The sequence below is a fragment of the Aulonocara sp. 'chitande type north' Nkhata Bay genome, linkage group LG3, assembly GCF_057382095.1.
Source record: "Aulonocara sp. 'chitande type north' Nkhata Bay isolate Kocher_YH1m ecotype deep benthic linkage group LG3, A_spYH_male_GT1.1, whole genome shotgun sequence".
NCBI classification, from domain to species: Eukaryota; Metazoa; Chordata; class Actinopteri; order Cichliformes; family Cichlidae; genus Aulonocara; species Aulonocara sp. 'chitande type north' Nkhata Bay.
Genome location: NC_141346.1, coordinates 13,940,937 through 14,085,115, shown reverse-complemented (window position 1 = coordinate 14,085,115; position 144,179 = coordinate 13,940,937). Strand labels below are relative to the sequence as shown.

General features: G+C 42.6%; 3 protein-coding genes and 1 long non-coding RNA gene across 5 annotated transcripts; 3 read left to right on the top strand and 1 right to left on the bottom strand.

The window, feature by feature from the left end:
* The first annotated feature begins 31,040 nt into the window (after positions 1-31,040).
* Positions 31,041-82,022, top strand: LOC147334070 (uncharacterized). 2 transcript variants are annotated; one of them, XM_086286592.1, is made up of 7 exons: positions 31,041-31,316; positions 71,588-71,690; positions 73,118-73,957; positions 80,446-80,614; positions 80,965-81,209; positions 81,338-81,446; positions 81,565-82,022. In XM_086286592.1, exons 2-3 carry the CDS (start codon positions 71,673-71,675, stop codon positions 73,634-73,636), a joined length of 537 nt encoding a protein of 178 aa, XP_086142718.1. In that variant the 5' UTR covers positions 31,041-31,316; positions 71,588-71,672; the 3' UTR covers positions 73,637-73,957; positions 80,446-80,614; positions 80,965-81,209; positions 81,338-81,446; positions 81,565-82,022. The 2 variants fall into 2 exon arrangements, with proteins under 2 accessions (XP_086142718.1, XP_086142716.1); XM_086286590.1 differs by having other exon boundaries at positions 80,965-81,446.
* LOC147334071 (uncharacterized) lies at positions 61,426-63,316 on the bottom strand (the record flags this gene model as incomplete). The annotated part of the gene is made up of 3 exons (XM_086285866.1): positions 61,426-61,648; positions 62,793-62,970; positions 63,134-63,316. Coding segments are annotated over 3 exons (519 nt in total), but the record flags the coding sequence as incomplete, so codon positions are not given.
* Positions 82,023-94,395: 12,373 nt separating the features above from the next.
* Positions 94,396-95,358, top strand: LOC147334069 (uncharacterized). Its single transcript, XR_015128488.1, has 2 exons — positions 94,396-94,426; positions 94,501-95,358. It is a non-coding gene; the product is annotated as an uncharacterized LOC147334069 (long non-coding RNA).
* Positions 95,359-98,277: 2,919 nt separating this feature from the next.
* LOC147334068 (uncharacterized) lies at positions 98,278-121,094 on the top strand. The gene is made up of 3 exons (XM_086286600.1): positions 98,278-98,515; positions 114,613-114,715; positions 115,977-121,094. Exons 2-3 carry the CDS (start codon positions 114,698-114,700, stop codon positions 116,961-116,963), a joined length of 1,005 nt encoding a protein of 334 aa, XP_086142726.1. The 5' UTR covers positions 98,278-98,515; positions 114,613-114,697; the 3' UTR covers positions 116,964-121,094.
* Positions 121,095-144,179: the final 23,085 nt, after the last annotated feature.

Sequence of the window (144,179 nt, the reverse complement as noted above, 5' to 3'; positions counted from 1 at the left end):
AGGGTCAGGACTGCGACGGCTCCACACTCTCTCTCTCTCTCTCTGGAGCTGTCAGAGTGGCTTTTTGAATGTGGTCACCTGTTCCATGGTCCAATCAGCTGCTCACTACTCTTCATTAGGGGAGGGACCTGTAAAGAGTCTTAAACACAGTAAAGACACAGAACAAACAGCCCACACAGTGTTCTTATGGCCACAGCCGTAACACCCCCCTTCCCAAAATCAAAGACATCTCCTTTGTAGATGTTTTGGACAGTCATGTTTAAGGGAAAACACGGGATAGGGCATCCGCTAACACATTCTCTGTGCCCTTGTTATGACGGATTTCCAAATTGAAGTCCTGCACCAGGAGGGACCACCTCATCAGCCTTTGGTTCGAGTTCCGCATCCGCATTAGGAATACCAAGGGATTGTGGTCGGTATAAACAATCACAGGCGAGGGACTGCCACCGACATACACCTCGAAATGCTGCAATGCAAACAGCAGAGAGAGGGCCTCTTTCTCAATCGTGCTGTACCCTCGCTGATGGACATTGAATTTCTTTGAGAAATAGCCGATTGGGTGATCCACACCATGATGGTCTTCCTGCAGCAATACGGCACCTGCCCCGTTTGCACTGGCGTCCACTTCCAACTTAAAAGGGCGTGCAAAATCAGGGGCGGCCAGCACTGGCGCACTGCACAGGAGAGTCTTAACAGCCCGGAACGCACTCTGACACGCAGAGGTCCACACAAAAGGTCTCAACACACTAGTGAGGCTAGTGAGAGGTGCGACCACGTCCGCGAAGTTTTGACAGAAACTCCGGTAGTAGCCCACCATGCCGAGGAAACGGCGAAGCTCACGCCTAGTCTGAGGGGCAGGAAAATCCAGTATGGCCTGGATTTTGGCCGAGATAGGGCGCACTTGCCCCTGACCCACCTGCTTTCCTAAGTACGTTACCATGGCTTTACCAAAATCACACTTGGCGAGGTTGAGGGTGAGGGATGCCCTTTCCAAGCGATGGAACACATCAGTGAGTGTCTCCATATGCTCTGACCAGGTGTCTGAATAGACGACAATGTCATCCAAATACACTTCACACTTACAGACGCCGCCCAGCACGATATTCATGAGCCGTTGAAATGTGGCGGGAGCGTTGCGCAACCCGAAAGGCATGACAGTGTACTGGAGAAAATGGTCAGGAGTAACAAAAGCAGAGATTTCGGCCGCACGTGATGTTAGGGGAACTTGCCAATAGCCCTTTAACAAGTCCAGCTTGGTAACGAAGGTCGCAGAACCGACCCTATCAACACAATCCTCCATTCTGGGCAGAGGATAGGAGTCAGGCTTGGTCACACTGTTCACCTTCCGAAAATCTGTACAAAACCGTGGGGTCTTATCCGCTTTAGGCACTAGGAGACATGGGGAACTCCACGCACTAGAGCTAGGGACAGCAAGACAATTCTCCAACAGATAAGAGACTTCTGTCTGGAAAAGAGCACGCTTAGTGGGATTCACCCGGTAGGCATGCTGTTTGATTGGAGGATGGTCCCCCACATCGATATCATGCTCCAACACGGTGGTACAGGATGGAGTGTCCGAGAAAAGATTAGGATGATTTTCAATCAACCGACACACGTCATTTCGGACATCATCGTCTACCCCAGTTAAATGTGACCTTAAATCACGTAGGATTTCAGAATTCCTAAGTCGTGCGCAGCCCACAGCACAACCGAAAACCAAATCGTCACCTACTGGGTCATACCGAGTTTCGGAAACCGGCACCCCCACAGTCGCAACTGTTGACACACCACCAGCAAAGTAGGGCTTCATCATATTAATATGACACACACGGCACTTTTTCCTTCGCTCTGGGGTGTCGATGACATAATCCGTGTCACTCAATTTCGCCTGCACTGTATACGGACCACTGAACTTGGCCTGGAGGGAAGATCCAGGGACCGGTAAAAGTGTTAAAACTTTATCACCAACCTCAAATTTTCGCTGCACAGCCTTCACATCAAACTTCCTCTTCATCCTACCTTGTGTTGCACTGAGAGCATCCCGTGCAATTGCGCACGCTTTATGCAAACGCTCTCTGAAAGAGCTCACATAGTCTAACACATTTTCCTTAGGGGCAACAGTGTCGGACAGGAAGTTCTCCTTAAGCAATCGCAAGGGTCCACGCACTGTGTGACCGAACACCAGCTCAGCAGGGCTAAATCCTAACGACTCCTGCACACTTTCTCTCACTGCTAAAAGAAGCAGCGGCAACCCCTCATCCCACTCCTTTTGAGACTCAAGGCAAAATTTCCGCATCATCGATTTCAATGTCTGATGAAACCGCTCGAGCGCACCTTGCGACTCCGGATGATAGGCACTAGATTTCCGATGTTTAATGCCAAGTGACTGCAAAACCTGAGCAAAAATCCTAGACATGAAATTAGAGCCTTGGTCAGTTTGAACAGCTTTTGGTAAACCAAAAATAGAGAAAAAGTTCACCAATGCCTTAACAACTGGTTTAACCTTAAGGGTGCGCAACGGAATTGCCTCGGGAAAACGGGTAGCAACACACATCAGAGTCAAGAGGTACTGGTGACCCGATTTTGTTTTAGGGAGCGGACCAACGCAGTCGATGAGGATGTGTTCAAAAGGTTCCCCTAAAACTGGAATAGGGTGTAATGGAGCGGGTGGAATGACTTGGTTAGGCTTACCACTAATCTGACAGGTGTGACAAGAACGACAATACTGAGCAACGTCATTCTTCAATCCTGGCCAAAAGAAATGACGCAGAATGCGGTGATAGGTTTTCCTAATACCTAAATGTCCAGAAAAACTGTCATGGGCAAGACCAAGAACTTTGGGTCGGTACTGTTGAGGCACCAGAACCTGTTTAAACACATTCCAACCCAAATCACCAGCTGTAGGCGGATACCAAGTACGCATCAACACGTCATCCTCGACACTATAAACACGAGGGTACTGGTCGCTAGAGTTGGCCGCGGAAAAACAACTCACAAGAGTTGGGTCACTCTGCTGTGCCGAAACCAACTCCTTTTTGTTGATTTCCAAAGACAGTTGAGGTGTCACTGATGGGCTAATAGGCAGCATCGCCTCAGAGTCGCCCGTCAGTGGAACACGGGTTTCAGATTCAGACTCCGGCCCACCACCAGCACAGAGAAAGGAATCAGATAAATCCACGTCACCGTACTTGCGCCTATGCGCACGAGTTACCGCGCAAGCAGGAAAAACAGAGGAGGAATGCTCCTCAGCGACAGGGTTAGGTAATGAAATATCAGGCCCCGGTATCTCAACCACTCTCGGGGTAGAAAACACTTTTCCGTTAGCCAAATCATTCCCCAGAATCATCGCAACTCCGGGCACTGGCAACTGGTCGCGCACGCCAACCGGTACCGAACCCGAAACGAGCGGCGATTGAAGAAACACATTGTGCAGTGGCACACGCAGTACATCCATTTTTACACCCCAGACAAGAGCATCCGAACCACAAAAAGAGTCATCAGAAAAAGGTAGAATCCCCTTCAAAATAAGAGTTTGCGCGGCCCCAGTGTCACGCAGAATCATGATCGGCACCCGATCCTCCTCTTTTTCATTCAACGAAACAAACCCCTCCGACACAAAAGGGCGGTAGCTCTCATCAAAGCCTTCACTTCCCACTCCATTGCTAGGTGAAGTGGAAGCTGACATAGAACGAACGAAACCCACACTTTTCGGCTTCCTCACCGTGTTGGCCTGCTCCCTGCGCTGCAGTGATGGGCAAGCAGCAACGAGGTGCCCGATTTCATGACAATAAAAACATTTGCGATCTGACATAGGAATAGCAGCAGAACGTGTCTGGCGCTTAGGGGAAACCCTATAACTTCTGACAGGACGAGGTGAGGAAGTGTACTCACGGCGCTCTGTCGAAAGTGCAGCACGATGAGTTAACACAAACTCGTCGGCAAGGACCGCGGCTTTAGACAGTGACCCAACCTTCTGCTCATTAAGATACACGACAATGTTTTCAGGGAGACATGTCTTGAACTCTTCCAGCAGGATCAACTCCTTTAGCTGAGTTAAGTCCTCTGCGTGACTGGCAGCCACCCACTTGTCAAATAAGACAGTTTTCTCACGTGCAAATTCCACAAACGTTTGACTATCAAGCTTGCGACAGGCACGAAACTTCTGTCGATACGCCTCTGGGACAAGTTCATAAGCCCGCAAAATAGTGGATTTGACAACCTCATAATCCAAGCTGTCCGCAATAGAAAGACTCGCACAGACCTCCTGCGCTCTTCCTATTAATTTGCATTGCAGCAACAGACTCCAGACGTCCTTTGGCCATTTTAAAGTGGTTGCGATGCGCTCAAAAGCAGTGAAATATGAGTCAACCTCTCCTTCCCTAAAAGGAGGTACCAAAACAATCTGTTTGCTAGCGTTAAACTGGTCTATGGTGGGAGTGTCGGGGAGTGTACTTACAGGAACGGGAGCAGCGTCACTCGCTCGAGAACGATCAAGCTCCATAGCTCGAATGCGGAGATGCATGAGCTCGACTTCCTTAGCCTTAGCCGCCAACTCCACCTCCTTCAAGCGAAGGGCAAGCCTGAGATCCTCCGTCACCAAACCCGCCCCAACCTGGCCAGCCGGGTCAAATACAGGAGACTGAATGGCGACAGGAGCTTCCGCCCCCGACGGCATCCGCCCCTTGGAAGGCTTCGGGACGGCCCCAGCAGCTTCCGCCCCCACTGCCGTCTCCAAACTCCCAGACCCACTCGGCGAGGTTTTCTGCCCCCCAAACACTCCCCTGTCCACCAGTCTCTCCACCAAACAGTGTTTAAGTTCCGCCTTCTTAGCATTCAACGGAACATCCACCCTGAATAAGTTAGCCACTACCAACAAATCTGCTTTTGTGCACCGCTCCAACTTTTCAATGGAGGGACGTTGCGCAAAATCATCCATGTCAAACGACATCACGAGCAAAGCGAAAAAGGAAAACACAACTCCGCAGACACCCAACCGCATTCGCGCACTCCAGAGCCGCAAAACTCGCGCACAACGTTTCCCCCCCACCACAAACGCAAAAAGGAAACGAACCAATCACATGAACGAAAAGGGACGAGCCCCCATTTATGTTACGCCCCTAGTCTAGGCGGGTAGGGACGCACATAAGGTTGGAGGAGAGAGAGACAAATCCCCGCCCTGGTTCCCAAGCCAAACATCCAAACCAGTTGTGAGTAAAAAAAGTGATTTTATTTAAGGACAAGAAGCATAGCTCCAGGGTGAGCCCAGGCCAAAATAATAAACAAAACCAACTAAGTCCCACCAGAAAAGACTAACTAAACCCTAAGAAAGAAAAAAGAACAAACAAATGCCAGAGCTATCCCTCGCTCCCTGACCAAGAAAACAGGAGAAAACGATTCCAAAAGAAAAGGCAGCTCACCCCTTCCGCTTCAGCCCACGAGTGCTTTTACAATTCACACTCCCACAAATACACAAGATAAACACAGGCTGGGAAAACCAGGGTCAGGACTGCGACGGCTCCACACTCTCTCTCTCTCTCTCTGGAGCTGTCAGAGTGGCTTTTTGAATGTGGTCACCTGTTCCATGGTCCAATCAGCTGCTCACTACTCTTCATTAGGGGAGGGACCTGTAAAGAGTCTTAAACACAGTAAAGACACAGAACAAACAGCCCACACAGTGTTCTTATGGCCACAGCCGTAACAGCGTTGAAGGACATGTCCTGGTCAAAAATGACTCCAAGGTTCCTCACAGCGTTACTGGAGGCCAAGGTAATGCCATCCAGAGTAAGAATCTGGTTAGATACCATATTTCTAAGATTTTCAGGGCCGAGTACAATAACCTCAGTTTTATCTGAATTAAGAAGCAGAAAGTTAGCGGCCATCCAGGTATTTATGTCTTTAAGACATTCCTGCAGTTTAACTAATTGGTGTGTGTCATCTGGCTTCATGGACAGATAGAGCTGGGTGTCATCAGCATAGCAGTGGAAATGTGTGCTATGTCTTCTAATGATACTGCCTAAGGGAAGCATGTATAATGTAAACAGAATTGGTCCTAGCACTGAACCCTGTGGAACTCCATAATTAACCTCAGTGTGTGAAGAGGACTCTCCATTTACATGCACAAATTGGAGTCTATTAGATAGATATGATACAAACCACTGCAGCGCAGTACCTGTAATACCTACAGCATGTTCTAATCGCTCTAATAGGATATTATGGTCAACAGTATCGAACGCTGCGCTAAGGCCTAGCAGGACAAGCACAGAGATGAGTCCACTGTCAGAGGCCATAAGAAGATCATTTGTAACCTTCACTAAAGCTGTTTCTGTGCTGTGCTGAGCTCTGAAACCTGACTGAAACTCTTCAAATAAACCATTCCTCTGCAGATGATCTGTTAGCTGTTTGACAACTACTCTTTCAAGGATTTTTGATATGAAAGGAAGGTTGGAGATTGGCCTATAATTAGCTAAGACTGCTGGGTCTAGAGATGGCTTTTTGAGTAAAGGTTTAACTACAGCCAGCTTGAAGGCCTGTGGTACATAGCCGATTATTAGAGATAGGTTGATCATATTTAAGATCGAAGACTTCTTTGAGCAGTTTTGTAGGAATGGGGTCTAAAAGACACGTTGATGGTTTGGAGGAAGTAATTATTGAAGTTAACTCAGAAAGATCAATTGGAGAAAAAGAGTCTAACTTAACATCAATGGTACTAAGAGTAGCTGTAGATAATATTACATCTGTGGGATGATTATTGGTAATTTTTTCTCTAATGATAAAAATTTTATCTCTCAGGGGATGAGAGACAGGAGGGCAACACAGCTGGGAGAAATCAGAGCTGATGGGACAGGGGAAATGTAAACTGAACACACTCACATCAGACAGAGACCTTCACAATAAAACAGGGAACTCAGACACGAGGAACCAAACAAGACACAGATCTAAACAGACAGCTTCACAAATAGATGGGGTGACACCATAGACAGACAGAGACACAGACTCAAAGGCAGACCGAATATAACACATAGAACTCAAACAATAATAATAATCATCATCATAATAAACTAGAAAATGATAACTAAAAGCACTGGGTCACCAACCCAGGACCATGACATTAAGTTGAAAACTTTCTTTAAAAAAAATCAGGATTATCCACATTTGGAGCATAGATGTTAAGCAAGGTTATCGGTAGTGAATTAATTTGACCGGTGACTATAAGCTATGTGCCATATGGGTCAGCAATCACAAAGTCTGAACAAAATGAAACATTCTTTTTAAGGAGAATTGCAACTCCTCTGGCCTTACTGGTAAAAGGAGCTTGATACATTTGAGATATCCAACTCGCTCTTAATCTTTGTTGCCTATTAATATTTATATGAGTTTCCTGAAGGAATATTATATCTGCACTGATTGATTTAAGGTGTGAGAGAACTTCACCTCTTAATTATATATCCGAGACCTTTTACATTCCAATAAACTATTTTTAGATTGTTTCCCTCAGAACACACCTCATTGTTTGACCCAAACATCATGTATCAACTCCATGAGATATCAACTTCCATCCCCATCCGCGTACACACACACACACACACACACACACACACACACACACACAAAAACCAAACACACTTAAGCAGCCTAAAACAAACCCATAAAAACCCCCACTCCCCATCCTCTCCCCACCCCCGCATAAAGCACTTCTGAGATGAAGTACTGGCGTCCCTCTCTGCCAGAGGCCACTGGGCACACGGCCTTCAACACATTCCTCCACAGAGTGTCTAATGAAATAAAAAGAATTACTACGCTTGACTCCGTGCTCAAACAAACTATTAAATAGTAAAAAAAATGCAATATACTAGTCTCTCAGAACATTAAAGAGTATTTTACAGAAGAAGCATAAATCATACAGCTCTATTCCAAACTATTCAGCTCGGAGTTTATAAACACGGACACCTCACCCGGTGTAGAAAAGACCTTCAGGTGTTCATTATATTTCATATGAAGTTTAGCAGGATACCGAAGACTGTGTTCCATGTTTTTTTCCCGTAATACCTTCAACACCTCACGACGTTGCTGCCTCACCCCTGATGTATAATCCGGAAAAAGAGCACCTTATGGCCCTGGTATTCCAACGCTCGCTCTCTAGAATGAGTTCTTTATCCCGATAAAAGTGGATTCGTGCGATGATTGGTCTTGGTGCTGCGCCTGCCGCCGGTAGAGGTCTCAGCGAGCGGTGTGCTCGGTCGACAATAACCGGAGATTTGAGATGATCCTCACCGAGGAGTTTAGGGATCAAATCTTGAATAAATTCATGCGGTCTAGGTCCCTCTGCTTTCTCAGGGATGCCAATGATCATAATGTTGTTTCAGCTCGAACGACCCTCCAAGTCATCCACTTTTAATTTCAGTGCTTTATTCTTGCTTTCCAAGTTGGAGACCACTTTCTCCAAGCGGGACAGACGATTTTCCTGATCTAGAGCCTGCTCTTCCATAGATTTAACTTTCTCCAGCAGTTCTATTTGGGATTCCTGTACTGCATGAAGATTATGTTCCAAATTGTCAAACCTTTTGTTTATATGACGGAGAATTTTGTTGGAGATCTTCTCCCATAATAGCGGCATCTCTTCAGTATTGTTGTCATCTCTGCCCTCAGGAGAGCCAATGCTAACAGTAGGGTTAGCCACAGCGCTAGCAGTGTTGGCTGAAGTCATAATTCGTGATGAAGAGTTAATCTGTTTAACAGGTTTTCTGGGCATCTTTTGTTGTATACAGTACAAGCTTCAATAGTTGACTTTTTTGCGAAGAGAAAGATGAATTAGGAGACCGTTAAAATAAGTTTCTAAGTTTTGCACGGAGGAGCATCTGGGAACGAGTCTATTCCATGTGCTACTCCAGAAGGTACCCTCAAATTTGTAAACCATGCCTTAAACTGCATGGTTAGATATTCATCTGTTCCTCCCCTACACATCTGTGGTGCTGGGGGAGTAATTAGCTGTAGCTGTTTAACTGCAGGTACATTCCATGTGAGATTCTGGTTTCCTTATCTTCTGAGGGATGTCCACCCCGGCCATTTAGGGGCTCACCTATACTTGCATATGGTGAACCATTAAAGTTAAGCCGTGTACGGGTGTGGGGAGATGACATTTGGATAACTAGGAAATGTGGTTAAACAATTGTAAGGAAATATTGTGTGGCAGGAAGTCATGTACACACACACACATTGAGGAGCATTCAGCTCGAAGAGCCAGGTTCCGATCAGCCTCCCTTGCTAGCAAATAAAACCCGGCTATGTTATTGTCTTGTTTTCTTCATGGGTGATAAGTCTCTGAACTAGTGGGTCTGCTGAAGCACAGACCCAACAGAAACATTTTCACCAGGAACAAAAACAGCATGTTAATACGTGGAGATTTTGAAGGCTGCTTCAAAATGATCAGATTCTATTTTAAATATTTGTTCAGTTCTCTTCCAAACCCCAGCAGCTGTCTATTGTAACATTTGAGTGTCCACTAAAATAAAAAACAAAGTTTTCTAACATCTCACCTGCTTGATTTTATTAAGGCATACATGTACACTATTTTTAGTAGTAGAGATTTCGCTACTGAGGTTAAACACGATATATAAGTCACTTACATACCTTCTAAGTGTTAATGTTTGGTTTATTTCAGTGTTTTATTTGTTCCTGAGTAAATCAGTTTGGCTAAGATCAGGGCTGGACTGGGACAAAAAATCAACCCGGGCATTTTGACTAGAGATCAGTCCACCAGGTATTATAGGAAAAGCCATAAAGCCTTTGAATGAAAACAAATGCTGTTGTGACAGTGATGTACACTGTCTTGTTGATGTATGTATAATTTCTATACATTTTATGTCAGATGAAAACTTTGGTTGTAAGATTCAGATAATTATTTATTAAGTAAGAAAGAAAATAATTTCTTTGTGACCCCCTTTAACTGTTAATATCCTACCTGGCCCCCTGGCAAAACTTTGCTAGACCAGCCCCTGCACAGTTATCAGCTGTCAGCTACAAAGGATTCTGGAGTTACTTGTCTCTCAGAAGCAGTTCATAACTTCTCTTCCATTCATTCATGTGACCTAAAAGATAAACCTGTTTCACCATCACCTGTTTTGCTCTGATGATTCATCTCATGGTTTCATCTTCATGTTTCCCTCTCACCAAATATCCAATAGTGATGTGCGATACCACTGTTTTCCTTTCCAATCCGATACTAAGTAATATTCAGGGTGGTATCGACAATACTGATCCGATACCGATACTTTGTACAAAAACGTATTTTATTTATTGTATCTTAAATTATAGCGTCATAATGTTTACAGGACATCAGATTACTTATTCTTATCACTTAATAATGCAGAGTTCATCATATAGAAATACAAAAACTGTCACGGCGGGGTGCGCCGATGTGAGTGGAAACAGGACCCAAAAGCAGATGACGACGAGGAGTAGTAAGGTTTTAACAGAAAGGTGAGGCTTTATTTAAATGACGGCAGAAGTAAACCAGGAAACCAAAGTAAACTGACAAGACACTAAGAAACAAAATACTAAAACGGTACTGAGACCAAAACCTAAACTATGACTGTGGTGGAAAATGACAAGCAAAGACCATGACTAAGACTAATAATACATAACAGACGAAAACCGAAACTAAGACTGAGGTCAAATAAACAGAACCAGGCTAGAACTAGGGCAGAATAAACAGACGACCCGACAATGGCATGAAGAAAACAAAAGGCTTAAATACAGACATGAGGTGATCAGGGGAAGTGGAAACATATGGGGAAACAGCTGACAGCCATAAACCTAATGACAGGACCAGGAGAGAAAAGCTAAATACAATAAACAGAGAACACATGACATTGTCAGAATAAAACAGGAAATACTAACTAAACATGACAACACAACTTAACAGACCTAATACGTGATGAATAAATACCAAACCCCAAAACATAGAAAACCCAGGAATAATAACCAATAACTGCCTAAACTAAAGGCAAAATAGGAAATAACACAAAAACTAATAACATATCAAAAAATACAAAGAAAACTCAGAGTGCTGGGTCGGAGACCCAGCCTGTGACAGAGCCCCCCCCCCTTAAGGGCGGATTCCAGACGCCCGAAAACACCCAGAAAACAAACACAAAACCACAACAACCCACCCAGGGCGGGCGGAGGGGGACCAGGAAGGAGGGCTGGAAACAAAACCACAAAAAACAAAGAAGCGAAAACACCCAGAGCAAACACAACAAAGGCACAAAAAGTCCGAGACCCATCTTCAGGAGGGCGACCATGAACCCGGCAGAACAGGAGCGAATGGCGAAGCAGTTCAGGTGGCCGCCCCGGAGGTCGACAGCAAAATAAAAGAAAGTTCAAAAGTTCAGGAGGCCGACCAGGAGGCCAACGGTCCAGCAGTCCAAAATCCATGAGCTCAGGGGGCCGACCCGGAGGTCGAGAGCACAGCAGGTCATAGGTCATCAGTTCAGGCGGCCGACCCTGATGGCAACGAAGTCCAGCTGACGGCCCGGAAAGCGGCCGGCGATTCCGAGGGGCAAAACGTGGCTTGGGCGGCAGCAACACAGCCGCAGAACCAGGCGAGGCCAACATAGAAACAGAGGCGAAGCAGGAGCTGATACCGAGGCCGGACCAGGTGAAGCAGAAGCCAAAGCCGGACCAGGTGAAGCAGAAGCTGAAGCCGGACCAGGCGAAGCAGGAACAGAGGCCGAAGCTGGACCAGGCGGAGGCAAAGCAGAGGCTGGACCAGGCGTAGTCAAAGCAGAGGCTGGACCAGACGAGGCAGCAGCAGAGGCTGGACCAGACGAGGCAGCAACAGAGGCTGGACCAGACGAGGCAGCAGCAGAGGCTGGACCAGGCGAAGCAGAAGCTGAGGCTGAAGCTGGTCCAGGCGAAGCAGAAGCCGGACCAGGCGAAGATAAAGACACGGGAGCTGGACCAGGCGAAGATGAAGACACGGGAGCCGGACCAGGCGAAGATGAAGACACGGGAGCTGCAGCAGACGAAGCACAGGCTGGAGCTGCAGCAGACGAAGCACAGGCTGGAGCTGCAGCAGACGAAGCCCAGGCTGAAGCAGGACCAGGCGAAGCAGAAGCCGAGGCTGAGGCTGGTCCAGGCGAAGCAGAAGCTGAGGCTGAAGCTGGACCAGGCGAAGCACAGACCGGAGCTGGTCCTGGCGTAGCAGAGGCAGAACCAGGTGACAGTGAGGCAGCCACAGGTGGTGGCTGGACGGGCTCCTCAGGCCCCCCAGCCGACATGGCAGGAGGCTGCGTAAGTTGCAGCAACACACAGTCTATATTGGGTGAAATGAGTTTATATGTGTTCTCAGACTGAGGTGTGGCAGAACCAGGCGAGGCGTCGTCCTCAGGCTGAGGCGTAGAAGCAGCAAGCAGTAGTGCAGCAGGTGGTGGTCCTGCAGCCACAGGTGGTGAAGCAGAAGGAGGCTGAACGGGCTCCTCGGGCCCTCCAGCTGACGTGGCGTGAGGCTGAACGGGCTCCTCGGGCCCTCCAGCTGACGTGGCGTGAGGCTGAACGGGCTCCTCGGGCCCTCCAGCTGACGTGACGTGAGGCTGGCTGGGTTCTCCCGAACCTCCAGCAGACGAGACATGAAGCTGGCTGGGTTCTCCTGAACCTCCAGCGGACGAGACATAAAGCTGGCTGGGTTCTCCTGAACCTCCAGCGGACGAGACATAAAGCCGGCTGGGTTCTCCTGAACCTCCAGCAGACGAGACATAAAGCCGGCTGGGTTCTCCAGAACCTCCAGCAGACGAGACATAAAGCCAACTGGGTTCTCCTGAACCTCCAGCAGACGAGACGTAAAGCCGGCTGGGTTCTCCTGAACCTCCAGCAGACGAGACGTAAAGCTGGCTGGGTTCTCCTGAACCTCCAGCAGACGAAGCATGAAGCTGGCTGGGTTCTTCTGAACCTCCAGCAGACGAAGCATGAGGCTGGACGGGCTCCCCGGGCCCTCCGGCTGACACTGAAATTGGCTGCACCAGCTGTACCTCCGTCTCCGGCTCCAAACCGGCCTGGATAGCAGTCCCACAGCAGCTTAGCTGAGCCTGAGGGCTAGCATTTCCAGGGCAAACAGTCTCTTTATAGCCGGGCTCATTAACCAGAAAAGTAGTGTCAAATTCAACAACCTCCTGAGAGAAAACATGAGGAGCCAAAATGTAATCACTCACTTGCGTTTGTGATACGGAGCGTCGGTGGCGCGCGCGCCGTTTCTTCTTTGAAGTGGCAGACGGCGGAGCGATGGGTGGAAGTCCCTGATAACTCCGAGGTCCCCCGAGAGCCAGTCGAGTTCCCCGGAAAGAGGCCTCGTGCTCCGGAATGAGCCATGGCTTCCACCGGAGCTCCTCCTCCAACAGAGCGCAGAATATTGACTGGCGCTCGTCGTGGTCTAAGTCTATGGTGTCCAGTGCTACCTCGCGCTGAACTGTGACAGGAGTATGGCGAGACTGTGATGAGGGCGTGGAAACTGGTGAGCTGAGAGGTGGTGACGCTGTGGCGAATCTCAGCGAACCGACACGAACACTCTCAGGTTCCGGAGGCAGCGATGGAGATGACTGATTGTGGGGTTGTTGTGACTGGTGGGTGCTGGAAGCCATTTCCTGACTCGACAGTTTCTGGGCCTGCAGCATCTCCTTTATCCTGGTAAAGGCAGCAACTATGGCAGGTGAGTCCGGGAGCTGGAGAAGGCGGGGATCCCTCTCCATAATAGCTTCAGCAACGTTAACCATCACCAGCTTGCTCTTCAAATCGGGCGCTGTAAAGATGCGGTCGAGGATTGCTTGGATACGAGCCGTCTCCTCCAGACACTCGACGAGAGCTGCATCCGCTGGGTCCATACTGGTCGGGTCGTTCTGTCACGGCGGGGTGCGCCGATGTGAGTGGAAACAGGACCCAAAAGCAGATGACGACGAGGAGTAGTAAGGTTTTAACAGAAAGGTGAGGCTTTATTTAAATGACGGCAGAAGTAAACCAGGAAACCAAAGTAAACTGACAAGACACTAAGAAACAAAATACTAAAACGGTACTGAGACCAAAACCTAAACTATGACTGTGGTGGAAAATTACAAGCAAAGACCACGACTAAGACTAATAATACATAACAGACGAAAACCGAAACTAAGACTGAGGTCAAATAAACAGAACCAGGCTAGAACTAGGGCAGAATAAACAGACGACCCGACAATGGCATGAAGAAAACAAAAGGCTTAAATACAGACATGAGGTGATCAGGGGAAGTGGAAACATATGGGGTAACAGCTGACAGCCATAAACCTAATGACAGGACCAGGAGAGAAAAGCTAAATACAATAAACAGAGAACACATGACATTGTCAGAATAAAACAGGAAATACTAACTAAACATGACAACACAACTTAACAGACCTAATACGTGATGAATAAATACCAAACCCCAAAACATAGAAAACCCAGGAATAATAACCAATAACTGCCTAAACTAAAGGCAAAATAGGAAATAACACAAAAACTAATAACATATCAAAAAATACAAAGAAAACTCAGAGTGCTGGGTCGGAGACCCAGCCTGTGACAAAAACTGAAGTTGCGCGCTATTTGAACACGTTGCCAGCCTGCAGCACTAAAGGACTCCATGAGAGACGTCTGTCTCGCCCTAGCAGCACCTGTCCTCTTCTCTTCAGTTCACCTCAACATACGCTCGTCATATTCTGTCATATGTTTTACTCTGAGGTGTTTGACAAGGTTAGTGATGTTGCCACAACCATACATGCCAACCCTCCTGATTTTTCAGGGAGAATCCCGAATTTCAGTGCCCCTCCCGAAAATCTCTCGGAGCCACCATTCTCCCGAATTTTTCCCGATTTTCCACCTGGACAACAAAATTGAAAATCCATATCGCAGAATTCATAGCGCGGCCCAGCCAATTCCAGTTTGGAGGCAGCGACTTAGTTTTAATATTACTCTTATTTCTCTTTCTGGGTCGCAAAAAAACTTTTAACATATTTGCAGGTAAGAATGCAGCTGTGTAAACTTCAAATATCTGAGCCGACCGACACATCGTTTTCAAACCCCCGCGGCATTACTCGGGTTAAACATGATATATAAGTCACTTTGATAACTTAAAAATGTTATTGTTTGGCTTTTTCAGTGTTTTATTTGTTTGTGGGTAAATCGGTTTGGCTGATATTAAAGTTATTAGATTAGATTAAGTTAAATGTAACTTTATTAATCCCTCAGGAGGTTCCTCCGGGGTTTTCACACAGCTGAATAAACGTCAAAAAGAAAACTGATTAAACAGAAGTGCGAGATGGTCAAGAATTTAAGTCAGCACATGGTTATATTTTGGATAGCAAGGAGCAGACGGCAGTTTCACTCCACCGAGGGAGCTCGTGAGGTACTACCCGGCTTTCTTTAAAACGCAAAGGCCGGGTCCTCATGTCATGATCCTGGGCTATGTTGGCCCAGTATTCTTAGTTTCTTGTATTTTTGTATTTTGTTCCTTATTTAGGCCATGTTTCCTGAGTTGCCTTGTTGTGTTGTTCCCTAAGTGTTTTCCCTTCGTGACTCTTACCCCCATGTGCCCCTCTGTGTATTTATCAATCAATCAATCAATCAATCAATCAATCAATCAATCTTTATTTATAAAGCACTTTTCATACAGAAAAAAATGTAGCACAAAGTGCTTTACATAGTTAAAAGCAGCCCACCCCACCCTCCAACTCACTCCCCACACTCTCAATACACATATATCCCCCCCCCCCCCACACACACACACACACATACACACACGCGCACACTTAAAGAGTAAAAATTGGGCTGGGCTCGCATGAGCAAAGTGAGGAAACACTATAACAGGGAGCCGTCTGCACCGGGAGCCGGTCACAGACCGCAGCCTCCAGGCTGGGCACACAGCAGGAGGGAGGCCAAGGAGCCCCCCAGCCAGGGGGCCCTCGTCTCTCTTTGTGTTTATTCCATGTTTCCCCTGTCCGTTATGTCTATGTTCTCCCTGTGCTCTCTCTCTCCTCCTGTCTGAACCCCTGTGTACTTCCTGTTTTACTTTCTGACTCTCGCGCCTGTATACGTCATGTTATGTTCACCCCGCCCTGTCTCGTTATGGTTATCTGTGTCAGCTGTGTCCCCGTGTGTTCCCACTTCCCTCGTTAACCCTCTGTGTATTTATGTGCATGTCTCCCCCAGTCCAGTGTTGCGTCGTCAATGTGTCTTCCCCGAACCTGTGTGGCTTTCTGTTCCCTCGGTCTTCAGTTTATATTCCCGGTTTTTGTTCTGTTACTTTGCACTTCTGCAATAAAGCAGCATTTTTGAGTTCAGTTCCAGTCTCCGTGAGTTTTTGCGTTTGGGTCCTCTTCTGCCTCCACACAGCCAGTTCATGACAGTACGACGCAACCAGTAATGGACCCAGCAACTCACAACCCCTCCGCTGAGCTCCGGGAGGATTTGATTTTTACAGTGGAGTATCACTGTCAGGAGTGGGTGGTGCTGCCAGGAGGCGAATACCGGGAGATCGTAGCCGTCCGTCTGCAGCGGATGGTGTCCGGACTCCCGTGGCTATTCGGCGTGCTACGCCCCCACATCCAGGACTTTCTCATCTCCACTGTAGGCATCCGCCTGGAGCAGCTGCTCCAGTATGAAGAGCCGGAGGATGTTCAGCCCGGTCCGCTGACGGATTCGCGGCCTGGCTTGCCTCCTTCCCCTTCCCGGAGAAAACGGCTTTCACGCCGACGGCGTTCCCGAGCAGCGGAGCAGTTTTCATCCCTGGGTGAGAGTGACCGTGCGTCACATACTCAGCCCAAGTTTTCTGGACCCGGACTTCATGACTTATGCACCCGGACTTCATGACTTATGCACTACTGTGAGTGGCTCTGTTTTTGTGTTACCTGACTCGGATAATTCCGTCACCTTTTGTTTGGACTCCATAGACACTGTACAGCGAGGCACCTCAGTGTCAGATCATTCACCGGTTGCTCTCGCTAGTAGCCTTTGTGTTTTTGAGCCCTCTGATTCTGGTAATGCTCACAGTATTTTCTTTGATTTAACTGAACCTAGGACTGTTGCTTCACACCAGACTCATCTACGTACTGCTACTAGCATCGTAGCCCCGCAGAACTGTTTATTTCAGCCCTTAGACTCTAAGGTTTTCCAGTCTGAGCTCAGCCACACACCGTTAGCATCATCAGCTCTAGATGTGATGGTGCATGCTGAGAAACACATACCCACTGAAACTGTGTATTCAAGGCCTGCTAAGGTTAAGAGTCGCAGGATTTCATCCGCTATACATAGACTGGCAAAAGATTTTAGTTTGAGCACTGCAGAGCTGTTTGCACAGGTTAACTTTTCTGTTCCCCGGTCAGGTCGGTTTAACTCTGTGCGCCATGCTTTTCGGCCAGGTTTCATGGACTCTATGTGCACTACGTCTCGGGCTACGTCCTGTACGACTGTGAGTAGTGTGGTTCCACATCCAGATTATCCGGACGCTGCTTGTGTGAGTTTTCCTGTACCTGTGGCTGCTCCTGGACTCACTCTTTCTAAAACTGCTAATCATGACATGGACAACTTAAGTACAGCAGCGTTGCTGGCACCAGCGCACCATGAGTCGCGGTTTGCTGACACTGTGTTTGGCCCCACCAACTTGGTTCACCCAGTGACTGTTTCTGTTCCTGTGCTTCGCTCTCCGCCTCCAGTTCCTGTAACCAGGGCAGCGCGGGCCCAGCTTTCCCTTGCTCCCGTACCAGTTCTTCGGGGGAGGGTGGCTGAGGTCCAGCTGGTCCCTGCTTCTGTCCCCAGCCTGGCAGAGGCGCCGTTCGTCCCGGCACCCATACCTGCCCCTCGGGTGGGGTTGATAAGATAAGATAAGATAAGATAAGATAAGATAAGATAAGATAAGATAAGATAAGATAAGATAAGATAAGATAACCTTTATTAGTCCCACACGTGGGAAATTTGTTTTGTCACAGCAGGAAGTGGACAGTGCAAAAGTTATGACGCAAAAATTAGAATACAATAAGAATAAATACAGTACACAGCTGTACAGAATAGAATAAAATAATATACTATATACAGTAGAATAAAATAGAATAAAAATATACAATAAGATAAAAATAGAATACGAATGCTATATACAACTGAGTAAAAATACAACGATGCCAGAAAGGATTATTGCACTTAGTGTTATTGCACATGTGTGGATGTGTGTGTTTGTTCAGTTAAAGTCTTTGTTGTGGAGTCTGACAGCAGTGGGGAGGAAAGACCTGCGAAATCTCTCCGTCCCACACCGTGGGTGCCGCAGTCTCCCACTGAAGGAGCTGCTCAGTGCTGTCACAGTCTGCTGCATGGGGTGGGAGACGTTGTCCAACAGGGATGACAGCTTAGCCGCCATTCTCCTGTCACTCACCACCTCCACTGGGTCCAGAGGGCATCCTAGAACAGAGCTGGCCCTTCGGATCACCCTGTTCAGTCTCTTCCTGTCCCCAGCAGAGATGCTGCCGCCCCAGCAGACCACACCATAAAAGATAGCAGAAGCCACCACAGAGTCATAGAAGGTCTTCAGGAGTGGGCCCTCCACCCCAAACGACCTGAGTCTCTGCAGCAGGTACAACCTGCTCTGCCCTTTCCTGTAGAGGGCGTCTGAGTTATGAGTCCAGTCCAGTCTGTTGTTCAGATGAACACCAAGGTACCTGTAGCTGTCCACAGCCTCAATGTCCATACCCTGGATGTTCAGTGGTTGCAGTGGAGAATGCTTGTGCCTGCGGAAGTCTACCACCAGCTCCTTGGTTTTACTGGCGTTGATCTGGAGGTAGTTCAGCTGGCACCAGTCCACAAAGTCTTGAGTCAGTCCTCTGTACTCCTTGTCGTCCCCATCAGTGATGAGGCCGACTATTGCAGAGTCATCAGAGAACTTCTGCAGGAAGCACTGGGTGGAATTGTGGGAGAAGTCTGCAGTGTAGATGGTGAAGAGGAACGGAGCCAGAACCGTTCCCTGTGGGGCCCCCGTACTGCAGACGACCCTGTCCGACACACAGCCCTGAGTCCTCACATACTGTGGTCGGTCGGTGAGGTAGTCCAAAATCCAGGTAGTGAGGTGATGGTCCACTCCAGAGTTCTCCAGCTTGTCCTTCAGAACCGAGGGAAGAATAGTGTTGAAGGCACTGGAGAAATCAAAGAACATGATTCTCACAGTGCTTCCAGCGGTCTCCAGGTGAGCGAGGGAACGATGTAGGAGGTGAATGACGGCATCATCCGCTCCAATGCCGGGCTGGTAGGCAAACTGAAGTGGGTCCAGTGATGAGCTTGTTAGGCGCCGAAGCTGAGCCAGGACCAACCGCTCCAGGGTCTTCATCAGGTGGGATGTCAGAGCCACCGGCCTGTAGCTGTTGAGGTCCTTGGGGCGTGAAGTCTTTGGCACTGGTACAACACAGGAGGTTTTCCAGAGCTGTGGGACTCTTCCCAACCTCAGGCTCAGGTTGAAGAGGTGCTCCATCACCCCACACAGTTGGTCCGCGCAGGACCTGACGACCCTCGAGCTGATGCCATCTGGGCCCGCTGCCTTCTTGCCATTAATCCTCCTCAGTTCCCTCCTAACCTGGGTGGTTGAGAGAGACAGGCTGGAGCCTTGTGTTGAGTGTGTATTGGATGCTGTTGTTGGGGGTGGGGAGGAGTGAGCAGGGTGAATAGAGGAGGTGTGAAGTGTCTGAGGTGTCAGAGGTGGAACAGCAGCAGTGGGGGTGGGTGAGTCTGCAGCCGATGTTGTAGACTGTCTCATGGTTGAATCAAATCTGTTGAAGAAATGATTCAGTTCATTTGCCCACCTCACATCCCTCCCAGGCAGAGAGTTCTGCTGTTTGTGGCCTGAGATGGTTCTGAGGCCTCTCCAGACTTCACCAACGTTGTTTTGCTGAAGCTGGTTCTCCATCTTTTGCCTGTAGCTGTCCTTCCCATTCCTTATCAGTCCCCTCAACTGTCTCTGCACCCTTTTCAACTCCTCTTTGTCTTTGGATTTGAAGGCCCTCCTCTTCTGCTTGAGGACAACTTTAATTTCTGGGGTAATCCAAGGTTTGTTGTTGGAGAAACACCGTACAGTCCTGGTAGGTACGGTGTTATCCACACAGAAATTAATATAGTCAGTAATGCATGTAGTAAGGCTGTCGATGTCCTCTCCATGGTCGTCACAGATCACCTCCCACACAGTCGACTCAAAACAGTCCTTAAGAGCCTCCTCGCTCTCCTCTGACCATCTCTGCACTGTGCGGGTGGCTGGTGGCACTAAGGGCTCATACACAGGGACAAGGTGCACCAGGTTGTGGTCAGATTTGCCCAGTGGAGGGAGAGGTGATGAACTGTATGCCTCTTCAGCATTGGCATACAGTAAGTCCAGTGTTTTATTGTCTCTGGTTGAGCAGGTCACATACTGGGTGAAGGTGGGCAGTGTGGAGTCCAAAGAGGCATGATTGAAGTCCCCTGATATTATGAGAAGGGCTCTCGGAGATTGTGTTTGCAGTCTGCTGACCACTGAGTGAAGAGTGTCACAGGCTGCATCCGCGTTGGCCGAGGGGGGGGACATACGCTGTTATTGCGATAACATGCGAGAATTCCCGGGGCAGATAGTACGGATGCATGCTAACGGCTAACAGCTCAATGTCTCTGCTGCAGAGTTGTTCTTTCACAGTGATGTGCCCAGGGTTACACCATCTGTCGTTCACAAAAACTGCCAGTCCCCCTCCTTTCCTCTTACCGCTCTCTCTCGTCCTGTCCGCTCGCAGCATCTGAAATCCCGGTAGTGTCACGCTTGTGTCCGGAGTTAGCTGTGTTAGCCACGACTCCGTTAGCATCATGATGCTACATTGCCGGTACTCCCTCTGTGACCAGGTTAGCGACGTGAGCTCATCCATCTTATTGGGCAAAGATCTTACGTTTCCAATGATTACAGAAGGAAGAGATGGTCGATAACGTCTCCTTCTCGGGCGACGGCGCTCCTTCCCAGCACGACACCCCCGTCTTTTCCTCCTCAGCTCGCTGGGAATGTCGGGTCTGTCCGCCGGCAGTACCGCTGCGGGACGCAGCGCTAACAGCTGATCCTTACTGTAAACAAAGGATCCCTGCTCTGGGTCCCCAGACACGCGTGAAAAAAGTAGAAATAAACTAAGAAAAACGACCAGAACTAGCACAAAACGGTAGAACATGGTTGCAGAGTCTAATTACTGATACGTTAGTTATAAAAAATTACGAGAAGAAAAGATAAGAAAGAAAGAAACTCAGAATGAGCAGAGCTGCTGTAACAGGCTGCCGCACACGGGGGGCGCCGGAAGTAAGGATGGACGCCCAGCCTATGCCTGCGCCAGTTCCGGTTCCCCGGGTGAGGTCTACTGTGACCCTGCCGACTCCTACACCCATCTCAGTTCCTCGGGTGGGAGCTGCAGAGGCCCAGTTAGCTCCTGCACCTACACCGGCCCCCAGGGTAAAGGCAGCCAGAGCCCAGCTTGTCCCTACACCCGTATCTGTTTCTCGGGTGGGGATGACTGGTGTTCGGCCGGGCCCAGCACCCGTTCCTGTTCCTCGGAGGAGAGCAGCCAAGAGTCAGTCACCTGTTCAGTCACCGGTTCAACTACCTGCTGTCCCACCATCACTACAACCACAACTACAACTTGCACTTCAATCGATAGCACAGTCATTAGCCCAGTTATCGGCCCGGTTTCCTATTTTGTCTTCAGGTCAGTCTCTAGCACAGTTATCAGCTCAGTTATTAACTCCGTCATCAGCTCAGTTCATTGCTCAGCAACCCGTTCAGACACTGCCCACCTCAGCTGGAAGCTTTTGTGAACTTTCTCCGCCAGCTGGGGACTGCATGGTGCTGACACACTTTGGACAGACTGTTTGCCCTGCACAGCCCCAGCCGTTGCATCCTAAGCCGACTGCGTGCCCTGTGCCGCTACAGTTAGCATCCGCTGGGCCAGAGGTCCCCGCACCTGCTGGCTCTGCATCCGTTTCTGCTGGGGGTTCAGGAGAACCTCTCCAGCTGCTCCTCGTTTCCGCTGGGGGTTCAGGAGAACCTCTCCAGCCATTCCTCGTTTCCGCTGGGGGCTCTGGTCAGCCCGGCTAGCACCTCCTCGTCTCCGCTGGAGGGCCTCACAGAGCTTGAATCTAGGACTCTCCACCATTTGACCCTAGAACTGAAGAAGCTTCTCAGATGACGGGTGAAACATCTTCAAGCAACGTAAAGCTGGGCTTACTCTGTGCGATTTTTGGCCCATTTTCAGTTGTGCGACCGTTTTGGTGATCGGCCCAATTTTGGCCTTCATCGTGCCTCATGCATCCTGTAGTATACGTGGGGTAACAAGAAGCGATTAACACCTCACGACCAGCTCCCGATCATCAATCACTTGGTTGGGAGGTTTGAGATCCTCACGACCGTCGTGAGGGTGTCACTGCAGCTGCTCACATTGCGCACGCGCAAACACATAAACGTCGGTGAAAAAGACGGAGCAGCACGTGCAGTGCAGCGTGTGATCTGGACACAAGCGATGGAGGCACTTGTAGAACTTTGGAAAGCTTGAGAGACGGTAAGTGACGGAAGTGACGAGTAAGGTAAGCGACCCATGTTGTAGGTCACCTACAACATGGGTCGCTTGTTGTAGACGCAGAACGCCGCAGAATTGGCGGAATAAAAAAAAAAAAAAGCAAATGGTAGCATAGAGTTTAACAAAGGTTTTTCAAGCTTCAGTATTACCAAATATACTAATCAATTGTCATATAACTAACAACATCTGTTCTATCATCTCTAACACCCTGGAGGACAACGGGGAGAGTTTAGACGCTCTCCAAGATTACATCGACCGCTGTTTTCAAGATTTAGTAATGAAGAAGGCCCAGAGTACATCCTCCCCGACCAAAATTGAGACGCCATCATCGAAGAGATGTCGCCCGGCAGACTCCCCCGGTACAACATCGCCTGCCGGCAAAGACATCGCAGACATCCTGGAGTCAATCGACAAGCGATTGTCCAGTTTCGATGCGAGGCTGGCCCTGGTGGAGATTTTACACCGGGAATTTAAATCTCTAAAAGAATCCCTGGAATTCAGCCAGCAGCAGGTGGAAACGCTTGCCGCTGAAAATACCACGCTACGGGAGTCGGTCAAATCTCTCACCGATAACGTGACCCAGCTAAACATTGAAAATAAAAAAATAAAAGAGTCCGTTATCGATCTACAAGCCCGTAGCATGAGAGATAATCTTGTGTTTTCTGGTATTCCAGAATCTGCCGGAGAGGACGCGGAGGCAACGGTGAAAAGCTTCATCAAAATCCACCTGAAGCTACCGGAGGACACCGTAAAGAACATCGACTTCGATAGAGTACATCGCCTGGGAGGCGTGCGGTCGTGGACCGGGAGACCACGGCCTATTGTGGCCAAATTCGGTCAATTCAAACAGAAGGAACAGGTGAAGAGTCGCGGCAGAGAGCTGAAAGGAACGGACTTCAGCGTGAACGACCAGTTCCCCAAAGAGATCCTGGAACGACGCAAGGTCCTGTTCCCAGTTCGACGTAGCTTCATCCAGAAAGGCTCCACAGCACGCACAGACTTGCAGGACACATAAGCAAGCCACGCTTGTTCATATTAGTGAATATTCACACATAGTCAGACTTATGGAGCCTCTCACCACACTTTTTTTCCTCTCTCTCTTTCTATTTACAAACAAGTGATGTTTCCACATTCTCTCCACCTGTCTAAACGAAACACCCAGCGTACATCATTAGACATACACACACAATTATGGGCACGCTGAGGTTTGTCACATGGAATGTAAATGGAGCTGGCACCAGAGGAAAGAGGTTAAAGATATTTAACCAGCTTAAAAAACTACAGGCAGATGTTGTTTTATTACAAGAAACTCACAGACCTGTCACAGGTTTAAACGAACTTAAAACACCTGAGTTTCCTAACGTGTTTGCAGCCTGTTATAATTCTAGACAACGGGGAGTAGCAATTTTAATACATAAAAATGTTAATTTTACAGTATTCGATACAGTTATAGATCCAGAGGGTAGATTTCTAATTATTAAACTATCAATATTGAACAAAAAACTATGTATTGTAAGTATATATGGTCCAAATGTTGATGAACCCTCATTCTTCCACGGATTTTTTAGTACACTCTCTGAACACCTCGATTGCACACTCATTCTTGGCGGTGACCTCAACCTTGGACTAAATGAAGAAATCGATAGGCTCAACACAACAGGAACTCAGCGCAATTGGCAATCCACAAATATAATCAAACAGTATATGAGCGACTTTGGCCTTCGTGATGCATGGCGCTCCCTTCAACCCAACAGTAAGGAATATACTTTTTTCTCGCATGTTCATCACTCTTACTCTCGTCTGGATTATTTTCTGGTCAGCAGCTCACTGCTGTGTGACATTTCAGACACTGAGATTCATCCTATAGCTGTCAGCGATCATGCTCCTGTATCTTTAAAACTAATGCACAAGAATAATACTACGCCAAGTAAAAACTGGAGATTTAATACATCACTGCTTAAAGATGAAGACTTTATTAAATATTTTAAAAAGGAATGGACTTCATATTTAGACTTTAATGACACTCCCGGAATATCTGCTTCTGTTCTATGGGAAGCAGGGAAAGCTGTGATGAGAGGTAAAATAATTTCTTTCTCATCACACAAAAAGAAAGAAGAAAACAAAAATATTCAGGAATTAGAAAAAAACATCAAATCACTAGAAGAAGCCTACGCGTGCGACCAAGATCAGGAAACATTGAACAAAATATGCAAGACAAAACTAGAATTAAATGAAACTATTAATAAAAAAACACAATTCCTTATACAAAGACTTCGCTTGCAGAATTTTGAACACAGTAACAAATCAGGTCGATTTCTAGCTAACCAGTTAAAAATAAATAAAGAAAACACAACTACACTGAACAAAAATATAAACGCAACACTTTTGTTTTTGCTCCCATTCCCCATGGGATGGACGTAGAGACCTAAAATTCATTCCAGATACACAATATAACCATCCCTCCCAAACAGTGGTCACAAATCAGTCCAAATGTGTGGTAGTGGGCACATCTGCTATATTGAGATAATCCATCCCACCTCACAGGTGTGCCACATCAGGATGCTGATCTGACATCATGAGTAGTGCACAGGTGTACCTCAGACTGCCCACAACAAAAGGCCACCCTGGAATGTGCAGTTTTGTCTCACAGCAAAATGCCACAGATGCCACAAGCAATGAGGGAGCGTGCAATTGGCATGCTGACAGCAGGAATGTCAACATCGAAACCATAATATTATCTCTAGATGCAGAAAAAGCATTTGACAGAGTTAACTGGAAATTTTTATTCGCAACTTTACACAAATTTGGTTTTGGAAACTCTTTTATAAACTGGATAAGAATATTATACAATTCCCCAACAGCTCGTATCAGAACAAATGACCAGACATCCTCCAGCTTCTGTCTCCTGAGGGGCACCAGGCAGGGATGCCCACTCTCCCCTTCACTTTTTGCAATTTTTATCGAACCTCTAGCAGCAGCATTTAGACAGGCTACAACAATTAAGGGCATAAAATGTAAGAACATAGAACATAAAATCTGTCTCTATGCGGATGATGTGTTGCTTTTTCTGCAAAACACACAAACCAACCTCTCTGAGGTAATTACGCTAATAAACTGGTTTTCAAGAGTTTCAGATTATTCAATTAACTGGCCAAAATCTACAGTTCTCCCCATTAACTGCTCCTTCCATAATTCTTCCTCTGCCCCACTGCAATCCAGAAATATTAAATATTGAGGTATTAATGTTTCTCCTAAGCTTTCAGACTTAACTAAATTAAACCACATCCCACTTCTAAAGAAAGTAGAAGGCGATCTGACTAGATGGAAATCTTTACCCATATCACTCATGGGAAGGGTCGCCACTATAAAAATGATGATCTTGCCAAAAATAAATTACTTATTTTTGATGATCCCTAACAAACCATCACAAGATTGGTTCAGATCTCTGGATTCATATTTTTCCAAATTCCTTTGGAAAGATAAACCCCCACGTATCAGCTTAAAAACGCTACAAAGAACCAAGGGTAGAGGAGGATTAGATCTGCCTAATTTTCACCAATACTTCTTAGCCAACAGGCTTCAGTTCATCTCAGAATGGTCAAAACATACCTTCTTAGATGAGCCCTGGCTAGATGTTGAACAGGCACTATGCAAGGATCTAGAGATTTCAGACCTACCATTTATTAGCTCAAACATCAAAAGACATGAATGCTTTAAAAGTATCAACATCAGCTTCTCTCTGACAGCATGGTGGGAGTTTCTAAAAATAACGGAGTCTTCACTAATCCCATGCAAACGTACACCTATCTGGAATAACCCTGACATATTACAAAACAATAATATGATTAATTTCCCAGAATGGAGTTGTAAAGGAATTAAATACTTAGAACATATATTAGAGGGAACAGAATTTATCCCATTTGACAGACTAGTTGCACAATATGGGATCAACAAGAAAAGATTTTTAGAATATCAACAAATTAAATCCATAATAAAAAAGAAATTTAACCTCAGTCAAGTTGAATTACAAACACCACCAAGTGCGGCACAATTCCTTACTCTTAAATCCCCCAAATTATTATCTAAAATATACAGAACACTTTCTAAATTAGATGAATCAATATCCCTTCCTATTGCAAAGTGGGACGCAGATTTATCAGTCAGTTTAGACCAAAACTTCTGGTCTCAGGTATGCTTAAAAACCTTTAAATTGATTAAAAATCCCAGTCTGCAATTAATACAATACAAAATACTACATAGAGTGCACTATACAGGTCATCGGATGTTCAAGATGGGCTTTACATCTTCCAACAACTGCTCACACTGTCAAGGCAATACACCAGACAATTACATTCACACTCTTTGGTTCTGTCCACCAGTGCAGAAGTTTTGGCGCGAGGTATGTGAAGACTTATCAAAGTGTCTGAAATGTAACATTCCAACTTCCCCCTTAGTGTGTTTGTTGGGCAGCTTAGATAATGTCACTTCAGAAAAGAATATAGCCCATATGGTTTTCACTGCCCTATGCATAGCCAAGAAAACTGTCCTCATGAACTGGAAAAATAAAATTCTAACCAATATAGAAATTATCTATTAGATTACATTAGTCTTGATACAGCCTCTGCCACCACATCAGATCAATTGCTCTGGGCTCCTTTGATCAGCTCCATCACCTAGTGGGGGTGGGGGGTCATAGTTTGGTCCCACCTTATATATGTGTGTGTGTGTGTGTATATATATATATATATATATACACACACACACACACACACACACACACACACACACACACATATATATATATATATAAACACCCAGCACGCCCCTGCGGGCGGTTTATCCTTCAAGCTCGGGTCCTCTACCAGAGGCCTGGGAGCTTGAGGGTCCTGCGCAGTATCTTAGCTGTTCCCAGGACTGCGCTCTTCTGGACAGAGATCTCCGATGTTATTCCCGGGATCTGCTGGAGCCACTCGCCTAGCTTGGGAGTCACCGCACCTAGTGCTCCGATTACCACGGGGACCACCATTACCTTCACCCTCCACATCCTCTCGAGCTCTTCTCTGAGCCCTTGGTATTTCTCCAGCTTCTCGTGTTCCTTCTTCCTGATATTGCTGTCATTCGGAACCGCAACATCGATCACTACGGCCGTCTTCTTCTGTTTGTCTACCACCACTATGTCCGGTTGGTTAGCCACCACCATTTTGTCCGTCTGTATCTGGAAGTCCCACAGGATCTTAGCTCGGTCATTCTCCACCACCCTTGGGGGCATCTCCCATTTTGACCTCGGGACTTCCAGGTTATACTCGGCACAGATGTTCCTGTACACTATGCCGGCCACTTGGTTATGGCGTTCCATGTATGCCTTGCCTGCTAGCATCTTGCACCCTGCTGTAATGTGCTGGATTGTCTCTGGGGCATCTTTACACAGCCTGCACCTGGGGTCTTGCCTGGTGTGATAGACCCCAGCCTCTATGGATCTTGTACTCAGAGCTTGTTCTTGTGCTGCCATGATTAGTGCCTCTGTGCTGTCTTTCAGTCCAGCTTTGTCCAGCCACTGGTAGGATTTCTGGATATCAGCCACCTCCTCTATCTGCCGGTATATATATATATATATATATATATATATATATAAATATATATATATATATATATAAATATATATATATATATATATTGTGTTGGTGGATATATGACTGACTTTAATTATTAAACATTCGCACATAAATAAGTGACGTCATATTCGGTACTTTTGACAGTTCACTCTTCATCCGCTCCATCTTATTAGGGAAATGCCATATAGATAAATGTAAATTTCAAAACTCAACCCCATCATTTAATTTGTTTTTGATTGAAATTGAATATTACTTAAACTCTCTTAAATTAACTTCCAATAAAAAAGGTTTATCATTGATTGAAATTCATTCAGTAATGTTTAACGAATGACCTGTCACAACTGTCTGTCACATTCCCCCCCCCCCCCTTTTTTTCTCCTTTATTTATTTATCCTTCTTATTTCATTGTACTGTATATTGTTACTCTTATTTGCCTTGTATGTCTACTGTACAAACTGAACTGGAATGACTGACTGTTCGCTTTATGATTTCAATAAAGTTTGGAAAAAAAAAAACCTCTTCGGCCGCTCCCTTCTGCCGTATTTTGCGACACAATTCTCCACACCCACCGCCACGCTATGAATTGTGAGATATATGGGACCACGAAGCGTGCACCGGACCACGCTTGATATTTGGGGAAATCGACCGTGTGCAGTCTCTTAATTGGGACACAACCATTGGCTGTATCCCAATTCAGGGTCTGCAGCCTTGAAGGCCGCATTTTAAGGCCGATTACGTCACCGTGACGCAACGAAGGCTGTCCCAATTCGAAGGCTGCTCGAAATGGGGCCCTCAAATGCGTCCTTCCTTTCCCTGAATTTTAAGGACGTGGCGGTGTAGACTTCAAGACCCAACATATCCCAGAATGCATAGCGCGGCGGTGGGTGTGGATAATTTTTTGCCGAAAAAAACGGTGGATGAGGGGCGCCCGAAGAGTGAACCTTTAAGTACTGAATATTATGTCACTTATTTATGTGCAAATGTTTATTAACAAAGAACATTAAAACATTACTGTTGGCCACATGTCGGCAAAGTTATCTGACATTAGTGACATTTGTACTTGGTTTTAAAGCCTTTACTTTAAAATATACGCCGTTCAATAGCTGAGCTTAATCCTACAGAGAATGATCAAAGCTCATGTAGAGCTGGGCGATATGAGATTTTTTCATATCACGATATGTTTTTTTTCATTTCAGGCGATAACGATATCTATCACGATATAAGCCAAATAACTATATTTCTAAGATTTAAATGTGCCGTTGCTCACAAGTAAAATGTGAAATAATCAGCAGCTTGTTTTTATTTAAATATTTATTTCCCATAATAAGTTCAACAGGGTAGATGTACTTAAGGAACATGAGACTTTTTCAGATAAATAAAGGCAAATATTGCAAACTACACAAAAGGCAGCCGCTAAAGCGTTTACGTTTCAAAATAGAACAAACGAAACAGACTACTAAACTGTCAATTCCACTTAGAAACAAAATATTAATTCTAAAAATAAATCTTAGTTTGTTTTACAGAAGAACAGACAAAACTGACTAACTTTTGTCAATATCAAATAAACTGAGAACTAAAAGGAAATTCTCAATCTCTCCTTGTTGTATAGCTGAGCTTTTCAAACAGTTTTAACAGTTACTTTAGTCTGACAAAAGCCAAATGACGAATTAGCGCTTCCAGTCAGAGACTGAGGCTACGTCCACACGTACACGGGTATTTTTGAAAACGGAGATTTTCCATTTTCGTTTTAAAAAATAATCCCGTCCACACATAAAGGCAGAAATGAAGGAAAACGATGCTATGAACATGCCAAAGCAGCAGGTGGCGCTAGATTCCTAACCGTGCAGAAATGTTGGCCAATCAGAAGTCTAGAAGCCTCGGTGGGAAAAAGTAAACAAAGCTGGGGCAGAGAAGAAGAACCGAGTCGTATGTGTGGAGGGACAGTAACTGTCTGTATTTAAACACTGCAGAGAGTAGAATTAACAGTAACAGTATTGTAGAAATTCATTTCACTGAAACAATAACGTGGCGCACAGTGTGACGCATGCACCAGTTTATTGTATTTCCAGACTTGCTTTCGGCACAATTTACAGTGCACGCTACTCTGTTTTTTGTCAGACTTGAAATAGCCGAAATACCTTCACACTACGGAACTTCTATGGCTCTTCCGTTCGACAATCTCTCCGGCATTGGAACCATCATCTGTTTTCTCTTCGGTAACCTTCAGTCAAGCTCGGTTGATTTTTCTAGTCGGCACACTCATTTCCTCCATTACCCGGGCGGTACGGTCGCTGGCTGCTTCCCAAACAAATGCACGTGCGGCTTGGCACTTGTGCTGTACGTAACAAGTCACGCGACGTGACGCTGCGGCTGTGATTGGTTCGGCTCTGCGCTACTTAATTTGGATTGGCTGACCTTTTTTTTTTTTTTTTAAGAGGACAAGAGCGGCGAGGTCTATCGCGATAGCTTAATTTCTCTATCGAGTAAAAGTTATATCGCGATACATATCGTTATCATTCTATCGCCCAGCTCTAAGCTCATGTAGAAAAAAACAAACAAATGAACAAAATATTTTCTCCTTCATTTCTGTCAAACAAAGCTGTATGACACGTTTCCAGCTGTTAGTATCATGGTTGCTAGGCAACCTGGGCAGCGCAACCTAGACCGTCCCATTTCACAAGGCTCGGACTTCCGGCCTTAGCGGTCTTTAAGTACGCGGCCCTTGAGGATCGTTGGGGCTGCGTACTTTAAGGCTGCAGACCCTGAATTGGGATACAGCCATTGGTCTGACCCAACAGTAGGAGGCGGTAATGCTCCTTTACGTTGGTTGCCAACCGCCGTTAAACACACAGAAGAAGAAGAAAGGAGGCGGAGGAGTCGAGCAGAGAGAGCTGCTTTTTCATGAAACGGGAGTAAAGTAGTGAACTTACAGGAACATATACCACTAGCAACGTTTGGATCGATATCTGCATCGATCTGCACACCCTTGTCTCCTGGATCGTAGCTGAGATCAGCGTGAATCACGTGGGTCTCTGCTCCCTGTGTTTGGAAAAACTTCCAGCTTCATCACGAAGTTTCTCTCGGTTTGTGGGCTCATCTAAAGGTAAGCACCGAGCTAACTTTAATGTGGGTGCAGTTTATGTTGAGTTTAGCTCTGTTGAGGATAATAGATTGCTTGGTATACACTGGAGTTAGACTGTAGAGTTTGTGATTGCTTGCAACATTATAATGGCTTTTAGGGGGTAAGAATACATACAGAAAAACAGTCTTTGAATATGAACAAAAGGATTGGGTGCAGGGCAGGAGAACAACCAGCCCCCACCCCCAGGACAGAAAGCCACAGGTACAAGCGTGGGGGAGGGCAATCAGCCTTTAGAATAGGACTTAACAAAACACAAACTAAAAAATCGGCCCGTGTTCCTACATAACATTAAACATGTTAACAGCACAAAAGCCATATTAAACGCAGGCTACTTTAGACCCGGTGTTCCAGATCTACTGGCGTTTAGATCAACTGGCGTTGGTTGAACAGATGTGTGGCAGTCTTGCGTTTCAGTAGCTCCTACCGACAAACCAGCAAAAAAAACGCCAAATGTGTCATCTGTGACACTTGTGAGGTTATCTCAAACACACTCCGTCAGTCTTGATGCTGTTGAACAACAAAATGTTTAAAATGTGGCGAGTTTACCTGGTGATATCCTCATGCGCGACGCGATCGCGAAAACAGCAAACAATTAACACCACGCCGATGTTGTTCACAGGACAGCAAGAGTAAACGATCGGGAGACTCTTGTCGTCGTTATCGTTCCCCTCGCACGGTTTATTTCTCCGGTTTCAGCGTTTTTGCTTCACAACTAAAGCGAGCAGTTTACTTTGTGTGCATTAACATGGACTCGAGTCAACCAGCGCCACCTCTGGCCAAGTGCCACAGCCTACAGCCAGATCAACCTGTGACACACATCTGCAGCACGTTTGAATTCGTTTCATGCACATTTGTACCTTTCAATTGTGTCTGTTTGTGCGTCATGCAAATAAACCTTTGAAAATGACACTAATATTTCACTAGTTTTGTAACATCACATGCTGTTAGCGCAGTCTGTCTGCGTCTTTTCTCTGCGAACAAACATTTTAGAGCTGGTTGTTATATACAGTCTGTATAAGTGTGGTTAATCTAATAAACATTTGTAAGGAGATGACAGTTACTGTGAATGTACAGCAGGTGATTAGTAATAAACAGTCAGACAATGACTCTGACAATCTCATTCAATCTTGCAGATTGCACCTTCTGCGTAAAGTGGTACCACACAGTGTGTGTGGACTTCCCTTGTGCAGAAGGCAACTACAAATGTTGTGGGTGCTAAATAAACAGAGAAAATTGATCCCTGTTGTCTTTGCTTACTGATTGTTTTTAGTGTTGACAATCCACATTGCTGGGATTGCATCTTTCAACATGTTTGTGGGTAGATTTGGATGTACCAGGGTTAACCCTTGTATTATGTTGAAGAACAAAAAAGTGACATTGATTTTGTTGCGGGTCATTTTGACCTGTACTGTGTCAATCCACTCAGAATTGTCAAAAAACTGCACTGAAACAATAGCAACTTTATTTCCCATGAGATAAACATGTAGAACAAAGACATACAACAGTTAGACTTTCCATAACTATTTTAGGAACAATTTGGTTTTTCGTTCTTACAAACACATTTCTTTTGAACTTGCCCAACGTTCTCAGTTTTTCAATGTTCAACATTTTCAGTTTTGTCGACATGATGGACAGAATGTAACTGTGTGCTTTCTGTAGATGTACTTCTTGCATTTCTCACAAAAAGTGCTTGTTTTAAAACAGGAACTTTCCTAACTAAGATTTAAAACAAAAGATTTCTACTTCTCCTCCAGTCTCACAAACAGATGACAAACCAAGCGACACACCTGAGTCACTGACTTTCTTATATCCACTCACCCTCACTGTAGGGCAGGGATAGCTCAGTGGGTAGAGTGGCGGCCCCATGATCGGAAGGTCGGGGGTTCGATTCCCCTGAACAGCTACCCTGAGGTACCCCTGAGCAAGGTACCGTCCCTACACACTGCTCCCCGGGCGCCCAATGGCTGCCCACTGTTTCACTGAGTGAATGGGTTAAATGCAGAGAGGGATTTTCCCCACGGGGACCAATAAAGTACACTTCTTTCTTCTTCTTCTTCTTTCTTCTTCTGGCTGTTTAGTACTAATCACTGTGTAACTGCTGTGAATTCACAGTAACTGCCATCTCCTTACAAATGTTCATTAGATTAACCACACTTATACAGACTGTATATAACTACCAACTCTCCAGCCATGTTGAAGGATTGCCTATATTGGCTGGAAATATTCATTTCCAGAGAAATATAGGCAATCAAATGTGTTGTGCAAGAAACGAATTCAAACGTGGTGCAGATGTGTGTCACAAGTTGTTCTGGCTGTAGGCTGTGGCACTTGGCCAGAGGTGGCGCTGGTTGACTCGAGTCCATATTAGTGCACAAAGTAAACTGCTCGCTTTAGTTGTGAAGCAAAAACGCTGAAACCGGAGAAATAAAACGTGCGAGGGGGACGATTACGACGACAAGAGTCTCCCGCTCGTTTACTCCTGCTGTCCTGTGGACAACATCGGCGTGGTGTTAATTGTTTGCTGTTTTCGTGATTGTGTCGCGCATGAGGATATTAGCAGGTAAAGTCGCCACATTTTTAAACATTGTGTTGTTCAACAGCATCAAGACTGACAGAGTGTGTTTGAGATAACCTCACAAGTGTCACAGATGACACATTTGGCGTGTTTTTTTTTTTTTTTTTTTTTTTTTTTTGCTGATTTGTCGGTAGCAGCTCCTGAAACGCAAGTCTGCCACACATCTGTTCGACCAACGCCAGTCGATCTAAACGGCAGTAGATCTGTAACACTGGTGTTCCAGATTAACTGGCGCTTAGATTAACTGGATTTTACAGCACATTGTGTTGTGCATTCTGATTGCTGTAGACCATTGTCAATCAATCTAGTGCCATGTCTCCTCTACAGCAGGGGTCCGCAACATCAGGGCTCCTTTGGTACCGGGTCGCGAGAGTTGAGGCTCGGGCGTGAAGTGTATGGTTTTCAGGGTTTTTAATCGTTAAGTCTGGTTCCCTGGGTCTTTTCCCGTGTTGTAGTTGTGTATAGAGCAGGGCGATATGGCCAAAATATTTATCACGATATGTATTTGAAAATTTGCGATAACGATATAACTGACGATATAATTGATGCAAGACAAAATACAACTCCACAACATTACTAGCGCAAAAAGACAACCTTCCATTTATTTTCACTTAAACAAGAAGCTGGTTTTTATGTACATTAAAGCTTTATAAAAATGTAACAGTGCAAATGCAAATTCCTTGCTGAAAGTTTAACCAAAAGGCATTTCCAGTAGAAATGGGCTGACATATCCTGAGCATAACCATGTATAATATCCACTGAAGTTAAAAAGAGGTGCTTTGCAACATTAAACTGCAGTGTGCAGTACGGATTTTTCGGACCATAAGGTGCACGGGATTATAAGGCACATTAAGCGAAACGAAGCAGTCAGATAAATCAAACTTTATTAAACTCATTCTTCTTGCTTCCTCCACTTCTGTACCATTGATTCATTAATGTTGAATTCTCTGGCAGCTGCTCTATTCCCATGTTGTTGCAGTATATTAATGACTAACCTCGTATTGTGGATGGATTATCTCAGTTGTTCTCCTGACTGAAGTTTGGTCCTTTTACAGCATCATGCCATGCGATTGCATTTGTTTCTAACCATCAGGAACCTTCACGTTAACTTTTATAAGTGGAAAAGTGTTAGTGTTCGTGCTCCAGCTTCACTGTTTATGTTATGCTAACATAGCTGTGTCGCTAGCGATTACGTAGCACATCATTTATATACCAGCTAGCCCAACTTCAGTAACCCTGCAAACGTCACTGCTGTTTAGTTTCCTGTCTTCATTTATGTTGGAAGTGATAGCAGAGCTGTACGTTTGAATTTTTTCAGAAATCTCTCAGTCAGAACATGCAATATCATGCTTAGGTAACTAGCGAAACTAGCGAGCTAACTTCTGCTAGCTTCCTGCTAACTTCTGACTCCGTTAAATGTAATAAATTTTTTTTCATGGATGCCTGGAAGTTAAACTTTATAGTTACACCTGGTAAAGCAGCAATGCTGACCGTTTTATTAAAGATGAAAGAATTGAGACAGTTTTTAACTCAGTGATGCTGCAGTGTTCGTTTGACCTGAAACATACGGAGTTTAGGACCCAGATTACTCCCAGATTTAAGAGCATCTTAGTCCGACAAATACGACAATAACGACGGCCGCTTGCATGTTCTGCAAAAAAATGTGCTTTGTCGTGTATCTGACGGACAAACACAAAACCAGTTCCACATTACTGAAGTTGCACCATTTTTACAAACCAATTCTGGTTCATCTGTTTCGCTCAACAATGCGTACAGTGCGTATGAAAACAAAGGCACTGCGCATGCGCGTTTTACTCCCATTCTATCGCGATATTTCATTTTCCTATCGTTGCCTAACATTATACCGGTATTACCGTGAACGGTATAATATGGCCCAGCCCTAGTTGTGTATCTTATTTTGAAAGAACTATTTACGCATTACCATAGTGACTAGAGAGCGTCAAGAAGCAGAGAGGAGGATGTTACTCTCGATGCTGTTGGTGCATTTCAGGAGAACAATGCTAATAAAGTTGCACAATTACACAGCTGAATTTGCGTTCATTATATTTACAAAATACCACAGTTTTTGTCTTTGTCTGTATCATTTTATTTTGTTGTATTTATCCGCAACACCTTAAAGGCCCATCCGTGAAAATATTTTCTGATATTAAACTGGTCCGTGGTGCAAAAAAGGTTGGACACCGCTGCTGTACAGTACAGAATGCGTTGTCTGTGAAGGTTCTCAGTCATCCAGGTCATCGTAGTCAAAGGAGCTTGCAAAGAAATGCGTCTGGACTTCTTTAAGTTACTTGAAGACGTTTCACCTCTCATCCGAGAAGCTTCTTCAGTTCTAAGGTCAAATGGTGGAGAGTCCCAGATATAAACCTAGTGGGAGTATCCCCCACAGAGGGACAAAAGGACCCCCTGATGATCCTCTAATCACCTGAGCCAAGGTGTGAAACTGGGTGTGGGTCCCAATCAGCCAGAGTTTCGGGTGAGTTCATTGTGAAACCTGGCCCCACCTTATCATGCAAATTCCTGAGATCAGATGGCCCAGGATGTGAGTGGCCGCCAAGGCGTCTGGGAAGGGATTTCAAAACTGGATTATAAATGGCAGAAAGTTGGTGTCGTAAACCACCGCCTCTGTTCAAAGATGGTCGCTCACAGTGGACATAAATGGCTTCTTTCACTCCTCTTTCAAACCATCTGTCCTCTCTGTCCAAAATGTGAACATTGGCATCCTCGAAAGAGTGTCCTTTATCCTTAAGATGCAGATGGACAGCTGAGTCTTGTCCTGTGGAGGTGGCTCTTCTGTGTTGTGCCATGCGCTTGTGAAGTGGCTGTTTGGTCTCTCCAATGTAGAGGTCTGGGCATTCCTCGCTGCACTGTACAGCATACACCACGTTGTTAAGTTTGTGTTTTGGCGTTTTGTCTTTCGGGTGAACCAGTTTTTGTCTGAGCGTGTTGCTGGGTCTGAAATGCACCGGGATGTCATGCTTGGAGAAAACCCTCCTGAGTTTTTCTGATACACTGGCTACATAGGGGATGACAATCTTGTTGCGTCCGTCTTTCTTTCTGTCTGCTGCTGCACGCAATGTTGATGGTGAACAGATCAAAACACTGACAGAATCCATGGATGGCAGGCTTTTGAGTGTCCTTGCAAAGAAAGGTGTTTATATTGGTCGCTGATTTGTTTTTGTTTTGTTTTTGAATGTCAGAAATGTATATTTGTGAATGTGGAGATGTTATATTGGTTTCACTGGTTAAATTAAATAATTGAAATGTGTATATATTTGTTTTTTGTTAAGTTGCCTAATAATTATGCACAGTAATAGTCACCTGCACACACAGATATCCCCCTAAAATAGCTAAAACTAAAAACAAACTAAAAACTACTTCCAAAAACATTCAGCTTTGATATTAATGAGTTTTTTGGGTTCATTGAGAACATGGTTGTTGTTCAATAATAAAATTATTCCTCAAAAATACAACTTGCCTAATAATTCTGCACTCCCTGTTTATGTAAAAAAGCACTTAGACTAAAACTGACATAGCTACGTTAATCCTACTGTAAAACAATAAGACAAGGTACGACCTCTTCCCATGCTCCCAGGATGTGGGGGTGGACGCTAGAACACCTTAGAATGTCTCATCCTAGGGGGTCTGAAACATTCTTTCAATATGTCACCAACTATATGCTTCTAAACACAAATGATTACATGCAGTATTCTACCATATGCAAACTTGTATCATTAAAATATTTCATTTCATTTAATTCATTTCATTTATTTGTTCATTTTCAGGCACAACAAATACCTATATTGAACATAAAATGCACAAAACAAAAAACAAAAATTGCCTCAAAAAGGAGTGGGACGAAGAAAACTTATTAAATCCCACCCCTATTCTCACTCATCAACAAAAAAACAAAAAAAACAATAAACTTCCCGCAGCTACGCCTATCATTGCATACAGACCCATCAACAGCCCCGGGCACATACAAGCATCTAAACGGCAGCTCGCAAACAACAATTAGAGCCTTCATAACTGAATATATAAATTATAAATTGCATTACCACAGGTAACAGGCGGTAATAACTACAAGTAACAAACACACATACATATATGTACATACATACGCACTTTTTTTTTAAATTTTTTGGAATCCATACCAGCAATGGTAAGAGAAGACATTACAGAGCACACTAAAAACCATCATTGAGTATACTGTGAGCAGACCCACTGTTTGTAGAGAAATTTAAATCTATGAATATTTTGCATTGTTTCAATTGTAAACTCAGACTGTTCCAGATTTTCACACCACATATTTCCCCACACTTCCACACAATATGTAAGATATGGAAGAACCAGGGTACAGTACAGAGTACGAAGTGCATCTTTATCAAGGAATTGTTTCACTTTGTTCAAAACTGCGAGGCTTCTGGAAATTTTGGTTTTTATGTGTCTGACGTGGGGTTTCCATGAAATTTTATTGTCAATTACGACTCCCAAAAATTTGTTTTCACTCACATTATCAATTGGTACACCTTCAATGACAATTGGTAATTCTATATTATATTTTAAATTACCAAAAAACATTGCTTTAGTTTTATTTATATTTAATGATATTTTATTTATGTCCATCCATTTTTTTAAAATTAATTTTAGCTCTCTGTTTACGGTCATTACAAGATCAGTATAATCATCGCTACTGAAAAATATGTTGGTGTCATCTGCGAACAGTATGAGCTTATAAGTACTTGAGAAACATCAAAAATATCATTTATGTATACATTGAAAAGTTTTGGTCCCAACACTGACCCTTGGGGAACACCACATGTAATACCAAGTTTCTCTGAATGGTAATGCCCTATGCTAACATATTGTTCCCGACCCGTTAGGTAACTTTTTAACCAGTTACCAGCTTTCCCTCGAATACCATATCTTTCCAATTTATCCAATAAAATTGAGTGATTGATTGTGTCGAAGGCCTTTTTGAGATCAACAAATTTACCAACTGCATATTTATTTTTATCCAGTGCATTAGTAATTTCTTCTACTGCCTCAATTATCGCCATTGAAGTGGTTCTTTGCGTTCTGAAACCATACTGACCAACATTTATTATTTGATGTTTTTCAAGGAATTTTTCTAATCTTGAATTAAAAAGTTTTTCTAGAATTTTTGAGAATTGAGGCAGTAGAGAAATACGCCTATAATTGGTAAAACTGTGTTTGTCATTACTTTTATATAGTGGTATTACTTTCGCAATTTTCATTTTTTTGGAAAACAACTGGACTGAAATGATAAATTACAGATATATGTTAAGGGACTAGCAATATTCAGAATAACCTGTTTAACTACAGACATATTTATGTCATGATAATCCATTGAAGACTTACTTTTACATTTTAATGTGATATTTATTACTTCTTGCTCATTTGTAGCTGAGAGGAACAGTGAAAAGGGATTTGATTTTACTGATATTTTCATTTTTATGACACGGGATGTTCGCTGCTAGTTCAGGGCCAACATTTATGAAGAATTTATTGAACCCATCGACACTATTACTCATGTTGTGATTTTCACCATTTGCATCAGTAAAATATTCAGGATATGATGTTCCAGAAGATCCTTGTTTAATTAAGTTGTTTAACACATCCCAAGTTCCTTTAATATTGTTTTTATTTTCATATAATCTTCTTCTATAATAAAATTGTTTGCTCGTTCTTATAATATCAGTCAATTTATTTCTATATGCTCTATATCTTTGTTCCACTTCTTTTGTTTTTACTTTGATAAACTGTTTATACAGATTGTTTTTCTTTTTGCAAGCATTAATAATTCCTTTTGTGAGCCAAGGACTTTTTATCTTTTTTTTTCTTTTCTTTGTCATGTGTTCGTTTATAGGACAATGTTTATTGTACCACATAGTAAAAATATCTAGAAAATTATCATAAGCCTTGTCCACATCTGACTCTTCATACACCGCTTCATACACAGCTGTTGTTAATTTTTTTTCTTTATCTATTTGTCATTTCACGTTGTAGTATTACACAAAATTTTCAGATCTAATAGAAATAAAATAAGTGTTTCATAATTCATTCAATTTATTGTCTTTATTTATAACTGCCATTATTATTTCATTCTATTATAGAATCTTACAAGAAAGAGGCAAAATTGTATTCCATTGTGCTTTATTAGCTACATTGGTTAAAAAATGAATCAACAATGCCAAAAAAACCTATCAAAACAACATACTGGAAAATAGTTATTCATCACTTGATTGATTCAATACAAAACTTGGGCACATATATGCGGGATGTTTCGTGGCTGTGTTGATATTGCGCTGTCTCTTAACCAGTGTTGGGTAAGTTACTTTAAAATAGTAACTTAGTTACATTACTAGTTAGTTCTCTCAAAAGTAACTCAGTTACTTCAAGTTATGTGTTACTTTCAAAGTAACTAGTTACTAGGGAAAGTAACTTTGGTTTTACTCAAAATTCTCTTGTTAATGTGTTGCTTCCATAACTTTGCCAGTCTTCTAGCTTGCTTACTTGCCACAAGTGCACTGTGCCACCTACCAATAGACAGGAAAAGATAATGTGCATATTTCCACGAGAGAAATCCCACACCTGGACCGTCATTGACTGCTGCCATGATTCCAGCCTACGTCACAGCGTCATGTGCGCCTTTTACATCCAACACAAAAACTGCAGTCGTGATGCTTTCGATTGTACTCAGAACTTGGAAATTCTGCCTTCTGAATAGGAAGATGTAGGTAACACCAGACTGCACATGAGCTGCATACAGAGCTGGACTGGGACAGAAAATTGGCCCGGGCATTTTGACTAGAGACTGGCCCACCATTGTAGGGAAAATCATAAAGTCTTTGAATGAAAATAAACACTGTTGTGACAGTGATGTACACTGTTTTGATGGTATATATGCATTAATCTATCAATCGTTTGTTGTAAGATTCAGATAATTATTTTTTTAAAGCTAGACATTTTAAATGAGAATAAGAAAGAAAAGTATTTCTGTACTTCTTTGTGCCCCCCTCTCCCTGTTAATGCCCTACATGGACCCCTGGCAACACTTTGCTAGACCCGCCCCTGCACAGTTACCACCTGTCAGCTACCTAAAAAAGGATACTGGTGTTATTTGTCTCTCAGAAACAGTTCATAATTTCCCTTCAACTCATTCATGTCACCTAAAAGATAAACCTGTTTCTCCATCACCTGCTCAGCTCTGATGATCCAGTAAGGACATCTCCTGGTATCATCTTCATGTTTCCCTCTCACCAGATAACCAAACCATATCATGACCAGCAGCTTTTTTGCAGCTGTGGCTCCAGCCAACATCAGCTGATACTAAAAATTAATATTAAATAAATTCTAACAACAACTGATCAAGCTTAAACGTGCTGCTGTTGTTTAGCGCTGTCAGGGACCAAGCAGTAAAGCATAAAGGACACAGGTGGTTTTAATTCAAAAAATGGGTTTTATTGACCCAAAAATATGAAAATATATTTAACAAAGCCAAAACTTAAACAGGCAGACCAATAAAAGAGGTCAACTCAATAGACTAAACTCAAGATAATAATTAACAGAACCTCAAACAAACATATGACAAACTGACCTGCTGAAATGACACACAGGGGGACTTAAATACTGGTTTAGCTAAACCAAATGACACACACGGGGGAAAACAAAATGGCTGCCATATAACCAACTAATACAAAACATTTAAACAAACGTGAAACACCCCCCAGGCAATGAAGCATGTGGTGCAATCCAATTAGGCTGTCAGTAGTACTTCAGGTCTCCCAGCCCTTTGCCACACCTTTTGCCAGACAGGAGGAGACACCAACCCCCAGGTAACTCAAACAAAGAAAGATGTATTAATATAACATAAAACAGAACTTTGACCTTGCAAGGTTAATATGTGTGCACGCCATATAAACATTGGAAGGTGTGATGGAAAAATGAATACATTTAATAAAGAAACGATATTGAACAATAAATAGAATATTTTAAAGTAGTGACTGTTAATTAAACTAAAGTGAACAGCGGATGGTGAGGTGTGGAGCTTACCATGTGTGACATGCCATCACAAGCGCGATATCCTCTGGTTTCCTCTTTCGGCGCAAAGTGGGCAATAAACAAACAAGAGAGCCGATCAGCTGATCACTGATCAGTTTTCATGATTGAAGTAGAAACGGGAGAGGGAGGGGGGAGAATGAGAGGAGAGGCAGCTGTGCAGCAAAGACACAGAATAACTCCAGCTTTGTGCCTTTGTCTTTGTAGCTGAATTACAGGACAAACTGTTCCTTTTCACCTCAATAAGAAACGCGTAATATTTTCTCTGAATACCAGATGGGACGGTTGGCAACTCTAATAACTTATGAACAAAATAAAGTGCAACATCATTAACTTCATAGCACCCACCCAGCTGTATGGAAACTCCGTCATGCTAGCTAGCACGCAGTACGGAAAAAGTCAGCACAACGAAAATAAACTCCACCTAAACTTGGTTTATATCTGACCCAGAGAGACTGCAGGCCATAACTTCTTACCTGAAGTTCAGTTCACACTCGGACCGGCGGCTGCTTCGGGTCTCTCCTCTTGCCTCCCTTTTCCTTCATCCACCTGCTGGCCTACACCACTTGCTAATGTTACTGAATCTGTGGAAGCTCCGCGATAGCCACCACACAAAGTAACGAGTAACGACCCTATCTAAATCCCAGTAGCGACTAACGCGTTCCTGATTTTGGCATAATAACTAGTTACCGTGCTCGTTACCACAATAATAATGTAGTTACTGTAACGCGTTACTTAATAACGCGTTATTCCCAACACTGCTCTTAACTGATCAAATCTTGCTGTGGTAGCAGCTTTAAACTCTGTATGACCCAGGTTGATAGAGGGTGTCCAGCCTGGGTCGCATTCCTGCATTTTGTAGGCTGGTTTTCCTACAAAACACAACAAACATTAGCCCATAAAGCAGCAGAATGCAACAAATTCAATTCAAATCAATATAAGACTTATTTGTAACCTACATCAACAATTATGTTATTATAAATTACGTAATAACTACAACAGAAGACTTACCTTTGTGGAAATGCTTGGAGCAGACTAACATGTGAGCTGGAGTGTTCTGAAACGTTATATTTGGTCTGCAATCAAGGCCATCCGTCAGCTCTTTGTTACTTCGGAAACATGGCTTAAACAATTTCTCTTCCACGACGTAATCCGATAACAACCGATCTCTTTACTTGTCGGCTTCTCGTGTCTGTCATGCGACCGGCTATTGCAGTTAATAATACAACAGCTTCTTACCATTTTTGGTGTTTATTTTTATCGCTGTGTGACTGTTTTCATGTGAAAGCCTCCTTGCGCTAGTACCGCTTGCCACTCATTCCCAGAATCCTTTGCGGTTTTACCCCTGAATGACGTCACATTTTCAATCTCTATTTTGCGGCAAAATTATCCACACCCACCGCCACGCTATGATTTGCGGGAAGCATGGGACCACAAAGCGTGCGCCGGACCACGATATTGATATTTGGGGAAAATCGACGGTTCATTTTGAGTACGCATTTGGTATACACCTCAGATTGGGACAGCCGTCGTCGTGTCACTGTGAATTAATAGGGCTGAAAATGCGTGCTTCAAGCGTGCAGTCTCTTAATAATTGGAACACAGCCCCAGACAATAAAGTTAGTTCCCGGCTACGAGCCCGACACGGAACCAAACGTATTAGCCCGAGATCTCCTTACCACAGTTAGGAGCCGCAGACCTGGCCGAGGTAACAAGAGAGTGCAAACATGTTGAGGGATTGGCTGTGTTAGTTCATTGAGAGATTTTTTTGGAAAGAAAACAGTTTTCACTTACAGTTGAAAACTAATGTGTACGCTTATCCCTGCAGTTTTATTTTGTTAAATACAAACAAAATTGTAGCAAAAGTGCTGCCGCATGTCTGGCCAGAAAGAGTTGTTTATTTGGTAGTTCAATGAAATTACTGTACTGCACTGCTGAGTGACTGTCATCTGCTCGCCAAATACATTTCATTACAATGTTGACCCTGTGCTAGGGGTGGGTGATATATACGATAGAAACGATATAAATTTGGCCAACGATAGAGATTTTGACTATATCGCGATAGCGCATGTTGATGATGGCATCAAGCTGAGCTTGTTTTGGTCGAAAGCATCGCAGCAGCTACAACCATTATCGTCTGCAAATTATGCCGGGCAACAGTCGTAGCACTTTTGAAATATGGGGAAAGCCAAAAACTGCGCTTCCTCCACTTCCATAACATTGATTCATTAATGTTGAATTCTCTCACAGCTGTTCTATTCCCATGTTGTTGCAGTATATTAATAACTAACCTCATATTGCGGATGAATAATCTCAGTTGTTCTCCTGACTGCAGTTTGGCCCGTGTACAGCATCCTGCTATGTGATATCATTTGTCCCTAACCACCAGAATCCGTCACGTTAACTTTTATCGAGTGAAAAAAAAGTTGGCGTTCATCCTCCAGCTTCACTGTGCTAATGTTATGCTAACATAGCTGTGTCGCTAGCAATCACGTAGCACATTATATACCAGGTAGTCCAACTTCAGTAACCCTACATACGCCACTGCTGTTTAGTTTTCTGTCTTCATTTATGTTGGAAGTGATAGCAGAGCTGTACGTTTTAATTAGTTACAAAAATCTCTCAGTCAGAACATGGTATGTCATGTTTAGGTGGAAACTAGCGAGCTAACTTCCTGTTAACTTCTAACTCCGTTAAATTTAATAAATTTTGTTTTCATGGATTCAGAGATGTTACACTCGATAAAGCAGCAACGCTGATGATTTAATTAAAGATGAAATAATTTAGACTGTTTTTAACTCTTAGTGTTCGTTTGACTTTGGGACCTAAATTGGACGGAGTTTTGGACCCAGATTACTCTGCGAAGCTCCTCACTACGGCAGCCATAATGCTCTGACAATCCATCAAGCGGTGGGGCTTACCAAAGTTGTACTAAAACATTTTTAACAGATTTCTGCAGCCAAAATCGGTTCGAGGTCAGTAAGCACAACAAGAATTCATACATAAGGCACACTCTCGATTTTTGAGAAAATTAAAGGATTTTAAGTGTGCCTTAAAGTGTGGAAAATACGTTATAAAGAAGAAAAGAATATATCGTGATATATATCGTTACCGCACATGCTTCAAATTATATCACGATTTGAATTTTAGGCCATATCGCCCAGCCCTACCCTGTGAGTCAGTGGCTTCTTCCCTTTCAAGTTCCTGTGCTAACTTGCATATGACAAATGAAACTTAAAGGCTTCAGATAGTTAAGAGTGAGAAAAAAATTGTGCTCATGTTTGCAATTTTCTTGTTACACAATATTTGGAAATAAATAAAACAAACAAAACACTACATTTTAGGAATGGGTTGTACATTTTGTGGGTGTTTTCGTGTTTGTTTGTTTGTTGTACTACTTGGACACTAAAGTGGCCCTCCAATTAAGCTAGAAGTGGACCATGGCTCATTTGAGTTTGAGACCCCTGCACTAAGTGAACCGAGCAAGATGATTAAATTTAGAAAAACATGCTTAAAATCATCTGGTCTTCATGAGCTTCATTGCATGTGTGTGTATGTGTTAGTAGGATTAATACGTTTTGTGCTCATGTATGTAATTTTAATTACCCCCCCCCCCTTTTTTTTACCCAAACAAAACTGTTTTCTACACTTTCTTGATTCAGAAACATCTAAAAAAGAAAATCTCTATCTTAGTCAGGCACAACTAAATTCATGCAAGTTGACCCAGCCAACCACACTGTGTGTTGTTAACAGGTACCCCCTCATGATGTGTGCCACTTCCTATCTGATTTTTGCTCCCCCTAAAAGGCAGGAATACAATAGCCACACACTTCCAAAAACAGAATTTTGTGCTTAGATAATGAATTGTAGAATAAATTCTGCATTTGTAAAGTCATTTTTGAATTCCACATTAACAAAGTGATTTTTGAAATGTTTTTTTAAAAAACCTCATTAGGATGGTAATGAGGTGCTTGGAAATGTTGTAGGTGGCTGAGTTTATATTGCTACCAATGAGTCTGAGCGGGACTCCTTTGTGGAACTATGGAAGTCCATATATACAGGGCGTAGCATTCCCTGGGTAAAGGCGGTGATGTGCAGGGCAGTCAGTGGCTTCTTCCCTTTCAAGTTCTTGAATACACCTGATGACTTTCTTTTTGTAGTTGGTACTGAGGTTTCACCTTGAAGCTTCAGGTATTGTTGTCACTGAGGACTGTAGTTTATCTGCTCTGCTTCTTTTTGTCAGGGATAAAATACATATATATACAGGGCTCTAGAGTGTGACCAAATTTCTTTGTGGTGCAACTAAAAAAAATATTTGGTTACACCGGTGCGACCAACTGTTCGGGTAAAAACAATAAAAATAAATAAAAAATCTCTGCAACTCTCCGTGTGGTCAACAACAGACACACATTATTCCCCTATTGTGGCATAAACCAATCAGAGATAGTCAGGGGCAGAACCTCTCTGATTGGCCGTGGTCCAGTTGAAAGTGCAGGTGAGTAGTTTGAATAAAGTGATATCGATTCATTAAATCCTGAATTGACTTTTAAATATAACTGTGTTTTACCAGAAACACCAGATTCTCAGGTTAAAGCTCACAGAACTATTTCAACAACCACCACACAGCAAATGAACTACAACCACCACACCGCAAATGAGGTACACGGATTGCACACAGATTCTGAGCTGCAGGTTTTGTCTCTCTCCAACCAAAATTCACCAAGCCAGCAGCAAAAGAAGCAGCAAACTGCGCTTGACATATGATCAATGTTGTCATGAGTTTTGCCTCTTTTTTTCCACCACGGTAAAAATCACACTTCATGCACAGCTCGCTCTCTCTCTCTGTACTTCAAGAACAGTTTCCCGTCTCAAATCTCTGTTTTCTGCATTATTCATTCGCTTATCACCCACCAGTCTACCGTTGTTTACAGCGCTGTCAGCCAGTCTTTTTCTTTACTTTTTTTCACTTAAATGACCTCGGACAAGAAAGCCTAATTTTTCTGCTGTTAAATACTGAACAAATTTAAACTTTTTAAAATTATTCATAAGATTGCAGAATGTTTTTAAGGTTATCTGCTATAAAAAGTCAGGCCAGTCTCCTTCATGTTTTTCTGTGTTTTGTTCTCAGTTACTTTCACACAAAGGCATCTGCTGTGATGTTCACAATTCTGATGAAGTCTCACATGTGTCAGTACTGATAAATGATCAGAATTATAATATTTCTGACTGTCTGAGGCTAAGTTGAATCGAATCAGGACTTTGAGAACCGGAATCGAATGGATTGTAGAAATCAGTGATGATACCCAGCCCTAGTGAGTAGCCTAGGCCTGACAGAAGTGGATGTAGCTCTGGTTAATAAGAAAAGATTAAAAGAATTATTGATAACCTTTTGTTAAGTTAAGGCCTGATCCGTCTGAAATTCATAGCCAGTGCTCTGACACGGTGCCATCAATCTTTGAATGCTGAAAAAGCACAGTGTATACAGAAAACACATTACAGGGAGTGCAGAATTATTAGGCAAATGAGTATTTTGTCCACATCATCCTCTTCATGCATGTTGTCTTACTCCAAGCTGTATAGGCTCGAAAGCCTACTACCAATTAAGCATATTAGGTGATGTGCATCTCTGTAGTGAGAAGGGGTGTGGTCTAATGACATTAACACCCTATATCAGGTGTGCATAATTATTAGGCAACGTCCTTTCCTTTGGCAAAATGGGTCAAAAGAAGGACTTGACAGGCTCAGAAAAGTCAAAAATAGTGAGATATCTTGCAGAGGGATGCAGCAGTCTCAAAATTGCAAAGCTTCTGAAGCGTGATCATCGAACAATCAAGCGTTTCATTCAAAATAGTCAACAGGGTCACAAGAAGCGTGTGGAAAAACCAAGGCGCAAAATAACTGCCCATGAACTGAGAAAAGTCAAGCGTGCAGCTGCCAAGATGCCACTTGCCACCAGTTTGGCCATATTTCAGAGCTGCAACATCACTGGAGTGCCCAAAAGCACAAGGTGTGCAATACTCAGAGACATGACCAAGGTAAGAAAGGCTGAAAGACGACCACCACTGAACAAGACACACAAGCTGAAACATCAAGACTGGGCCAAGAAATATCTCAAGACTGATTTTTCTAAGGTTTTATGGACTGATGAAATGAGAGTGAGTCTTGATGGGCCAGATGGATGGGCCCGTGGCTGGATTGGTAAAGGGCAGAGAGCTCCAGTCCGACTCAGACTACAGCAAGGTGGAGGTGGAGTACTGGTTTGGCCTAGTATCATCAAAGATGAGCTTGTGGGGCCTTTTCGGGTTGAGGATGGAGTCAAGCTCAACTCCCAGTCCTACTGCCAGTTTCTGGAAGACACCTTCTTCAAGCAGTGGTACAGGAAGAAGTCTGCATCCTTCAAGAAAAACATGATTTTCATGCAGGACAATGCTCCATCACACGCGTCCAAGTACTCCACAGCGTGGCTGGCAAGAAAGGGTATAAAAGAAGAAAAACTAATGACATGGCCTCCTTGTTCACCTGATCTGAACCCCATTGAGAACCTGTGGTCCATCATCAAATATGAGATTTACAAGGAGGGAAAACAGTACACCTCTCTGAACAGTGTCTGGGAGGCTGTGGTTGCTGCTGCACGCAATGTTGATGGTGAACAGATCAAAACACTGACAGAATCCATGGATGGCAGGCTTTTGAGTGTCATTGCAAAGAAAGGTGGCTATATTGGTCGCTGATTTGTTTTTGTTTTGTTTTTGAATGTCAGGAATGTATATTTGTGAATGTGGAGATGTTATATTGGTGTCACTGGTAAAAATAAATAATTAAAATGGGTATATATTTGTTTTTTGTTAAGTTGCCTAATAACTAACGAACAACACCACAGCACTGGCCAAGAAATCACAGCAGCGTCTCTTCTTTCTCCGCAAACTAAGAAGAGCAGGAGCACCAGCCCCCATCATGTACACTTTCTACAGAGGCACCATCGAGAGCATCCTGTCGAGCTGCATCACTGTGTGGTTTGGAGCCTGCAATGCGTCCTGTCATAGAACCCTCCAACGCATAGTGAGGGCTGCAGAGAGGATCATTGGTGTCTCTCTCCCCTCCCTCCAGGACATTTACAGCACCCGTCTCACTAAAAAAGCCCTTTGCATAGCGGCTGATCCCACGCACCCAATGCAAAGCTTCTTCAAGCTGCTGCCGTCAGGGAGGAGACTGCGGAGTCTCCAGGCCAGGACCAGCAGACTGAAGGACAGCTTCATCCATCAGGCTGTCAGGAAGCTTAACTCCCTCCCGATTCTGCCCCCCTCTCCCCTCTTCTCCACCACGGTCTCACTGAACTCTGTCACACACACTCACTCTCTGACGCACTCACTGGCCTGCTCCAGTCACTTTGTGGAGCATTGGACTGCCATTACCTCATAAGACTCTGTTGTTACACTATCTCTTACCATATACTACTAAATCTCCATTTGCACTATTTGCCTATTTTGCACCACTATGCCTCCTTACTTGAATATTGTATATTGTATATTGTATATTGCATAGCTTTTTTTGTTATACGTAAAATTGTATTGTATTTATTTAAACTTTACTTTTTAATTATTTTATTTGCATTTTTCTAATCACTAGGGTTTGAGAGAAACGCAATTTCTATTCTCTGTATGTCCTGTACATGTGGCAGAATTGACAATTAAAGTTGACTTGACTTGACTTGACTTGAATTATGCACAGTAATAGTCACCTGCACACACAGATATCCCCCTAAAATAGCTAAAACTAAAAGCAAACTAAAAACTGCTTAAAAAACATTCAGCTTTGATATTAATGAGTTTTTTGGGTTCATTGAGAACATGGTTGTTGTTCAATAATAAAATTATTTCTCAAAAATACAACTTGCCTATTAATTCCTAATAATAAAAAAGTTAGTCTAGAGCCCTGATATATACGTTTTGTGTCCTAGCTGAGTAACAGGAGAAGAGTCTGGTGGAGCAACAGAGGAAAATTTCAGCCATTTGGACTCAGCTCAGCCACTACAGAGGAAACAATGTCTTCAACACAAAAGGTGAGAAAAATATCACAGTTACTTTTTGAAGCTGTGTGCACAGCTGGTTATTTTTTAAAAAGCTCTTAACAGCAGCTTTATCTTTTCCACCCTTGGCTCATCCATATGTACATAATCGATATTCAAAATCGAAAACCCCAGAAGTTACAAGAAAATACAAAGACTATATTCTATCTACACACATTGAAACCATATTATCAGTTAAACTCACAATTTTTTATGAGTAAAATATTTTCTCCACTGATCAGTATTTCTTCAATATGTAATTTTAATTACAACTCTGATTGTAGCGCATCATTGTTATGTAATAATATCACCAGAAGGCGATGGTAACACACCTACGAAGTGTTTTTGGAGATGTTTGACTCCACTAATGGAGGGAGTTTCAGTTTGTTCCACGACTGCATTTCACTCACTGCCTCTGTTTGTATCTCTGTCACTGCAGGACCAACATGGAGCAAGAAGTCAGCGCTCTCAGGAGGCCGACAAACCTCACAGAAGAAAGGGAGAGAAAACATACAGCTGTGATGAGTGTGGGAAGAATTTTACCCGGGCTCAAAGCCTAAAAACACACCAACTCATCCACAGTGGAGTTAAACCTTACAGCTGTGACTTGTGTGGAAAGTCTTTTACCCTGGCTGAAAGCTTAAAAAAGCACCAAGTCATCCACAGTGGAGTGAAAGCGTACAGCTGTGATTTGTGTGGAAATTCTTTTACCCAGGTTCAAAGCTTAAAAACACACCAACTCATACACAGTGGAGTGAAAGCGTACAGCTGTGATTTGTGTGGAAATTCATTTACCCAGGCTGGAGGCTTAAAAACACACCAACTCATACACAGTGGAGTTAAACCTTACAGCTGTGATTTGTGTGGAAAGTCTTTTACCCAGGCTGGAAGTTTAAAAACACACCAACTCATCCACAGTGGATTTAAACCTTACAGCTGTGATTTGTGTGGAAAGTCTTTTACGAAGGCTGGAGGCTTACAAATACACCAAGTCACCCACAGTGGATTTAAACCTTACAGCTGTGAGTTGTGTGGAAAGTCTTTTACCCAGGCTGGAGGCTTAAAAGCACACCAATTCATCCACAGTGGAGTTAAACCTTACAGCTGTGACTTCTGTGGAAAGTCCTTTACCAAGGCTCAAAACTTAAAAATACACCAACGCATCCACAGTGGAGTTAAACCTTACAGCTGTGACTTGTGTGGAAAGTCTTTTAACGTGTCTCAAAACTTAAAAAAACATAGACTCATCCACAGTGGAGTTAAACCTTACAGCTGTGACTTTTGTGAAAAAACTTTCATTGACAAGCACTACCGAAATATTCACCTACGGATTCACACTGGAAATGATGTTTCCTGCTGTGATCAGTGTGGGAAACTGTTTGCAACCGATGCACAGTTACGACGACACATGTTTAGTCACACCGAGGAGAGACCTTATAAATGTGACCTTTGTGAGAAGACTTTTAAATCTCCACATCACCTGAAAAGCCACCAACAGATCCACACCAGAAACTAACTCTACAAGTGCAGTTACCGTGAGGATGTATTTAGTTTTTATCTTGTAATTGTAATTGTAACCTGAGTGTTTGGAACAAATCTGATCAGTAAACTTCTGGAATTATACTGAATGAACTGTTTGGAAAATTGAAGAATAATTTTTGCCCAGTAAGCTGAGTGTTATAATGTAAACAGTAAAATGTAATTGGACGTTGGCAGAGATGCTTTTTATTCCCGGCAACGTTCAGGATAAAATTGTTGAAGGAATTCTCTGACTTACAATGTCTTTGTTTAGAAGTGGAAACTGTTTTCTTTCCCACCTCTGTGGTGGGAAAGAGTTTCTCTGTGACCTTTGTGGAAAAACTTCCAATCATCAACGGGACCTAAAACCACATCAACGTAGACACACTGGAGACAAAATGAACTACTGCAAAGAATGTGGGAGAGGCTTCCACACACCAAGTACATTAAAATCCATGAACTCTTCCACAGTGGGGTCAAAAAGCACTGTGACCAGTGTGAGTCATCCTTCACCACTGCACGAGAGCTTAAAGAACAAGCATAAGGGAATCCACACAGGAGAGACACCATACAAGTGCAGACACTGACAAAAGCTTCTCACAATCAGGTCATCGTAACAAACATGAACGTACACACATGGAAGTGAACTTAAGCTGTGACCAGTGTGACAAGAGTTTCAGGAATCTCAGTTCATACACCGAACACAAACGATCCCAAGCTGTAAATAAACTGTTTCACTGTTACCAATGTGCAAAAACATTCACTTCATTATCTGCTCTGTGCAAACATCAGCCTGATCATGCAGGACTGAAATCACTGGATCACAATGAATCTGAAGAGAGAGAAAGATCCTCTTCTGGTTTCAGGGTCAGACTTAAAAACCTTGAGATCAGGCTCCACAGGGTTCAGATGGAATCTCCTGTAAAGAGTGTCAGCTGATGTCACACTTGGATCTGATGAGGTAGCTCTGATTTCTGGACCTGCAGTGAATAATCCTGAATGTTACATTTAGGAAGCTGCATGTATAGACATTAGGGGTGCAACGATACACAAAATTCACAGTTTGATTCGGTTCGATACTTTGGTGTCACGGTTCGATATTTTTTCAATACAAAAAAATGTTTGTGCTTTTTTAATTTGTCATTTATTAAAATTGTAAATATATATTTAAACTCAAAAGTACAGTTTGTAAATTTAATGTTGCTGAAACAACAAAGTAATAAAAAAATAAATAAATCAGATCGAGAAATAACTCATCTTTGGAAAAGAGAGTTTATTACAGAGAAATGGCTCTTTCCGAAATAAAAGCTATACTATACGCTTCTTCTGGGCTATTTTCTCAGCAACATATTAAACATATCAGGTCCCCATAAGAAGAATCATGTGCTAACGGCTGTCTAAATGACTCGGGTAAAGTTTGTAGCATGCGTGCTTGTTTTTGTGTGCTTCCACTTGTCTTTGCACTAGGATGATGTCGGTGTAAATGTGCAGTAATATTCGTTGTGTACCCACTAGTGCTGTCAGAGTTAATCTGAAATGACGTTAACGCCCCAACACGGCAAAGCAGATCGCCCCGTTCTTCAGCTGGGCGGCATCAACACGTTAACGAGCAAACTGCACTAACGCAGTAGTTCCCACCCATGTAATTGAGCATTGCGTGGCACATTCGACATATTGTTTTACTTTTGTCCATGACAGCTTACCTTCAGGGTCATATTCACATGAAGACCAAAATAGTTCCAAAGGCCAGATCTGAATGAGGGTGGGGGAGGTTCAATTTGCCAAGTTGCAACGAGCTTAGCTTCTGTCTTGCTAGCTTGCGCTGCGCTCAGTGGATCTGCGCTCGACAGTGCAGCCTAGGCGGAGTAGTCGAACACAGATCCACTGAGCTCTCAGCACAGACAGCATTGTCAGAAGAAAAGTTGATAAAATAAATTAAAAATTTTGTATTGTTCAATACATATGCGTACCGAACTGAAAGCACTTTATCGAACGGTTCAATGTCGATACGAGTATCGTTGCACCCCTAATAGATATTTCAGAATCAGAATCAGAATGGGTTTATTGCCAGATGTTGAGGTTTACAACATTAGGAAATTGCTGCGGTGCTTCAGTGCAGACAATAAGAATTAAAGTGCTATGTAGAAAGAAAGATATGTGCATGAGATATACATGAGATATATGTTTATATCAAGTTTATGTTTTTTCCTTTGAGGGATTTTAATTCTCTAAAATGTTATCCCTGTTACATTTTAATCTTTGTTCCCTTAGGACACAGTAGTGTTTAGTAGTTGTATTTGTTACTGTATTATTAAAGTTATAGGAATGTCTTTTTTTCTACCAAACTTTTAATCTATCAGTTTGGTATCATATCAGATATGTATATCAATTTCTTTTATTTCAGCTTTCTTAGTTTTTCCTAAATTTAACTTCTTTTTTTAATGTATTCATTTTATGTGTTATCTCAGTTAAATTTCAATCCTTCATTCATATTTAATCTTTTGCTGTGGTAAAATCTTCTCTTAAATCATTTATTCCCAAAACTGCAAATAATTACACAGCAGTTGCTCGTAAAACTTCCAAAATGAACTAAATCTGTCCACCAGCTTTGAAACAACACTGTGCTGTGACTTTATGTCCAGAATAAAATAAACTCCCGCTAACTGGTTTTGGCCTGTAGGTCCATGTAATACCAGTTTGTATCAGAAGATGGAGTCAGTGAGTCAGTGTAACCTTGATTCAATTACGCAAAGAGCACATTGGCAGCGAAGAAATGTTAAAAGTTCAAAAATTTTAATAAACCCCTATTTTTGGCTCCTCCTGTTACTTTGGTGTATTTACTGTATGCTTGAAGTCTACATGAAGTCCATATGTTTTTTTGTTTTTTTTTAATGAATTCATTTCGATCCATGTGTTCTGCAGCTGTTTTCCTATTGATTTGAAGTTTGTATTATGAAATCCTGATAATGTTAAAGCATTAGTTATGTTTGCTTAACTCTGTGTAAAGGTTGTTTTGTTTTTTTATTAAATAGTTTGGTGTGAAAAATAAAGAAATGGTCTCACAACAAGTAGTTTGACCCATGATTTCAGATTCAAAGTACATAAACTGTTTTCAGTGATACATGTGGAGGTTTATCACAGGAGGAGACTTGGCTTGTTCTTGACTGATTATTTCAAATATTGATTTGTAAATGATTAACTAACAATCTTGTCAACACAAAGTTCTTTATTTGGAGCACAATTCTACAAGAAAGATAACTTACTGTGAACATTACCTAATAAGACTGATTCAGGACAGGCGATTAGTTATGTTAAACTTTTCTAGCAGTCCTTCACAAACAGGGAACAGTCTGTCTATTCTCTCCATCTGTCAGCTGCTGCTGGCTCTTCCACCTCCTCTTCCTCACACACTGCTGAGTTTGTCCTGGTGGATCATCAGGGGTGCAAAGCCTCACAGATGATGTATAGCAGTGGGTCCCTCAGTCTGTCCTCACTCTGGACACTTGCAGTTGTCAAAAATGGAAATCAAATGTGTCATAAGCATCAGGATTCAAACACAAGTGTAACTTATAAATACATGTTCATACTTTTATTACACAATCAGAGAGAAAGATAAATAGAGAGAGTGCAGGACAGACAGACAGGTGACAGTCTCAGGTGTATACACTGCTACACAACAGCACAAGAGAAGGAGGATTTAGTGTTTGTGTTATTACGAGTAGTTGTGGAAAATTTAACAATAACCTGCAACCAGAGGTGGGTCGAGTACCCAAAAATTGTACTTGAGTAAGAGTAGCATTACTTTAAAATATTATTACTCAAGTAAAAGTTAAAAGTAGTCGTCAAAAAAGTTACTCAAGTAAGAGTAAAAAAGTACTTGGTGAAAAGACTACTCAAGTAGCCAGTAACTGTTTAAAATGTCCGATTTATTTTTTAAATAAATGCTATCAGAAAAACAAAAATAAATAAATATACAAAGTATAGTATTTTCAAAAGAAATATATGTAAAAACATCAACAAAATAAGGCACAACAACTCTAATTTCCAGATTTCAGTTTTTCACAACATAAAGCTTTTTTCACCAATACCTACAGTAAATAATATAAATATATAAACAGTGCAAACAATTTCCAGTGACAAGATATGCTGTAAACTTTATATTCATTTCTGCTCCAAATGGCACAGCAGCCTCAGAGAAAACAGAACGAGGCATCTTCAACATATGTTAATACAAGGCAGCTCAGTTTACCATAAATTGTATGGGTGTGCATTTATTTCTGCATATTTAGCAAAAATGTGCCATTTCTTCACTCAGTGAGATGATGGTTAAGCTTCAGCAGCAGTTTGCTCTCAAGGTTCTTTCTGTGAAGCTGTAACTGTTTAGCAGTGAACAGGAATCCTGCATGACTAAGAAGTCCTTCACAAGCTCCAGATGCAGGAAGAGCTGCATTGATTTTGATCAACAGCTTCTTGATGTGAGGAATGCCATGCAATAGATCCACACCTGCAGTGAATGGACATGAAAGGTACCTCTCCAGCTCCCCTGCTTCTGGCTTTCCTGACCCCATGGATCCATCATCTTAGTCGGTTAGGCTGCCATTTGTGCTGGCCTCATCCAGCTCTCTGTCTAGGTGATGTCTGATGAGGTTGAGACCCGTGGAAAGATGTATGGTTTTCAAAAGAATTAGGTCTGGTCATTATAGTGCTGTATACACTGCCAAGCTGCGGATATTTGTTTGGCGCTAGCCTCCAAAAGCTGGGCATACACTGTGCGATTTGTGGCCCATTTTGAGCCAATTTTTCAGTCGCGCAACCGTTTTGGGGATCGGCCCATGTTTTGCCTTAATCGTGTGTGCATCATGTAGTATACATGGGGTAACGAAAAGCAGTTAACACCTCACGACCAGCTCCCAATCATCAATCGTATGGTTGCATGATAATCAAACATGTTTGAAATCCTGCCGCCTCTCAACGCAGCCTCTCACACTGCGCACGCACAAACACAGAAATGAAAGAGAAAAGGTGGAGCAGCACGGCAGTGCAGCGTGTGATCTGGACACAAGAGATGGAGGCATAACTTGTAGGATGAGGCAAGCCCATCTGAGTACATAAGCGTAGAGCTGCCACCGGGGCAAAAGAAAAATAGAACCATATCACGTTATAACCTTAAAAGTTTATTGTTCTGACAATATGCTTTTCATGTTTGTGCAATATAATATTTATATTGTACGAATGTGATAATTATGTATATTGTAATAACGTGATATTATATTGTTCAAACGTGAAAGGTATATTGTTAGAACAATAATAATATACTTTTCATGTTATAACGTGATATAGCTCTATTTTTCTTTTGCCTGGGTGGTAACTCTACGCTTCCGTATCTGAGGCCTTTCAATGTGGCCTCACAAAATTATCACGACTACAACAACCATGAAAAGAGTTGGATGGACATTGCTGCTCAATTACAGCTGCCTGGTCAATGTTTTACATTAGTAATTTAGCAAAGTTGACGGTGGTGGTGTCTGTGTAAGTGAGTGAAAGACACAAAGAGGGAGAGCGAGAGACAGATTTTGTATGATAACCTTCATGTTATGGACGCACAGTTTGAGCACTCAGGTTGCATCAGAACATCAGGCCGTGTAGTGTGAGACCCTGCATCGTGACCTATGAACTTCTAACCCCTGAGATTTAATTGTACAGATTGAGCAGGAGCTGAATAACGCGACTGAAAATAAATCGCACAGTGTTTGCCCAGCTTAATGCAGAATCAGAATCAGAATCAGATTCGTGTTTATTGGCCAAGTATATGTGCAGACACATACAGGGAATTTGGTTCCGGTAGAAGATGGTGGCTCTCAAGCACAGCAATGTAAATCTCTCTCTCTCACACACACACACACACACACACACACACACACGTACGTGTCTATATATACACATTACACATACATACACAAAGCTGTGAAAACCAACTATAAATAACGAACCTAAACTTATATACATTGTTGGATTGTAGTGTTATTTTATGCCATGTTATACCCCGAATTAAAGATTGTGAATTATTATGTAGTTTCGTTTGCATTTTCCTCCTGAATTAGAAGAAGCTGATAACTATTGCATTAGTTAAACTGATTTGCATTACATTAAACTGCTGACTTGTTGTGAATGAATGACATTGCTTTATGATGCATTATACTGCTGAGTTATAAGAAATACTGTGCACAGAGAGTTACTGTCTTATTTGTCTGATTAGAAGAGAACAGAATATGCTGGAGTTTTCTGCCCCATCTCAGCAGGAGCAGATAAGCAGGGAGCCAAGGTCGTAGCTTAGGCGCTGTGTGAGAGAAGGCATGTAAATGTTTAGGCTTTTTATGATAAGGTGGAGGCACCAGGGGCTATAAAAGTTTGAGCAATGCTCCACCATTTTGAGATTTTGAGGCTGTCTGCATCAGTGTCCATCTCCCACGCGTGTGTTCATTAAAATCATCGTTTGACTCAACCCGACCGGACCAGAGTTGTTATTGTGGTGTTTCTCTTGTTTCCATCCCCAATTTTGAACTCGTAACAACATAAAATACAGAAATGAATGAGGTGGAATGAATACTACAAAATGTACATAAGGTGCAGTTGCGGTCTGGCAGTCGGAGCAGTGTGACAGGTCAACTGTTAAGAAGGGAGATGGCGAGGGGAAAGAAACTGTTCCTGTGTCGGGTGGTCCTGGTCTGCAGGCTTCTGTACCGTCTGCCAGAGGGCAGCAGATCAAAAAGTCTGTGTGCAGGGTGTGAGGGGTCTGTGATGATTTTCCCTGCCCGTTTCCTGGTTCTTGAGAGGTACAGATCGTGGATGGAGGGCAGGGGGGTGCCGATGATCCTTTCTGCTGCCTGTACAGTCTGCTGCAGTCTGCTCCTGTCCTGTTTAGTGGCTGCTCCATACCAGACTGTGATGGAGGAGCACAGGACAGACTCAATGACCGCAGTGTAGAACTGGATCAGCAGCTCCTGTGGAAGACTGTACTTCCCCAGATGTCTCAGGAAGTACATCCTCTGCTGGGTCTTTTTGAGGATGGAGTTGATGTTGGTCTCCCACTTCAGGTCCTGGGAGATGGTTGTACCCAGGAACTTGAAGGTCTTCACAGTTGACACAGGGCTGTCTGATATGGTGAGGGGGAGCAGAGTTGAGGGATGCCTCCTGAAGTCCACTGTCATCTCTACAGTCTTAAGAGTGTTCAGCTCCAGATTGTGCTGACTGCACCAGAGTACCAGCCGCTCAACTTCCTGCCGGTATGCAGACTCATCACCATCTTGAATGAGGCCAATGACAGTGGTGTCATCTGCAAACTTTAGGAGTTTGACAGCCGAGTTCTTGGAGGTGCAGTCGTTAGTGTAGAGGGAGAACAGTAGTGGTGAGAGGACACATCCTTGAGGGGCACCAATACTGAGGGACCGGGTTTCAGAGGTGATCTCCCCCAGCCTCACTTGTTGCTTTCTGTCTGTCAGGAAGCTGGTGATCCACTGACAGGTAGCTGGTGACACGCTGAGCTGGGAGAGTTTGGAGGAAAGAAGTTCAGGCACAATGGTGTTAAAAGCCAAACTAAAGGCCACAAACAGGACCCTGGCATAAGTTCCCGGGCGGTCAAGGCGTTGCAACATGTAATGCAGCCCCATGTTCACTGCATCATCCACCGACCTGTTTGCCCAGTAGGCAAACTGCAGAGGGTCCAGCTGGTGGCCTGTAATGTCTTTCAGATGGGCTAACACCAGTCGTTCAAAGGATTTCATGACCACAGACGTCAAGACGACAGGTCTGTAGTCATTCAGTCCTGTGATGGTGGGTTTCTTGGGAACAGGGATGATGGTGGAGCGTTTGAACAGGAGGGAACTTCACACAGCTCCAGGGATCTGTTGAAGATGCGAGTAAAGATGGGACCCAGCTGTTCAGCACAGGTTTTGAGGCAGGAGGGTAAGACGCCGTCTGGTCCGGGGGCTTTCCTGGGCTTCTGTTTCTGGAATAATCGGCTCACATCCTGAGTGTGTATTCTGAGTTTCAGGGAGGAGGAAAGGGGGGTGAGAGGTGTGGTGGAGGTCGTTGAGTCTGGATTGGAGAGGGTGGTGGTGGTCGTTGAGTCTGGATTGGGGTGGGTGGGGGTGGTCGTTGAGTCTTGATTGGGGAGGGGCAAGGTGAAGGGGGGAGAGGTGGAATGTGTGTTGGGGGTCAATGTCTGAAGCAATGTCCCTGGGGAGGGGAGGGTGGGGTGTGGGAGTCTGTCCGTCTCAAACCTGCAATAGAAAGTGTTTAACTCGTTGGCCAGGTCTTTGTTTGCTTCAATAGTGGGTGGGGGGCGTCTGTAGCTGGTGATTTCCTGCAGGCCCCTCCACACTGACGCAGGGTTGTTGGCTGTTGCAGACTGTTTAAACTAAACAAGCTGCTATTTCACATAATAAACCCTGTCAGCCGCAGTATTGCCTTCTGTTTTAACAGTTAAAGCAGTAGAGACGTGCTGTTTGCATGTGCGTGGAACTCTAGCGTCATTAACCAGGCAAGCTGTTAGCTTATAGGCTTAAAAGGACAGCCGAAGCTGCACAAAACACCCACAAACTTATCTCACTACAACGTAGCGCCAAAAATGTGACTCGCAGCTCTAGCTCAACACTGCTGCTGTAACATAAGACTGACATCCAGCTAACCACAGCTAAAAAGATATTTAGAGAAAACTTACTGTTTCCTCAGGTTACGCGAGTTGAGTTGTTTCACGCTGAAAAAAAGAAAAGGTTCGTTTTGGCTCTCACTGAAGAGACCGACACTGAAGACATAGCTGTTCTTTTGTACTGCTTTTAAGTGAAACATTCTTTGTATGTGAGGCCAAGGTTGTTCATCCTCTTCAGCTCTAGCGTAGACTCCGCCATGTTTTCATGTTTCTTCTTTCCGTGTGTCCGCTACTTTGAAACGCTTGGGCCGCTCTGCCCGCCACAGTTTCAAACTGGTCATGTGACTGCATGGCCACATCTCATTGGTAAAAAAGTAACGCAGCGTTCCTACGGGAAAGTAACGGTAATCTAATTACCGTTTTTGCAATAGTAATCCCTTACTTTACTCGTTACTTGAAAAAAGTAATCAGATTACAGTAACGCGTTACAAGTAACCTTACATCTTATATAAAGACACACAGACAAAGAACATTCCACAAACACACATGTTGGCTCCTCTCACGGGGCTATACCTCCTCCCTCACAGAGAGAATTATGACCTTGTTTTCTGAGTGGCCCTCACCTAAGGATTTACATCCCTGATAAGCAAACCCAGATAGCAAGGAAACATTGAAACACTGTTGAGTCAATATCAGGCTGTGTCATTGAACCAACGTTGAAATGTGACGTTGACCTAACGTCACTCTTGCACCCTTTTTTAACGTTGAAACAACGTCAGGTTTTGATGTTGAATCAATGTTGAAACCTGACATTGAAACAATGTCAGATTCTGATATTGAAACACTGTTGAGCTATGGTGTTGATTTTCCACCTCTTTCACACAGTTGCTTTTTTATTAAAACAACAGTTAAATCATGACTGGAAATCTACCTTTCTTTATAGGTATTTTAACCAATACTAAACTACTGCATGTTTCCATCAATACTTCAACCACCTAAACACATAATTGTACTTATTCCTCAAATTGGACAACCTTTATAAAAAAAAAACCCAAATGTCTCACAATGTATCATGTCAATATTAATATCCTAAAATAAGAAAGCATTGCATGTGATGTAACAGAGAAAAAAAAAAAAAAAAGGTCAATAGACATGTTTTGTTTGCTAAATACTTTATTAAAAGACAGTTTCCTATTTACATTTATATGTTTCACAGAAGTTTGTAATTTTTTACTCTGGGATGGGGATGCATGATGTGCGTCCTGCACCACCCAAACGATCTGGGGCGTATCGGAGCCATTTCTGCACTGCTTGCGCAAAGACAAACTCGGACATAGAGTTTGCCCCTAACTGTTGCGTCAGGCCATCTAGGACAAAAATACACACACCTTGGTGTTCATCTGAACAATAGACTGGACTGGACTCATAACTCAGACGCCCTCTACAGGAAAGGGCAGAGCAGGCTGTACCTGCTGCGGAGACTCAGGTCGTTTGGGGTGGAGGGCCCACTCCTGAAGAAATTCTATGACTCTGTTGTGGCTTCTGCTATCTTTTATGGTGTGGTCTGCTGGGGCGGCAGCATCTCTGCTGGGGACAGGAAGAGACTGAACAGGGTGATCCGAAGGGCCAGCTCTGTTCTAGGATGCCCTCTGGACCCAGTGGAGGTGGTGAGTGACAGGAGAACGGCGGCTAAGCTGTCATCCCTGATGGACAACATCTCCCACCCCATGCAGCAGACTGTGACAGCACTGAGCAGCTCCTTCAGTGGGAGACTGCGGCACCCACGGTGTGGGACGGAGAGATTTCGCAGGTCTTTCCTCCCCACTGCTGTCAGACTCCATAATAAAGACTTTAACTGATCAAGCACACACATCCATACATATGCAATAATACTAAGTGCAATAATCCTTTCTGTCATCGTTGTATTTTTACTCAGTTGTATATAGTATTTGTATTTGTATTCTATTTTTATCTTATTGTATATTTATTTTATTTTATTCTACTGTATATAGTATTTTATTTTATTCTATTCTGTACAGTTGTGTACTGTATTTATTCTTATTGTATTCTAATTTTTGCCTCATAACTTTTGCACTGTCCACTTCCTGCTGTGACAAAACAAATTTCCCACGTGTGGGACTAATAAAGGTTATCTTATCTTATCTTACACACACACACACACACACACACACACAAACAAAAAAAGTGAATTAGAGCACATGAATAAGCTCTCGTTAACTGTCTTCAGCGGGGAGAAAGTATGTAAACTCCTAGGCTGATAAACATGCGTAAATCTGCAAACTGCCGCATTTGATTCCCAAAGAGCTATGAGCGGAAAAAGTGATAAGTCTTAGCATGGTGTGCCGTGTATCCTTTAAAACAAAATAAACATGGGGTCCTCGGGCTGTACAAACTACAACCCGAGGACTAAACAAGCCAAAGACCAAAGACTCCATCTCCAGATTAACCGGACATGAAAGTCTTGTTATTAAGAAAGACAAAGTAATATAGCAAAAAAACAGTAAAACTTACCAAATATGCATTTGCAGAGCGCTGTATCTTTAAATGCCATTTTTTGCTTTGTCTGGTCCTTGGTTTTTTTCCCTGCCCAGTTTAGTACCGAGGCCAGCTCGTTTGTAATGGCATAAGCCATTACACGGCGGACTCGCACCTCCAGTGTGGTCCTTCCAATCAAGGCAAAGCGTCTCACCTATAGACACATTTTAAGAGATGGAATTAGCATGTCTCATGTCTTAAATGTGTATGCAAGTGCTTGTGTGTTTAATCAACAAGCCGTTGTTATGTATTTAAATCACATCTGACAGCTATTACACTTTATAGTTACAAAGTGTACATAACCTTTATATACTTACCATTGCCTTATTTGCCTCTTGTGATTGAAGAGCTGGCTCTGCATTGTTTAGCTCCTCAATGTTGTGCAAGGGCAAATCCAGAGGCAGTACCCCAGCATCTACCGATTCATTGCAGCCGGTATTGCGGATGGCTCTGACCTCCTCACGGAGTTCGTTAACAGCTCTCGTCAGGTCTGACAGAAAAAGATAATTTTTTTTAAGTATTTAAGAATACAGACAACTTGTCAAAAGTTTCCTTGTGTCACACACAGATATGTACAAAGACACTAGACAGTATTTTATTACCTGGTATTTTCACTCGAGGGGCCCGGGGAAACCATTTTTTTTGTGGGCTGCTCATCCTCTGAGTCACTATATGTGTACAGGGGATTTGGTCTAAAGAAAAAAAGTTGAAAACGGTCATAAGTAATTACAAATGTGCTTTTGGAATATTTTTTCCTAAAGTTACAGTTTGATTTATAACAACACACACAGGAAACGGAGATGTGCAAGAAGGTACAGTATACAAGGGATTTTTGAAGTGCACAAGTGTACACGGCTTTGCATTTATAAAAAGTTTACAAGCTTCCACTTTTTGGACTATATTATGTGGTGATATAGCAGTATGCAAGCACCACAGATATGTACAAAAGACAAGATCATAAATTCTTAGCAATCAAAGATATGTTTGTGAAATAAAAAAAGTTTTACTTGTGCTTTCTTTTATGACTGGTCTGAGTTTCAGCTTCGGACTGAAGGTCAGACATATCACAGTGTTCACTTAGATATTTCTGAAGACTGCGTTCTGCTTCGTGAAATGTGTCTGGAAGTACAAACACAATGTATGGCCAGACATAAATTAGGACACGAAAAACTTGTTATTGTTACATTTATACAACACCAATCCAGATGATACCCACCATGGCTTATTAGAAGTCGGACTGGTGCATAGGTGAGCCATGTTGCACCAGGATGAACTCTCCTCTTTACTGCATCGTGGATCCTGAATGTGTCTCATGGAGGATATGGAGGCCATGACAATTTCTCCCCATTTATCCTTGATCTAGGGACTATTTCTGTACCACCAGTGCTAAACTGCACAATGCACCAGTCTTTCATTTTTATCTTTTTTTTAATTTGGAGTCCTTTTTTGCCCTGTCTAGGATAAACAGGAAACAGATAATTACAATATATTTCATAGTCACTACAAAACTTGATCTATTGATTGAACTAAATAATAAATAATAGCTTAAAATGTATATAGGCAACAATTACAAGCAAACCCATATATGTAAGCATTTAAACACTGAAGATAATAAAATTAACAGTATTTTGTCTAAGTCTGCCATTGTAGGAATTCATGGCACCGAGACAAAAACTTGGCGCACAGTGTGGCGTCAAAATAGGCGCACACCTTTGACGCTGCGTTTTCTCCGTCTTCCTCGTCCACACGTAAATGCTAAACGCAGTTTACGTGTGGACAAAGGGTGCAAACGCAAGTTAGGTGAGCGTGCAGCGTAAAGTTTGAATTGAGTGCGAATCGAAGCGGGTGCTCTCCAATCATTAAAAGTAACAAAGTCATTGAACACATTTATACAGTTACCTTTACGTTTATCAATCATATATCACAGATTTACAATTTTTTGTAGTACTATGCTAAAAAGCAACCACAGAGCGAAAGTCTGGGTCAAGCGCCGAGGCGACGGCAAGAACAAAGGAACCCTCGAAGCGTTAAAGCTAGCTTTGTAAGGGAATATAACAGAAAAGTATGAAACGAAAATGTTTTCTTTGTTGATAGACTTTGTTTGCAGTGCAATTTATTTGTTGCCGGATTGTAAGAAGAAAGTAGACACAATTTCGGGCTCCCACATTTTATCCGAAACTTTACATTAACAAGTTGTTTTTTTTTTTTTTTACTGTTATTCAAATGCAACCGTGGAAATAACGAATAGAACAAAAGTCATTCATTCTTACCTTATACTAATCGTGGTGCAGGCCAGTGCAGTGCATGAACTGATGCCTTCTCCGGTCAATTCCGCTGAGAGTAAATCTAATGTCCCACTCTACTGTACAAGACAATGGTTACCTGGAGGGATGTACCAATGTGATAGGGTTGCTGCGGAATAGTCCAAGCAGCTTTTGCACATAAATAAGTGGTATAACATTCAATACTTAGTTTTAAAAGTTTACTTTTCGGCAACCACGCTTCAGCCATCTGCTTGTTTGGGGGTTTTTTTGTGAAAAAATTAGCCAAAGCCACTGCTGCTCTATGAATTCTGGGATATACTGGGCTGCGAATGATACACCTGACCCATCCTTCAAATCCGGGAAAGTGAAGGGCCCATTGGTGGCCTTCAGGCTACAACCCTGAATTGGGATACAGCCATAGAGTGGGGTGCTTGGCCTGTCCTCCACGCTGTTTATCTGGCTTTTTTTAGACTTTATTTTCATTGAAAGTTTTATAGTTTTTCCAAATTATAAATCCACATTTCCAATATATATGAAGGTGATCTGCCATAGTTTCCCCACAGTTTCTCCAGCAGGATCCATCTCTCGGTTGACCTTTTTGTTTGTATTTTATTTTGGGGGTTATAAAAAAAAACTAATAAAATTTTTCCATGTGAATTCCCTCCATGTGAATTCCAATTCCAATAACCCGAACTAGTAGTTTTCATCTGATTTCTTTTCAATTTTTCTTACATATTTAAATATTTTATAAGTTTAGCTATCAATTTATTTTTAATCTTACCTCTAGCTACCTGGCCTGACCTGTCTCCCCAATGTGATGTTTGTATTGTATGTACGGTCGGCAAGGTCTGTCATCTCGGTTGTGGGCAAAAGACCTGCAACTGACAAATAATGGCTATCTCATCATCATCTCATCATCACCTTTACCTTTACCTTTACCTTTATAAGCCTCTATTATAAGAGGGACTAGGCCTCTACTATGTTCTTCTGTAGTTTTTATGTTACTGTTAAAATAGGAGCTGACTTGGAGATATTGGAAAAAAAAAACTTAGTTTTCCAAACCATAGGTGTCTCTTAGCGAATCTATGCAAATTACATATTTTTGCTAAGAGACAAATGTGACATAGCAAAACTATGTAATCCTTCTTTTCCTGACATTGACCAAAATGGTCCAATCCCCCTTGTTAACCAATTTGTATAATGTCCATCTATTTATGCAGGGATAAATTCCCTATCATATGTGACCCATCTGAGTTGTTTCATGTTGGCTACTGATTTGAAGCTTTCGCATTCATCATACCATATCTTTAAAGGAGTTTTAGTCCACTCGTTTAGATTGTTTTTCTGTTCCAAATATATATTTTTTTATCTCCTAATATTGTTTGTAGTGGTAATTTTAATTGTGTCACATCTAAATATTCCCAAGGGTACAGCAACTTAATCTCATTCTTGTGAGATCTGAGATGACATGAAATGTTTGCTTTCTTGCTGTGGTATCATTTTTATGCTTTAAACAGGAGTTAACAAAGTCATCCTAACAAAACACACACTTACAAATCGTTTCCTTTTCTTCTGATCTACAGCCGCAGCCTATAGAGATTGACAGACCACGTGACTTAGCATAGTCACGCTAAGTCAGTTAGCTATGATTGTTGGTTTTTTCTCTGTATCTATGAAGCGCCTTGAGGCGACTTTAGTTGTGATTTGGCGCTATATAAATAAAATTGAATTGAATTGAATTGAAGGTATAGGTATGCATGATGTGCTGTGGAATGTTCGAGAGTATCTGTGATGGTGTATATAAGCTGTAAGGGTGGTGGCCATTATTTAGAGATGATCCCTGTGTTTGGCTGGAATGTTTCACATTCCACATTGCTTATTAAACGTACTTCAATCAAGCTCACAAGGTGTGGTGCAGGTTGTTCTTAAAATTTCCATAACAATTTGGCATTGGCACGCAGCATGACCCCCTATGAGCAAGCACTTTGGCGACGGTGGGAAGGAAAAACTCCCTTTTAACAGGAAGAAACCTCCGGCAGAACCAGGCTCAGAGAAGGGCAGCCATCTGCTGCGACTGGTTGGGGTGAGAGAAGGAAGACAGGATAAAAGACATGCTGTGGAAGAGAGACAGAGGTTAATAACAGATATGATTCAATGCAGAGAGGTCTATTAACACATAGTGAGTGAGAAAGGTGACTGGAAAGGAAAAACTCAATGCATCATGGGAATCCCCCGCAGCCTACGTCTATTGCAGCATAACTAAGAGAGGATTCAGGGTCACCTGGTCCAGCCCTAACTATACAGTGGGGCAAAAAAGTATTTAGTCAGCCACCGATTGTGCAAGTTCTCCCACTTAAAATGATGACAGAGGTCAGTAATTTGCACCAGAGGTACACTTCAACTGTGAGAGACAGAATGTGAAAAAAAAAAAATCCATGAATGCACATGGTAGGATTGCACATGGTAGTGTCTGTCTCCTGAATCCAAACTGGAAGCTGGTTCCACAGAAGAGGGGCCTGAAAACTGAAGGCTCTCCCTCCCGTTCTACTTTTAAATACTCTAGGAACAACAAGTAGGCCTGCAGAGCGAGAGCAAAGTCCTCTAATAGGGTGATATGGTACTATAAGGTCATTAAGATAAGATGGGGCCTGATTATTTGAGAGCTCGTATGTAAGGAGCAGGATTTTGAATTCAATTCTGGATTTAACAGGAAGCCAAAACAGGAGAAATCTGCTCTCTCTTTCTAGTCCCTGTCAGTACTCTTGCTGCAGCATTTTGGATTAGCTGAAGGCTTTTCAGTGAGTTTTTTGCAGAGGTGGGACCAAGTCATTGTTTTGCAAGTCTCAAGTAAGTCTCAAGTCTTTATCCTCAAGTCACAAGTCAAGTCTCAAGTAATGTCAGGCAAGTCAGAGTCGAGTCTCAAGTCACTGGTGTAAAAGTCCGAGTAAAGTCACAAGTCTGAAATTTTGAATTTCAAGTCCTTTCGAGTCTTTGAAAAAAAACGAAAAAATAATATTGCAGTTATATGCTAAATGTAAATATTAGACCATGTAATTTTTAAATTTGTGTTTTTCTCAACACATGACGAAATAGTGAACTTAGAAAATATACACAAATTGTGAAATTGCACCTCTTTAAAATGCAGCTCAATTAAACCTAGCTCCTAGAATAATTTTCACCGACAGTTCTGAGATAAGCTGCATGTTATTCTTGGATGGGGTTGTAGGACCGGCTTTAAAATCGCATGACAAAAATATCATATACATTAAAAAAAAACTGCATCACCAACGTAGCCTGGATAAGATTTGCTAGTTTGATGAAGTCAGCTATCTCATCGTAGCATATTTATATGCATATTTATAATTATACGCTTCTTGGAGTGAGTGCATACACTCGTGAAGTTTAGTAACTTCAGGTCACTGCAACAAGCCCAGGTACAGTTTACTGACGGATGGGTGCAGGACCTTGAAATGCACCGTGTAGAACGAAAGACCATCGTACGTATCATAAGTTTACCAGTCTCACAAATCGTCGTCATAAATACACATTCGTTAACAGTTTATCAATATAACCTTTGAGCTCAACGGTAATTAATTAGTAGTGGAAATAATTTCTGGTTCATCACAGAAATGTAGCAGTGACAATAATATTGTATGTTGTCTGTGAAGGTTCTCAGTCATCCAGGTCTGGACTTCTTTAAGTTACTTGAAAACTTCAAGTAACTTAAAGAAGTCCAGACGCTTTTCTTTGCAAGCTCCTTTGACAATATTGTATGTTGTAATCGCACTGGGCAATTGGTGATACAAAAACCTGTTTTACCCTGTGAATAAATGTACATGTTTTTGTCAATGTACCATGGTAATAACAGAAGCGAAACGCAATATTGTGTCAGGACAATTCACTATTTATGCACAATAAACAAAGGAGCATAGCGCGGCAATTTCTGTTCAGAGCCAGACTTGCTTGTAACCTATATTACCAATTATGTTAAGAAAAATGACGTATTAACTACTACAAAACACTGACCTTTGTGGGAATGCTTGGAGCAGACTAACCTGTGAGCTGGAGTGTTCTGAGATGTTATATTTGGTCTTTGAATGGCTGCAATCCAGTTGCCTCTTTGTTGCTTCGGAAACATGGCTCGAACAATTTCTCTTCAACGACGTAATCCGATAACAACCGATCTCTTTACCCGTCGGGTTCCCGTGGTTGTCATGCGACCGGCTATTGCAGTTAATAATACAACGGCTTCTTGCCATTTTTTGTGTTTCTTTTTATCGCTGTGTGACTGATTTCAATTGAAAGCATGCGTGCGCTAGTACCTCTTGCCACGAGTTCCCAGAATCCTTTGCAGTTTTACCCCTGAATGACTTCACATTTTCAATCTCTATATAATATGCATGTTAAATTTTATATTTGGGATGAAATATCAAGTCTTTTCAAGTAAACCGGTTGAAGTCCAATTCAAGTCCCAGGTCATTGGTGTAAAAGTCCAAGTCAAGTCACAAGTCTTAGAACATTTTTTCAGGTCAAGTCTAAAGTCATAAAATTAATGACTCGAGTCTGACTCGAGTCCAAGTCATGTGACTCGAGTCCACACCTCTGGTTTTTTGGACATCCTGATAATAATAAATTACAGTAGTCCAGGCTGGAAGTAATAAAGGCATGAACTAGTTTTTCAGCGTCACTAAGAGACAGGATATTTCTAATTTTAGAGATGTTGCGCAAATGGAAGAAAGCAGTCTTACATATTTGTTTAATATGTGCGTTGAAGGACATGTCCTGGTCAAAAGTGACTCCAAGGTTCCTCACACCGTTACTGGAGGCCAAGGTAATGCCATCCAGAGTAAGAATCTGCTTAGACACCATATTTCTAAGATTTTCAGGGCCGAGTACAATAACCTCAGTTTTATCTGAATTAAGAAGGGGGGGGGGGGGGGGGGGGATGAAGGCTTAGCATCAGGCTTTCAGATGAATTAAAAGTCTGTCTTGGTCTTTCATTAATTAATAGGCTGGTGTTGCCACACCGCCCCCTCGGCCTGTGCTTTGAGATTTCTGGTAGTTAGAATGACTCGGGGGTGTTGATTCATTTAAACTAACATAATCATCCTGCTGCAACCAGGTTTCTGTAAGGCAGAGTAAATCAGTTTGTTCATCAATTATTAAGTCATGTACTAACAGAGACTTGGAGGAGAGAGACCTAATATTTAATAATCCACATTTCACTGTTTTACTCTTTGGTTCAGATGTGGATACTGTATTGTTCTTTCTTTGTAATTGTTTATGTTTAAGTTGTTTATTGCTGGTTTTTAGTTTGTTTTTTGTCTTTTTGGGAGCTGACACAGTCTCTATGGAGATGGGTTTTTCAGTCCAGCTCATCCTTGACCTTCTCCATCTCTTAGAAAGGTTATGACCACCCGTAACCTCCCTTAAAGCAGGATGTCTGGAGATCTTCCAGTCTACAATGGGTCCACCGTGAAGGTGCAATAACAAGGGGTCCACTTGTGATAGCATTCTACATGCATGAATACAACTGGTGAACACTAAAGCGAGGAAATAATATTACTATTACTAATGTGAAAATTGATTAATACATAAGAAAAGAAATCTGCCACCACATCATGAATAACATACCGCTGGTAAATACAGACAGAAATGAACAACTACAAGATTAAGTCTGCATGGCCCACAAGCTTATGCGACCCTAGGATGTTGCTGTCATCTTCCTGCTCCTGAAAAACATGCATACATCCACCCTTTTCCTTGTCTGGGTGGAGAAGGTGCAATCTTGCATATCAGTGTAAAGTCAGTCAAACATTTGTCCCCATTATCAGTCCAGTCAGTCCCCATATGTTTATTGCTGATAGCAGAACTTCTTATTTCGAATTAAGTTTCTACTGCTAGCTTGTTGTTTCATTAACATTAAAAAAGAAAGAAGTCTCTATCGTAGTCAGGCACAGCTAACTCCTGTTTGCAAGTTAACTTAGCCAACCACACTGTTTGTTGTTAACAGGTACCCCCTCATGATGTGTGCCACTTCCTATCTGATTTTTGCTCCCCCTATATGGAGGAATACAATAGCCACACACTTCAAAAACAGAATTCTGTGCTTAGATAATGAATTGTAGAATAAATTCTGCATTTGTAAAGTCATTTTTGAATTCCACATTAACAAAGTGATTTTTGAAATGTTTTATGAGGTGCTTGGAAATGTTGTAGGTGGCTGAGTTTATACTGCTACCAATGTTTCTGAGCGGGACTCCTTTGTGGAACTATGGAAGTCCATATATACAGGGTGTAGCATCCCCTGGGTAAATGCGGTGATGTGCGGGGTAGTCAGTGGCTTTTATCCTTTCAGGTGCTTGTAGGGCCTACAAGGCTTTCACCTGGGCTTTCACCTTGAAGCTTCATAGGTCTTGTTGTCACTAAGGAGTGTAGTAATGTTTATTTGCTCTGCTTCTTTTTTATCTGGAATACAATAAATATATATACTTTTTTGTGCCCCAGCTGAGTAACAGCAGAAGAGTCTGGTGGAGCAGCAGAGGAACAATTTCAGCCATTTGGACTCAGCTCAGCCACTACAGAGGAAACAATGACTTCAACACAAAAAGTGAGAAAAATATCACAGTTACATTGTTATCGAAACTGTGTGCACAGCTGGTTGGTTTTTAAAAACTCTTTAACACCAGCTTTATATTTCCATCCTGGGCTCATCCATATATAGCGATTGACAGACCATGTGACTTTCGCGCATTTCATTGTGGGTACGAGTGGCAATAAAATCAATACACCGCATCAAGCACTAGCATTTCCAGCACCTGTAATCATAAATTTTGTGCTTTTAATCCCAACTTGCATTTTATTAGCCTCAAAAACAGTTATGTACAAAACGATGGTGAACACGGCAGGTCTGTACAAAGACAGAGTTGACGAAAAGGCATAAAAAAAGTACAAGGAAAATATCTGAATGAAAGGGTTAGACCCATACAAGCATACAGAGTGGAATAAGGATGTTACTGTGCTGCCCAACTTTCATCACGCACATATTTATTATTATATAGTCCTAAGTGTGAGTGCACACACTCACAAAATGTTTAGTAACTTCAGGTCCCTGCAACAAGCCCAAGTCCAGTTTACTTTGATGATTTGTACATTCCTGCACTTTGTAAGCTGGTTTTCCTACAAAACACAACAAACGTTAGCCCGCAAAGCCACAGTGAACAAAGCAGCAGAGCGCAACAAATTCAATTCAAATCAATATAAGACTTATTTGTAACCTACATCAACAATTATGTTATTATAAATTACGTAATAACTACAACAGAAGACTTACCTTTGTGGAAATGCTTGGAGCAGACTAACATGTGAGCTGGAGTGTTCTGAAACGTTATATTTGGTCTGCAATCAAGGCAATCCGTCAGCTCTTTGTTTCTTCGGAAACATGGCTTAAACAATTTCTCTTCCATGATGTAATCTGATAAAAACCGATCTCTTTACTCGTCGGATTCCCGTGGCTGTCATGTGATCGGCTATTGCAGTTAATAATACAACAGCTTCTTGCCATTTTTTGTGTTTCTTTTTATTGCTGTGTGACTGTTTTCATGTGAAAGACTGCGCTAGTACCGCTTGCCACTCATACCCACAATCCTTTGTGGTTTTACGTCATATTTTCAATCTCTATACTGAATCTACATTCTCAACCAAAAACCGCAGAAGTTAAAAGAACATACAAAGGTCATATTTTATCAGCACATATAAATAATAAATATATATAAACAACAATATCATCAGTTCAACTCATAATTATTTATGAAGTGAAAGATTTTCTCCACTGATCAGTATTTCTTCAATAATGTACTTTTCATTACAACTCTCATTGAAGCACATCATTGTAATGTGATACTATGACCAGAAGGTGATGGTAACACACCATCAATGTCTTTGTTGACATGTTTGATTCCACCAACGGAGGGAGTTTCAGTTTGTTCCACGACTGCATTTCACTCACTGCCTCTGTTTGTATCTCTGTCACTGCAGGACCAACATGCAGCAAGAAGTCAGCGCTCTCAGGAGGCCGACAAACCTCACAGAAGAAAGGGAGAGAAAACCTCCAGCTGTGATGAGTCTTTTACTCAGGCTGGAAACTTAAAAAAACATCAACTCATCCACAGTGGAGTTAAACCTTACAGCTGTGACTTGTGTGGAAAGTCTTTTACCCAGGCTGGAGGCTTAAAAACACACCAATTAATCCACAGTGGAGTTAAACCTTTCAGCTGTAACTTGTGTGGAAAGTCTTTTACCAAGGCTGGAGACTTAAAAATACACCAACTCGTCCACAGTGGAGTTAAACCTTACAGCTGTAACTTATGTGGAAATTCTTTTACCCAGGCTGGAACCTTAAAAACACACCAATTCACCCACAGTGGATTTAAACCTTTCAGCTGTAACTTGTGTGGAAAGTCTTTTACCAAGGCTGGAGACTTAAAAATACACCAACTCGTCCACAGTGGAGTTAAAAATTACAGCTGTGAATTGTGTGGAAAGTCTTTTGCTTGAAATAGCAACTTACAGAGGCATCTAATTGCCCACTCTGGAATTAAGGCGTACAGCTGTGACTTTTGTGGCAAAAGTTTCAGCGACAAACGGTACCGAAATATTCACCTACGGATTCACACTGGAAATTGTGTTTACTGCTGTGATCAGTGTGGGAAACTGTTTCCAACAGATGCACAGATAAAACAACACATGTTTACCCACACTGAGGAGAGACCTTATAAATGTGACCTTTGTGAGAAGACGTTTAAAGCTCCACATCAGCTGAAAAAACACCAACAGATCCACTCCTGAAAGTAACTCTACAAGTGCAGTTACTGTGAGGTATGGATTTTTTTTTTGTCTCTTTATTTTAACCTCGGTAAGCTCAGTGTTATAATATATTGATTAGAAGCAGAGCAACACAGATGGATCCAGTTCTCAACCCTGTCGTCACTGTGGTGGTGGGAAAGAGTTTCTTTGTAAGCTTTGTGGAAAAGCTTCCAATCAATTATGGGACCTAAAACCACATCAATGTAGACACACTGGAGACAAAATGAACTACTGCAAAGAATGTGGGAGAAGCTTCCACATACCAAGTACATTAAAATACACAAACTCTTCCACAGTGTGGTGATAAAGCACATCTGTGATTAGTGTGGGTCATCCTTCACCACTGGACATGAGCTTAAAGGAATAGAATTAGAATAGAATTCAACTTTATTGTCATTGCACAGGTACAGGGCAACGAAATGCAGTTTGCATCCATCCAGAAGTGCTTTAGTGATATAGGTATATTACAATATATATTAGCAATAGTATAGATATGTAAGTATATTACAGAAATGGGTCTATTATGGTATGTTATAATGTACACGGTATGAAGTATGTTGTGAATATTCTATAACTAAGTATGTACAGGCTGTAGTGAGTACAAGCTATGTACAGGATATGAACAGGATATAAATATGAAAAACTATACAGAATATGAAATAAATAACTTTACAGAAATCTGAGATATACAGCTATACAGAAATGGGAACTATGCAAGTTGTAAACAGTTGTAGGATTAAAGATTATCGAATGTACAGAATGATTATTTACACAGAGCTATACAGTAGTGCAGTTAAGATAAGTGAGATATAATTCCTACAGAGGCTATATAAAGTGCTAGTGGTTGTGAGTGGTGGTTCACTCCATGTTATTATTGTGTGTTTGAGGGTACAGTTGTCCATTGTGGGGGTGTGTATGTTCAGTCCATGAGTTTAACGTGGGTCAGATGTCAGGAGGCAGAGTTCAGGAGTCTGACAGCTGTGGGGAAGAAGCTGTTCCGGTAGCTGGTGGTCTTAGTCCGGAGGCTCCTGTGGCGCCTCCCAGAGGGCAGGAGGGTGAAGAGTCCATGTGATGGGTGACTGGGGTCTTTGATGATTTTCCCAGCCCTTTTCAGACACCGCTTCCTGTAAATGTCTTTTATGGCAGGAAGTGGTGCTCCGGCGATGCGCTGGGCAGTTTTCACAACCCTCTGCAACGCCTTCCGGTCCGAGGCAGAGCAGTTCCCGTACCAGACTGTTATACAGTTGGTCAGGATGCTCTCGATGGTGCAGCGATAGAAGTTCACCAGGATGTCTGAGGACAGGTGGTTCTTCCTCAGAGTCCTCAAGAAGAAGAGGCGCTGGTGAGCCTTCTTGACCAGCTTGGAGCAGTTGGTCGTTCAGGTGAGATCCTCGGAGATGTGGACTCCCAGGAACTTGAAGCTGCTCACACGCTCCACAGCCGTCCCCTTAATGTGGATGGGTGGATGTGGGTCAGCATTCCTCCTGTAGTCCACGATGAGCTCCTTGGTCTTCTCGGTGTTAAGCAGCAGGTTGTTTGTGTCGCACCACTCAGCCAGACGATCCACCTCCTCCCTGTAGGCGGCCTCATCGTTGTCACTGATGAGGCCAATCACCGTGGTGTCATCTGCAAACTTAATGATGGTGTTGAAACCATCAGCAGGTCTGCAGTCGTGGGTGAAGAGGGAGTAGAGGAAAGGGCTCATCACACAGCCTTGTGGTACACCGGTGTTCATTGTGATGGTAGATGAGCAGTGGTTATCCAGCCGGACATGTTGGGGGCGGTTGGTCAGGAAGTCCAGTAACCATTTGCAGATGAGGGAACTGATGCCCAGGTCTGTCAGTTTCCTGATGAGTTGTGAGGGGTGGATTGTATTGAATGCTGAACTGAAGTCTATAAACAGCATTCTGGCGTAGGTGTTGTTGTTGTCCAGGTGTGAGAGGACAGAGTGCAGTGCGATGGAGACTGCATCCTCTGTGCTCCTGTTCTGGCGGTATGCGAATTGGTGGGGGTCCAGGGTGGGGGGGAGACAGGATTTGAAGTGTGCTAGGACCAGCTGCTCTAAGCACTTAGTGATGATGGGGGTGAGTGCTACTGGGCGGTAGTCATTGAGGCAAGATGGGTTGGAGTTTTTGGGTATCGGGACGATGGAGGTGGATTTGAAGCAGGCCGGTACCATAATCCATCATCATGGGTGGCTGTAGCTCAGATGGCAGAGCAGGTCAGCCACTAATCAGAAGGTCGGTGGTTCGATCCCAGGCTGCCTCCTGGTTGCATGCCAAATATCCTTGGGCAAGATACTAACCCCATGTTTGCCTACTGGTGGTGGTCAGAGGGCCCGGTGGCGCCAGTGTCCGGCAGCCTCGCCTCTGTCAGTGCGCCCCAGGGCAGCTGTGGCTACGATGTAGCTTGCCATCGCCAGTGTGTGAATGTGTGTGTGAATGGGTGAATGACTGAATGTAGTGTGAAGCGCTTTGGGGTCCTTAGGGACTAGAAAAGCGCTATACAAATGCAGGCCATTTACAAAATGTAATCAAATGGAAAAGGCCCTTTTTGAAACTTGTTTTATTAGTTTTAACCTTTTAACTTTATGCATCAAGAAAATTTTAATTATATGCAACATTCTCTGACTGGAAGAAATTTGTTTAATATTTAAACCTATTTTCTGCACATTCCAGCACATAAAATAAAATCTTTTTTTGTGTGTTTACACTCACTCTTTCAAATAGATGCAAGTAAAACACAGCAGAAAATAAATAAAGTCAAAGACTAGCGGTCCTGTTGCCTTATTTTCACCTGTAAAGCAGGAGCAGGGTAGGCGGAGGTTTATCCTGGTGCAGGTGTGCCGCAGCAGTCAGTGGAAGAATCCAGCAGTTTCTCTGTGAATTTCCCATTACGTTGTTGCGCACTCGGTGCTTTCTTGGAAGTTTAGGGGGCTTTTTTCACTGTAAAAATAAGTTTTCTTCCCACCCACAACGGACACTAATGTTTTTGTCAATTTTTATGGAATCAAACTTAAAATAAGGTCAGTACTTTCACGCTTTAAATGCTGCACGCTCATACCCTCTCCCGCACTGATATATGATCCACTGTTGATCTGCACACAGCTGTTGTCGTGAACGTTGCACTTGCTTACGTCACTGTCATGAGACATTCTCGCAAAAAAATCACGGTTTTAGTAACGGAGTAACGCAGCGTTCCTACGGGAAAGTAACAGTAATCTAATTACCGTTTTTGCAATAGTAATCCCTTACTTTACTAGTTACTTGAAAAAAGTAATCGAATTACAGTAACCCGTTACAAGTAACGTGTTACTGCCCATCTCTGCAAGTAACCATCTTGGGAAAGAACAATACAAAACATTCTATTTAAGGCCTGTGACATCAAGATTCAGTTAAACAACAATTATAACTAAACAATTTGAGGTAATGTTAGTTTCCATTAACATTGAATTAGGTTACTGAATTGGCAAACACCTCCCTATTAACATTACCCATTTTACCCCAATAACTAAAGAATTTAGCACTTGCAGGTCAAAACCTTTATTCAAGAGACGCAAAAATAACATTGATACAGTGACTGTCAAAAATTACAGCACTGATCATACTGTGACATCTTGGTTCAAAACAGCACACTTAGAAATATTCAACGTTCTTTACATCAACCGAATGAAACTGAAAATACCATTTCACATGACCCATATGGGATATTTAGACTGTATAACTGTTCACGCTACATCTCTTCACTAGTAAAAGAAAGAAAAATACAAACAGACAAACAGAGAACTTGTACAGAGCAAAAGGAAAAACAAACAACAACTAAAAAAATGGCCCTGTCCTCATGGCAGTTGCAGAGTATATAAAAATGAACCCTGCGATCTGTTTCTGGAATTGAACTTGAAAAATGCTGCAGAACGAGTGTGAGATTTAAATGTCCTCTCACCTAGAGCTGATCACCTCACATGCATAACAGTGAGCTTTCCTTGCAGGAGCAGTTTTGTCTTGTGAGCTTTTCTTGAGAGCTGAGTTGCTACTCCATTACACCCTTTGAATCACCTCAAAAATGTAGCAGATTTGTGATGGGTAACTCATATTGAAGGAATAAAAAAAGTCCAAACAGCATGGCTACTGCAAAGGTCACGTTATCCAGATCTTGAAGAACTACTATACCCTCGATGATGATGCCAACATCAGAAAAGTCATTGCCTGGCGCATCCTCTGGAGACAGAGGTTGTGGTTTTCTCAATCTGTGCAGTAGCCTCAGCCAAGTCCTGGTTAAACACAAAACATTTCTTTAAGATTCCTTTTTAAACTCATCTCTTTTGAATCTACCAGTTCTAATGGTAGATTAATTTAAACCAATGCAAGCAACATAGTAAATAGCTATAGCCAAAGAGTGGCCTGCCATGCTGCCATTCATGGTCTAACAGAGTTTCTAAGAGAGAGTGAAAAACATAATAATTTAAAATGCTTTACATTAGTTTTTGTTAGAAAGACACCGGCCCATCAGAAATCCAGGTTATGTCACTCAGAAGACGTTAGAATTTAGACTTTCAGCCTCACAATTTGGTTAGCTGTTGGTCAGTTGGTCATTTTTTTTTTCAAACAAAAGCTAATGTAAATATTGGTGGGATTTTCCTTTGTTCACTAGAATGACAAATTTAAAGTTTTTTCACACTGATGTGACCCCTAATACAGGGGTGGGGGTGGGGCCTCAAGAGTTCACTACCAGGCCTCATGTGAACTTCAAATATTAAAGAGGACTACTGGTCCTAACCAGTCCAATGAGGATCAAGTGGATAACTAAATGCATTTTTAAATGTTGCAAAGCCACAATCTACTCATAAAACACTCACCATGAACTCCTGCACCAAGATGTTGCAATTGTCTTTCACACACATGTGGAGCACTTTGATGAGGGCCTCCCTTCGAGCATCAATGTCATCCTTAAGTATTATAACAAAGAAAAAAGAGATTTTTGAACTTTTTAGTAGCACATAAGAAAATGATCGCAGACAAAAACTCTTGACTTTCTAAACCAGTCAACATGCAACACCAGCATCTACAAAACAATATCAAAAGTTCCTGTTTGACATTAACTTTATGGATATATCGTTTCCAGAACATATATATAGGGACCACTGTACAACAATTTCCAGTAGCACTGCTGATATATGAAATGGTGAGTTTTGAGGTTGTCTTCAAACACGTGCATTGTACTAGAAAAAGGTGTTTGAAGGATTAAAAATGTAAAAAGTAATGACTAGTTTATATTTATGAAAAAACCTTTATGCAGAAAAAGTAGCAAAGAAATAAAAACATAACACATGGACACTTTTTCCACGAACAAGCTGAAGAGATGGATTTTTTTTAATAAACCCATATTGTTAAAAAAAAAAATTAGAACCAAATTTCTTTATCAGCTGCATGAATAGTAAAAAAACACAATTTCGTTTTAGCTGTCAAAGTCGATTTAACTGAAGTTACGTGTTTCCGGTTACTGTGGAGGTCACGTGTTTCTGGTTAGTGTGGAGGTCGCAATATGGCGCTCACCGGTGGGTGCAGCCAGACGCTCTTGAAAAAAGGGAGAAGGGTCTGGCTGCAGCCACTGTGGAGCTCCACAGTAACCGGAAACACGTGACCTCCACAGTAGCCGGAAGCACGTGACCTCCACACTAGCCGTAAACACGCATGGATACCGTGGAAGTCTTACAAGTTGATCGCAAAGGTTGGTTAAGTCTTTCTTAAATAAATTTGCCGTTAGTGATTTCATAATTCTAGGAATCGTCTAGTTTTCTTACAATGATCATGTTGCCACTTTTTTTGCGTTACAACAACATTCCTCCTTATTTTAATGTTTTTTCATCGTGCTCCATGGCAGAGAAACACACAGATATGTTTTTTCCTGGGCCTGGTTTAAGTAAGAGAGCTGGATTAACGACTTCTGTGGGCGAGAAGAAGCAAAAAACACATTTTGCATTAGAGTATGATTTATTGTTGGCGTCAGAGATGCAAAATAATGAATACTTCAATACTGTACTTAAGTAGAATTTTCTGGTATCTTTACTTTACTGCTGTACTTTTTTGTGCCTACTGTATACTTCTTTATACTTCTACTTCTCACATTTTAGCACGCGTATCTGTACTTTGTAATCCGTACATTTGTAAATCAGCCCCCCGCACGCGTGCTTTGGACGCAAGATTACTTCAAAATTTTGTACATAAATTATATTTTAGACCCTGTACTTCTTACTTCGACTTAACTAAAAAGTCGAGTCAGTGCTTTTTAAACAGAGGTATCTAAACTGTAGTAAGGAACGTGTGTACTTGTGACACCTTTGGTTAGCGTCAACACTGTAAATTTCGTCACAAACAGATTTATATATTTATCAATACTTCTATTCATCATTCTTTTCTGTACAGCTTTTTTATTGCCCAGATTTTAGTTAGCCCCTGTTCAATTGACTGTTATATGTCTGTCTGTTTCTCTCTCTGTTTTAGATGCACATATCAATCTGGAATTCGGGCTTAAAGCCAGAATTGCAGGAATGCAACACGTGTTGCAGAGGACTCTTTCACTGCCCTCTGTGCCCCACTTTCAGCCCTACTGTCAGGGCAAAGATTGAGGAGCATCTAAGTGTGCATATAAAAAATGCTTTGCCTTTCAAAGGTATGTTTGTATTAAATATACTTTATAGTTATAAATATGCACTTTTTTAAGCACTTCTGCAGTATCTTTGTTGACTTAAAAGTTGCTGTTGATATTGTACAGTTCAGTGCATTCATCTGCAACAAAAATAGTGTTTTTATAAAATATATTTTTATTTACTTTTCACCACTTTTCTTGACATAACTTTTGTGATCCATACCATTTTGCTTTCATTATTGAGGTTGGCTTAGATGTTTTTGTTAACATGTACAATCTGATTGCTAGACAAATTGATTGCATTCTATACAACTACATTTAAATTACGTCTGTCTACTTGTTTGTTTGTTTGTTTGTTTGTTTTTCTCTTACAGATAAAATGATATGCCGGTGCAGGCTGCCTCGTAGGACAACAGGACACTTTCACCGCCCTGTCTGTAAGATTACAATCATACGGCGTGGGGATATGGCAAGGCATATATTGTCTTGTCAGCATTCTTCAATGCCAAGTCAGCCACCATTATCAGGACTGCTCCCCGCTGAACTCTCCAAGGAGACCCGTATTCCTCCGGCAGTACTCTTCGAGGAGCCCCGGCTCCCCCCCAAGGTTTTGTCTTCGGTATCTGAACCATTTTCTGAGTCTTTGTTAGAACATTCATATGCTCTACCCTCTGTGTTCAATAAAACTGCAGCTGATGGAAAGTCCATGAAAATGACATGCCCTCACTGTGGCCTTACTCTTCGTAGCTCTGGCAAGCTATTTGCACACTGGAGAGAGGAAGCCAAAGCTGTGCTTGAAGGACAACACGTGCCCATTTTCAGACTGAAAAAGCACAAGTTCCAGGAAGTCAGTCAGGTCAGTATTCACTTTAAACAGTAGTGTAATTACATGGTTAGTGACATTTGAATAACTGTTAAAAACTGTTCTGCAACAGAGAAATAACTATGTTTTTATCCCCATTTGCCTGACACAGGAGCCAGCAGTTGTTGAAGATCTGCGTCCTGCTGTGCAGTGGGTTGTCCAAAATAAGGCACTTTTCCGTGGACACGTAACAATGCCAAAATATCTGTCCTTAAATCAAGGGGACCAGCAGAGGGTCTTAAGAGACATGTCAGAGGAAGAAGACACTGGAGCAAGGGACTTGTTCCTCTTTGTTTTTCAGTTTGCAGAGGACATGGAGCTCTTTTTGAAAGCATGTGCTGATGAGCAGGGACTAAGGGTCAGTGCTATGACATGTAATGGACAAATGAAGGCACTGGCTGTGTTTGTTTGTTTGTTTAATATGTCGTCGTTGTTGTTTTTTTGTTTTGTTTTTTACATAGTACAAAATTCCAATTAAACTTATTTCAAAATGTTGTTCACTTTATTCTGTGTCCATACTTATAATAAAGGATTACAGTGTAACAGCATTAAATGTAAATGTAACAGCATTTTTTTTAAAACTTGTATTTTCAAAATAAAAAGCTTATTGTTGATATTAACAGTAAAGAATTGTAATCAATAATATTTTTATACATTTTAAACATTAACACTCTGTGCTCTATCCTGGCCATTTGTGGACACTTCACTTATTCTTTTTTTACTACTGCACTGCAGTGGACCAAAACAATGACACGGGTTTGATCTTAAGGATCTAATAGTTGTGTGTGTTGTGCATGACATTGCCACACAAATATGTATTTGCAAGATAGAGTAGAATAAATTATGATGCATGAAATATTACATAGGCTGCAGTGAATTTCTGCTGATACAGCCAATTGAGCTTTGAGTTTCCCAGTCAAACTTATCTTTGAAGCACATGCTAACAACACTTTTACTCTTTTACATTTCATAACAAGACACCATAGCCAAAATATTAACAAAATATATATTATTAAAAAATTCAAAGCTGCACATACAGCAACAAACACCGTTAGTAAATGTGTCCTGGAGTTTATGCAGGTGCAGAAAGTGCTGCTGCTGTAAGTAAGCCTAACAGCTTACAGATCACTTATTTTTCTGGAAAGATGGTAGGAAGGGCATCACTGCTCATTTCTACAGTCTCCCAGATCTTGGAATACAATCCCTTTGTACCATGAAACCACTTCGCAGTACTAGGAGTCCACTAAAACCTATAAAGAGAGTGATCCTGGAAGAAACGGGGCACACACTAGTGACCTCAACAATTGCAAGACAGCCTTTTCCCCGATGCTCAGATGGGGGGAAAAAAAGGAAGTTTCATGAAAACATTAGGACTTTATCACCGTTTTATCTGAAAAGTTAATGGTAATATATAACCTAACTGGCTATAAAGAGTAAAACATTTAGATACAGTTTTGATTTTGATGAAAAGGACTGGTGCTATTTTAAAGAGTCACATCGGTAAAAGTAGATAAATGTTTTAAGAAATACACATTTTATAGCATTTTGTGAACATACACAAAAAGTGGCCATTTTTGGCAACAAACAAGCTGAGAGAGAGTTTTATATTTTTTGCTCTCCTTGAACAAAAATAATAGTGCATAATAATCAATGTTGATGTTAATCAATTAGATGTCCCAGACTCTACTATTAATAATACAGCAGCCCCTCGTTTATCGCTGGTGTTACGTTCTAAAAATAACCCGCGGTAGGTGAAATCCATGAAGTAGCCAACTTTATTTTTTACAATTATTATAGATGTTAAGACTGTAAAACCCCTCACTACATGCTTTATACACTTTTCTCAGACAGGCATGAACATTTTCACACTTTTCTCTTTTGTTTAAACACTCTTAGAGTTCAAACCTTCGTAGAAACATAAGTCCAGTATTATGGAATGAAACCTAAAGGTGCATTTGAGGGTGCAAAACGTTTCGTCGGCATTGTTGTGTTTGTTTGGGAGAAAACTTCCAAACATACAGTACAGCACTTCAGAGTTACACTGCTAGCGATCGAAGATTTATGTAAATTCGACAAGCTAAACGCATTCTGTACTGTACAGCAGGAGTCCCCAACCTTTTTGCACCACAGACCACTTTAATGTCAGACAATATTTTTAGGGAACGACCTTTAAGGTGTCGCGGATAAATACAACAAAAGAATAAAAAAAAGAAACTGTGGTATTTTCTAAATGTAATAATAAACATAACTTGAGCTGTGCGCCAACAACAATGACAGTGACATCCTCCTCTCTGCTTTTTAAGGCTCTCTGGTCGCTATGGTAACGCGTAAATAGTTCTTTCAAAATAAGACACACAACTACAACCATACATTTCACACCGGAGGATCAACCCTCGCGGAACGGTTAGGGACCGCTCCTGTACAGGAGACACTGGACTAGATTGATTGACAATGGTCTACAGCAATCACAACGCGATGTACTGTAAAAAAAAAATCAGCGAAACAGCAAGTGTCACTTTTGGCCACGAACAATTTAGGGGATGGTGAATTTTTTTGAACAAACCCAGAGTGTTAAAAAGAACCCCCACTTAAAACCATTTTTTATTTCTCAGCAGCATCAATAGTAACAAAAACGCAATTTAGTTTTCGCTGTCAAAGTCGATTTCACCGAAGTTACGTGTTTACGGCTAGTGTGGAGGTCACGTGTTTCCAGTTACTGTGGAGGTCACGTGTTTCCGGTTACTGTGGAGCTCCACAGTGGCTGCAGCCAGGTGCTCTTGAAAAAAGGGGGCGATCCACAGCCGCTCACTTTCTGACTACCAGTTTGTCCAAGGACACTACCTTGTGACGTAGGTGGGTAGTGTCCTTATGAGCATCCTTCCCCTGCATTCAGACACAGCAAATGTTCTGATCCCATAGGAGCGCTATTGGCGCTAATTTTGAAATAACGCATCACGTGATTACGTTGCGCAGCTTAGTCACGTGGCCGCACAGCAAAAAAATCGCTGCAGAGCTGGGTAAAGGGGGCGGAGCAAAGTGCGTGTGCAGGAGAGGAGTCGAGCAGAGACAGCTGCTTTTTCGTGAAACGGGAGTAAAGTAGTAAACTTACAGGAACATATACAACTACCTACTTTTCAATCGATACCTGCATCGATCTGCCCACCGTTGTCTCTTGGATTGTAGCTTAATCACAGAGTTCTCTCGTTTGTGAGCTCATCTAAAGGTAAGCACGGAGCTAACTTTGATGTGGTTTTAGTTTATGTTGAGTTTTTCTCTAGTGAGAATAATAGATTGCTTACTATACATTGAAGTTAGAGAGACTGTAGAGTTTGTGATTGCTTGCAATATTCTAATATGGCGGTTGCTAGAGGGTAAGAGTACATATAGAAAAAATTATCTTGGAATATGAACAAAAGAATGGAGTGCAGGGCAAGAGAACAGCCAACCCCCACCCCAGGACATGAAGCCACAGGTACAAGTGTGGGGGAGGGTAATCAGCTTTTCTTCTGACAATGCTGTCTGTGTCTGCTCGTCTTGTTGAGAGCTCAGTGGATCTGAGTTCGACTACTCCGCCTATGCTGCACTGTCGAGCGCAGATCCACTGAGCGCAGCACACGCTAGCAAGACAGAAGCTAAGCTTGTTGCAACCAATGACTCTATAAAACATGGGAGGACATAAGATAAGATAAGATAAGATAAGATAAGATAACCTTTATTAGTCCCACACGTGGGAAATTTGTTTTGTCACAGCAGGAAGTGGACAGTGCAAAAGTTATGAGGCAAAAATTATAATACAATAAGAATAAATACAGTACACAACTGTACAGAATAGAATAAAATAAAATACTATATACAGTAGAATAAAATAAAATAAATATACAATAAGATAAAAATAGAATACAAATACAAATACTATATACAACTGAGTAAAAATACAACGATGACAGAAAGGATTATTGCACTTAGTATTATTGCATATGTATGGATGTGTGTGCTTGATCAGTTAAAGTCTTTATTATGGAGTCTGACAGCAGTGGGGAGGAAAGACCTGCGAAATCTCTCCGTCCCACACCGTGGGTGCCGCAGTCTTCCACTGAAGGAGCTGCTCAGTGTTGTCACAGTCTGCTGCATGGGGTGGGAGATGTTGTCCATCAGGGATGACAGCTTAGCCGCCGTTCTCCTGTCACTCACCACCTCCACTGGGTCCAGAGGGCATCCTAGAACAGAGCTGGCCCTTCGGATCACCCTGTTCAGTCTCTTCCTGTCCCCAGCAGAGATGCTGCCGCCCCAGCAGACCACGCCATAAAAGATAGCAGAAGCCACAACAGAGTCATAGAATTTCTTCAGGAGTGGGCCCTCCACTCCAAACGACCTGAGTCTCCGCAGCAGGTACAGCCTGCTCTGCCCTTTCCTGTAGAGGGCGTCTGAGTTATGAGTCCAGTCCAGTCTATTGTTCAGATGAACACCAAGGTACCTGTAGCTGTCCACAGCCTCAATGTCCATACCTTGGATGTTCAGTGGTTGCAGTGGAGAATGCTTGTGCCTGCGGAAGTCTACCACCAGTTCCTTGGTTTTACTGGCGTTGATCTGGAGGTAGTTCAGCTGGCACCAGTCCACAAAGTCTTGGGTCAGACCTCTGTACTCCTTGTCGTCCCCATCAGGGATGAGGCCGACTATTGCAGAGTCATCAGAGAACTTCTGCAGGAAGCACTGGGTGGAATTGTGGGAGAAGTCTGCAGTGTAGATGGTGAAGAGGAACGGAGCCAGAACCGTTTCCTGTGGGGCCCCCGTACTGCAGACGACCCTGTCCGACACACAGCCCTGAGTCCTCACATACTGTGGTCGGTCGGTGAGGTAGTCCAGGATCCAGGTAGTGAGGTGATGGTCCACTCCAGAGTTCACCAGCTTGTCCTTTAGAACCGAGGGAAGAATGGTGTTGAAGGCACTGGAGAAATCAAAGAACATGATTCTCACAGTGCTTCCAGCGGTCTCCAGGTGAGCGAGGGAACGATGTAGGAGGTGAATGACGGCATCATCCGCTCCAATGCCAGGCTGGTAGGCAAACTGAAGTGGGTCCAGTGATGAGCTTATTAGGCGCCGAAGCTGAGCCAGGACCAACCGCTCCAGGGTCTTCATCAGGTGGGATGTCAGAGCCACCGGCCTGTAGCTGTTGAGGTCCTTGGGGCGTGAAGTCTTTGGCACTGGTACAACACAGGAGGTTTTCCAGAGCTGTGGGACTCTTCCCAACCTCAGGCTCAGGTTGAAGAGGTGCTCCATCACCCCACACAGTTGGTCCGTGCAGGACCTGACGACCCTCGAGCTGATGCCATCTGGACCCGCTGCCTTCTTGCCATTAATCCTCCTCAGTTCCCTCCTAACCTGGGTGGTTGAGAGAGACAGGCTGGAGCCTTGTGTTGAGTGTGTATTGGATGCTGTTGTTGGGGGTGGGGGGGAGTGAGCAGGGTGAATAGAGGAGGTGTGAAGTGTCTGAGGTGGAACAGCAGCAGTGGGGGTGGGTGAGTCTGCAGCCAATGTTGCAGCTCCCCCAAAATGAAGCCAAAACGTCTCTATCGCCCCCTGGTGTCTGTCTGGAGTATAGGTCATAAACCCCGCCTCCTCCATGTTAGCGGATGGGACTGGGGTCAGACTAGAATAAATTTATTCTCCTCAGATAAATTTTTTTCCAAAGATTCTTTCTTTTGTTATCAATAGTTCTCATCACGCTGATTGATGTCCATTGGGTCTCCTCTCCCATAAGTTTGATTCTAATTCCTACCGCGGTGATGTTAAATTGGGGTGAAATGTCATCATAACAGCTTTGACTGGCATCTGCAGTCACGGAGAAACTTGCGTATCTCTGTTCGGGAATAGCAGATAGAGCGAAGGCTCTGAGAGGAGGGCCAGCGTTTTAAGCATCTTTGTACTTGAATATTTATGATTATGCTTTTATTTGGTGTTTTAAATAATTACCAATAAATTGTCAATTTGTTTATTATTGAACCTCGTCTCTGGATTGAGTATAGCAAACCTAAGTGCCTTTTTGGTGATTTAGTGTTATTTCCAGTATTCTCTGGGTGAGATTCCCAGGGTGGCGTTGTCGTTCTTTAAAACTGAAGAGTATTTACTTTATATCCCAACCTCGTCTCGGCACAAACAGGACTGAGTATAATATCTTTATGTAAAAGTCCGGAGCCTCTGGGGAGTATCTGAGGGAGTATCTGAGTATTTATAACATTTCAGATCGATTACACTCAGTCTTAAATGTTAAAATCTCAAAGGACAGCATTATATTTTTGATATTAACAGTAACTCTGGGCCTCTGTAGAGTGTGCAGATGATCTCATCGCTGTCTAAAAATGGTTAAAAAAACTAAGGAGTGCTGATCCTTCAATAACACAGACTATTAGAGTAACAGGTGTGTAGCATCGCTAACTAGCTAGCAACAAGCCTCCAACACAGTGCGTATGCTAGTGGTTAATCTAGCAAACGAATTAACAACAGAACGATTTTAGAACTATAATATGATAAACTGTGTGTCTTTTCTTATAACAGTGACATGGTTGTATTTACCGTAAACGAGTCGTCAGTCGCAGTAAACCAGCAAAAAACTCGAGCCACAGGTGCTACGTAAAAAGTGTAGGGGACGTGTTTGCGGTCGCTGGACGGGAGTGTTACACAGTCGCTCCACCTCAAGTCATTACTGTGCAGACTCTGGCTCCAAATTTGCAAGATGGCAGCCTCCACAAATGGGATATTTTGGCTTCATTTTTGCACAATGGGAGGAGGCGGTGTCGCGTCGTCCATCTTTTATACAGTCATTGGTTGCAACATGGCAAATTGAACCTCCCCCACCCTCATTCAGATCTGGCCTTTGGAACTATTTTGGTCTTCATGTGACATATGACTCTGAAGGTATGCGCGTCATGGACAAAAGTAAAACAGTATGTTGGATGTGCCACGCAATGCTCAATTACATGGGTGGAAACTACTGCGTTAGCGCAGTTTGCTCGTTAACGTGTTGGCCGTCCAGCCCCACGCACGGGGCAATCCGCGGTAGCTCGTTAACGGAGATTTGCCGTGTTGTGGCGTTAACGTCATTTCAGATTAATGCTGACAGCACTAGCGGGAAAACAACGAATATGACTGCACATTTACGCCGACATCATCCTAGTGCAAAGACAAGTGGAAGCAGACAAAAACAAGCAAGCACGCATGCTACAAACTTTACCCGAGTCATTTAGACAGCCGTTAGCACACGATTCTTCTTATGGGGACCTGATATGTTTAATATGCTGATGAGAATATAGCCCTGAAGAAGCGTATAGTATAGCTTTTATTTTGGAAAGAGCCATTTCTCTGTAATAAACTCTCTTTTCCAAAGATGAGGGATTTCTCAATCAGATTTATTTATTTTTTTATTACTTTATTGGTTCAGCAACATTAAATTTAAAAACTGTACTTTTGAGTTAAAATATATATTTATAATTTTAATAAATAACAAATTAAAAAAGCACAAACATTTTTTTGTATCGAAACAATATCGAACCGTGACACCAAAGTATCAAACCGAACTATGAATTTTGTGTATCGTTGCACCCCTAATATATACGTGTGTGTGTGTGTGTGTGTGTGTGTGTGTGTGTGTGTGTGTGTGTATGTATGCATGTATGCATGTATGCATGCATGCATGCATGCATGCAGTGATACACACACATATCACTGACTTTAATTATTAAACATTCGCACATAAATAAGTGACGTCATATTCAGTACTTTTGACAGTTCACTCTTTGGCCGCTCCATCTTATTAGGGAAATTCCAAATACATAAATGTAAATTTCAAAACTCAACCGCATCATTTAATTTGTTTTTGATTGAAATTGAATATTACTTAAACTCTCTTAAATTAACTTCCAATAAAAAAGGTTTATCATTGATTGAAATTCATTCAGAAATGTTTAACGAATGACCTGTCACAACTGTCTGTCACATTTCCCCTCTTTTTTTCTTTTTTTCTCCTTTACCACGAAGCGTGCACCGGACCACGCTTGATATTTGGGGAAATTTGGGGAAATTTGGGGAAATCGACGGCGCATTTGGAGTATGCATTTGAAGCACACTTCGAATTGGGACAGCCGTCGTTGCGTGGTGGTGACGTAACCGCACTTAAAATGCGTACTTCAAGCGTGCAGTCTCTTAATTGGGACACAGCCAGAGTCTGCACAGTAGTGACTTGAGGTGGAGCGACTGTAACACTCCCGCCCACACACCTGCTGGACATGACCGCAAACACGCCCCCTACACTTTTTACGTAGCACCTGTGGTTCGAGTTTTTTGCTGGTTTTCCGCGACTGACGACTCGTTTAATTAAGGTAAATACAACCATGTCACTGTTATAAAAAAAGACACACAGCTTATCATCTTATAGTTCTAAAATCACTGTTAATTTGTTTGCTACATTAGCCGCTAGCATATGCACTGTGTTGGAGGCTTGTTGCTAGCTAGTTAGCGATGCTACACACCTGTTACTCTTAATAGTCTTCAACACTTATGGTTTTTTTTTTATCCATTTTTAGACAGCAATGAGATCAGCTGCACACTCCACAGAGGCCCAGAGTTACTGTTAATATCAAAAATATAATGCTGTCCTTTGAGATTTTAACATTTAAGACTGAGTGTAATGGATCTAAAACTGTTTAAATCTCTAGTCTATAAAGAAAATGGCACTTTTTTTCATTACTTTTGGGAATGTAAATTAATCAAAAGATTTTGGAGCTTCATTTCTCAAGAACTAAGTAATATTTTTAACAACCTGATTCAAAGGGACCCCGGGTATTTTCTTCTTGGTCTACCCTCAAAAGAAGTAACATTGAATCACTTGCAGCGCAAATTATGTCACAAACTATTGCTGGTAGCTAGGAAATGTATTCTCATTAATTGGGTTAAGGATAAACCTCCCTCTGTGACGTTGTGGTACAGAGAATTATTTAAAGTTATTCCTCACGAAAGAACTGCTGCTATTTTAGGAGGAAATGAGGGTCTCTTTCTCAATGTTTGGTCCCCTTTGCTTTCTTATTTGCCAAATGATTTGTCCCAACTGTTGAGGGGGGGTGGTTGCGATTAAGATGTTCTCAGTTAAATAGGAAGTAAGTGTAAAGGACAATTCATTCTTGGAGTTTATCTTTTTCTCTTTCTATATCTGTGGGTAATTGAGTGAAAATATGTTATTTGTGTGTGTGTGTGTGTGGGGATGTGTAAATTTTTTTTCTTTCTTTTCTGTTTGGTTGTTATGTTTTATGCTATTCTTGATAACGAATAAAAATTGTATATCAAAAAAAAAAGTCTACAGCCTGGTAACATGGAAACTTTAAAAACAGCAGCAGAAGGTTTCAGTAGTGTAGTCTAATGTGTTTTTTTTATTTAATAATAATCCGTATTATGTATAACAGCTACATTCACCCTGGAGAGAAATTAGTGAGGGAGACCATCAGGACTAAGCTGGGTTTCTGGGTCCAGAGGTTTGGAGAAACTTCTTCCCTTTCTTTCATCACAGCTGTCCTGTGCCAGAAGTTCTGTTGACCCACTGAAAGAGGCATCATTTAAGAAACACCAGGAAGATTGAAGCTCATCGCATTGATCAAGCAGGACTCATGATCTTCACCAGCAGCTCCCTCATAGGGAAATCTTCAGCACTCCTCTGTAGGCCCGCCCCAGGAGATGGATAAACCCAGCATTTCATGAACACTGTGATGAGACCTCTGGTTTGTGTAATGTTATAAATACTCAGATACTCCCCAGAGGCTCCGGACTTTTACATAAAGATATTATATTCAGTCCTGTAGAAAGTTATATATTTAAAAATATATGATCCTCTCTGGTTACTCTGGTATGAATAACTCTGCATCACTTTATGGTAAATAACACACTATGTGCAAAAAAACTGTTTGTAGTTCAACATACAAGTGACGACCGTTGACCTTCATCAGGTTTTATTTAATTGTGTTAGAGAAAATCGAATGTGCTCTTCATGCAGCTGAGTACATCAAGTGTTTAAAATGGAAGCTGTGCAGGTCTGAGATACAAACTGAGGTCCTGTTAATGCTGATATATAGTGACACAGTTACAGGGGTGATTAATCCTTTTGTTTTTTTGTGTTCAACTTTATCAATAAAGCTGCAGCTTTCACTGCAGCACGTGTGGTACTTTAACCTTTGTACTGTTTTCATCAGTTCATTTTGCAGTTAACATGTGAACATGTTGGATGATCTGTCTGCTGTTACTGGGTGGTGCTGAGGTCTGAATCTGAGGGCAGCTCCTGTAATCACAAAGAGAACAGAACCATCAAACTCGAATATAAATTTTATCCCTCAAAATTGAAATAAAGCTGATTCTTCTGTCCTCACACACTCAGGATCTGAAGTTCTTCTCTTACATTTTTTTCAGTATTACAGTACACTACAGTACATTAATCCATAGTTCCTGATTAATGAGGAGCTACAAGGTACAAGCTTTTAAAAAAAAAAAAAGTTACTATCTTTACAGATGTGGCAAGAGACTGAAAACATGCTGTTGTTTGCACATATTTAATATTCAGCTCTGCACAAGAGCTGAAGCAGGATGCAGCCTGTTGCTTTTACAGTATAATACTTGTAACAAAAGTACAGTAACAGTAATTAGTGACTGAGTAGCCCGGAGCGTTTCTCTTGATTTCTTTAGTCAGGGTAAATTCATTCACCTGCATGGGTTAGCTAAACAAACCCTGACAGCCGAGTCCTCATCTTAGCTAGCTAGGTCTCAGGACCGAGCTAAGGACGGTTGTCAGAGATTTACAGTTAACAAACAGTCAGGTGAATAAACAACAATGAGACACTTGTGTAGGTTAGTTACGGATTAGCTTACAAACACGTTTAACTTACCGAAAAAGTGCAGCAGGGCCTTGGGTCCTTCTGTCGGGTAGTCCAGTTTACTGAAGAACACCTCAGGCTGTCAGGTTAAAACACTCGGTCGTGTTTTCGTAGCGTAAACGCTGGTCCTCCTCTCAGAGCCTAAGCTCTATCTGCTATTCCCGAGCAGAGATACGCAAGTTTATCCGTGACTGCAGCTGCCAGTCAAAGCTGTAATGATGACGTTCCACCCCAATTTAACATCACCGCGGTAGGAATTAGAATCAAACTTATGGGAGAGGAGACCCCTTGGACATCAATCAGCGTGATGAGAACTATTGATAACAAAAGAAAGAATCTTTGGAAAAAAAATTATCTGAGGAGAATAAATTTATTCTAGTCTGACCCCAGTCCCATCCGCTAACATGGAGGAGGCGGGGTTTATGACCTATACTGTAGCCAGACACCAGGGGGCGATAGAGATGTTTTGGCGTCACTCTTGGGGAGCTGTCGCGTCGTCCATGTTTTATACAGTCATTGGCTGTGTCCCAATTCAGGGTCTGCACGCTTGAAGTACGTGCACTACGCGTACTACGTACGGCGCGTACTATAAGTACGAGAAGTGCGGAAGTGAGAAGCTTGTGAAATGGGACGGTATACGCTTCGTCGTGCTGTTCAGGTTGCCTAGCAACCATGATACGAACCGCGAGACACGTTACATACAGCTTTGTTTGACAGAAATGAAGGAGAAAAATGTTTTGTTGGTCATTCATTTTTGTCATGACATCACTTTGATTAGTTGATTATCTGAGGCTGAGACCACAGGACTGTAAAACATGATTGTTGGGCTTCATTTCTGTGCTGAACAGTCATTTAAGATTAGTTAGTAAATAACAATTAGTTAATGTTGTTCATGAGATTAAAGTCATCTCACTGTGGCAATGTAAATATAGTATGGCCAATATTATAGTATTGTCAGATTTTTATGATATATATATATATATATATATATATATATATATATATATATATATGTTGTGTTTGTGGATATATAACTGACTTTAATTATTAAACATTCGCACATAAATAAGTGACGTCATATTCAGTACTTTCGACAGTTCACTCTTCAGCCGCTCCATCTTATTAGGGAAATGCCATATACATAAATGTAAATTTCAAAACTCAACCGCATCATTTAATTTGTTTTTGATTGAAATTGAATATTACTTAAACTCTCTTAAATTAACTTCCAATAAAAAAGGTTTATCATTGATTGAAATTCATTCAGAAATGTTTAACGAATGACCTGTCACAACTGTCTGTCACATTTCCCCTCTTTTTTTCTTTTTTTCTCCTTTATTTATTTATCCATCTTATTTCATTGTACTGTATATTGTTACTCTTATTTGCCTTGTATGTCTACTGTGCTAACTGAACTGGAATGACTGACTGTTCGCTTTATGATTTTAATAAAGTTTGGAAAAAAAAAACAACCTCTTCTGCCGCTCCCTCTGCCGTATTTTGCGGCAAAATTCTCCACACCCACCGCCGCGCTATGAATTGTGGGATATATGGGACCACGAAGCATGCACCGGACCACGCTTGATATTTGGGGAAATCGACCGCATCCAGTCTCTTAATTGGGACACAACCATTGGCTGTATCCCAATTCAGGGTCTGCAGCCTTTAAGGCCGCATTTTAAGGCCGATTGCGTCACAGCGACGCGACAAAGGTTGTCCCAATTCGAAGGCTGATCGAAATGCGGCCCTCAAATGCGTCCTTCATTTCCCTGAATTTTAAGGACGTGGCAGTGTAGACTTCATGGCCCAACGTATCCCAGAATGCATAGCGCGGCGGTGGGTGTGGATAATTTTGCCGAAAAAAAACGGCGGATGAGGGGCGCCCGGAGAGTAAACTTTAAGTAAGTTGTAACCCAGAGTAATTTCCTGCCATTGAACGCATCACAAATGCATGACTCCAACCACATGACTTTGCTCAGCCAATCGAATGGCATGTAGGTCATAGTAAGCCTGTCCCGGCTTCCTCCCGTCAGATGCGTGGAGGCAAGCCAGGTGACAGAGCTGTTGCAGGTGTGTATTGGCAAACATTTGCTTTTCCCGTTTTAATGCATTTTTTTTAACACCAACTAACTTATGCAACTTAGATGCTGATTACTGTGAGCCAGAGCCATAATGTTGTTGTGCACTGAACAGAACGGAATTGGAGAGTTTGAACTTTTAATTGACTGTTTGTATTGCTACCAGCTGACCCTAATCGGCTGCTGCCGGTCCAAACAATTTGATTTTGATTTGACTGATAGTTGTTGAATAACAAATGTTGTGGAGCTACATAGTATGTATGTATGTATGTAGCAGTTGAAATGTTTTCAGTTAAATCCTTATTGGTTAGAAATATTATATTTAACCAATATATTGTTTGTTTATTTTTATAAATTGTGTACACAGGAACAAGAATAACTTAATGTATTTAGCTTAATTGGCTGACATTTTTGTATGTTATTCTTGTGATTTCTTATTGGCCTTGTTTATTTAATGCAGGCCAGGTGAACCTTTTTTGGGTATGGAAAAGGATGGCGAGCCAATGAACGGCTAGGAGCAGGACTCATTCTGCATTGAAGCTTCCACTGGACTGGTAGGAAGCTATCAAAGGCGACGCTCTGTCCCGTAATTTCCGAATACACTGATTTCCACAATCATACACACCAGTTCCCCCGTTTATGGACAATAGCGCTTGGACATCTCTCATGGATATTCAGATAAAACTCATGGACTTCAGTGTGGATCAGTGTTTTCGATGTTAACATGTGTTATTTATGGGGAACTTTTTTTGAGAATCTATATTGCTTGGTATAAGCCAGAAGAATTTGCTTAGTTGTTTTTGTGCACCCCCACTGGGTTTTTCTATTAATTAAATAGCTACAGCAGGAATGATTATTTAAGCTTTCATTTTCTTTTCTTAATTTTCTTTGCTTTCGGTTAAATACATGGTACCTGCAAAAGCATTTTGTGTTGTGTGTATTTAATTACTGCCCATCAGCTCCAGTAGCATTCCTAAATCTTCTGATTAATAATAATCACACTCAATCCCTAGCCTGTATTAACTCATTAGCGCTACATCAGTGTTACAAAGTACTGAATATTATGTCACTTATTTATGTGCAAATGTTTAATAACGAAGAACATTAAAACATTACTGTTGGCCACATGTCGGCAAAGTTATGTGACATTAGTGACGTTTGTACTACCGTATTTTCACGACCATAAGGCGCACTTAAAAGTCTTAGATTTTCTTCAAAAAGTACGGCGTGCCCTATAGCGCAGTGCGCCCTGTGTGTTGTAAGGAGGACGTAGTAGAGAACACCATGAGAACGCTAAAGGGTGAAGTGTGGGCGTTGATCGTATATACCGGACAATCGCACATACCTGTCTAAAAGGGCAGGTATGTGCATTATGTGGAACATCGTTGTTTTAACAACCCTGAAAATGGCAAAGAGACACGCTTATGAAGCACAGTTTAAACTGAAGGCCATCAGCTACGCGGAGGAACATGGAAATCGAGCAGCCGCGAGAGAATTTAAGATTAACGAATCGATTGTTCGCAAATGGAGGAAGCTAGAAAACAAGCTCCGGCAGGTCAAGAAAACGCAGCTGAGTTTCCGCGGACATAAGGCGAGGTGGCTCGAGTTGGAGGAAAGACTCGAGCGGTGGATCATCGAGCAAAGAACGAGCGGGAGAAGCGTTTCGACGGTCACCATTCAGCTAAAAGCAGTTTCACTAGCTGAAGAGATGAACATTGAACATTTCCAAGGAGGTCCGTCTTGGTGCTTTCGTTTTATGAAACGGTGCCATTTTTCCATCCGGACCAGGACTACGGTAGCGCAGCAACTTCCAGCGGATTATAAGGAAAAACTGGCCATCTTCCGCTCCTACTGCAGCAAACACATCGGCGACAAAAACATCCAGCCCAGCCACATCACAAACATGGACGAGGTCCCGCTCACTTTTGACATCCCGGTGAGTCACACTGTGGAGAAGAAGGGGACCAGCACGGTAGCGATACGCACAACAGGGTATGAAAAGTCTTCTTTCACTGTTGTGCTTGGCTGCCATGCTAATGGACAGAAACTGCCGCCTATGGTGATTTTTAAGCGAAAGACTTTGCCTAAAGAGAAGTTTCCAGCAGAAATCATCATTAAGGCAAATGAAAAGGGCTGGATGGATGAGGGAGGTGTATGTAAGGAGACCAGGTGGTTTTTTCCACGCATCACCATCGCTCTTAATCTGTGACTCTATGCGTGCCCATCTCACAGCCGATGTGAAAAAACTTGTGAAGCAAATGAACTGTGAGCTTGCTGTCATTCCGGGAGGCCTGACAAAGGAACTCCAACCGCTGGACATCGGTGTGAACCGCCCGTTCAAAGTAAGGCTGCGAGCGGCCTGGGAGCGATGGATGACCGATGGAGACCACGGTTTCACCAAGAGTGGAAGGCAGCGCCGGGCGAGTTACGCCACAATTTGCAAATGGATTGTAGATGCTTGGGCTAACATGTCTGCTGGCACTGTTGTTCGAGCTTTCGCAAAAGCCGGCATCATTTCCGAGGAGCCGCACGGCACGGAAAGTGACTCTGACGGTGAAGAAAGTGAACTTGGCATGTTTGATGGAGATTTAGCGCAGCTGTTCAATTCAGACACAGAGGATGAGGACTTCGATGGGTTTGATTGATGATAAAAATGTGAGTACCAAACTTTGTTTTGCTCCTGCTTTATTTTTAAATACGCATACGGTACTTGTATGCACCCTATAATCCAGTGCGCCTTATGTGTGTGTTAAATACAGTAATGGCACACATAACTGAGACTGCACCTTTTAGTACGGTGCGTCTTATGGTCGTGAAAATACGGTAACTTGGTTTTAAAGCCTTTACTTTAAAATATACGCCGTGATAGGTTTGTAGCTTGAACCTATTCGCTGGAACGTTGAGGACAATATAATTACACAGCAAGCAAGACCCGAAGTAGGCAAAGATCTTCATGTTACTCATGCATGAGGGAGACCTGCCTGGAGCCAAGTGTCGTTCCACCACTTGACCTCCGTCAGACTCTCAGCCAGGTTCCCCATAGCACTCCTTTTATTGTGGTCACATGAATATGCATAGGGTCATTATTAACATATAACATCTTACATAGGTATACATGTGAAGAAAGAATACTGTGTGTGTGTGTGTGTGTAAGTGATTTGTGTGAGGTCAAGATGTGACCCTGTGAAGACTCCCCAAAGCTGGTGCCAGGAGTCTAGCGGGTCCATCTGAACAAAAGGCTCTTATATTTAGAGAGATATACGTGTGTTTGCTATATCAACAAAGAGAAGATAGGACCTCTCTTATGCTCCTAGGATGTGGGTGTGCATTCTAGAGTGGAATGCACACCAAGCCTTTGCAGCCTGCTAAAGATTACAGTCCTATCACTACACAATTGATTATACACCTCTAAGCATATATGGTTAAATATTTCTAAGCATAAATGACAATCAACAATACAAAACCTAACACGCCGTTCAATAGCTGAGCTTAATCCTACAGAGAATGATCAAAGCTCATGTAGAAACAAACAAACAAATGAACAAAATATTTTCTCCTTCATTTCTGTCAAACAAAGCTGTATGACACGTTTCCAGCTGTTAGTATCATGGTTGCTAGGCAACCTGGGCAGCGCAACGGAGACCGTCCCATTTCACAAGGCTCGGACTTCCGGCCTTAGCGGTCTTTAAGTACGCGGCCCTTGAGGATCGTTGGGGCTGCGTACTTTAAGGCTGCAGACCCTGAATTGGGATACAGCCATTGGTCTGACCCAACAGTAGGAGGCGGTAATGCTCCTTTACGTTGGTTGCCAACCGCCGTTAAACACACAGAAGAAGAAGAAAGGAGGCGGAGGAGTCGAGCAGAGAGAGCTGCTTTTTCATGAAACGGGAGTAAAGTAGTGAACTTACAGGAACATATACCACTAGCAACGTTTGGATCGATATCTGCATCGATCTGCACACCCTTGTCTCCTGGATCGTAGCTGAGATCAGCGTGAATCACGTGGGTCTCTGCTCCCTGTGTTTGGAAAAACTTCCAGCTTCATCACGAAGTTTCTCTCGGTTTGTGGGCTCATCTAAAGGTAAGCACCGAGCTAACTTTAATGTGGGTGCAGTTTATGTTGAGTTTAGCTCTGTTGAGGATAATAGATTGCTTGGTATACACTGGAGTTAGACTGTAGAGTTTGTGATTGCTTGCAACATTATAATGGCTTTTAGGGGGTAGGAATACATACAGAAAAACAGTCTTTGAATATGAACAAAAGGATTGGGTGCAGGGCAGGAGAACAACCAGCCCCCACCCCCAGGACAGAAAGCCACAGGTACAAGCGTGGGGGAGGGCAATCAGCCTTTAGAATAGGACTTAACAAAAAACAAACTAAAAAATCGGCCCGTGTTCCTACATAACATTAAACATGTTAACAGCACAAAAGCCATATTAAACGCAGGCTACTTTAGACCCGGTGTTCCAGATCTACTGGCGTTTAGATCAACTGGCGTTGGTTGAACAGATGTGTGTCAGTCTTGCGTTTCAGGAGCTGCTACCGACAAACCAGCAAAAAAACGCCAAATGTGTCATCTGTGACATGTGTGACGTTAATTCAAACACACTCCGTCAGTCTTGATGCTGTTGAACAACAAAATGTTTAAAAATGTGGCGAGTTTACCTGGTGATATCCTCATGCGCGACGCAATCGCGAAAACGGCAAACAATTAACACCACGCCGATGTTGTTCACAGGACAGCAGGAGTAAACGAGCGGGAGACTCTTGTCGTCGTAATCGTTCCCCTCGCACGTTTTATTTCTCCGGTTTCAGCGTTTTTGCTTCACAACTAAAGCGAGCAGTTTACTTTGTGCACTAACATGGACTCGAGTCAACCAGCGCCACCTCTGGCCAAGTGCCACAGCCTACAGCCAGATCAACCTGTGACACACATCTGCACCACGTTTGAATTCGTTTCATGCACATTTGTACCTTTCAATTGTGTCTGTTTGTGCGTCATGCAAATAAACCTTTGAAAATGACACTAATATTTCACTAGTTTTGTAACATCACATGCTGTTAGCGCAGTCTGTCTGCGTCTTTTCTCTGCGAACAAACATTTTAGAGCTGGTTGTTATATACAGTCTGTATAAGTGTGGTTAATCTAATAAACATTTGTAAGGAGATGACAGTTACTGTGAATGTACAGCAGGTGATTAGTAATAAACAGTCAGACAATGACTCTGACAATCTCATTCAATCTTGCAGATTGCACCTTCTGCGTAAAGTGGTACCACACAGTGTGTGTGTGGACTTCCCTTGTGCAGAAGGCAACTACAAATGTTGTGGGTGCTAAATAAACAGAGAAAATTGATCCCTGTTGTCTTTGCTTACTGATTGTTTTTAGTGTTGACAATCCACATTGCTGGGATTGCATCTTTCAACATGTTTGTGGGTAGATTTGGATGTACCAGGGTTAACCCTTGTATTATGTTGAAGAACAAAAAAGTGACATTGATTTTGTTGCGGGTCATTTTGACCTGTACTGTGTCAATCCACTCAGAATTGTCAAAAAACTGCACTGAAACAATAGCAACTTTATTTCCCATGAGATAAACATGTAGAACAAAGACATACAACAGTTAGACTTTCCATAACTATTTTAGGAACAATTTGGTTTTTCGTTCTTACAAACACATTTCTTTTGAACTTGCCCAACGTTCTCAGTTTTTCAATGTTCAACATTTTCAGTTTTGTCGACATGATGGACAGAATGTAACTGTGTGCTTTCTGTAGATGTACTTCTTGCATTTCTCACAAAAAGTGCTTGTTTTAAAACAGGAACTTTCCTAACTAAGATTTAAAACAAAAGATTTCTACGTCTCCTCCAGTCTCACAAACAGATGACAAACCAAGCGACACACCTGAGTCACTGACTTTCTTATATCCACTCACCCTCACTGTAGGGCAGGGATAGCTCAGTGGGTAGAGTGGCGGCCCCATGATCGGAAGGTCGGGGGTTCGATTCCCCTGAACAGCTACCCTGAGGTACCCCTGAGCAAGGTACCGTCCCTACACACTGCTCCCCGGGCGCCCAATGGCTGCCCACTGTTTCACTGAGTGAATGGGTTAAATGCAGAGAGGGATTTTCCCCACGGGGACCAATAAAGTACACTTCTTTCTTCTTCTTCTTCTTTCTTCTTCTGGCTGTTTAGTACTAATCACTGTGTAACTGCTGTGAATTCACAGTAACTGCCATCTCCTTACAAATGTTCATTAGATTAACCACACTTATACAGACTGTATATAACTACCAACTCTCCAGCCATGTTGAAGGATTGCCTATATTGGCTGGAAATATTCATTTCCAGAGAAATATAGGCAATCAAATGTGTTGTGCAAGAAACGAATTCAAACGTGCTGCAGATGTGTGTCACAGGTTGATCTGGCTGTAGGCTGTGGCACTTGGCCAGAGGTGGCGCTGGTTGACTCGAGTCCATATTAGTGCACAAAGTAAACTGCTCGCTTTAGTTGTGAAGCAAAAACGCTGAAACCGGAGAAATAAAACGTGCGAGGGGAACGATTACGACGACAAGAGTCTCCCGCTCGTTTACTCCTGCTGTCCTGTGGACAACATCGGCGTGGTGTTAATTGTTTGCTGTTTTCGTGATTGTGTCGCGCATGAGGATATTAGCAGGTAAAGTCGCCACATTTTTAAACATTGTGTTGTTCAACAGCATCAAGACTGACAGAGTGTGTTTGAGATAACCTCACAAGTGTCACAGATGACACATTTGGCGTGGTTTTTTTTTTTTTTTTTTTTTTGCTGATTTGTCTGTAGCAGCTCCTGAAACGCAAGTCTGCCACACATCTGTTCGACCAACGCCAGTCGATCTAAACGGCAGTAGATCTGGAACACTGGTGTTCCAGATTAACTGGCGCTTAGATTAACTGGATTTTACAGCACATTGTGTTGTGCATTCTGATTGCTGTAGACCATTGTCAATCAATCTAGTGCCATGTCTCCTGTACAGCAGCGGTCCGCAACATCCGGGCTCCTTTGGTACCGGGTCGCGAGAGTTGAGGCTCGGGTGTGAAGTGTATGGTTTTCAGGGTTTTTAATCGTTAAGTCTGGTTCCCTGGGTCTTTTCCCATGTTGTAGTTGTGTATCTTATTTTGAAAGAACTATTTATGCATTACTATAGTGACTAGAGAGCGTCAAGAAGCAGAGAGGAGGATGTTACTCTCGATGCTGTTGGTGCATTTCAGGAGAACAATGCTAATAAAGTTGCCCAATTACACAGCTGAATTTGCGTTCATTATATTTACAAAATACCACAGTTTTTGTCTTTGTCTGTATCATTTTATTTTGTTGTATTTATCCGCAACACCTTAAAGGCCCATCCGTGAAAATATTTTCTGATATTAAACTGGTCCGTGGTGCAAAAAAGGTTGGACACCGCTGCTGTACAGTACAGAATGCGTTGTCTGTGAAGGTTCTCAGTCATCCAGGTCATCGTAGTCAAAGGAGCTTGCAAAGAAATGCGTCTGGACTTCTTTAAGTTACTTGAAGACGTTTCACCTCTCATCCGAGAAGCTTCTTCAATTCTAAGGTCAAATGGTGGAGAGTCCCAGATATAAACCTAGTGGGAGTATCCCCCCACAGAGGGACAAAAGGACCCCCTGATGATCCTCTAATCGCCGGAGCCAAGGTGTGAAACTGGGTGCGGGTCCCAATCAGCCAGAGTTTCGGGTGTCCTTGTCCTTTTATCCCTCTGTGGGGACAAAAGGACAACAACACAACAACTCTAATTTCCAGATTTCAGTTTTTCACAACATAAAGCTTTTTTCACCAATACAGTAAATAATATAAACATATAAACAGTGCAACAATTTCCAGTGACAAGATATGCTGTAAACTGTATATTCATTTTTGCTCCAAATGGCACAGCAGCCTCAGTGAAAACAGAACGAGGCATCTTCAACATATGTACATACAAGGCAGCTCAGTTTACCATAAGTTATGGGTGTGCATGTATTTCTGCATATTTAGCAAAAATGTGCTATTTCTTCACTCAGTGAGGTGATGGTTAAGGTTTAGCAGCAGTTTGCTTTCAAGGTTCTTTCTGTGAAGCTGTAACTGTTTAGCAGTGAACAGGAGTCCTGCATGACTAAGAAGTCCTTCACAAGCTCCAGATGCAGGAAGAGCTGCATTGATTTTGATCAACAGCTTCTTGATGTGAGGAATGCTATGCAATAGATCCACACCTCCAGTGAATGGACATGAAAGGTACCTCTCCAGCTCCCCTGCTTCTAGGGCTGCCACAAACGATTATTTTGATAGTCGACTAGTCACCGATTATTTATGCGATTAGTCGACTAATCAGATCATCATCCACTGCACGTAAAACTACAGCTTATTGCACCAGCAGCATCTGCTCTTATATAACTATCATTAGCTTACAGCTTTAAGCTTTTAAGGTGCTAACTAAAAATAAAGACAAGATGATAGTTTATTCAATTTTAATGAAATTTGCAGATTGTTTCGGTAAAGTTTAATAAACTCCTTGCTATCTAAAATATAACAGGACACTGGAGTATATTCTGGAGCATCTCACACTTCTGATAATCAGCTGTCTGCTTGACGTTTATTCAGCTGTGTAAAAACTATAACTTTAATCTCAGACAAACCGATTTACTCAAGAACAAATAAAATACTAAAAAAAAAAAAAAAAAAAGCCAAACAACAACATTTTTAATTTATCTAAGTGACTCATATATATTTAACCTGAGTCGCGAAAGACGGCGGTGGGTTTGAAAACAATTTGCCGGGAGTCCGGTGTTCTCACGGCGCTAGTGACCTAGCCCCCGGCTCGCTATCGAGCTAGTGGGTAACAGACGTCTCCGAAAACGTCGGAGCGCTTTTGAAAATATGTGGTGTCCCGATAAACTGAGCCGATATTTGAGGTTTACACAGCTACATTCTCGCCTGAAAATATGTTAAACGTTTATTTTGTGACCCAGAAAGAATAATAAGAGTAATATTAAAACTAACTAGCTACCGCCATTGTTGGAAACTAAGCTGGGCCGCGCTATGAATTCTGGGACACAGCTGCTTCTTCTTCTGGGTTTAACGGCAGCTGGCATCCTTGTACATGCAGTGCTGCCATCTTCTGTTTCAGTCCGTTATTACACTCTTAAATCCTGCTACTTATTCCTGCGTCTTTTGCGATCTTACAAAGCTTCAAACGACGCGTCGACTATTAAATCAGTCGTCGACGTAATCGTGACTAGTCGACAAATCGTGGCAGCCCTACCTGCTTCTGGCTTTCCTGACCCCATGGATCCATCATCTTCGTCGGTTAGGCTGCCATTTGTGCTGGCCTCATCCAGCTCTCTGTCTAGGTGATGTCTGATGAAGTGGAGACCTGTGGAAAGATGTGTGGTTTTCAAAAGAATTAGGTCTGGTCATTATAGTGCTGTATACACTGCCAAGCTGCGGATATTTGTTTGGAGCTAGCCTCCAAAAGCTGGGCATACACTGTGCGATTTGTGGCCCATTTTGAGCCAATTTTTCAGTCGCGCAACCGTTTTGGGGATCGGCCCATGTTTTGCCTTAATCGTGTGTGCATCATGTAGTATACATGGGGTAACTAAAAGCAGTTAACACCTCACGACCAGCTCCCAATCATCAATCGTATGGTTGCATGATAATCAAACCTGTTTGAAATCCTGTCGCCTCTCAACGCAGCCTCTCACACTGCGCACGCACAAACACAGAAATGAAAGAGAAAAGGTGGAGCAGCACGGCAGTGCAGCGTGTGATCTGGACACAAGAGATGGAGGCATAACTTGTAGGATGAGGCAAGCCCATCTGAGTACATAAGCGTAGAGCTGCTACCGGGGCAAAAGAAAAATAGAACCATATCACGTTATAACCTTAAAAGTTTATTGTTCTGACAATATGCTTTTCATGTTTGTGCAATATAATATTTATATTGTACGAATGTGATAATTATGTATATTGTAATAACGTGATATTATATTGTTCAAACGTGAAAGGTATATTGTTAGAACAATAATAATATACTTTTCATGTTATAACGTGATATAGCTCTATTTTTCTTTTGCCTGGGTGGTAACTCTACGCTTCCGTATCTGAGGCCTTTCAATGTGGCCTCACAAAATTATCACGACTTCAACAACCATGAAAAGAGTTGGATGGACATTGCTGCTCAATTACAGCTGCCTGGTCAATGTTTTACATTAGTAATTTAGCAAAGTTGACGGTGGTGGTGTCTGTGTAAGTGAGTGAAAGACACAAAGAGGGAGAGCGAGAGACAGATTTTGTATGATAACCTTCAGTTATGGACACACAGTTTGAGCACTCAGGTTGCATCAGAGCATCAGGCCGTATAGTGTGAGACCCTGCATCGTGACCTATGAACTTCTAACCCCTGAGATTTAATTGTACAGATTGAGCAGGAGCTGAATAACGTGACTGAAAATAAATCGCACAGTGTTTGCCCAGCTTAATGCAGACTGTTTAAACTAAACAAGCTGCTGTTTCACATAATAAACCCTGTCAGCCGCAGTATTGCCTTCTGTTTTAACAGTTAAAGCAGTAGAGACGAGCTGTTTGCATGTGCGTGGAACTCTAGCGTCATTAACCAGGCAAGCTGTTAGCTTATAGGCTAACCAGCAAAAAGGACAGCCGAAGCTGCACAAAACACCCACAAACTTATCTCACTACAACGTAGCGCCGAAAATATGACTCGCAGCTCGAGCTCAACACCGCTGCTGTAACATAAGACTGACATCCAGCTAACCACAGCTAAAAAGATATTTAGAGAAAACTTACTGTTTCCTCAGGTTACACGAGTTGAGTTGTTTCACGCTGAAAAAAGAAAAGGTTCGTTTTGGCTCTCACTGAAGACACCAGCACTGAAGACATATCTGTTCTTTTGTACTGCTTTTAAGTGAAACATTCTTTGTATGTGAGGCCAAGGGTGTTCATCCTCTTCAGCTCTAGCGTAGACTCCGCCATGTTTTCATGTTTCTTCTTTCCGTGTGTCCGCTACTTTGAAACGCTTGGGCCGCTCTGCCCACCACAGTTTCAAACTGGTCATGTGACTGCATGGCCACATCTCATTGGTAAAAAAGTAACGCAGCGTTCCTACGGGAAAGTAACGGTAATCTAATTACCGTTAAGTGCATATGAGAGCATGAGGGTGGGAATGGATGTTTGTATATGTGTGTGCCTGTATGTCTGTGTCTATATGTCAGGTTGGGTATCAGGCGCCACCTCTCTGGGGACATCTCAGGCCCTCCAAGGTTTGGAGGCCTATCTCCCCCTACCACCACTTCCCCTGCCAGTGGCGGACTCCCTCAGACATCGGTGCGCTGGTGGTTCTTTGTGTCCGGGGATGGGCGTCCAGGTACACACCGGCTCACTCCTTGGCGGCCGCTTATCGGGGCCTGGAGCCTGGGGCTCGCTCGGGCCACTTCGGAGGTGGGGTGCCCCCGGCCTCTCGGCCTGGGGCTCGGTCACTCAGGCACAGCTGGCTGCCGGCGGAGCTCACGGGCACGTCACTGCAACTCCCCCTGGCTTCTGCTCCGCGGCTGCTGAGTGAGCCCTCATCTGGGACTCTCCTCAGCTCTTTCTGGGACAGTGGCGCGGCTGCCCCTCTGTTGGTCTTCCTTGGTCTCTTGTGTTCTGGGGGCCTCTGGATGTCTGGAGTTTTGATCTCCTCCATACCTGCTTCATACCCTGGAGGACGGGGCTGTGGCCCCCCCACACCCTCTAGCAGATCATTACATGAAGGAACCTTTTAAAAAAAAAAACAAGCGCGTCCATGCTCACAGGTGTACACACGGGTGATCACACCCACAAACTACACCCTTTTTGGCTCCTACCTCAAAGCACACTGTGTTCTGTTGATCTTATGTGCTGCACAATAATGTTTAATATTTAGTATTTACTGTCATATTCCCATATATCATTGTGATGTTGTTTATTCTATTACTCTTGTTCTCTTCTGCTTGTTTTCTTTTTTCTTTCTCAGCAGGTGATCCAGGTGATCGATATATGCATTTTTTTTCTGCCCGTTCTGTTGGTTTTTGTCTTTTGCCCTTCTCCCCCGTCCCTCTTCTTAGCTGTTTCTCTTTCCCTCTTTCTTTCTCCCCTTCTTTCCCCCAGTTAAGTCTGTCCCGTATTCAGTAAGTGAAAATAAAATAAACAATAAAAAGTGAATCAAATGGACCAGTACGGCAAGGCTGGGATGGTCAATTTGGTAAAGTAAATCCGTTGGGCATCTTTCTTTGCCTTTAGACAACAATTCTGATGGCAAAAGAGCCAAACGGGACAGGCAAAATTTTTTAAAAAAAAAATCTAATTACCGTTTTTGCAATAGTATTCCCTTACTTTACTCGTTACTTGAAAAAAGTAATCGGATTACAGTAACGCGTTACAAGTAACCTTACATCTTATATAAAGACACACAGACAAAGAACATTCCACAAACACACATGTTGGCTTCTCTCACAGGGGGCTATACTTCCTCCCTCACAGAGAGAATTATGACCTTGTTTTCTGAGTGGCCATCACCTAAGGATTTACATCCCTGATAAGCCAAAGGAGTAGGGATGGGTACCGGTGAAATAAAGCACATTTCGGTGCTTTATTTCAGTGCTTTTTTTTCCTGAGCTGTGATACACTTCTAGCCAATCATTTTACGTTTCCGAGGATAGTAGGCGGGTCCAGGTACGTACGTTCTTTTAGAGCAGAGCTACAGATTAAAAATGTCCAAGGCGAAGCGGTCAAAAGTCTGGCTGTACTTCGAAGCAAAATATGCAAAACTCAGCAGCCTGCAACAAGTGCTTTAAGCTGATACTGTGATACTGTCAAAGGAGGTAACACCAAGAATCCGATGAAACACCTGGCGACGCATAGCGTTTTTTTTTTAAAAGCCAAGAAATGCGCTGTATTTGATAGCTTGCTGCGAGACCTCACACCGAGCGCATCTACTGCGGGTGTGGTGCCTGTTATCGGACCCGGAGTTAGCAACATCCCCAAAAACATGAAGAGGAGAGTCCTGGCCCCTAGCCCTGCCAGTGTAGCAGAAATGATGAGGATGATGATGCAGCAGCAGCTGTTCTTCTCTGCGTGAGTAGCTTAATGTTGTTCGAGTGTAATTTACGTTGAGTAGGCTAATCACGTTATTACATTAATGCAGGTAAGGTGAACTAGCAAACATCATCATAGCTACATGCGGCTGTCTTCTTGTTTGATGGCAGATACCCCCTTCACCCTGGCCAAAAAGGCTAAAATGACCAAAGAAAAAGAGGGAAACTGCTAAACATGATTGGTTTTTGGACAAAGTGTGTTTTTTCATTGGTTAAGCACTCCTTCTAGCCAAGAGTGATACCATATATGCCCCATAGCTGCAGAAAAGGCTAACATTGTTATCTTTTTACAAAAACCAGCTGAAGATGAGAGGTTTTTGGACCAATTTTGTGTTCTCCATTCTTTAAGCACCGGTTTGAGCACCATTTGAGCACCGGCACCGTTTCAAAAGTACCGATTTGGCACCGGTATCGGATAAAACCTAAACGATACCCATCCCTACAAAGGAGTCTCACTATCTGTTTAACTTCTCCCATTACAATGGCCTCACTGTGTTAACATTCCACATGTATGTGAACTAGTTACAGGAGTGCTCTGAGAAAGCGATATTACTATAACTAATGTGATATGGTTAAATATGTGATTATTACATGAGAAAAGAAATTTTCCACCACAGAGTGCTAAACAAGAAGAGCTCCCAGATGGTACAGTGGACACATGCGTGACCACTGTTAAGCTGAAAGCATCTTTCTTTCAGCTTAACAAGTGAACCGTCAGCTCGTTCAAACATACGTTGAAGTTTGTTTGGCTCGACACCACCGAACAGAGGCAGCAATATAACATAGCTAACATTAACAGTGCAGTGAATCCTGCTTGTGCCGTGATATTCAGGACTGCAAACCGAGCAGCATTCACTGACTTTCAGCTTAATGTGTTTGTGGATATATATCTGACTTTAATTATCCATAAAATCATCACATTCACTCTAATATTAAGGTCGACTATTGAACGGCGTATATTTTAAAGTCAAAGCTTTAAAACCAAGTTAACGCACAAAGTACAAACATCACTAATGTCACATACCTTTGCCAGCGTGTGGCCAACAGTAATGTTTTAATCTTCTTTGTTATTTAACATTTGCACATAAATAAGTGGTATAACATTCAATACTTAGTTTTAAAAGTTTACTTTTCGGCAACCACGCTTCAGCCATCTGCTTGTTTGGTTTTTTTTGTGAAAAAATTAGCCAAAGCCACTGCTGCTCTATGAATTCTGGGATATACTGGGCTGCGAATGATACACCTGACCCATCCTTCAAATCCGGGAAAGTGAAGGGCCCATTGGTGGCCTTCAGGCTACAACCCTGAATTGGGATACAGCCATAGAGTGGGGTGCTTGGCCTGTCCTCCACGCTGTTTATCTGGCTTTTTTTAGACTTTATTTTCATTGAAAGTTTTATAGTTTTTCCAAATTATAAATCCACATTTCCAATATATATGAAGGTGATCTGCCATAGTTTCCCCACAGTTTCTCCAGCAGGATCCATCTCTCGGTTGACCTTTTTGTTTGTATTTTATTTTGGGGGTTATAAAAAAAAAAACTAATAAAATTTTTCCATGTGAATTCCCTCCATGTGAATTCCAATTCCAATAACCCGAACTAGTAGTTTTCATCTGATTTCTTTTCAATTTTTCTTACATATTTAAATATTTTATAAGTTTAGCTATCAATTTATTTTTAATCTTGTCATGGCCCTGGGTCAGTGACCCAGCGCTTTTGGTTATCATTTTCTAGTTTATGATGATGATTATTATTTTTTGAGTTCTATGTGTTATATTTGGTCTGCCTTTGAGTCTGTGTCTCTGTCTGTCTATGGTGTCTCCCCATCTGTTTGTGAATCTGTCTGTTTAGTTCAGTGTCTTGTCTGGTTCCATGTGTCTGAGTTTCCTGTTTTATTGTGAAGGTCTGTGTCATATGTGAGTGTGCTCAATTTACGTTTCCCCTGCCTCGTCAGCTGTGATTTCTCCCAGGTGTGTTCCCCTCCTGTCTCTCATCCCTTGATTACTGCCATCTGTGTATTTAAGCCCTGTGTTTCTCTGTGTTAGTGTCGCGTCGTACCCTCAACTAGCTGTGTGTTCTGCTTCTATGTTCCTAGTGTTTGGTCTTCTGCTCCAGTTTAGTGTTTCTTTCCAGTGTTTCAGTCCTTGGTTCCTCTGTTCTGACTTTTGGTTTTCTTTTGGTGAGTTTAGTTTGTACGAGGTTTTTCCCAGCAATAAAGCTGCGCTTTTGGGTCCACCACTCCTGCTTGCCTGCCACACAGCGATTCATGACAAATCTTACCTCTAGCTACCTGGCCTGACCTGTCTCCCCAATGTGATGTTTGTATTGTATGTACGGTTGGCAAGGTCTGTCATCTCGGTTGTGGGCAAAAGACCTGCAACTGACAAATAATGGCTATCTCATCATCATCTCATCATCACCTTTACCTTTAGCTTTACCTTTATAAGCCTCTATTATAAGAGGGACTAGGCCTCTACTATGTTCTTCTGTAGTTTTTATGTTACTGTTAAAATAGGAGCTGACCTGGAGATATTGGAAAAAAAAACTTAGTTTTCCAAACCATAGGTGTCTCTTAGCGAAACTATGCAAATTACATATTTTTGCTAAGAGACAAATGTGACATAGCAAAACTATGTAATCCTTCTTTTCCTGACATTGACCAAAATGGTCCAATCCCCCTTGTTAACCAATTTGTATAACGTCCATCTATTTGTGCAGGGATAAATTCCCTATCATATGTGACCCATCTGAGTTGTTTCATGTTGCCTACTGATTTGAAGCTTTCGCATTCATCATACCATATCTTTAAAGGAGTTTTAGTCCACTCGTTTAGATTGTTTTTCTGTTCCAAATATATATTTTTTTATCTCCTAATATTGTTTGTAGTGGTAATTTTAATTGTGTCACATCTAAATATTCCCAAGGGTACAGCAACTTAATCTCATTCTTGTGAGATTTAAGATGACATGAAATGTTTGCTTTCTTGCTGTGGTATCATTTTTATACTTTAAACGGGGGTTAACAAAGTCATCCTAACAAAACACACACTTACAAATCGTTTCCTTTTCTTCTGATCTATAGAGATTGACAGACCATGTGACTTAGCGTAGTCACGCTAAGTCAGTTAGCTGCGTGCCAATGCCAAATTGTTATGGAAATTTTAAGAACAACCTGCACCACACCTTGTGAGCTTGATTGAAGTACGTTTAATAAGCATATTACAATGTGACACATTCCAGCCAAACACAGGGATCATCTCTAAATAATGGCCACCACCCTTACAGCTTATATACACCATCACAGATACTCTCGAATATTCCACAGCACATCATGCATACCTATACCTTCAATTCAATTCAATTTTATTTATATAGCGCCAAATCACAACTAAAGTCGCCTCAAGGCGCTTCATAGATACAGAGAAAAAACCAACAATCATATGACCCCCTATGAGCAAGCACTTTGGCGACGTTGGGAAGGAAAAACTCCCTTTTAACAGGAAGAAACCTCCAGCAGAACCAGGTTCAGGGAGGGGCGGCCATCTGCTGCGACTGGTTCGGGTGAGAGAAGGAAGACAGGATAAAAGACATGCTGTGGAAGAGAGACAGAGGTTAATAACAGATATGATTCAATGCAGAGAGGTCTGTTAATAGATAGTGAGTCTGTTAGCTGTTTGACAACTACTCTTTCAAGGATTTTTGATATGAAAGGAAGGTTGGAGATTGGCCTATAATTAGCTAAGACTGCTGGGTCTAGAGATGGCTTTTTGAGTAAAGGTTTAACTACAGACACCTTGAAAGCCTGTGGTACATAGCCGATTACTAGAGATAGGTTGATCATATTTAAGATCGAAGAATTAATTAATGGCAGGACTTCTTTGAGCAGTTTTGTAGGAATGGGGTCTAAAAGACACATTGAAGGTTTGGAGGAAGTAATTATTGAAGTTAACTCAGAAAGATCAATTAGAGAAAAAGAGTCTAACTTAACATCAATGGTACTAAGAGTAGCTGTAGATAATATTACATCTGTGCGATGATTACTGGTAATTTTTTCTCTAATGATAAAAATTTTATTTGTGAAGAAGTTCATGAAGTCATTACTAGTTAACGTTAAAGGGATGGTTGGCTCAAAAGCGGAGGGCTTTCTTATAAAGCAGCAAACTATTTCTCCTTGCTAAATGATGATCCTCTAAATTTGTGACACGCCATTTCCTCTCCAGATTACAAGTCATCTGCTTTAGGGTACGTGTTTGAGAATTATACCACGGAGTCAGGTACTTCTGATTTGAGACCTTAGTTTTCACAGGAGCTACAGTATCTAGAGTCGTACGTAGTGAGTAGGTGAAATTATTAACAAGATAATCGATCTCTGTTGGAGTAGCGTTCAGATAGCTGCTCTGCTCTGTGTTGGTACAGGGCATTGAAGATGATAACAGTGGGTGGATTATATTCTTAAACTTTGTTACAGCGCTTTCAGAAATACATCTACTGTGATAAAGTCTACTCTCCACCGCTGTGTAATCAATTATTGTAAATGTAAATGTTACCAGGAAATGATAGAATAGAATAGAATAGAATAGAATAGAATAGAATTCAACTTTATTGTCATTGCACATGCACAGGTACAGGGCAACGAAATGCAGTTTGCATCCATCCAGAAGTGCTTTAGTGATATAGATATATTACAATATATATCACAATATACAATATACAATATATATTAGCAATAATGTAGATATGTAAGTATATTACAGAATGACATGATCAGACAGGAGAGGGTTTTCAGGAAACACTGTTAAATGTTCAGTTTCTATGCCATATGTTAAAACAAGATCTAGAGTGTGATTAAAGTGGTGGGTGGGTTCTTTTACATTTTGAGTGAAGCCAATTGAGTCTAATAACAGATTAAATGTTGAGGCTGTCCTTTTTAGCATCTACATGGATGTTAAAATCACCCACAATAACTATTTTATCTGAGATGAGGATTAAATCAGATAAAAAGTCTGAAAAATCAGACAGAAACTCTGTGTAGGGCCCAGGTGGACGATAGATGATAGATAACAAGTAAGACCGGTTTCTGAGTTTCACAGCTGGGGTGGACAATGTTAAGCATCAGGCTTTCAAATGAATTAAAAGTCTGTCTTGGTCTTTCATTAATTAATAGGCTGGTGTGAAAAATTGCTGCCACACCGCCCCCTCGGCCTGTGCTTTGAGATTTCTGGTAGTTAGAATGACTCGGGGGTGTTGATTCATTTAAACTAACATAATCATCCTGCTGCAACCAGGTTTCTGTAAGGCAGAGTAAATCAATTTGTTGATCAATTATTAAGTCATGTACTAACAGAGACTTGGAGGAGAGAGACCTAATATTTAATAATCCACTTTTCACTGTTTTACTCTTTGGTTCAGATGTGGATACTGTATTGTTCTTTCTTTGTAATTGTTTATGTTTAAGTTGTTTATTGCTGGTTTTTAGTTTGTTTTTTGTCTTTTTGGGAGCTGACACAGTCTCTGTGGAGATGGGTTTTTCAGTCCAGCTCATCCTTGACCTTCTCCATCTCTTAGAAAGGTTATGACCACCCGTAACCTCCCTTAAAGCAGGATGTCTGGAGATCTTCCAGTCTACAATGGGTCCACCGTGAAGGTGCAATAACAAGGGGTCCACTTGTGATAGCATTCTACATGCATGATTACAACTGGTGAACACTAAAGTGAGGAAATAATAGCACTATTACTAATGTGAAAATTGATTAATACATAAGAAAAGAAATCTGCCACCACATCATGAATGGTAAATGGCCTGTATTTATATAGTGCTTTACTAGTCCCTAAGGACCCCAAAGCGCTTTACATATCCAGTCATCCACCCATTCACACACTGGTGATGGCAAGCTACATTGTAGCCACAATGGCTGCCGGACACTGGCGCCACCGGGCCCTCTGACCACCACCAGTAGGCAACGGGTGAAGTGTCTTGCCCAAGGACACAACGACCGAGACTGTCCAAGCCAGGGCTCGAACCGGCAACCTTCCGATTACAAGACGAACTCCCAACTCTTGAGCCACGATCGCCCCGTGAATAACATACCGCTGGTAAATACAGACAGAAATGAACAACTACAAGATTAAGTCTGCATGGCCCACAAGCTCATGCGACCCTAGGATGTTGCTGTCATCTTCCTGCTCCTGAAAAACATGCATACATCCACCCTTTTCCTTGTGTGGGTGGAGAAGTTGCAATCTTGCATATCAGTGTAAAGTCAGTCAAACATTTGTCCCCATTATCAGTCCAGTCAGTCTCTATATCTTTATTGCTGATAGCAGAACTTCTTATTTCGAATTAAGTTTCTACTGCTAGCTTGTTGTTTCATTAACATTAAAAAAGAAAGAAGTCTCTATCGTAGTCAGGCACAGCTAACTCCTGTTTGCGAGTTAACTTAGCCAACCACACTGTTTGTTGTTAACAGGTACCCCCTCATGATGTGTGCCACTTCCTATCTGATTTTTGCTCCCCCTATATGGAGGAATACAATAGCCACACACTTCAAAAACAGAATTCTGTGCTTAGATAATGAATTGTAGAATAAATTCTGCATTTGTAAAGTCATTTTTGAATTCCACATTAGCAAAGAGATTTTTGAAATGTTTTATGAGGTGCTTGGAAATGTTGTAGGTGGCTGAGTTTATACTGCTACCAATGAGTCTGAGCGGGACTCCTTTGTGGAACTATGGAAGTCCGTATATACAGGGTGTAGCATCCCCTGGGTAAAGGCGGTGACATACAGGACAGTCAGTGGCTTTTATCCTTTCAGGTGCTTGTAGGGCCTACAAGAAGTCATCAAGAAAAAGTCATCAATTGCCTACAATGACTTTCTTTTTATAGCTGCTTCTGGGCTTTCACCTTGAAGTTTCATAGGTATTGTTGTCACTAAGGAGTGTAGTAATGTTTATTTGCTCTGCTTCTTTTTTATCAGGAATAAAATAAATATATATACTTTTTTGTGCCCCAGCTGAGTAACAGCAGAAGAGTCTGGTGGAGCAGCAGAGGAACAATTTCAGCCATTTGGACTCAGCTCAGCCACTACAGAGGAAACAATGACTTCAACACAAAAGGTGAGAAAAATATCACAGTTACATTGTTATCGAAACTGTGTGCACAGCTGGTTGGTTTTTAAAAACCCTTTAACACCAGCTTTATATTTCCATCCTGGGCTCATCCATATATAGAGATTGACAGACCATGTGACTTTTGCGCATTTCATTGTGGGTACGAGTGGCAATAAAATCAATACACCGCATCAAGCACTAGCATTTCCAGCACCTGTAATCATAAATTTTGTGCTTTTAATCCCAACTTGCATTTTATTAGCCTCAAAAACAGTTATGTACAAAACGATGGTGAACACGGCAGGTCTGTACAAAGACAGAGTTGACGAAAAGGCATAAAAAAAGTACAAGGAAAATATCTGAATGAAAGGGTTAGACCCATACAAGCATACAGAGTGGAATAAGGATGTTACTGTGCTGCCCAACTTTCATCACGCACATATTTATTATTATATAGTCCTAAGTGTGAGTGCACACACTCACAAAATGTTTAGTAACTTCAGATCCCTGCAACAAGCCCAAGTCCAGTTTACTTTGGTGATTTGTACATTCCTGCACTTTGTAGGCTGGTTTTCCAACAAAACACAACAAACTTTAGCCCGCAAAGCCACAGTGAACAAAGCAGCAGAGCGCAACAAATTCAATTCAAATCAATATAAGACTTATTTGTAACCTACATCAACAATTATGTTATTATAAATTACGTAATAACTACAACAGAAGACTTACCTTTGTGGAAATGCTTGGAGCAGACTAACATGTGAGCTGGAGTGTTCTGAAACGTTATATTTGGTCTGCAATCAAGGCCATCCGTCAGCTCTTTGTTTCTTCGGAAACATGGCTTAAACAATTTCTCTTCCATGATGTAATCTGATAAAAACCGATCTCTTTACTCGTCGGATTCCCATTTTACGTCGTATTTTCAATCTCTGTACTGAATCTACATTCTCAACCAAAAACCGCAGAAGTTAAAAGAACATACAAAGGTCATATTTTATCAGCACACAAATAAAAAAATATCATCAGTTCAACTCACAATTATTTATGAATTGAAAGATTTTCTCCACTGATCAATATTTCTTCAATAATGTCATTTTCAACTCTCATTGAAGCACATCATTGTAATGTGATACTATGACCAGAAGGTGGTGGTAACACACAATCAATGTGTTTGTTGACATGTTTGAATCCACCAACGGAGGGAGTTTCAGTTTGTTCCACGACTGCATTTCACTCACTGCCTCTGTTTGTATCTCTGTCACTGCAGGACCAACATGCAGCAAGAAGTCAGCGCTCTCGGGAGGCCGACAAACCTCACAGAAGAAAGGGAGAGAAAACCTACAGCTGTGATGAGTGTGGAAAGTCTTTTACCCGGGCTGGAAACTTTAAAAAACATCAACTCATCCACAGTGGAGTTAAACCTTACAGCTGCGACTTGTGTGGAAAGTCTTTTACCCAGGCTGGAAGCTTAAAAGCACACCAATTCATCCACAGTGGATTTAAACCTTACAGCTGTGACTTGTGTGGAAAGTCTTTTACTCAGGCTGGACACTTAAAAAATCACCAACTCATCCACAGTGGAGTTAAACCTTACAGCTGTGATTTGTGTGGAAAGTATTTTACCCAGGCTGGAGACTTAAAAAAACATCAACTCATCCACAGTGGAGTTAAACCTTACAGCTGTGACTTGTGTAGAAAGTCTTTTACCCAGGCTGGAAGCTTAAAAAGACACCAACTCCTCCACAGTGGAGTTAAACCTTACAGCTGCGACTTGTGTGGAAATTATTTTACCCAGGCTGGAAGCTTAAAAACACACCACTTAATCCATAGTGGATTTAAACCTTACAGCTGTGACTTGTGTGGAAAGTCTTTTACCAAGGCTGGAGACTTAAAAATACACCAACTCATCCACAGTGGAGTTAAACCTTACAGCTGTAAGTTGTGTGGAAAGTCTTTTGCTCGAAATAGAAACTTACAGAGGCATCTAGTTACCCACTCTGGAATTAAGGCGTACAGCTGTGACTTTTGTGGCAAAAGTTTCAGCGACAAACGGTACCGAAATATTCACCTACGGATTCACACTGGAAATGATGTTTACTTCTGTGATCAGTGTGGGAAACTGTTTGCAACAGATGCACAGTTACAACAACACATGTTTACCCACACTGAGGAGAGACCTTATAAATGTGACCTGTGTGAGAAGACGTTTAAAGCTCCACATCAGCTGAACAAACACCAACAGATCCACTCCTGAAAGTAACTCTACAAGTGCAGTTACTGTGAGGTATGGATTTTTTTTTTTTTATCTTGTTATTTTAACCTGATTGTTTGGAACAAGTCTGATCAGTAAACTTATGGAGTTATACAGAATGAACTGTTATACTGAATGAACTGTTTGGAAACATGAAGAGTCATTTTCGCCCGGTAAGCTCAGTGTTATAATATATTGATTAGAAGCAGAGCAACACAGATGGATCCAGTTCTCAACCCTGTCGTCACTGTGATGGTGGGAAAGAGTTTCTTTGTAAGCTTTGTGGAAAACCGTCCAATCAATTATGGGACCTAAAACCACATCAATGTAGACACACTGGAGACAAAATGAACAATTACAAAGAATGTGGGAGAGGCTTCCACACACCAAGTACATTAAAATACACAAATTCTTCCACAGTGTGGTGATGAAGCACATCTGTGATTAGTGGGACGACCGTGGCTCAGGGGGTTGGGAATCGCATCTGTAACCGGAAGGTCGCCGGTTCGATCCCTGGGCTCTCTGTCCTGGTCGTTGTGTCCTTGGGCAAGACACTTTACCCTACTTGCCTACTGGTGTTGGCCAGAGGGGCCGATGGCGCGATATGGCAGCCTCGCTTCTGTCAGTCTGCCCCAGGGCAGCTGTGGCTACAACCGTAGCTGCCTCCACCAGTGTATGAATGTGAGAGTGAATGAATAGTGGTATTGTAAAAACCCCATCAATGTATTTTCACTTAAACAAGCAGCTGTTTTTTTTTATCTGCATTAAAATTATATAAAAATTAACAGTGCAAACACAAATTCCTTGCTGACAGTTTAACCAAAAGGCATTTCAAGTGGAAACTGGCTGACATATCCTCAGCATAACCATGTATAATATCCACAAAACTTAAAAAGAGGTTATTCACACACACAATACGGTAATATTACCGTATTTTCACGACCATAAGACGCACTGTACTAAAAGGCGCAGTCTCAGTTATGTGTGCCATTACTGTATTTAACACACACATAAGGCGCACTGGATTATAGGGCGCATACAAGTACCGTATGCGTATTTAAAAATAAAGCGGGAGCAATCCTGAGTTCGGTACTTTACTCACATTTCTATTACCGGTAATCGCCATCATCAACAACACACAAGCATACAAATGTGCGTATTTAAAAATTAAGCAGGAGCAAAACAAAGTTTGGTACTCACATTTTTATCATCAATCAAACCCATCGAAGTCCTCATCCTCTGTGTCTGAATTGAACAGCTGCGCTAAATCTCCATCAAACATGCCAAGTTCACTTTCGTCACTGTCAGAGTCACTTTCCGTGCCGTGCGGCTCCTCGGAAATGATGCCGGCTTTTGCAAAAGCTCGAACAACAGTGCCAGCAGACATGTTAGCCCAAGCATCTACAATCCATTGGCAAATTGTGGCGTAACTCGCCCGGTGCTGCCTTCCACTCTTGGTGAAACTGTGGTCTCCATCGGTCATCCATCGCTCCCAGGCCGCTTGCAGCCTTACTTTGAACGGGCGGTTCACACCGATGTCCAGCGGTTGGAGTTCCTTTGTCAGGCCTCCCAGAATGACAGCAAGCTCACAGTTCATTTGTTTCATTAGTTTTTTCACATCGGCTGTGAGATGGGCACGCATAGAGTCACAGATTAAGAGCGATGGTGATGCATGGAAAAAACCACCTGGTCTCCTTACATACACCTCCCTCAGCCACTCTTTCATCATTTCCTCATCCATCCAGCCCTTTTCATTTGCCTTAATGATGATTCCTGCTGGAAACTTCTCTTTAGGCAAAGTCTTTCGCTTAAAAATCACCATAGGCGGCAGTTTCTGTCCATTAGCATGGCAGCCAAGCACAACAGTGAAAGAAGACTTTTCATACCCCGTTGTGTGTATCGCTGCCGTGCTGGTCCCCTTCTTCTCCACAGTGTGACTCACTGGGATGTCAAAAGTGAGCGGGACCTCGTCCATGTTTGTGATGTGGCTGGGCTGGATGTTTTTGTCGCCGATGTGTTTGCTGCAGTAGGAGCAGAAGATGGCCAGCTTTTCCTTATAATGCGCTGGAAGTTGCTGCGCTACCGTAGTCCTGGTCCGGATGGAAAAATGGCACCGTTTCATAAAACGAAAGCACCAAGACGGACCTCCTTGGAAATGTTCAATGTTCATCTCTTCAGCTAGTGAAACTGCTTTTAGCCGAATGATGACCGTCGAAACGCTTCTCCCGCTCGTTCTTTGCTCGATGATCCACCGCTCGAGTCTTTCCTCCAACTCGGGCCACCTTGCCTTATGTCCGCGGAAACTCAGCTGCGTTTTCTTGACCTGCCGGAGCTTGTTTTCTAGCTTCCTCCATTTGCGAACCATCGATTCGTTAATCTTAAATTCTCTCGCCGCTGCTCGATTTCCATGTTCCTCCGCATAGCTGATGGCCTTCAGTTTAAACTGTGCTTCATAAGCGTGTCTCTTTGCCATTTTCAGGGTTGTTAAAACAACGATGTCCTGCATAACGCACATACCTGTTCTTTTATACAGGTATGTGCGATGAAGTCAACGCACGCACTTCACCCTTTAGCGTTCTCATGGTGTTCTCTACTACGTCCTCATTACAACACACAGGGCGCACTACGCTATAGGGCGCGCCGTACTTTTTGAAGAAAATCTAAGACTTTTAAGTGCGCCTTATGGTTGTGAAAATACGGTATGTTGAAGCACAGTACGTATCACTCCGCGAGGCTCCTGCCTACGATAGCCGTAATGCTCCGACAATCCATCAAGCGGTGCGGCTTCGTAGCTTAGCAGAGTCGTACTGAAACATTTGACAGATTTTCGAGCGCCGTGTACATAAAATCGTTTCGAGGTCAGTAAACACAACCAGAATTCATACATAAGGCACACAGGATTATAAGGGGCACTGTCGATTTTCAGAAAAATCAAAGGATTGATTTTAAGTGTGCCGTATTTTCCAAAAAACACTGTAATAATGATGGCCCGCTAGCATGCTCTACCAAAAATAGTATTTTGTTGTGTATCTGAGGGACGAAAGCTAAACCAGTTCCACACCACTGAAGTTGCAGCATTTTTACAAACCAATTCTAGTTCATCCGTTTCATTCAACGATCCGCTTTCACTCTTCTCATTCTGCGTCGCCGCCATGTGTGTATGTAAACAAAGACACTGCGCATGCGCGTTTTACCCATATTCTATTACGATATTTCATTTTCTTATTGTTGCCCAACATTACACCAGTATTACCGTGAATGGTATGATATAGCCCAGCCCTACCTGCATGTATAGATATGTATATCGAGTTTATGGTTTTTCCTTTGAGGGATTTTAATTCTCTAAAATTTTATCCCTATTACAGTTTAGTCTTTGTTCCCTTAGGACACAGTAGTGTTTTGTAGTTGTACTTACTGTATTATTAAAGTTATAGGTATGTCTTGTTTACCAAACTGATACTGTATCAAAATTGCAGATATGGATATGTATGTCAATTTCTTTTATTTGAACATTCTTATTTTTTCCCAATTAACTTCTTTTTGTATGTATTCATTTTATGTTTCACCTAAGTTAAATTTCAATCCTTCATTCATATTTAAACTTTTGCTGTGGTAAAATCTTCTCTTAAATCCTTTTCTCCAAAAACTGCAAATAATTACACAGCAGTTGCAATTAAAACTTCTAAAATGAACTAAATCTGTCCACCATCTTTGAAACAACACCTGCTGTGACTTCATGTCCACAAAAGCTAAATTGGTTTGGGGCTGTATTTCCATGTAATACCAGTTTGTACCAGAAGATGGAGCAGTGAGGCTGTGTAACCTTTGTTTAATTAGTGAAAAAAACACCTTATTCACAGTGGCAGCAAAGAACTGTTAAAAGTTAAAAACAGCAGCACACATCAGGACCATTTTAAAGATCACAGGTGACTACTCTTAGTTAATTCAAATTCTATTAAAGCTCTATTTTTGACTCCTCCTTTCACTTTAGTATATTTACTGTGTTTTTGAAGTCCACGTGTTGTTTTTAATGAATTCATTTTGATCCACATGTTCTGCAGCTGTTTTCCTGTTGATTTGAAGTTTTTATAATGAAATCCTGATAATATTAAAGTGTTACTTATATTTGATGAACTCGGTGTATAGTTTGTCTTATTAAACAGTTTGGTGTGAAAAATAAAGAAATGATCTCACAACAAGTAGTTTGAGCCATGATTTCAGATTCAAACTAATTTAACTGTTTTCAGTGGTACATGTGGAGCTTTATCAGAGGAGGAGACTTGGCTGTTCTCCACTCACAGTGAACACGGTTCCTGCAGCTCATTAAAAACTCTGAAATGATCTTCAAGGACAAAAAGGTCATGCATTGCAAGAGCCATTTGCAGATGTGTTGTCCCCCCTGCGTGTCTGCATGACTCTCATGCAGCACCAATTTGAAACCCAGCCTGGTGTGAAAGTGCGTTCATGGCCCTACAAGTTGCCAGAGCAGAAGAGACAAATTGTGCGAAAGGAATTGGCTGAAATGGTGAAAATGCTGTTATCATAGGATGTAATGAGGATTTGTTCCTCAGTGTTTGGTCTCCTATGCTTATCTGTTTGCCAGATGATTTGTCCCAGCTGTTGAGAGGGGCTGGTTGTCTTTAAGGTGCTTCCAGGTAATTAAGAAGTGAGCGCACGGTTTTATACGGTACTGTGATGATAATAAATATAACAAGAAGGAAATATAAGTTTGACTATGGAGCACATCTCCTTCAGCGTTCAGAATAATGGATTGCATTTCTCTCAGTCAACTGACTGTTTAGGGGAGAAAACGGCTAATAGTTAGCGGGCTCTGTGTTTGTGGTTGTTGTTTGTTAATCACACCAGGAGTGAACAAAAGCAGAAAACCCCCTGTAAAGATGCAGACTGTGAAAGTCTGCTTTATACCATAAATCTTACCAGGTGTAACTGGGTTTTTTTGTGTTTTAAGTTATAAACACGTGTCAAGACTTCTGTCTCCCATTGCTGATGTGATCCTCCTTTTCTGTTCCCTATTAATGAACTACGGTAATTTGTGATATTTCCCCCATAAAATAATAAGGCTTTATTGAAATCATTGTGATACAGAGATTTGGACTCTTGTCGTCATCATCATCATCATCATCATCATCATCATCATTATTTATTTATGTAGCACTTTAAAAAACACACATGGTGGGCCAAAGTGTTGTACAATACTAATATGCACATAGTAATAAAAAACAGACATAGCGATAAACATAGCAATAAAATATATATATATATATATATCAGTTACCCACAGAGTTAAAAGCCAGAGAATAAAAATAGGTTTTTACATCAGTGCCAGTTTTTTTAAAAACTGGCACTGATGTAGCCTGTCTAACATGGAGAGGAAGGTTGTTCCAAAGCATCGGTGCTGCAACAGAGAACGCTCGATCTCCTCTAAGTTTCAGCCGTGACTTTGGCACCGAAAGCAGCAACTGCTCAGCTGACCGAAGGGAACGAGTGGGGACATGGGGCTTCAACAAATTTGATATGACTGAACTGTCTAAGCCCGGTTTCTTAAGTAAATGATGTATGACTGCATGCTTAAATTACTTGACCAGACAAAAGATTAGTATTAATAATGTTCAGAATGTGTGGTCCGATGATAGGAAATACCTTTTTAAGAAAACGGGGAGGAACAACGTCATTTGGAGAGCCACACGGTTTAGCATTCAACACAAGTTTCTCTAAATCAGATAAAACAATTAGTAGAAAGGCAGAGAACAAACTTGAGCAAGAACCATGCATGGCTGGGTCGGCAATAGATAGAGTCGGATGTCTCAAACTAGCAACCTTGTCCACAAAATAAGTAAGAAACTTATTGCACATAACCGCAGAAGAGTGCAAAAGAATATAGCCTTCCGGATTAAGTACAGAATTTATAGTGTTATATAGACCACGAGGGTTATGCGAGCTGGCAGCAATACTTTGGGAAAAATAGGAGTGCTTGGCAGAATTTACTGCTCTCTGATAGACTTTCCAGCTAGTCTTAAGAGCTTCCTTAGAGACATACATCTTTTTTCCACCGTCTTGTGCATGCTTTGGATAAAAAAGTAATTTTGTATACACTAAATGTAGTTTACCAAATGCTCCTCAGTCCAAACTGACTTTATGGTTCATACTCAGGGAACTCCTGCCGTGACCTCCCCTCTGTGAGAGCGCGCGCACACACACACACACACGCAGAAGGAGAGAAACAGAAAGATCATTAATGCAGGGGATTGCAGCAGCTCTTGGACTTTCACTCTCTGCCGGATTTCAGAAGAATGGTCACATAAATTTCATTACAATTTTTTTGCCTTTGCTTCAATTCAGATGTGTCTTTAAATCCTTTCTTGTTCAAATTGTTTATTCACATAGTAAAGAAGTAGCTCAGAAACTGAGTAAGTAGGAAGAGCGATAGTTTAAAGATATTTTCTACAATACAGAGGATTTCATCATCTGCAGTTTGTGAAAACTGCAGTTAAAAAACAAATTAGTAAATTCACAAATGAAAAAGATGCTTGAGTTGTTCTTGTGTCCAACAAAAATGGGTTCTGATATTTTTTTATTTTTAATGTTACTGCGTTGAATTTGGCACAATTTAAATTCAAAAAATTATTAGTCTCTTAAATGAATAGCATCTTGACAGGGACTTGGTGAATGACTTAAAAAACTAATACATTGTTTTTACATCTTGTGCACTTGAGTATACTCCAATGAAACTTGAAGAGTGGGACACACAATATAGAAATGATGACTTGGCAATTGTTAGGGAGGAGTGTAAGTACAGAGAGGAGGAATTCCTACATCCTATTCATGTACTCTGCAATGTGCATTGTGTCCTTGTAACATGTTCACTTTTTTTCAAAATAAATAGCTGTGAAAAAAATCCATCAAAGTTGAGGTAAGTGGTTATCACAGTATCGAGGGTTTTTTTTTTCATTGGGGTCAAATTTCTCTTTGGGGAAAAATTAAGCCAGCATCCATGTGTCAAAGGCCTCTTAAGGTCGGTTCTAAAAAAAAAGTCAGTCCCTGAAGCTTATTTGTCTCACAGATGCTAATTAGGTGACTGTGGGAATGTGTAAGGAATGTTTTGGGACTGTAACCCTGTCTGTTCTTAAAAAACTAACTTTGTTGTTACATTACAGCAATTTTGAGGAAACATTTAACGGCTTATCATGGAGCAGGATCAAAAGGACAGTCCTCGGGACGCTTCCGGTTATGCTTCCATCTGGCGTAGTCGTCTGAGTGGTCTGTGCTATATCGCCCCTCCTGACCCGGAGTGGTATAACGTGTTGTGGAAAAGTTTGCTTGATTCTCTCTCTCTCTGTGTGTCTTGAAAAATAATAATTTTTCTGGGGATTTTTTCTTATGTGCTTATGGTATCCTATGGAGGAAGTTGAAGCATCCTGAGCACTCGGAGGTAATTGACTGGGATGAACCGACGGTCGTCTGACATCTTGATGTCATTTTCTTTTAGGGTTTCTGTTTTTCTTTCTATTGAGAAACCCTGTTGTAAAAGTAGCTCAAAAATGAAGAAAAACTCTTTACTTTGGTCTGGGAAGGAGTGTCTGCACAAAACCAAAATACCTCATCAGGGTGTTTTAATTGTTCAAGTAGGACAGTGTTCTGAATATGTGCGCGGTGCTCTTTTCACTAAGGGATATTATTGTTTTAACACATACAAGGATGTAGCTTGCCTCCACAAAGCGTTATATTAATGCAATCCGTTACTAGTCGGATAATCTTAAAGGTTTTATTTTATTGCGTCTGTAATAAGGTTAATATAAGAAAGCAAAATAAAGCTATTGAAATAAAGCTATTTCTATTGAAAAAAGAAATAGCTCTTTACCGAAAAAAAGGATATCAAGATCATTGTCATAATACTGAAACATTTTAACAGAAATCAAACTATGAGTTTGTCTGTGGAAAAACTAACTGCTGCTCTGTCTTTTTGACAGACTGACTCAACAGAAATCTGCTGCGTCACCCCTCCGAATGCTCCATGCCCCAGGAACCCCTCCCTCTCTGATCAGAATCATCCCCCCAGGAACAACCCCTCCTTTTTTCAGTTCAGTTCAGTTCAATTCATTTTTATTTCAAACATGTGCATTCACAATCATTACAAATATAGTTCCATTCTTTTGTTTGAAAAGGAGTAGGCAGAAGTATACACTTATTAGTCACTACCCCTCAAATTTTACCTCTCATTGATTTTATTTTCTTTTAACCTTAAATTAAACAAACAACATATAAAGGAAAAGTAAAACAAAGACAAAACAAACAAACAAATAAATAAACAAAACAAATAAACAAGCCCCACCACAATATTATGGAACGGCAGGACTGCCATAATGAATTAGTTAAATACACCATTAAATAATTAATTAAATATGGCAATAATAAATTAAAATTGGAAATAATTAATTACATAAATATTTATGATTATTTATTTATTTCACATTTTAATTAATTAGTCCAGTCAGTATCACATCATTTACTCTTGAATATTGTTCCAGATCTGACACCCTTCCTTCCAGCATAGCAATCTTCTTGTCTTTTTCCTCAGTCTGCCTTCTTAGTTCTTTAATGTCCTCCATTAAATTAAGTATCAGTTTTTGTTGTTTTAAAATGTTGTTCTTCTGACATAAAGTTTAGGGATTTCTTTATGTCCTCCAAATAGCTTGGAAAGAAAAGCGTCTGGACTTCTTTAAGTTGCTTGAAGACATTTCACCTCTCATCCGAGAAGCTTCAATGGGGGATTTCTTTATGTCCTCCAGTTCCTCCTTGTTGACTTTGCTCCATCTTTTCGGTGTTAAGGCCTATTAGTTGAGAAGCACCCTTGTGGCTTGCCTAAGCCGGGCCTGTCCTGGTAGTTTGCCTCACTGGCTGTTGGTGGTGCGTGGCCCAGCCTGCCTCTGAGCTTTGTTTGGTGGTTGAGCTTGGTAGGGTTAGGCGATTATCCTCACTGGCTGGTGCTCATGGCTGACATGTTCTGACAGCTGGCCTCACCTATTGATGGTGGAACCTGGCGTGTCCTGGCAGCTAGCCTCTCTGGCTGGTGGTGGTGGAGCCTGCCCTGGCCTGGCAGCTAGCTGCTCTGGCTGGTGGTGGAGCCCGGCCTGGCCTTGCAGCTAGCCTCTCAGGCTGGTGGAGGAGCCCGGTCTTTTTTCAGGGTTAAGTTGCACTCCAGCTGCAGCCTCAAGTGCACTTCACAAAACCAAAGCACAAACTTCTTGGACAAGCTCGACAAAAAATCCACCACAGCTTCTCACAGGTGAGCTGTACGTCCGATGTTCCCATGGTAAGAACGTCTCCAGTGATGATGTGATGAAGCTGTTTCCCGCGGACTCCTCTATATCAACTATAATTCATTAAAATGATAAACTATAATCAGCCCAGCCTGCCCAAACTCAGCAGCTGCCTCGCGTTTCCGCGATTCCCACTGGATGCGATTAGTCACACATATGGAATCGATTAGACACTTCCGGAGTACTTCCAGTAGGGTCAAAAGGTCAAGGCTAGGGTCATCAATCAAATTTTGACACAAGCAGGGGTGTTACTTTTTTCACATTCACAAGATAATCCGTAATTAAGGTCCTCTAGCTACCCAGCTAGCTAAGATAGAATAGAATAGTCCTTTAATTATCCCACAAGAGGAAATTTGGTTGTAACAGCAGCCAAAAAGACAAATATACAAACAAACAGTACACAGGACACGGAACAGAAACATACACAATTTTTCTTACATATTTACATTAAGGACAATGGTTACTATAAACAGAGAGTAGCCTACTCTATAGTTATTAAATTAAATAAAAATAATTACAGCTAAGAGGCAAACCAGGTTGTAGTGTGAATTGGTTAACTAACTTATTGCCGTTACAGCATTGATGTAAACATCTATGTTTGTTGGGAGCAGTTCTGATTGTACAGTCTGACAGCTGCAGGGAGGAAGGACCTGTGGAAACGCTCCTTCATGCATCTAGGATGCAGCAGTCTGTCACTGAAGGAGCTCTGCGGCATGGGGTGGGAGACTCTGTCCATCAGAGATGTTATTTTGGCCAGAGTCCTTCTGTCTCCCACCACCTGCACTGGGTCCAGGGTGCATCCCAGAACAGAGCTGGCCTTCCTGATGAGTTTATCCAACCTCTTCCTCTCAGCTGCCGATAAACTGCTGCTCCAACATACAACACTGTAAAAAAATGACAGATGCCACCACAGAGTCATAGAAGGTCTTTAAAAGCGCTCCCTGGACTCCAAATGACCTCAGCCGCCTCAGTAGATAGAGTCTGCTCTGACCCTTCCTGTAAAGCATCAGTGTTGTGGCTCCAGTCCAGTTTATTATTCAGGTGAACACCCAGGTACCTATAAGAGTCCACTATCTCAATGTCCACTCCCTGGATGTTCACCGGTGTCAGTGTGGTGGGTCTGTGTCTCCGGAAGTCCACCACCAACTCCTTCGTTTTCCCGGCGCTGATCAGCAGGTGGTTCTGCTGACACCAGTCAACAAAGTCCAGAGTCCACTGTCTGTACTCTGAGTCGTCCTCACCTGTGATGAGGCCGACTATGGCAGAGTCGTCAGAGAACTTCTGTAGGTGGCAGCGTGGGGAGTTGATGGAGAAGTCTGCAGTGTAGAGGGTGAAGAGGAACGGTGCCAGCACAGTTCCCTGTGGGGACCCCGTACTGCAGACCAGCTTGTCAGAGACACAACCCTGTGACCTCACATACTGTGGACGTTCTGTGAGGTAGTCCAGTATCCACTGGGACATGTGGTGGTCCACTCCTGATAGCTCCAGCTTGTCTCTCAGAAGTCGTGGCTGGATGGTGTTAAAAGCACTGGAGAAATCAAAGAACATGATCCACACAGTGCTTCCAGGCTTCTCCAGGTGAGTCAGAGCTCGGTGCAGGAGGTAGATGATGCCGTCCTCCACCCTGATGCCAGGCTGGTAAGCAAACTGCAGCGGATCCAATGAAGACCTACCAGGGGGCGCAGATGGTTTAGAACCAACCTCTCGAGGGTCTTCATCAGATGCTGAGGTCCTTGGGATGGGGGGTCTTTGGTACCAGTACCACACAGGAGGTCTTCCACAGCTGTGGTACTTTCCCCAGTGACAGGCTCAGGTCGAACAGATAATCTAGGATGCCACACAGGTCATCTGCGCAGCATCTCAGGAGTCTGGAGCTGACACCATCTGGACCTGCAGCCTTCCGCACCTTGATCTTGCGAAGCTCGTTCCTCACTTGAAGTGCTGAGATAGAAAGAGTGGATTTTGGGGGAGGGGTGTGTATGTTGGAGTCCACAGAAGCCGGGGGTGGGTGTAATGACTAGGAGCTGGGAGGTGTGAAGTCCTGAGATGAAGGACAGGCAGTACCTGAAGATGAAGGAGATTGCAGCAGGGGGGGACGGTGCTGTGGAAGGGGTGGGTGTTTGATCAAACCTATTAAAATATTTATTTAGGTCATTCACCCACCCCAAGTCTCCTGCAGCCTGGGGGGTTGGTTTTTGTCCTGAGATTGTCTTCAGGCTGTTTCAAACCCCTCTGATGTTGTCCTGTTGCAGCTGCTCTTCCATCTTCCTCCTATAGTTATCCTTTCCTTGCCTTATCTTCCATTTCAGCTTCTTCTGAACAACTCTCAGCTCCTGTTTGTCTCCAGATCTAAAGACTCTCTTCTTCTGCTTGAGGAGAGCCTTAATTTTAGGATTTATCCATGGCTTGTTGTTAGAAAAACAACATACCTTTTTGATGGTTACGGTGTTGTCCACACAGAAGTTCATGTAATCCGTAATGCAGTCTGTGATGCTATTGAGGTCATCCTCCAGGGGGCTGCAGAGGTTGTCCCACACAGTAGAACAGAAAATGTCCCTCAGGGCCTCTTCAGTCTCTGCCGACCATTTCCTTACTGTGCGTTTCACAACTGGTTCTCTGTGTACTAGAGGTTTATACACAGGCTGGAGATGAACCAGATTGTGATCTGGGAGATCGGACCTCCACGCGCTCTCCGGACAAAGACGCCGTAAAAAATGTAATTAAGAATACCATTGTCCATAGAATTCTGAGCTCCATTGTGGGAGAAAGCAGTCCACAATAGAAAAACAAAAACACAAAACAACAGAGAAACATATATTAAAGAGAAAAAAGGACTCGGTCAGGTTGGAGCTGCTGGTTGCCAGCTCAGAGCGGCGCTGGAAGATAAGATGAGCACTTGGCTGTAGGGGAAACATGTTTTGTAAAGTTCGTTTAGCTAACCCGTGCAGGGGAATGAATTTACCCTGACTAAAGAAGTCAAGAGAAACGCACCGGGCTGCTTAGTGACTAACCACTGTTACTGTACTTTTATTATACTGTAAGAGCAACAGGCTGGACTCTGCTTCTGCTCCTGTGCAGAGCTGATTATTAAATATGTGCAAACAGCAGCATGTTTTCTGTCGCTTTCCACATGTGCAAGGACATTAACGCCAACTTTTAAATTCCCCTCTGAAACCAACTACTTCCGCTTGTCAGCTTAAGTTAAAATGTTCAATTTTTCCCCTGATTATTTTTTTCAGCTTTTTTTTTTTTTTTTTTTTTTACTGAGTTTGTTACAAATATTCAGGTTAAAAAACTGTCCAAATTACTTTTAATGAATTATGTTCACAAAGTCACATGTGCAGTATTCTGTACAGCTTGCATCCTTTAGGACAAATAATTTGAAACATTAATATTTCTTGTTCAATACCACTGCTGATAACACCTCTGTATGTTGTGACCAGGATGCAGCAGCAGACTGAACCTCGACTGAAACCTGCTCCATCATCTCATCTTTGCAGATGTCCATTTATAAAGCATCAACAACTCAAAGGTAAACATGATATTAGAAAATGTGTTAGTAAAGCCTTTAAAACAAATAAAAAAATAAACAGCTGTTGGCAGAACTATAGGACTGAACAACTTCAGATCCCGAGTGTGTGAGGACAGAGAAGTAATCAGCTCTATTTCAGTTTTGATAGATAAACTTTATATTTCAGTTTGTGATGATTCTGTTCTGTTTGTGATTACAGGAGCCGTCCTCAGATTCAGACCTCAGCACCACCCAGTGACAGCAGACAGATCATCCTATATCTTCAATCTTTGTAGTAACTCCAAAATTAACTGAAGAAAACAGTACAAAGGTTAAAGTACCACATGTGCTGTCAGTGAAAGCTGTTTTATTGATAAATTTAAAGACAAAAGGATTAATCACCCCTGTAACTGTGTCACTATACATCAGCATTAACAGTATCTCAGTTTGGTGTTTCACAAAGCTGTTTTTTGACAATAGTTTGTTATTTAGTAAGTAATTCAGAGTCATAAATACCAGAGTAACCAGAAGGAAACATATATTTAACTTTCTACAGGACTTAAAGCTATTATATTATGTAAAAGTCCAGACCCTCTGAGGATTATCTGAGTACTTCTAACATTACACAAAGCAATGGTCTCCATCAGTGTTCATGAAATGCTGGGTTTATCCTTCTTGTGAGGGAGCTGCTGGTGAAGATCACGAGCCCTGCTTGATCCTGGCGATGAGTTTCAGTCTTCCTGGTGTTTCTGAAATGATGCCTCTCACTGTGGGTCAACAGAACTTCTGGCACAGGACAGCTGTAATGAAAGAAGTTGAAGAAGTTTTGAAAAAAAAATCTTGGAAATGCCCTAAATGTGAGAAGCAGATTTTGTATTTACTTTTCTTTTGCCAATCAAGATAACAAAGTATAATTTTCACCATTCAATTACTAACCTTGTCATCTCCTGCACTGTCTGTTTTGGGCTCTGGGCTCGTCCTTCCCAGCGCTCATGAGACTGCTTTGATGCACTGTGGTATGAGGTGCTAACCTGTTGACAGTGTTGGGAAGGTTAATTTTAAAATGTATTCCACCAAAGATTATAGAAGTAATGTATTCTGAATACTTTACAACTACATGAATGTCCTATTGCTGTGTGATTTATTACTATTACTGAAGGCTACTCGCCATACCAATACCAACTAGATGTTAAAATCTTAATATAAATGAGTAACAGTAGGTGGACATTAGGTAAGGCTGCACTTTTTGCAGCGATCTCGTGTAGAAAACTATTCAGCGCGTATATAAAACAGGTCAGCGGCTCCAAACCGTAAAGGGACCTCTGGCTGATACGTCGGGTTCGTGTCGGGCTCGTAGCTGAAAACTAGCTTTACTTTGTTGTCTGGGTCAAGTTAGCTAGCGAGAGACAGAGAGAGGCATTGAAAGGCTGCTTATTGTTTCGGAGGAAAACATGAACACGGTGTACAGTCGAATCTTAACAGCTTACTTACAGCTGGGCTCGTCAGGCACTCTTCTTGGCTTTAGTGGTTATTATTATATTTACATGCTTCCAGCTCCCGTTTCTGCTCGGTGACAGCTCGTACTTTTCCTTTTTCTCCCTCCCTCGCTCACAGACACATAACGGGTATGGCAGTCCATTCTCCCTGCAGCACGGACTACACTGCCCATGAGGCTACATTGTTTAGGGCGATGCCTGTAACACTCTGCTATTGCCTTCATATTAAATCACTTTTATATAATAATTTTTAGAGGCTCTTATTGCGTGTTTTGTTTGGGTTTCAACCGGTGTGGAATTACCAAAAATAGAGAGGCCATAGCCTAACATATGAAACAGGAAAATACCGCCATGTAATCCATTTATTTCAACAAAGTAAATGCATTCTCAATATCACTTATTGAGCGGTAATTGTAACGGATACATTTACTCATATTTTGTATCAGAGGCAGAGCCAGACATTTGAAACACCCGGGGCTTAGCCCTAAAGGTAGTATGCATGTGGGATGTTTTTATTTTATTTATTTATTTATTTATTTATTTATTTTGGGGGGGTTGGGGGGGGGGGGCTTGTTTGCACAACAAGGGTAAATAATTATATAAACTTTTCTCAATCTAAATAGTGGACTTTGGTAGAATTAAAAAAATAAGTGAAGTGCAGGTCTATGATGATTTTTTGTGCTACTATCATCATTTGGGGCGACCGTGGCTCAGGGGTTTGGGAATTGCATCTGTAACCGGAAGGTCTCCGGTTCTATCCCTGGGCTCTCTGTCCTGGTCGTTGTGTCCTTGGGCAAGACACTTTAACCTACTTGCCTACTGGTGTTGGCCAGAGGGGCCGATGGCGCGATATGGCAGCCTCGCTTCTGTCAGTCTACCCCAGGGCAGCTGTGGCTACAACTGTAGCTGCCTCCACCAGTGTGTGAATGTGAGAGTGAATGAATAGTGGCATTGTAAAGCGCTTTGGGTGCCTTGAAAAGCGCTATATCAATCCAATCCATTATCATCTAGTTCTGATTCTGGTTCTGTCTTGGTTAAATCCTAAGTGGTCCTGATTTCGAACTGTTGTAGTCCTGTTTTAATTCCGGATCAGTTCTGGGTCTGGTTGAATTGGGGTTTAGTCCTCGTGTCTTGATGCAGCCCCAACTTTGTTCCGCCTTGCTGCTTAATTAAAAAACTAGTTTAAGGTGTCCTGCATATGTGATATATATTTTTCCCTATATGAAGTAATTCTTTTTTGAACAAAACTCAAAACAGTGTGCGTGTGGTCATAAAAGCAGGAGCAACATCACAAGAAGCAGATCTTCCAGATAGGATGTATCTGCAATAAAACACTACAGCCCCCCACCCAGAACCTCGAGAATCTGGGGGGAAGGACAGTGGAATTCCTTTCATCAGAGTTGGTGTAACGGGTGTATTAAAAAATAATTTATATTTCACCAAAGATCCATCCTGCAGTGTTATCTCGCTTTGTCAGTATTGGTTATGTATATGTGTTTATTTATATATGTTTATTTTCTGTATTTATATTTTGGGAGCTTTTATTTTGTTTGTGTGACCTTTGACTTCCCACGAAGTCACTTCCTGTAGCTGCGCGCTATTTTCCTCAGTCGTCCCCGCTGAGGAGAGGTGAGCGTACGCTAGTGTTCTCAGTTACAGAGCGAATAAACACAGTTAAAGTAACTAAAAGTAATTCAAACACTGCTCGTTCCCTTTGTGCATTTTGTCTCATAGTTCTGTTTGATGTTTTAGCGTGAATTATTGTTTGTCTGTCGAGTACAGCACTTTATTGTAACATGCTAGTTAGCATGTCTCAGATGAGAGCATAGGAGCATGCACGTGGCTTCTCATGTGGTCCGCTATCCTTCTCTCTCCCTTGAAGGTGTTCATGCAGAAGTCCAGTAAAGTGAAGTTGCTGTACTGTTTTGTTTTTATTTTAAACAGGTATGTGAGCTCCCTCTTTTATTTTTGTGTCATGTGAACTGGTTATATCTTCTGCTTGTTTGTGATTCATGTTCACTGTTTCAACTTACTGTAAATATGTAAAATTGCCACTGGTAAATGAAGTCTCCCTAAAGTATAATTTTGTTGATGAGGTAATTGTCACTATATGTTCACGATGCAGTGCATTTTTGTTTGTTATATATGAATATAAATACATTTTAGCAGTATTATTTGGTAATTGGATTTGTTGTAATGTTGCACCTCAGTCGTCGAGAGGCCCCGCTGAGGAGAGGTGTTCATGCAGAAGTCCAGTAAAGTGAAGTTGCTGTACTGTTTTGTTTTTATTTTAAACAGTTCTGGGAGAATAAATCCACCCAGCTGGCAAAGTGAGAGCTGACTCCTCTGGTCATTCGCACAACACAACGCAGAGAACTAACAGCAATAAGAGTTTAAGGCCAGACCGGCTACATTGGCAAGCATAGAAATGACAACATTTAACAATTCACTCTAACAGTACGTGTTACAGAAATGTAGCAGTGACAATAATATTGTATGCTGTAATCGTACTGGGCAATTAATGATACAAAAAAAACCCTGTTTTATCCTGTGAATAAAAGTATATGTTTTTGTCAGTGTACCATGGTAATAACAGAAGCGAAACGCAATTTTGTGTCAGGAAATTCACTATTTACGCGCAATAAACAAAGGAGCAAAGCGCGACAATTTCTGTTCAGCGCCAGACTTGCTTGTAAACAATATCACCAATTATGTTAAGAAAAATGACGCATTAACTACAACAGCAGACTGACCTCTGTGGAAATGCTTGGAGCAGACTAACATGTGAGCTGGAGTGGTCTGGGACGTTATATTTGGTCTTCGAACGCCTGCAATCCAGGCCATCCGTGGCTCTTTGTTACTTCGGAAACATGGCTCGAACAATTTCTCTTCAACGACGTAATCCGATAACAACCGAACTCTTTATCCGTCGGCTTCCTGTGGCTGTCATGCCACCGGCTATTGCAGTTTTTTTTTTTCATCATTGTTTTTATTGCATATTTTCCTTTAACACGACAGTGTCTTGACATTAGACACAGAACAACAAAACAGTACAAACACAAAACGTACACAACAGCTCTTAAATAAGGCATAATAAAAGATACAAAATACAAAATATAACATACAAGAGGTGGTGAGTCAGTCTTACAGCGCCCGGGTGGTGATCATGTGCATAGTAGTCCTTTGAATAAGATAGCGGAAAGGTCCGGTCCAATATAGTCCAAAAAGGGGTGCCACATCCCATAGAACTGACCCACACTGTGGTGTATAACGTGTGTGAGGTATTCCAGAGGAATCAGTTCAAAAATTATTTTGCGCCAGCCACAGACAGTGGGAGTCCTATCGTTGATCCATTGTAAGAGGATATTTTTCCTGGCTGCAAATGTTAGAGTGTTATACAATCTTTTGTTGGCCGCCGCTTTTAGGCGGTCACTTGGAAGACCTAGAATCAGGGATAAAGGGTCCATCTCTATATCAACGTGGAAGATTTTCCCCAGTTCACCTGTAATGTCAGCCCAGTATTCTTGAAGCTTGTAACAGGACCAAAAACAGTGAGTTAAAGTCCCTACATCAGTTTTGCACTTAAGACACACAGGGGAAAGAGAGCGGTTGAAGAGGTGTCTGCGGTGAGGGGATACGTGTAATCTGTGTAAAATCTTAAATTGGATTGCTCTTGTCCGAGTACAAATTGAAATCCTTTTTGCGAGAGACCAAACGGTATCCCACTTATCTTCATCTATGGTTACCGACAGTTCCCTCTCCCACACACCTCTAATCCCCTGCGCATCAGTGGTAGTCAAAGCATTAAGCACATGATAAAATGAACTCAGAGACACCTTCAGCTGTTGCCTAAACAAAACCTTCTCAACATCAGATACTTCAGGGTGCTCAGCAAGGGTTGTACTGTGAGTGATATAGTGTCGTATTTGCAAAAAACGAAAGAAAACCTGTCTAGGCAAGCCGTAACTGTTGGTAAGTTGTTCAAACGACATGAGTTCACCACCCGAGAAAAGGTCACCAAGAGACTTAATATTCTTATCAGACCATCGTTGAAAGCCGGGGTCCAAGGAACCCGGAGGGAAAGCAGGGTTATTCATTATAGGGGTAAAGGTTGATGTTATTCTCGATCTTCCCTCAAGACGGCGGGCAATTCGCCACGCTTTTAGGGTGTTGATTGTTACAGGATTTGTACAAAGGGCCTTAATTCCGTTAAAATCATTACAAAATAATAGATCGCTCAGTTTGCATTGTGACAGAGCTGTCTCAATATCCGACCAGATTGAGGTTTTACCCCTAACCCAGTCGCTCACAAATCTTAAATGGGCAGAAAGCTGATACAATCTAATATTAGGTAGATCCAAGCCGCCCCCGGAGCTTGGCAGATGCAACACTGCCATCTTGAGTCTGGGTCTGCGCTTGTTCCAGATGAAAGAGGTAAGCCAACCATTTATGTCCTTCAGTACTCTCTTAGAGAACAAGACGGGGATCATTTGGATAGGATACAATAGCCTGGGCAGCATATTCATTTTGATCAGGGCAATGCGTCCTAGCCAGGAGACAGGAAGTGACGCCCACCGCTCTAGGTCCTGTTTGAGTTTGCCAAATAAGGGTGTGAAGTTGGCTTTGTACAATTGGTCAAGAGATGGGGTAATAAAGATCTCCAAATACACAAATCCATTAGGAGACCATTTAAAAGGAAAAGAAGGAACAGTAGCCGGCATTGTGAAAAGAGTACCGAGAGGCATGGCCTCTGACTTAGCCAAATTGATTCTATAGCCAGAGAAATGGCTAAACCTGTCAATCACCTCAATGAGACTGGGTACGGATGTTACAGGGTTAGTCAAAAGAATCAAGATGTCGTCCGCGTATAAGGTTATTTTATGACACAGCTGTCCAATCTCTAAACTACGTATTGTGGGCGTCGCCCTTATGGCCTCAGCAAGAGGCTCTATGGCCAGAACGAATAGAAGGGGCGATAAGGGGCAGCCCTGCATAACTCCCCTATGAGTGTTGAAGTAATCAGACCTAAGTCCATTAGTCAGGACTGCTGCATGTGGATTATTGTAGATAACTTTGACCCATTTTATAAAATTCTCCCCTAAGCCGAATTTGCCCAGAGTATACAACAAATAAGACCACTCAATTCTGTCAAATGCTTTCTCCGCATCGAGAGAAAGCACCAGGCCGTCAATAGATTTTTGCTTGAAAGCTACAATAGCGTTCAGTAAGCGTCTAACATTGGTGGCTGAGTTTCGACCCTTTATGAAGCCTGTCTGGTCCTCCCTTATCAGCACAGGTAAAAAAAATTCTAAGCGGGAGGCCAGAATTTTAGAAAGCAGTTTCCTATCCACATTCAAGAGGGCTATAGGTCTATAGGATCCGCACAAATCAGGACACTTCCCTTTCTTTAGAATTAGGGAAATGTTGGCTTCCTTCAGTGTCTGTGGGAATTCACCCGTAATGAAGGAGTGGTTGAACATATCAAGAAGCGGTTCCACAATAATATCCCGAAACTGTTTATAAAATTCACAACAGAAGCCATCAGGCCCTGGTGACTTTCCACTTCGTAGTGATTTAATAGCCTTAAACACTTCGGTCTTAGTTATAGGGCTGTTAAGGGCAGTCTTCTGTTCCTCTCGGCTATTGCAGTTAATAATACAACAGCTTCTTGCCATTTTTTGTGTACCTTTTTATCGCTGTGTAAATGATTTAAATTGAAAGCCTGTGTGCGCTAGTACCTCTTGCCATGAGTTCCCATAATCCTTTGCAGTTTTACCCCTGAATGACGTCACATTCTCAATCTCTATATGATATATGGGGTGCTTTTGTCTGGACGTGCTTCCCATCGAGAGCTCCACAGCAGAGAAGAAAGTTCCAGAGCTCCTGGAATCCCTCTGCAATGGACCGCTGGCACTGGCACTTTGTTAGTGTTACAACAACAGTCCCCATATGGAAAAGAAATAGTAAAAACTTACATGATTTACTCATGAAAGTGGCCACTTTCTCATAACTTTCATATATTGTTTTAGTAAGTATCCAAAACATACAAGTTTCATTATATAATTTTTCAAGGGATCTTATATGTGTTTTCACTCAAGTTCCACACAAGACAGATACAAACTTTTTAAGATTTATATGTGTCTTTTCCATATGGGTCATACCCCCGAGGTATCTAAACTTAAGTAAGGAATGTGTGCACTTTTTACACCTCTGACTAGCATTTAGTGGTCCCTTTCAAACATATTTGATTTTTGCTTGTTATTGAACAAATTCACTTCACTGCTTTTCACTATCTGACATCAATGCACATTGTTCCATTTACTGCATATTGTGCTTTATTCATGTCTCTCATTTCACCTGCATCAACATTGTAAAGTTTGTCACAAAGAGATTTATACTTTTATAAATACTAATACTCTCTATTCCTTTTTTTTTTTTTTGCCTGTCCCATTTGGTTCTTTAGCCATCAGAATTGTTGTCTAGAGACCAACAAGGATACCCAGTGGATTTACTTTGCCAAATGGATCATCGTGGCATTGCCGTATTGGTCCATTTGATCGACCTTTGTTTTTATTATTTATTTTGTTTTATTTTCAGTTGTTACAGACGGGACAGACATGAGTGAGGGATAGGAAAGGGAGAGAGAAAGAGGAAGGAAAGGAAAAACAGAAGGGGAGAGGGACAGTGAGAAAGGAGGGGAGAAAAAAAAATCTCCTGGATCACCTGTTGAGAGAAGAAGAATAGAAAACAAGAAAAAAAAACAAAAAAAACCAAAACAAAGCAACATACTAAACACAACACCATCGCATTAATCTAGCTAAGTGTAAACAGCAGTAAATATTAAATATTCAATGTTGTTGTGCAGCACACAGGACAGACAGCGCACAATGTGCTTTGAAGTAGCAGCCAAGAAAGGTGTAATTTAAGTCTACGAGCAGTGAACATCCGTGTGCATACCTGTGTGGATCAGCGCGCTTGTATTCAAATGGTTTCCACATGTAATGGTCTGCAAGAGGATGTAGCGAGCCATAGCCCCGTCCCCCAGGGCATGAAGCAGGCATGGAGGAGATCCAGGCCCCAGACATCCAGAGGCCCCAGAGCACGAGAGCCCAAGGAGGACCACCGGAGGGTCATCCGTGCCACCTTCATGGGAAGGGCTGAGGATCCCCAGACGAGGTGTCACCCAGTAGCCACCGAGCAGAAGCTAGAGGGGTTGCACCGGCGTGCCCGCCGGCTCTGCCGGTAGCCAGCTGTGCCAGAGTGAACCGAGCTGCAGGCCCAGAAGCCGGAGGCCCGAGGGCCCCCCGCACCCCGGAGGAGGCCTGACCGAGCAACAGGCGCCAGGCCCCGCCAAGTAGCCCCCGGGAGTGAGCTGGTACATACCTGAGCACCCAGCCCCGGACACCAAGAACCACCAACGTACGACCCCTGAGAGCATCAGTCACCGGCAGGGAGTGTGGTGAGGGGAGATAGGCCTTGGAGGGCCTGGGAGTTCCCAGAGAGGTGGAGTCTAAGACCTGACCTGACATATAGACACAGACAAACAGGCACACACAGACACAAACATGCATTCTGACACAAACACTCAGCACTCACCCAACGTAAGGACTGACATAAATGGACATGTACACACAATCACACTCCCCAAACATACTCTACACCCCGGGCCCAGGTACCCTCGCCCCCAGAGGGGGAAACAGAACCCAGACCCAAGAGATGTTACCCTTCCCCCCAGGGTGGAGGCAAGCAGACCGTCCCAGGCTCCGCAGCAGCAGGGAGGCCAATCGGACAGCCAACATCTCCTCCCAGCCCCCCCGCCCCGACGGCTAGCAGAGAACGGGGGTGTGTGAAGACCCCATACCTCCCTCCTCCCGCTCATGTGTAGTGTTGCTGCGTGTTGTTCTAAAGCATACGTGTCAAACTCTGGCCCGCGGGCCAAATTTGGCCCGTAGCCTAATTACATTTGGCCCGCGAAGCCATACAAAATTACTATTAGAGCTGGCCTGCTGGTATTATACAGTTCATGTACTGCTAATATTACAATTCCCAGAATGCTCTGTTGGTGTTTTGGCTGCAAATACAATTTTTATTTAAGAAATGAATTCCACTGATGTGTTATTTAATTGGAATTTCGATTTTGCATGTGTGCAATATTAAGTTATATATACGTTTATATAAGTTATATGTATTGTTTAGTATTAAGCTTTGCTTGTTCCATACTCAGTTTTTCAGCAAAACTTGTTTGAGTCCATAAGAAAAGATTCCTTGTTATATTTGGAGGAAGATTTTTTTTTCAATAAATATTAATGTTAGCCCGCGACTTTGATCCAGTTTTGAATTTTGGCCCACTGTGTATTTCAGTTTGACACCCCTGTATTAAGTGCATTTAAAACAAGGGAGAGCATGCCAGAGAGCAGCAGGTGTTAGCACGGCCCCTCCCGAGAACCCTCAATGTCTACATGGATTTAAAATTGAGAGGTGGGCACCAGCGCCAGAGGTAGGTTGGAGTACACAGACCATCCACTGGACGCCGTTAACGTGCCCACCCTCAAGGCCCTATATATATGTGTGTGTTGTGAGAGTGTAAGTAATGTGGATGTCTAAGTTGTGAGATAAAATTGAGGCACAGGTGGCCAGAAGGGGACAGAGGGGGGGGAATGTCTCCCCTGCACCCTCGTGACACACCCGCACCCCAAGGCCCTACCTGTGTGGGTGAGTGTGGTGGAGCGGGAAGAGGGAGGTAGCCGGGGATGGGGAGGAAAAGGAGGGAGGGGAGGATGCGCCTCCTTAGGGCTAGCTCCCCCGCTGACCCCAGTAGGCACCCCCGTCCTCTGGTACCCACCAAGGCAAGGGAGCCCAGGTCCATCCAGCCCGGGGCCTACGGTAGCACTGCCAAGCCCCACAGGACCCGGGGCAGCCCACCCTACCCCACCGCAGAGGAAACTGTACCCACCCCAACATTCAATCGTCTCCCAGACTACACAAGATGTTTACCCAAGATGGCGCCGAGTATGGCAGCCTCGTCGCGAGCTCCCCCAAGCAACAGCTTTTTTCTGTGTTTAATTTTACTTTCCCTTCATTTTTTCGCGAGTAGCACATGTCTCCTTGTGTACGACCGACAAACCTTACTGGACATAAAAGACGGTCTTTCTTATAACTTTCTGGAGTTCAAGTTTTGCAACACGGACCCTCCGTTCGCAGACCCCCCATTCATCTCACCTGAGACGCCTTTGTTCTCTGGCCCTGGAGGCCGCAAACACCGACACAGAGGGAGAAGATCTGGCGTTCTGGTTCAACTGAGACGGCGCACTAACAGACCACCGTTACCCAGTTTATTACTGGCTAATGTGCAGTCTCTGGAGAACAAGCTGTGCGAGCTTCGGGCACGGATCTCATTCCAGTGAGAGATGCGGGACTGCTGCGTGATCTGCCTCACAGAAACCTGGCTATCGGACAAGGTACCGGACTCCGCAATACAACTACCGGGGTTCTCCGTGCATCGCGCGGACAGGTCACAGGATCTTACTGGGAAAAGCAGAGGCGGTGGTGTATGTTTCATGATCAACAACAGCTGGTGTGATTATGCGAACGTGCACCCGGTCAAATCCTTCTGCTCAATGGACCTGGAGTACCTGATGATTAAGTGCCGGCCATTCTGGCTACCGAGGGAATTTACAGCAGTGATTATTACGGCTGTTTACATTCCCCCACAAGCCGACACTGACCGAGCACTCAGGGAACTGTACAGCGCGATCAGCAGCGAGGAAACCGCACACCCAGAGGCAGCGTTTATCACAGCCGGGGACTTTAATAAGGGAAACCTGAAGAAAGTTTCACCCAAACTCCACCAACACATCCACTTCAACACTCGTGGAGACCGGCTTCTCGACCACTGCTACACCTCTTTCCGGGATGCGTACAAAGCCCTCCCCCGCGCCCCATTCGGCCAATCAGATCACCGCTCCATTCTGCTCCTGCCCTCCTACAGGCAGAAGCTGAAACAGGAAGCTCCAACCCGGAGGGCGGTGCACTGTTGGACGGACCAATCGGAGTCTGCGCTGCGGGACTGTTTTGATCACGTGGACTGGGAAATGTTTCACGTGGCTGCTAGGAACATTGATGAGTACACAGACTCAGTCTGCGGATTTATCAGGAAATGCGTGGAAGATGTCGTCCCATCCAGAACAGTCAAATCCTTCCCAAATCAAAAACCCTGGATTAACGGAGATGTTCGCGCGGCACGGAACACCGCCTTTGCCTCCGCGAACACATCGGACTACAAACACGCACATTACCAACTCCGGAAGACGATCAAAGCAGCCAAACGTGAGTACAGGGACAGGGTGGAGCAACAGTTTGACAACCCTCGGAGTATGTGGCAGGGACTAAACACGATCGCAGACTTTAGAGGGAAACCCAGCACACCGCAGACCACGGCCTCTCTGTGTGAGGATCTAAACATATTCTACGCTAGATTCGACACAGCGAACACCATGAGACCGGACAGTGTGCGCACCGCGGATGACGTCAGTGCGCACACTGTGTCTGAGGAGGATGTGCGGAAGTGCTTCAGGAAGGTGTACGCACGCAAAGCTACTGGTCCGGATGGGATTCCCGGCCGCGTCCTCAAGTCATGCGCGGCTCAGCTGGCTGGAGTGTTCACGCACATCTTCAACCTTTCCCTCTCTCTGTCTGTAGTCCCAGCCTGCTTCAAAATGGCCACCATCGTCCCTGTACCCAAATCCTCCACCATCTCCTCATTGAACGACTGGCGACCTGTAGCCCTGACCCCCATCGTGAGCAAATGCTTCGAGAAGCTGGTCAGGGACTTCATCTGCTCTGCACTACCCGACTCACTGGACCCTCTACAGTTCGCATACCGCCACAACAGGTCCACTGATGATGCCATAGCCCTGACACTACATACTGCCCTGTCACACCTGGAGAAGAGAGACACGTATGTGAGAATGCTGTTTGTAGATTACAGCTCAGCATTCAATACCATCGTTCCCTCGAACATGGACAGGAAACTGCAGGATCTAGGACTGAGCAGCTCCCTCTGCAGCTGGATCCTTAGCTTCCTGTCTGACAGACGCCAAGTGGTCAGACTGGGCAGCATCACCTCATCCCCCATCACACTGAACACTGGTGCTCCACAGGGGTGTGTACTGAGCCCTCTCCTATACTCACTCTACACCTACGACTGCACGGCCACTAACAACTCCAACATCATTGTGAAGTTTGCGGACGACACTACAGTGGTGGGTCTTATCACCAATGGTGATGAGACGGCTTACAGGGAGGAGGTCAGCGCCCTGACCCACTGGTGTCAAGACAACCATCTCACCCTCAACGTCGCAAAGACAAAGGAGTTGATAGTGGACTTCCGGAGGTGCAGAGAAGTACACACCCCCATCACCATCAACGGCGCTGCTGTGGAGAGAGTGAGCAGCTTCCGGTTCCTTGGTGTACATCTGGCTGAGGATCTTACGTGGTCAGTACACACAAACAAAACAGTGAAGAAGGCGCAGCAGCGCCTCTTCTTTCTCAGGAGACTGAAAAGATTCGGCATGAGCCCCCGCATCCTCAGGACCTTCTATCACTGTGCCATTGAGAGCATCCTCACTGGATGCATCACCACCTGGTATGGCAACAGCACCACCTACAACTGCAAAGTTCTCCAGCGAGTAGTGCGGCGCTCTGAACGAATAATTGGAGGTGAGCTTCCCTCCCTCCAAGACATCTACAGGAAGCGCTGCCTGAGGAAAGCGGGGAGGATCATCAAGGACTCCAGTCACCCCAGCCATAAACTGTTCAGACTACTTCCATCAGGAAGGAGGTTCTGCAGCATCCGGTCCCGTACCAGCAGACTGAGAGACAGCTTCTTCCATCAGGCCATCAGACTGCTGAACACGTCATAGACACTCAGCTTCACTACTGGAACTTCAACATTATGCACTCCATACTGTACAGTAATGCCACTGTTTTGCACATGTCTCAACTCTGTATATTTTTTATATATTTTATTTATTGTTTACTCTATTTAATTTGTAAAATATGTGTACACACACACACACACACACACACACGTAGAAAAATATTTAGTATACACATCCAGAAATGCATATACTATTATATATTCTACATATATTTATTAGTTCAGATGTAGCCATTCTTGTATTTTGCTTGTTTACATTATTGTATTTTGCACAACTCTGTTGCTTGTGAAGCTCGCACACAAGAATTTCACTCACATGTACTGTACCAATGTACCTGCACATGTGATGTGACATTAAAAGTGATTTGATTTAATTTGATTTGATTTGACAAGACAACAGACACCCAGGTTAAGTTTATTCTCCACCTCTCCTATGTCTCTCCCCCACCTGCAGAGTGGACTCCTGCAAGAATGGAACAACCTCCCCGCCAGTTGAAGAGCCCCCCAGTTAGTCTGATGCACAAGAGGCCCCTTGCGCCAGGGCTGAGCCCCCGTGCACCCACCCGCTCACAACCTCGGTGACACACCGACAAGGACCGAAACCCCAAGACCCAGCCAGAGCCCCAGCACGGAGGCGAAGCACCCCCGAACCCCAAACCTCCCACGCCTGCCCCGGATCCACTCAGGGGGAATGACCCATAATGTTTTATCTAGGGGTCTAGATTTATGCCTGTAGTGCACTGCCGTGTAAATAATTTGCATTTACTGAATATGTACTGACTGAGTACCACTGTTCAAAAGTTGAATAAAGAAACAAACTAATTTTTGCCTCTTTTTTTTTTATTGAAGCCACCTTATAGAACATCACATCAGTTACAATGTAGAATCCATGTCATTTATAGTTTACAAATGACAAAATGTTTACACAAAATCATG

Excerpts from the sequence above, each read along its gene's own strand:
- LOC147334070 (XM_086286590.1), top strand. The coding sequence starts at position 80,446 with ATGCACATATCAATCTGGAATTCGGGCTTAAAGCCAGAATTGCAGGAA. Across the intron at positions 80,615-80,964 it reads AAATGCTTTGCCTTTCAAAG|ATAAAATGATATGCCGGTGC; the intron begins GTATGTTTGTAT and ends TTTCTCTTACAG. Across the intron at positions 81,447-81,564 it reads AGTTCCAGGAAGTCAGTCAG|GAGCCAGCAGTTGTTGAAGA; the intron begins GTCAGTATTCAC and ends TGCCTGACACAG.